At 35.3% G+C, this 144,179-nt stretch overlaps 1 protein-coding gene across 2 annotated transcripts; it reads right to left on the bottom strand.

Annotated features, from left to right (window-relative positions):
• Positions 1 to 5,471: 5,471 nt before the first annotated feature.
• CycJ (Cyclin J) lies at positions 5,472 to 120,486 on the bottom strand. 2 transcript variants are annotated; one of them, XM_090391007.1, is made up of 5 exons: positions 120,391 to 120,486; positions 92,380 to 92,670; positions 72,816 to 73,100; positions 29,823 to 29,982; positions 5,472 to 6,761 (listed from the first exon to the last, which is right to left on the bottom strand). In XM_090391007.1, exons 2-5 carry the CDS (start codon positions 92,654 to 92,656, stop codon positions 6,647 to 6,649), a joined length of 837 nt encoding a protein of 278 aa, XP_090247133.1. In that variant the 5' UTR covers positions 92,657 to 92,670; positions 120,391 to 120,486; the 3' UTR covers positions 5,472 to 6,646. The 2 variants fall into 2 exon arrangements, with proteins under 2 accessions (XP_090247133.1, XP_090247134.1); XM_090391008.1 differs by lacking the exon at positions 120,391 to 120,486 and adding an exon at positions 120,232 to 120,253.
• Between the last annotated feature and the right edge of the window lie 23,693 nt (positions 120,487 to 144,179).

The following is a 144,179-nucleotide window of genomic DNA, read 5'->3' on the forward strand; positions in this document are numbered from 1 at the left end:
ACACACCACGTGATGTCCCTGACTGAATGGGGCCCCAGCGAAATTCCAAACATTCCAACCTTTATCTTATCACTACCCATCACCCATAACGCCATATGCAAATCATTTACTTATCTGCATCTCACAACAACACACATCTAGGACACTGACATCGCTTCTCCCCTCTCGCCCTATTCCTATTTGGTTCAGTGTCCCTCCTATCACAACACGAATCCTTATCCACTAATATATCTTCCTTTTCCATTCAAAACAATAATGTCACTTATTTACAACTAACAATTACGTCACTTATCTACTTCTGATAACACACACCCACCCACAATGATTCCTTGTCTTATCTTGATCTGGTCAGAAGTGCCCCACCAATCACGACACGAATCCTTATCTCTATCATCACCCATAATTCCATAGGCTAACGAAAACACAAAAACCGACGTCACCGACACATATGCAACTACGAAAATTCCAAACTGGTGACGTCACACACACAATGACGTCATCAGATGAACAACCAATCACGTCATGATTCCTTATCTTATCTTAATCTGGTCAGAAGTGCCTACCATGCTTTTTTATATATATATATACATGCTATCTGCTGCTTTCATTTTACTGCAGAGTAGAGAGATGTCTCTTTTTGCATATATATGCTTCAGTTCTTTGCTAAATTATTTTGTGCATTACTTCGCTTTGAGAACATATTTTTTGGCAGGTTCTAATGGTATCTCTAGCAAAGAATTACATTTTCTGCTGGATATTTTTTATATTTTAAAATATGTGATCTGTTGAAGTTCCTCTTGCAGCTGTTGCCCCCACAACCCAATTAGGAAGAGCAGGCCTTGAAGATGTATGTATGTATGTGATCTGTTTCAGCTATTAAGTTGTTTGGAGAGTAGTGTTCATGCTCTTTTATGCTTCATCTTAAAGAATTTGTTGCTGCCAGGGATTTATTGCAAATACTAATAAACCTCTTCTTCTCTGAGGTTTCATGATCTAGAGTGAAAACCATACTGTCCTACCAACACATCTTGAAATGGAAGCCGAAATGGCTAGCAAGGTCTAGCCATCTGTCGGTCTATCCAAAATAGCCAAAATTACATTTACATAAGACACATTCAATTAAGATTGTTGCAGAAATTCACAGGTAACTGAAAAGGAATAACCTCAAGTTGCCCTATAGGAACCAGATATACTGAGAGAAGGCAAGCTAAATGTCATAGAATGTCTCCCAAATCTTATGCAAATTAATGTAGACAAACTTATTCAGATTAAAGAGAGGTGGGGCAGGGAATTTCATTGCTGATTTATAACAATGAAATCCTCTATGCAGCACAATATCTGACTAACTAGAACATGATCTATCAGTCCTGACTTGCCATACAAATGATCCCAAATCTAGTTTTTATCTTTAAGACAGATGTTAACAGATCGATCTATCCAAAGCAAGTTAAGTTTCAGGCACAAGGAACCTTATACAGCCCAGGATGTGCGATAGGATTAGACTAATAGAATTTTTGTGTGTGGGGGGGGGAGACACTTACACTGGTCAGATATCTAAAAATAGTAAATGGCAAATAAAATAATTGATCCAACTGCAAAAAACAAAGTTGTTTGGTAGGTTAGCTTCCATATCAAACCCTATCAAATGCATAGAGCAATGACTAGCTTTTCCAAAATTTTCTACAGCTTTTGTCCAAATGTGGGCAAAGGATCACTAAATCCAAAACACCAGAATCTAGCTGCACTAATCATGGACGCCAAGAGGGGGGTAACATCTGAGACTTGTCACGGGCCCGGCATTGAAAAGAGCCCGTCGAGCCCCGACGTGTCACATAACTGTGTTTATAATGCATGGTTTAATTCTCGTAATAATACAACAATGATAAAGGATAATGACATATCGAGAATGATACTGTGTTTTGTTTTAGACCAAGGGTGGGGAACCATTTTAGTACCAAGGGCAAAAATTGCTAATTTAAAAACTTCCGCTGGCGACTGGCAAATTTTAACTCATATATATATATATATATATAGTGTATGTAGTGCACAATATATATCTCAATAAGCAGATGTGCAACATCCTCATCTGATATGGTATCTTTTAATTACAATTTTGTAAATACATAATTATAACAATCAAGCAAAGGCTATACTTAATTTATTTAAAAAATTATATTTATTTTAATGGAGAACTTCATTAAAGCAATAATAGTATATAAATATTTCATCGAAGTTAATGAAGCTTACCTTTAATCTTAAACTTTTAGTGAGAAGGCTGAAACTGCTTTTTTTTGTGAAAGCTTAGAAACATTAGCCGCCCTTGATGAGACGGCTACTTGTAGTTCATTGGCGAGGTTTTCGTTCATATTTTATGTAATATAGTTATTTTTGATTTTGTATATTTCATTTTTTAAATTTAAATCAATTTAATTATAAATTTAAATTATAAAATTTTATTTACATGTACATACGAGTACATCAGCAAAGGAGCAAATTGAAATAGACTTGCAGGTGAAATTTTGCCTGCAGGCGAAGGGTTCCCCACCCGTTTTAGACAGATGGCTATGCTCTTTAGCTCACCCTGAGTTGTTGCAGTCCGCTGCGCTAGCTAGTCATTGCAATCACAGTAATGTTCCCTGCCAGAATGCTTCGTTCTTGTTAGTATTTTGATAGACGAAGGTTTTGTGATTGTTTGTAAAGTGTGCAACTGTATAGTATAGGCCGTGCACTAAAAAATGAAAATATTCTTATTAATTTGATTTTTTAATTATTAAAATTATATTTTTAATAATAAAAATTTGACCAACAGAAACGTATCATCATAAATCTGGAAATCAAAAATGAAAGGAGAAAAGGGATCGTGAGAAGGCAAAAGATTTAAAAAACAAGCATTTACTACTGAAATATTTCAAGACGGAAGAACACCAAGATATTGAAACACCAAGATTTTTTTTAATTAATGTTTAATGACTTTTTTTATTAAACAAAAGCGATGCACTTTTGTAAGTAGGGCCCGGACCACAGACTTGTCATGGGCCTGAATATTTCTCTCGGTGGCCCCAGCACTAATTGCTAATTAACCCATCAGCTCCAGGTATTAAAATTTGCTGTTCACTGTCTCCATTATTCTCAAGAGATTCAAAATGAAGCAAATGGCACAATAGTTTGGTTATCTCCTTTTGAAATGGGTTGAACATATGCATTCTCTACATAGTGTAAATGCCAGATGAGTACAAATGAAGGCGCTACAGGTGGATGAAGATTCTGCAGAACTGGGAGGAGAAGAGAAACAGAAATCATGACAAAAAGACCCTATTCATTTAAATCCAAACCATTCAGGATTTTCCCAAGAGAGGAAAAAAGGAAAAAAAAAAAAAAAAAGAGAATATATGTAGCATATTGTTTTTGATATGTGGCATACACATTTTTTTTTTTTTTTTTTGCCTTGATCAGATTTACATTAATATGACTGCTGGATTTTATTTCACGTTCAATATTACATTTATTCATTTCTTAAATTTTCAAAACTTCAGACTTTGCCTGATATGCACCATTTTTAATGGTGCGTATCAGGCAAGAATGGTGCACAAGTGATGCAAGTGCATTGCTATATAGGGGGTTTATAATGTATTTCTGTCTAAATATGGCTTCTGTGTTGGCAGCTGATGTTGAATTTATTATGGTTTAATTTTTTATTTATTCATATGGGATTTCCCCCTTTCTCCTGATACGCACCATTTTTAATGATGCGTATCAGGCAAGAATGGTGCACAAGTGATGCAAGTGCATTGCTATATAGGGGTTTATAATGTATTTCTGTCTAAATATGGCTTCTGTGTTGGCAGCTGATGTTGAATTTATTATGGTTTAATTTTTTATTTATTCATATGGGATTTCCCCCTTTCTCCCCGATCTGTATGGGGAAGGGGCAGGTTGAGCCATCATAATGAGGGATTAGGTATATATATTTAATTTAATGACTATAAATCTATGTGTGTTCACGGGACCAGTTTGCCTGTTCTGTGGAATGAAAAACTAGTTTTTCATCCCCCAGAACATGCAAACCCTCCCTCAGAGGGTTTTTCACTCTCTTTTCTTTCTCTACCTCCATATGAGACCAACTAATTCACCTTTAGTCAAAAGAGACCAGATAAAGGTTCCTTTCCTCACATACAGGAATTGAATGCAGGTCTTTCCAACCAAAGGGCTTCATTTATACGGACCGAGCTATGGAGGCTATGGTTTAATTCACATGATGCTAATAAGAAAATAATATGTTTACTTAGTAGCTAATCTCTTTGTTTTCTACCCAGCATCTTTAGAGTAGTTTGTCACAGTATGCAAAACAGCAACAGTAAGTAGTGGGAAGTTTTTACTGGTGCCTTTTATTATTGAATACAGAGAAGTTATGAAACATTAAATCAATCTTAAAATGAATTTCCTAGATTTTTGGTAAATTGATAGCCATATTTATTGAGGTTTGGGGAATGTTTTAAAGCTGATGCTGATTCCAAAATCAGTTTTTAACTTGTAGCTGCTTCTGTGTAGCACCTTTTTCTTCCGTCTCTAATTCTGTGTGAACGTGTGTTCAAGACATAGTCTTCTAGTCCTGATTTGCCATGATAGTAGCAAATTTCTTATATTCTCCAAGGTGGACATCAGCAGATCTTCCTGTCAGTCTATAGTAAATAAGTCACAAATATTCTGTCACATATATTCCTAGATGTGAAAACGAGACAGCTTGTTCTTAGGTGAATGGATGAAAGTTACCAGTTCGATGTATAGTTTAAATATGGTGTGGAGCTGGTATTTATTAAATACTCTAGATATCTTTTTAGATGCACCTTTGACATATGGAATTTGGCAATTTTGTTGTAGTCCTGTACATTAGGAAGGGAAGGGGATTTGAGTGGTAAAGAATTGATATTTTCTCTATTTTTTGAGGATTATAGCCACTGCCTGAAAAAGTGGCAAAGATGAGTGAGTTCAGTGGTATGAGCAGTATCACTGGAACAATCTAGACCTGGGTTTGTGTGCATTATATATATAATACATTAGTACCACAGGTGGTTATGGAATTTTTTTTATTTTCATATAGCCAGTAATCCAGCTCAAGATACCAAACATGTAACATTTTTCAAGCCATTTTAGGCCTCCAAGAAGCAGGATAGCAGTCTCACACCAGGTAAAGAAATTTTCATCTACCACCTAATGACAATCACAAACGTTCATAGCTATGGAAGGATTCAAGTCAGCAGATATGTTAACCATTCAACAAACCAACTGAAAATAATGCCTCAGCATTATTTCAGTTGTATAAATATTCAGCATTATCCTCTCCCATCTTTTTGTTTGTATAGACTGATTATAAAATAAGTTAATGATTCATTATTAATGTTAAAGAAGTAATCTGAAACTACTTATAACTTGGCACAGAAGAAATAACTTTTATTTGGCTAACAATACTCACATAAAAATATGTTTATTTATATGACAATTTTGTCCATTAGCAAATTTATAGTCAGTGGACTATAAATAAGAGGAAACTAATTTGTTTTTTGGCAATATAATTTCAAACTAAACTTTCAGCATAACACTGGTTACATTTAAAATAAATCAGAAATAAAAAAATAAAATAAAACAGGCAAATTTACCAATACTGGAATAACAATCATACATAATTAAATAGCATCAAGGATTTTTTTTTCTTCAAATTCATTACAATAATATTTAAATTAAGACTAGATAAGTGATCTTTTTTCATGCAGACAGATCTGAGAATTTTTAAATTGTATTTAAATTATGCAAATTTTCATAAACGTTAATGCAACATAACTGTTCAAGAAAAATTCAGCATATGTTCAATGATTGGATATATTGTACTTAACAAAGCCAAGTATTATATACAAAAATAAATCATCTCAGTAAAAATATAACTCTAAACTTTTCAAATATGTAGTTCCAGTATAACATAACAAGGTAACGTAACCAAACTGATGTAGTTCTTTCTCAAATGTTTTTTTCTTCTTTTTTTTTTTTACTTTCATTATACACCGTATATAAATTATGACAGTTATTTGATTTTTGAACAGGAACAAATATAGCAAATAAACAAGCAGTTAGTCATTTGGATATAGAATTTAAAAAAAAAAATACAGTTACAACACTCATGTTTTCACCAAACAATTTCAAATTTTAATTTCCACCAACCAGCATCAAAACTATAAACAAATAAAATATTTAAAACTGATTAAGAAATAAGATTTGCAAAATAATCAACTAAGAAATATAACTATGCTTGTAGGAGGAAAATCCACTTTGGCACATAATATGTAAACAATCTCAACAGAAATTCAGAGCAGAAAACAACCTTCAAACCAAAATTGAAGTTGCATGTTTGAATGTCTTACTCTTATTATGGATATTATAGGATACCTTTCCTGTACTTGTCAAAAAATCAAGCTGCCTGAATCAGAATGACTAATTCTATATTAGGTAACTTCACCAATAAATATCACAGCCACCATTTGTGATTGTAAATCATAATGTATAATACCCGTAAATCTGAACAGTAAAATGATTTACATACAATATAAATATCAGGTGCACAATAATTTGTGAACAACCATATTTATCAATCTGCATGCTACACCTCAGGTGATGGAGACCTGGAGTTCATGCTATCAGAGTTAGTTTCAGAAATGTGCACTTTTTTTGATAAATCTTCATTTTCATCTTCTTTTGTATCATTGTCAAGGATCCTACAAAAAATTTTTAACATTTTAAAATTCTGTCATTCTTACATTTTTGCAAAATTAAGTTGTTAACTCAGCTATACTTTTAAGAATTCAAATTTCATTCCTAAGTTAAAACAATATTTTAGCTAATTTTATCACATAGCAGAGATTACATAACAGATTAACTGTTTTCACTCATTGACTAACTAACTGCATTTCAAAAACACTTCCAATGAAAAGTCATCTCATTTTACTAGAGGTAATCAGAAGAGTAATGATTTGCAATATGCAGGAAATATAGCTAATTATATACATGCAAAATGTATGTAATTAGCTATGTGTGTAAGCAGAGCCACATTTACCATTAGGCGCATGAGGTGCAAGATGGGGCCTCATTTTAAAACCTCACTCCTCACAAAGAACAATAAAAAACAGCGTAGTTATAGTTGCAAAATAAAATACTTATTTTTAAATTTGTGAGGCTTCCCGCTTCCATTTGAAATACATTGTTCTTTCCTTAGAATACAAAATTAACAGGAACTCCTGTATTCCATAAAATTCATGTATGTAGGCGTACCATTTCTTTCCTTGACGTATATACGCGTCCAGCAAACCTGAATAATATTCTGTCCACCTGCTGAAAGAATATGGATAAGAAGTGTAGTTTGACCGTCATGTCCATTAGAAAGTCGATAATCCTTCACGCTGAAAAGAACACTTCACTACATTACCTGGCGTACGTAGTAGCTATGTTCTGTGGCCTACAGCAAGAAACGCTTGCCATTTGCTAAGTAACCGGAATCTTAAGTTATCAGACTAAATACCTACGAGTTATATTCATTTAGCTGCTTGTTTTTATCGTATAATTATAGTTTTTAATGCCAGCGTAAAATAAGAAATCCTTTCATACTTTCTTCATTTCATATTGTATCACTCTGGAAGATCAATGTCACTATGAATTTTGTTGCTAATTATTTTAATCGCCAATACATTTAAAAATTCTCCAAGAACTCGATTGAAGATAATTATTTTTGTCAAACAATTATTTTATAAATTCATGAAAATCCGAATCTAAAAATGAATACAACCTCCATCTGTTCCAAATTAAGTTTTCTATTTTATTCATAATCTTAGTTCGAAGGTTAGTTATCATACGTAAATCTTGAATCATATCATGTAATACATAATTTTTATAACGTAATCCATAGGTTTTTGCATTTCAACTTTCTTTTCCCCCCTAATCACTCACTACAAATCAAAATAAACGGCAGTTATGAAACCAACTGTTATGTACATATTTTCGGCTAATTTAGATATTATGCAGCAGTTTTGAAGTAGCGATATTTTCCCTACAGTTTATCTTTTGAAACATGCGTAGGTGCATGCATCAAAATGAAATTTTATTTCCAAAATTTTCGTAACAAAATTAATTCGCCTTTAATGGCTAACTTCCCCCTCCCAAAATTATCACCACACACACACACAAATACTGCTAGATAACATGTGCGCACTTTCTTTTTGTTTGAAATTATTATTTTTCCTAAGTATACTGTTGCAGTTTTAAGCAAAAGACAAAGGCATGGAATCTCTGATAAAATACCACTGGATATAAATTAAAGACTCGCAATCGGAAACCCAGAGTAATGCAGTTTAACACCATTTGTTGTTCATAAAAAATATTAAAAAAATCGTTCCTAAAATTGAAATGTGTGACCCATATAATCTTATTTTGCAAGGAAAGGAAAGGAAGCAAAATGTCATATTTATTTCAATAAATGTTATTTAAAAAATATAAATGTTTGTCATAATATTTCCAATGCAAACTATTTTTGATCATTTATTTTTGCACATGTGAAATTTGTTATTTGGAAAGAGAGACAATAAGTAAATTGTGCAGCAAAAAAAAAGGGTCAATCCAAGAAATACAGTGCACATAATTAAAATAATCCATTCACTGCAGGGAGGGGAGGGTAATTGCATTTTAACAGATAGAATGCTGATGAAGTTTCATCAGCATTCTTCCTTTTTATAAGGTCAAAGGGATTTTGAGTATATTTGCGAACAGATATATTCAACATAACTTAGCCAGTTTTGTTGTAAAAAGTGCTGCATTTGAAGAAATATTAGCGGCATAATAATAAAATAGCAAAATTCATAATGCTTCAGAATAACTTGATAATTTTGATAATACCAAAACAAGATGAGACACATCTGTAGAAATCTATTATTATTATTAGAGTCCTTTTAATTATGAACTCTATAAAGATATACTTAATAAATTTGTATTTTTGTGGTTTTAAATAAACTAGTTTCATTTTGTCACAGATGGTTTCTGCTGAACTACCTGGATTTTTAGACTATTATTCTTATCAATATTGTAAAAACTCGACTGTAGCGTAAATATTTCAAAGCACATTACATCAATTTTTTTACTTAGGTCAAGTCCCATAAGAATGTTGGAAAAAATAGCCTTGTTTGTCTCTGTATATTTTGTATTAGATATTTTTGTAAATAGCCCTTTGGAAATTAACTGTTTATACTTCTTTAATGTTCATCGAAAATATCATGTCAAATATCATATTTTTAAATAATATTTATTGAAATAAATATGTCCTTTTGCTTTCGTTTCTAGCCAAATAGCATTATATGGATCACCACATTTCAGTTTTAGAAACGATTTTTTGTTATTCATAAAGACAAAATAAAAAAAAAATGTTAAAATGCTAAATTGCATTACTCGGTTTCCGATTGTTAGTCTTTTTGATATCAAAAATTTATATCCAATGATATTTTAGCAGTGATTCTTCGCCTTCGTCTTTTATTTATTTGTATTATGAATATTACGATAATATCCAGTGCATATCCTCGTAGATATGTTGAAAATATAATATGAAAAATATCATATACGGAATGATTCAAAATTTTTGCTCATTTTGAACTTTCTAATGCTCCGCCCTCCTTATCCTCTCCTGGAACTCATTTGCATAACTACTGTAAATTTCTACAGGTTTGTAAGCTTTTCTAGACAGTATTCAAAATCTACGGCAATCAGATTGTACCGTGAAGCTTCTAATTCTGTACTATTTATTTGCAATCTAAAACCAGCTGTTCTATTGTCTGCTGAAATTATGTGAAATTTTAGAAATAATATGCTATATTTTCACCATGCAAACTTGTTTATATGCATACCACACAAAAGAAAGTTCAGTATTATTTTTGTTTGTTTTTCTTTAAAAAAATCTAAATAATACTTCTGCTGCTGCTGGAAGTTATTTCTGAAATAATCTACGTCTTATAAATACTTGGTAATATCCTCTTAGCTGGAAGAAAAGCTGAAGGATTTACTCTCAGCTATTGAGAAAAAAAGGGGAGAACACTAAAGTTGCACTAAATTGCCTCAAGCTGTAGTGCAGAATATATCAAGAATGTCTTGTTTTCTCTTCGATTGTTGATTACAGATATCCCAACAGAAATACTGACATTTCGTTTACATGCTTATATATTATTTAGGCCAAAATAATTTCTTAATTTATAATAATCAATTTCAATTTTATTATCGAAAAATTAGAAATTATTTCATACAATTATCTTGAAAAAGAGGATTTGAATTATTTTCAAAGAAAAGGTGCATATGCGTTTCATAATCTTCTTTTGGGGGGGGGGAGGGGGGATATAGACCTAATTAATCTGCGGATATTTCAGAGAATTTATTTCATAAATCGTTCACAACTGTTACAAACGTAAATCACTTGGGGCACATACCCATTCATTTTAGTGTAAAATAGTAGCAAAGGTTCAGTTACTTTAGATATCTAATCTAGAAGAAAATGTTATATCTGCTGATATTAGAATCTTGGTGAATAATTTTTCTGACATGATTTCTCTATTCGTTATAATGTGCATTTCTTGTTGTAGGCAAGTGAGAGGCAGCTACAAAAGTGAGATAATCCGATTAACCGTTCTCTTCAGCATGAGGGGTTATCGTACCTTCTAATGGACATGACGGTCAAATTGCACTTCTTATCTCGGTTCTTTCAACAGGTGGGCTGAATCATATCCAGATTTAGCTGGACGTCTATAGACGTCCTGGCCGTTTGGAAGGCATTTTGAAACGCGTTCCAGTGACAACAGAGGTTTTTTGTGTGCTGCTGATATTTGTATTAATTATTTGGGTAAGAGCAGTTTCTATATCACATAAATAGAGCATTTGAATTTCAAGTTTATTATTATTTATAAATTAAATTGATTTTTCAGTTCATTTTTTAAGAATATATTAATATAAAGGTAAGAATTGTTATTCAATTAATTATTAATCTTATTTTACTGATACTCATTTATTTTAACAAAACCAAGATACCAGTGTTTCTATTTTTGTATTTTTTAAGCTTTTAACGTAATTATTTATTTTATTTATAGTTTATTTTGGATTTAATAAATATTTATTTCGCTTTTGATAGATTAATTCACATAAAGATGCCAAGAAAATTTGAATCCGGAGCTAGTAAAAGAAAACGACTTAGAGAAAATGAAAAACAGCTAAATAGTCAAAAGTGGACAATTTTGTCTTCCTTTCGTTCTGAAAATGAAGAATTTCGTAGAACTGAAGTTGTACTTCACAGTTCTCGGAATGAAAACGAAACATTGGTATTATTATCAGGAGGAGATGAAAGTGAAAATGAAGAACATCAAAATGATGTAGAAAACATAGGAGAGAAAGAAGTAAATGAAACAAATTGAGAGGATTCTAAAGAAAATTTTCAATCGGTGTCTGTACTTACCAGCAAGCCAGCTATCTCTTATCCTACTGATATAGCAGTGTGGCCACTTACTATTAATGAAGTTTATCGAGCATATTTTAATAAATATGCCCCAGAATGTTGGTAAAATTGAAAATTTAAAAAAAGAATACACAGAACGCAATAGAATATATGTCAGGAATTAACAACGCATATAAAGTATATTAATTAAAGGTAACTTCAATGAATAACTTCTATATTTCGGCAACATCACATTGCCATCTTCAGGAACATAAAGATATGGTATGTGCACTCAGGAACTAACACAAAGCAAATGAGGAAGAAAGCAAGAAACTAATATTGTTCCTAAAGTCCTAATGGTACCCTCTTGCAGGCTAATTTGGTAGTCTTGGCAGTTGGACTGAAGTTTTCATAATGAAAGTCTCCCAATTCATTATGAGAACTTCAGTCCAACTGCCAAGACTACCAAATCAGCCTGCAAGAGGTCACCATTAGGACTTTAGGAACAATATTAGTTTCTTGCTTTCTTCCTCATTTGCTTTGTGTTAGTTCCTGAGTGCACATACCATAGCTCTAAGTTCCTGAAGATGACAATGTGACGTTGCTGAAATATAGAAGTTATTCATTAAAGTTACCTTTAATTAATATACTTTATATGCGTTGTTAATTCCGTAAACTAATTACCAGTTATGTCTAACCAACGTATAAGTCTTGCTACTAGAATCAGAATATATGTCAGAAATGTAAATGAATCACATTTTTTCTGTAAAAAGGTGAATGGAACAAAGGAGAAACAAGAGTGGCTAATTTTTTCAGAAATCAGCAAAGCAATTTACTGTTTTGTTTGTAGATTGTTTTCTAAGTCAAATAATAGCTTAATGAAGGGTTTTAATGACTGGGGAAATATAACACGAACCTTATGTGAACATAAGCATTCTACTGAGCATATATGAGCGATGTACATATATCGCAAAAGAAAATCAAGTTTTGTAAATAGTCGAATTGAATTCTGAATCGATCAAACAAATACAATCTGAAGAAAATTATTGGAGAGAGGTTTTAAAAAGAATAATAGCTACCATTAAGTTACTGAGTAAACTGGGGCTAGCATTTAGAGGAAATACAAATGATATTTTTTCTGATTCTTGCGGAAATTATTTATCGTGTTTACATTATTTAAGTGAATTTGATGATTTTTTAAAACATCACATGAAAATGAACGCCAACTGTGGTTCTGGCAGATCAAATTATCTTTCTTACCATACTTGTGATGAATTCATAGCGTTAATAGCTAAAAAAACAAGAGAAATATTAATATCAGAAATTAAGAAAGCTGCTTATTTTGCAATAATACTCGATTCAACGCCAGACATTGCCCATAATGACCAACTAGCTATGATATTTAGATATGTTGCCATAAATTCTGACATTAGAGAAACATTTATCGGGTTCATCAGAATTACACAACACAATTCCTTATATTTAGAAGAGGTAGTATTAAAAAAATTAGAATTATCTTTGGATATAAAAATGTGCAGAGGGCAAAGCTATGATAACGCTGCCAATATGAAAGGTATCTATACAGGCTTACAAGCTAGGCTGAAAAAACGTAGTCCCTCTGCACATTATATACCATGCTCTAGTCATTCCTTAAATTTAATTGGCAACTATGCCGCGGAATCTTGCCCGGAAGCAGTGCAATATTTTTGTTTTATTCAAAATGTATATAATTACTTTTCATCTTCAACAAGAAGATGGGGTATACTCCTAATTAATAATTAACAGTTAAAAGACTAAGTGAAACGAGGTGGTCCGCAAGAGCTGATGCTATATTGGCTTTGAAACGTGGATATAAACAAATTAAAGACGCATTACTTGAACTATCCATTTCTCCTCATGAAAAACCTATTTCTAAATTAGAGAGCTCATCATTGGCTGAACATTTTGACAAACCAGAAACAGCAATATTAACAGTTATGTGGGACAAAATTTTACAATGAATAAATGCTACTAGTAAATCTCTACAAGATCCCGATATGGATTTGTTTTTAGCTAATAATTTGTTACACTCTCTAGTTGGTTTTATTTTAGATATAAGAAATAGTTTTGCTGCTGTAAATGAAGCGAATTTATTAACAGATGAGACAAAATTTAAAGATGAAAAGGAAAGAGTTAAAAAACGAAAAAAAATGAGTGACGAAGTTTCACAATCTAACAATGAGATTATATTATATGGGAAACAAAATTTCTTTGTGAACACTTTTAATGTCATTTGTGATAAACTAATTTTGAATATTAATGAAAGAACAAAAAGCTATTTCAATATATTAGATATGTTTGTCATTTTTTTGAAGGAAGATATAGATCAAGACAAGTACAAGACTAGTATTGATAAAATTTTACAAACTTATGGGACTGATATTGATCCAGAAAAATTTACTGAAGTTAAGCAATTTTTAATAATGATAAAGAAAGTTGTTCAATTAAAAATATGTACAAATTTATAAACGATGGGTTAAGGTCTACTTTTCCGAATGTAGAAACAATTTTAAAAATATTTTTGATGATGCCTATTTCAAATGTGCTGAACGCTCATTTTCAGTGTTGAAACGAATAAAAAATTATTTAAGAAGCAACTTGCACCAAAATAAAACAAGTGACCTGTCGTTAGTATGCATTGAATCAGATGTAATGGACTCGATCAATTATGATGAAATTATAGATATATTTGCTAAAACAAAAGCCAGAAAAAAAAACTTTTAGTTATTAATTTTTTTTATCTAAATTTGAACTGATTTATTTTTATACTTTTTTTTAAAAATGCAAATAATATGTATACCAATTGTATTGTGTTATTAAAATGAGTTATTATGGAAATGTTGACTTTTATTTTCAATAAACTAAAAAAAAATGCTAATTTTTGAGAGCCTCATAATGATGTTGCACCTCGGGTCTCCAAAAGTATAAATGTGGCCCTGTGTGTAAGGAAATAAATACAAATGTAGAAAGAAAAACAGGTGTAAGGAAAGAAATACATGTGGAATTTCTCAAAACAGGAGTGCAGCTCCAAACCTGACCATCAATATGGCTTCTTGTTCATCAAATTCTTTGTAAATCTGTTCTTATATATTCTAACCACAAGATTATCTAAGAACAAGATTATTCTGTAAAAGCAGAACATATTCTAAACATACTAGGGAGACATTCAGTTTTTTTTTTTTTTAACTCTCTCATTCTTCTAACAGCAAAATTAATAATGGCACATCATTTGTAAACTCTCTATTTTTTTTTTCCATCTGATTGGTTGTTCATTTGCATGTAATCAAGATATAATTTTTTTAAATGAACACTTTAAATTACTCAAATGAGGAATTGAAGAAACAGATAGGATTTTCCTAATGCTTCACATAAAAAATGCAGAGAAAGTGTAATTATGAATTTGGGAGTGTAGCAAGATAAGTGTGAAACATCCAAACTTACCTTAAATGCTGAGAACCTACCTGAGCTTCTGACCAACGGTTCATCTTCGTATTATCTCTTAAAGCACTCCATACTATATCTATGGAATTCACAATGTATACTGGAATATAAATTAAAATAAACTTTAATATATACTTCCTATATTTCGGCAATGTCACACTGCCATCTTCATGGGAACATAAGATGCAGGCAGTAGAACAGCAAATGAGGTCAAAGAGAGAAAACTACTGTTTTTCCTAAAGTCCTGATGGTGCCCCCTAGCGGGCTATGTTAGGTATTCTTGGCCGTTCGGCTGAAGTTCTCATGATGTACGTCACCCAAATTTGGGGCATTCTCATTCATTCAAATTTGTTGAGGTTTGGTATATTTCTTAGGGCTGAGTTTGATTCTATGAATAGTCTTTCAAATTTAAACTTGCAGTGGTGTATTACTGTAGCTTTCTTCCATCATATTCTGTGGAGTGTATCCAGAGCATGGCCTGCAAGCCCAGAGTGGCTGTACTGGTGAAACTGAATGTAGTCTTTGTGTTCCAAAATTCTGATATTCGTTGTCCTGCCTGGCCTAAGTAGGACAGCTTACAGCTGCAAGGGACCTAGTATACTAGGTAGGTCTAGGGGAAGTGGTTGATCTTTAGTGGAGGGAATAAGGGAATCCAATTTTCTATATGGTCTGTAACAAGTGGTCAGGTCATTTTTTTTTACGATTTTGGTAATTTTTTCCGAGGTGCCGCAGATGTAGGGAATGGTGATATATTTAGAGTAATCTTTATTGTGAGGGGAGGTGGGGGGTTGTGATTTACTGGTTTTAATATTTTTGGGGGGTTGTAGTCATTGGCTGAGAAAGTGTTAAGGATGTCATTTAGTTCAGTGGTTAGGGCATTGTCATTTGAACAGATTAGTTTAGTCCTGTTATATAGTGTCTTAATCACTCCATATTGTTGTGAGGGGGGGGGGGGGGATGGGATTGTTGGTGAATGTACCTGCCTGTATGGGTGGGTTTTCTATAAACTGAGTAAACCAGGGTTCCATCAGGCTGGTGGGTGACTAGTCTGTCTAGGAAAGGGAAACTGTTGTTTTCCTCTTTTTCCCGGGTGAACTTGATTCTGGGGTGTTGGTTCTTTAAGTGCGTTATGAAGGAGAGGAGTGTATCAGTGCCGTGTGGCCAAATAACAAACACATCATCAAAGTAGCGAAGCCATATGGTAGGTTTTTTGTGGGGTAGAGTTTAAGACTTTCTCTTCAAAAGTCATCATAAAGAAGTTGGCCAAGGGTGGGGAGAGTGGTGAACCCATGGCTGTCCCCTCTATCTGTTTGTAGAATTTTCCCTGCCAAACAAAATGGCCTGAGTTCATTGTGAACTGAAATAGGGCTGAGATGTTGGGAGGAAATTTGGCTTGAATGCGCTCTAAGGTTTCCTTGAGTGGGACATTTGTAAATAGGGAGGAGACATCAAAACTGACCATTATGTCAGTATGTTGGAGTGTAAGGTTTTCTACATTGACTTTGAAGTGAGCTCAGTTCTTTATGTGTGATGGACTGTTGCCAGTATAGTGTGTGAGCACTTTGGCTAAATGTTTGGCTAATTTGTATGTGAGGAAAATCAATGCCATCCACTATGGGATGTAATGGCGCATTTTCTTTATGTATTTTTGGGAGTCCGTAAATACGGGGAGTGGGGGTATAGAGTTAAACGTCTCTTTAATATGTTGGTAACTTCTACAGGCCAAGAAGTGACTTTCTTAAGGAGCCTGTGAAGTTTTCTAATTTGCGAGTTGGTGGGATTGTATTTGATAGGGAGGTAAGTAGCCCGATCTAATAGAAGAGCATTAAGTTTACCTGTGTAGTCCTTTTGGATAAGTACTACAGTTGCATTTCCCTTATCCACTTTGGTGATAACTAATTCTTTATTATTCCTCATTTTCTGTAGAGCTTCATATTCCTTGTTGGATATATTGCTTTTTGGTGGTCTTGCTTTGGAGAGGACACAAGCTACATCCAGTCTTACACTGTTGGTGATTTGATGTGGAAATTAAAAACAGTTCTTTGTTATATTCCCATGCTTTCTCAACTATCTGTCATAAATTGAAGATCTGATCCTAACAGCCTCCATTTGGCCTGAATCCAGCTTGTTCTTCACCAAGCTTTTCTTCCATAATTCTTCTCAACTGTTTCTCAAGCATAATTGCATAGATCATGCCAGGAACACTCAGTAGGGAAATACCTCTGTAATTCTCACATTCAGTTTTATTTCTCTTTTTATAAGTGGGTACTATTAGAGCTCTACTCCAATCATCGGGAACTAGTCCCTCTGTCCAGGCTTTCTGAACTATGCAGTGCAGCCACTGTAAGACTTTTATACCAACATACTTCAGCATTTCTGGTCGAATATCATCTACTCCTACTGCCTTTCCACATTTCAAGCCTTTGATGGCTTTTTCCTACTTGAAGTATGGATATGTATTCCTGACTGTATGCCTGTTGAGTGTTTTTTACCACTGTGCTATCACTGCATATTTCATTTAGCAATTTTGCGAAGTAATTACTCCATACTTCAAGGATATCTTTTTCTCCTGTTTTCTTGCCACCTTTAACATCTCTAACTCCTTTTACAGCACTCTTTCCTCCATTTCTAAGCTTCTTCAACAACCTCCAGAATATCTTACCAGCTTCTTGATATTTATTTTCTATGTTCTTGCCAAAGTCCTTCCATGACTTTTGTTTAGCTAGTTTTACACAGTGTTTCGCTTTCTTACATTTGTCTCTGTATTCTCAAAGAGCAAAAGCTGACTTATTTGCCAGGAACTATTGATATCCTTTCTTCTTTTCCTTCACTGCCTCTTTAACTTCCTGTGTCCACCATGGAGTTCTGATTTTTCTATCCTTGCACACAACCTCACCACATGAATCTCTGGCTGAATCAATCAGGATTTTCTTCAAGGCTTGCCACTGAATCTCCACGGTTTGGTTCCTGTACTCTAACTCTTTCATTTTTTCTTCAATAATTTTTTTGTATTTTAGTCTACATTTCACAGCTGAGAGCTGCTCAGCTTTTATTCACTTTAAAACTTTCTTACATGTTATTCTTTTCAATATGAAATTCAATTTTATCCTGCTCAAGCCTAAATAGTGATCGCTTCCATTTCAAATCCTCTGTACATGCTGGTGTCCTGCACCAGGGAGAAAACATCACTATCAACAATAACATAGTAATGAGACTTTTCTTATTCCTTGCCTCTTCTCTCCATGTGAATTTATGCACATTTTTATGTTGGAACATGGTGTTAGTAATAACCAGTTCATGTCCTGAGCAGAAATCCAACAGGTATTTGCCATTATTATTAGCTTTGCTCTTTTCTCCAAATTTTCCCAAAATATTTTTGAATGTCTGACAATCATTTCCTACTCTGCTATTTAGATACCCAACAAGGACCAACTTTTCCTTTTTCATCGTGTCAATTGCTTTTTTTCTAAAGCATCAAAAAATTCCTCCACTTATACCTTAGTAGAACCTTTTTTGAGACCATAGGCACAAATAAGTCTCATTGTCCAATTCCCATTCCTGATATTTGCCCATATCAGTCTACTTGAGATTGCCTGCAATTCAAGAAGATTAGCCTCGTATTTAAGTAAATATTAAAAAGAGTTGCTGAGGGGAAACATCCCTCTCGGACCCCTTGGTTTATCTCTCTCATATATGATAGCTCGTGATTTAATCTTATTTGTATTTGATTATTTTCATATATACTTGTGATAGCTTTTAGGATATTATTTGGTATTTGTCTTTCTTTTAATATGTTAAATAATGTTTCTTTTAACTTTCAAATGCTTTTTCAAAGTCAACAAATGCAATATGGGTTTCTAAATTGTATTCTCTTCTTTTTCTCTATTATTAATTTTAGGCAAAAGGCCGGGTCTATACATGATCGTCCTTTTCTAAATCCATTCTGTACTTCTAAAATAAAGTTTTTGGAATATTTCATTATCTTGCTATTTAAGATTCTGCTATATATTTTGTAACAGGAATTTAGTATACTGATACCTCTATAGTTTTTAGGGTCATCTCTATTACCTTTTTTAAAGAATAGGATTCACAATTGCTTTTTTCCATTCTATTCGGGGGATACCAGTTGAATAAATTTTATTTAAAAATAAGTCTTTCTTTGAATCTTGTTCCTGCGTATTTATATAGTTCTGAACCTAGTTTATTTTCTCCAGATGATTTTCCGTTTCTTGTTTCTTTCAGGCTGATTTCTAATTCTTCTTTAGTTATTTCTTTTCATTTTCATTAATTATTTGCAAGTTGTCTTTTTTAAAACATTTTTTAAAACTAACAAATAAAAACCTTTTAACTCTAGACCCCCCCCCCCATTCCTGTATACATGGGTTTCCAAAAATACATAAACAAAATGTGCCATTACATCCCATAGTGGATGGCACTGATTCCCCCATGTACAAATTAGCCAAAGCGCTCACACATTATACTGGCAACACTCCATCACACACAAAAAACTTAGCCCACTTCAAAGCCAGTGTAGAAAACCTTAAGCTCCAATATACTCACTTAATGGTCAGTTTGATGTCTCTTCCCTATTCACAAATGTAACACTCAAGGAAACCTCAGAGCTTATCCAAGCCAAATTTCCTCCTGATATCTCAGCCCTATTTCAGTTCATAATGAACTCAAGCTATTTTGTTTGGCAGGAAAAAGTCTACAAACAGATAGAGGGGACAGCCATGGGTTCACCATTCTCCCCATCCTTGGCCAACTTCTTTATGGAGACTTTTGAAGAGAAAGCCTTAAACTCTACCCCACAAAAAACCTACCATATGTCTGCTATGTTGATTATGTGTTTGCTATTTAGCCACATGGCACTGATACACTCCTCTCCTTCTTAACACACTTAAACAACCAACCCCAGTTCACCCTGGGAAAAGAGGAAAACAACAGCCTCCCTTTCCTAGACACACTAGTCACCTGCCAGCCTGATGGAACCTTGGTTTTCTCAGTTTATAGAAACCCACCCATACAGGCAGGTACATTCACCAACAATCCCATCACCCCCCCCACACACACACAACAATATGAAGTGATTAAGACACTATATAACAGGGCTAAACTAACCTGTTCAAATGACAATGCCCTAACCACTGAGCTAAATCATATTCTTAACACTTTCTCAGCAAATGGCTACAAACCCCAAAAAATACTATAATCAGTAAAACACAACCCCCCCCCCCTCACAATAAATATTACTCTAAATCCATCACCATTCCCTACATCCGGGGCACCTCAGAAAAATTCCCCAAATCCTAAAAAAACATGACCTGATCTCTTGTTACAGACCATATAGAAAATTGGCATCCCTTATCCACTCCACTAAAGACCAACCACTTCCCCTAGACCTACCTGGTGTATATCAGGTCCCTTGCAGCTGTAAGCTGTCCTACTTTGGCCAAACAGGCAGGACAGCGAATATCAGAATTTCGGAACACAGACTACATCCAGTTTCACCAGTACGGCCACTCTGTGCTTGTAGACCATGCTCTGGATACACGCCACAGAATACGGTGGAAGAAAGCTACAGTAATACACCGCAGCAAGTTTAAATTTGAAAGACTATTCATGGATTCAGCCTCAGCCCTTAGGAACATGCCAAACCTCAACAAATGTGGATGCATGAGACTGCCCCAAATTTGGGAAACATACATCAGAACAACTTCAGCCCAAAGGCCAAGTACACCTAATATAGCACACCAGGGGGCACCATCAGGACTTTAGAAAAATGGTAGGTTCCTTGCTTCGTTTCTCATTTGCTGTTATGTAGTACTTGCATGCACATGTCTTTATCTTAAGTTCCCATGAAGATGGCAATGCGACATTGCCGAAATATCGGAAAGTATATATTAAATTTCATTTAATTTATATTTCTATTCTATGCTGTCAATTCCTTAAGTATCATGTTTAACCAGTGTATAAGCCTTTCTACAAGAATCAAGGAGAATCTGGAAGTCAGTAATGCAATATAACTGGATGAGATTTTGCAACATTGTAAGACAGCTCCAGTGCTTTGGCTATTTAATGAAAGTCTACCTATGGGAAAGTCTAAAAAGAGTGGAAGGAGGCTAAGGTAGTGCAACTGCACAAAGATGGTGACAGAATAGAGGCATCAAACCATAGCTCAGTTTATATTAATTTTGTAGTTGTTAAGATTTTGGAGAAATTACAGATTATATACAAAATTGGACAGATGAGAGTAAGGGTGGTGTCAACTGTGTCAATAAATCTTAAGTGAGAGTATGATGCTTGAACAGGGTGAAGAGGATGTGAAAAGTATGAAAAAAGTTGATTTGTTTGAAGGGAAAGATTAGGAGACTTGAAAGGCTAAATAATGTGAGATGAACAACAGGAGATATGAGAGAAAGTTATAGGCATGTAAGAGAGAGAAAGAATGGGAGAACCAAAGAAAAAGACAGAATGAGAGAAAGTCAAGAAGGAAGTACAGGAACAAAGGAAACAGAAATTAAAGGATGACAATTAAATGAGAGAATAAGCTGGGAGGTGCCAGAGTATGGGGTATGTGAGCAAGGAATGAATGGATCTGTGAGGCAAGTAATGTATTGAGGTTCAATGATTTGTGGTGTGTAGAATACAAGGGTAGTCTGAAAAGTTCTTGGCCTCAACCACAGACAATGTTTATTAATTATCTTGAAAAGGGTAAAACAATAACCGGGGAATATTATTCTGATCTTTTAACCAGACTAGACAAAACAATTCATGAGTAAAGACCCAGTTTGCAGAAGAAAAAAAACCACCTTTCATCAGGACAATGCACAAAGGTGTTTTTGGCAATGGGAAAATTAAGGAATCTGCACTACGAATTGTTGGAACATCCACCCTATTCCCCAGATCTGGCTCTCTCTGATTTCTATCGCTTCAAAAACTAAAACTCTTCCTTCCTGGTCAGCATTTTTCTTCAAATCAAGAGGTGATTGCAGCTGTAGAGGGATATTTTGCAGATCTTACTGCAATGAGATAATGGTGCTGGAGCATCACTGGATGGGATAATGGTGCTGGAGCATCACTGGAATAAATGTATTAGTCTTAAGGGAGATTATGTTGAAAAATAAAAATAATTTTGAAATTACAAATTCATATTTTCATTGTCAGGCAGAGAACTTTTCAGACAACCCTCGTAGAATGTCAAAGCATACCTAAAGGAACAACAGTGTGACTATGGCAATAAATCAAGGTGAGGATGTTGATGTATAAGGAATAAAGGAAATGAAATGGTAGCAATGATGGCCTCAGCTTTGGAATCAGTGAAATATGGTTGACAATTCTGAGAATAGAAGGGTATAACATATTTCAGCAGGAAAAGAAGAATAAACAGGGTGGAGGAGTTCCTTTTGATGAGTTATGTCATGTCAGCATAGAGAATCTGAAGGAAATAGCTACTAATGGTTCTGAAATCATATGGTTTGAGGTGGACATAGGATATTTAGTACGATGATGCTATAGTCCAGAGAACACAGAGTGCTGAGCAGGAAATCGTTGTCAAGTGCAAAGCAAGGTGATCATTATGGGAAATTTTAAATAGCAGTATATATTACAGTAGTAAGGGAACATAACAGAATTTCTGGATTGTTGAGGGAGAATGCCTCAGGTAATATGCAGTAGAGGGACCACAAGAATCAAATGCTTCTTATATGGCCCTACCATCACAGGATCTTATTGTAACTGAGATGTTATCCTCGTCCACAGTTAGTGAAAGTGACCATGCAGTCTTAATTTTGGATTTTTTAAGTCTAGCTACAAGAAAAAGTGCCCATGGAGTGGAAAGAGGGTAAGATAGTATCATTGCACTAAGGTGGTTGTGGTAGAATCAAGGTGTCAATGTACAGACTTGTTTTATGGTTGTTAAGATTTTGAAGAAATTAGTATGGGCAGATGAGGGTGATATTGTCTGTGAAGGTCAGCAGCATAGACTGGTTATGGGATGCTCTTGTTTCAGAAATCTCCTTGCCTTTTTAAAGTAATCATCATCATCATGCTTGTCAAAGATTTAGGCCTAAAGTGCCCTGTTCTGGCCTTAGAAATGATAACTGAATCTCTTAAGAGGATGTCCTAGTTTTCTTTTTCCTAATGTTTTGTAATTTAAGGCTTGTTTTGGTAATCTTTTTGTTTTCATTCTTTCAACGTATTCCATCCATTTATGTTTATATTCTTTGACTAGCATCATTGCTTAAAGCCATGACTAGACCACATCTGAATTATTGTATTCAAATCTAATCACCTGAATGCAAAGGGAATGAAGTAACCTTGGAATGGATACAGAAGCATATAACAAAAAAAAAGATATCAGGGCTGTACAATGTTGGTTATGAAGTTTACTGTATATGAGGTTATGAAATTATGGTATATGATTATAAGGTTATGTATATGAAGTTATGAAATGTTGGTTATGCAAACTGCTGAATCTGATAGCTGGAATACAAAGGGATAACATGACAAATTCAAATCAGTGTATTTACTGGATTAACAATGGGAAGATTTTTCAGGAAAATGAAGAAGAAACAAGGACATCTCTGGAAATTATGAAAGGAGGTGGTGAGTACGAGTATAAGAAGTGGCTTTTTTTGCATGGAATGTAGGTGGACCATGAATGCATTGCTTGATAGGGTGGTGAACATGCAGACAGTGAATGAGTTTAAGGAGTAATATGACAGACTGATATTGTCTATCATAGATGGGTTTCTGCAATGAATCTTGTAATGGAGGTCCTGAATAATATCTATGAGAGTGAGCATAGATTTGTTGATTTGTCAAAGGGAGCTTTTGTTTCAGTAAGCTTCTCTTTTGTAAGAAAGTAATTGGAGTTCAACAAGGAAAGGCATATAGAAATTTAAAAGAAAGCAATTTAAAAAAAAAAAAATTCTTCAAAAGTACTTGACAGAGAGCCATAAGTTGATATTGAAGTCAACAAATGGATACAGATATCAAGATTAGTAATATCAGAACATTACCAATACTGAGACATGAGAGCATACAAATTACAAAGTTTGATGGTGAATTGAAGAAATGGTATGATTGAGCCATTTAAGTTGTTGAAAGGTATTTAACAGAATGACAGTGGAGAGATTTTTCATATGGCATATTGGTTCCCAACTGGTGGTATGCATATCCCCTGGGGGTACGTACCGGGCCATTCAGGGGTACACAAAAAAATAATCAGTGATGGCGGAAAAACGGATTTAAGGCTATCTTGCATATTTTGAGGCACTGAACAAAAGTGTCAGCACATTATGGATACAGACAACTGTTTTAAAAACAAGGGGTTCAATTTATCGAAATGGGTTTAAAAGGGAGGGGATACACAAGCGGAAAAGGTTAGGAACCACTGATATGACAGAACAAGGAATTGAACACAGGAGTTGTCCCTGGAAGTTACAAAATGAAGTGATCAGAAAGGTGAGAAGTGGCTTTTCTGCATGGACCATAGAATCATTTTAGACCATAGAATCTACTGCTTAAAAGAGCTAGTGCAGACAGTGAATAGTCGAACAGGTTTCGACTGAGGAGCTAGACCAACAGTGGTCCATCTCAATGGTAAAAAGCAAGACGATATCCATACCAGATCAGGTGACGGCCAATTATCAAGAACTGCTTCAGATGCTGGGCATCAGGCAATAAGTTCGCAACCAGACCCAACTCTCCTTGCTGGGTAACCAGAGCAGGAAGCTATAAAGTGACTGCAAGAAATCAAATGTAAAAAATGAAATGTAAGAAGATTACAAGGGAGGTATGAAATGGTTTTACAGATCAACACCAGAAAAACAGGGTTTTAGAAAGCACAGAATGCACAGAATCTGAAAACAAATTCCCAGAATCTACAATAACAGAACTTATGCATCAATAGTATTTTATTTTCAACAAAGAAATATTTATTGAACTTGAGTTTCAAGAGTTACGTAATATATCAACAGGAAGTAACTGTATCTAACTTTAAAATTCAACTCAGTGATCATAAAGCTAGCACACTTCAGAATGTTTTGAGAAATGCAGCATGAAATAAAGTCAATCATTTTGAAACATATGAAATTCTTAAATGATTGTATAAGACTACCAACATTAAAAGCCCTACACAAATCCAGGCTAAAAATAGCTCCTCTTAGATGCAAATGCTGTGATTAAAAACAATCACAAATAAAAGTTAACAGGATACAAACCAGTTATACAACACATTTTATCATTACAGTAAAGCAGTCTGACAATGGAAAATTCAGTTGGAATAAAAAGTCAACTCCAACTTCAAGCTGATCTTAGCAACTTAGAATCTGAAAGGACAAATGAAAAACAGCATCAAAAACAAAGTTATAAATACATATACAGTGGTATCTTGCTAATCAAAACCTCTTTAGTCCAAACCCTCCAGTAATCCGAACTGCGGTTTGAAAGGAAAAAAAATATTTATTACATATTATTATTTTATGCACTATTATTTTTATTTAATAATTATTATTTTAACTATTATTATTTATTTTATTATTATTACAGTACAGTATTTTTTTCATACTTTCGGTTGTACGGTTATATTGTAGGCCTATTTTGATTTATTGTGTGTGTTCACGTTTGCTTTTTTATACTGTACAGTACGTACTGTATTGTCGGCATGAATCACCGAATTTGAAATCAAATCAGATGCAGAAATTATAAATATGATGCTACAGAATGAATTAGAAGACGACGATGATGATAAAGAAGTCGACAGTTTTAATATGTGTATAGAATGGGCTAAGCAGAATGATACGCCATTCCACAAAATTTTGTTGCTAATGCAGCTCCGAGCAGAAGCATTCGTAAAAAGTTTAGCTTCCAAGAAGCAAAAGAAAATCAGTGACTTTTTTACAAATAAATAAAAAAAAAAAAACCTTTTTTGTGTGTTATTTTGTGAAACTTTTTTTGTGATGTATACAAGAAAGTGATATTTTTTATGCAAATCAAGTTATGTAATGAACTATGCAATTTTATTAAATCAGAATCCTTAACAAAACAGGTACATACAAAACTAAATTTTTTTACTAAAATAAACTTGTGTACCATATTTTTAGATTACAGAACAGTAGCTTTTTTCTATCAGTTACTTCATTTATTTACAGAATTAAATTTGATGTACCATTAGAATCTTATTATTTTTGTCTTAAAAGCTAGCTATTATATTCTCTTGGGGGAAAATTCGCTAATCCGAACTTTTCACTAATCCAAACGAACACGGTTTTTATTAGTTCAGATTAGCGAGATACCACTGTAATTTGATCAACAAAGCAATTGCTGAAGATATTGAAGTGCTAATGCAAAGAATTGTTGCACTGTACAGAAAATGAAAAGATATGAAGCAAGAATCAACCAATATGTGCAAGTTATTCAATTTCGACTTAACCAACATGACTTATTTCGATCTCCGTAGGGAAATAGAAATGCAAACAATCATTCACCAAAAAATGAAGAACTTTAGATTTTGGAAATCAATCTGGGACAATCCCCATTGAACATAATAAAAATGCCTAATGGATTAAGAAAATAGAATCAGAAATGAAACAAAAACAAATGCAAAATGCTGATATTACTAAAGAAATGGTCAGTGCAAAATCTAGGAAATTTAAAAACAGGACCTGGCAAAGACGAATTGCATAGATTTTGGCTAAAGCGTCTAACCAGTCTACATGGTTGAATGGCAGACGGTTCAATTTTTTTTTTTTTTCATGTTAAGCCCAGGCACAAGAGGTTGGCTGATCAACCTATAGTACATTAGAACCGTATATGGATAGTGGGTTGGGAAAGGAGGAACATGTTTTTACGCTTGATTTAAAAGATTGTATATCATATTCCTTGGGAAACACAACAGGGAGAAGACTGTTCCACAATACAGCAGTTGCAGAGATGAAAGAGGAGGAAAAGAAACCTGTTCTGTGGGTTTCAAGGTGAACTGTGAAGGGATGTTGAGTAGCAGCTGCATGTGTTCCAACGAGCTTACTATTAAGTGGGAGAAATTGCTGATGCTATTTCAGATGAACATTTCCAATGGAAATATTTGTAGTATTTCCCATGGAAATATTTTCACAGTGCAGAAATCAAACTTTTGTGTAAAAGTGGGGTAAGAGATGAGTCATTAATAAATCTAATTGCTCTCCTCTGTATTGAGTCAAGCATTTTGAGGAAGCTTTTAGTGGCCCACCTCGTATGTGAGAGCATTATTCAGTAGTTGGGTGGATTTGCAATTTGTGTAAAGTTAACAGCTGTTCAAGGGTGAAGTAACGAATTGAGTGAAAGAGAAATCCTAGTGATCCATTTGTTGCAGTCAGGCTCAGTCAAAGCCTGGATGATATCTGGGTATCCATTTCTATTCATGACAGATAAGGACGAGGGAGGAGACCTAAGTAACTATCATCCAATAACATCCAACCAGCTATGCTTGAGCTGTTTTCTGCAATGGTAGCAAATTCCATATACAATTACTTAAGTTATTAAAATTTGATTGAACAAAACATAAGATCCTTATTCATAAAATGCTCCTCAGAAATGCAAAAAGATGAAAAACTCAAACATGTCATGGAAACTACAAGAAAGTATTCCACTCCATCCCACACTCGTGGATCCTAAAATTATTAGAAATTGGAATTTGCAAACATGTTTGTTTCTGGCTGCTGCTATGAAATCATTGAAAACAACTTTATCAGTCAATGAATGATTCGGAGAGATATTTGCATTAAATGGGGAAATTTTCCAAGTCCCTGTCATCATTATGTTCAAACATTTCTTTCATACCTTTATCTATGATTCTGGAAAAAACAAAACTTTGATATGAAATACCTAAAAATAATACTATTTTCTATCTGTTGCATATGGATGACTAAGTTATACAGAACATTAAACACTCGTTGCTGAATGTGGTTCATATTTTTACTGTCAGGGCATCAAAATGGAATTTCATTTGGAAAAATGTGCAATTTTATCTATTAAACAAGGAAATATTAATGATGCTAGCAATTTTAATTTTGACAATGACTATTCTGTATGACTAAGTTATACACTCGTTGCTGAATATGGTTCATATTTTTACTGTCAGGGCATCAAAATGGAATTTCATTGGGAAAAATGTGCAATTTTATCTATTAAACAAGGAAATATTAATGATGCTAGCAATTTTAATTTTGACAATGACTATTCTGTATGACTAAGTTATACACTCGTTGCTGAATATGGTTCATATTTTTACTGTCAGGGCATCAAAATGGAATTTCATTGGGAAAAATGTGCAATTTTATCTATTAAACAAGGAAATATTAATGATGCTAGCAATTTTAATTTTGACAATGAGAAATATATAAAAGCAATTTCAGCTAACGAACACTATAAATACCTAGAAATATTAGAAGCCAGTGATATTCTACATTCAAAAGTTAAATAGTAATAGAATACACCAGTAAATTCGAAAAAAGATGTGGTCAAATTGGACAATACCTTAATGGAGCCTCCATAGCTCAGTTAGTATAGATTTTGGTCAGAAAGACCTGTGATCGATTCAAGTCTATGATGTGAGAAACCTTTACCTGGTCTCTTTTGACTAAAGGTGAGTTAACCAGTCTCATACAGAGGTAGAGGGTTTATCTCCCAGTAACTCTGGTTTTTCATCCCTCAAAACAAGCAAACCGGTCCCATGAACACACACGGATACAGTCATAAATACATTCAAGAAAGGCAATGGGAAACCACCTTGTATCATTATCACCCTAGCAATCAGCCCAACCCTCTCAAAAGACAGGAAGCCACAGGATTAGGATTACATTAATGAAGTGATGCTGACCAGCTATACGTATCAAGAATAAGTGGATGAGGTCTCCAGTAAGGGAAACAAATCAATGAAGAAGAAATTAGTTTAAAAAATTACATGAACAACAGCAGTGAGTAACTCAAAGTCATTTCATAAGGCCTTTTAAAAGCAATAGGAAATAAATCTGATTACACAGACACACAAAAATGGCACTAGAAAAAAATCCTTGCATGGCCAATTTCTGCGAGTCACTGAAGAAAAAACTGATGTGACCAATCCAATACAATGGCTACAATATCAACATGTTAAAAAAGCTGAAAGATTCATCCTAGCAGCATAAGAACAGGTATTACAAACTAATGTAATCAAAGCAAAAATTGAGACATCAGTATTAATAGTAAATGCATGTGATCAAAAAATTAAACTCTAGAACATCAAGTCACTATCTGAGCAAGATATCTCAAACTAATTATAAATACTACAATGATCAAGTGGGCAAAATAATTCACTGGCATGTATGACAAAAATACGGTTTTCCTATTTCTGATACCGGATGGCAACATAAAATCAAGACATTACTGGAAAATGAAACAGCAAAAATTGCCTGGCACTTCAAACTGATCGGCCAATGAAACATAACAGACCTAAAATCAGAAGTATTAAACATTAACAACAAAGAATTGGTAGAAATTACTAAATATCAAGATTTGGCAATCAAATTTGGTCAACTTATGGCTTAAACAGACCAAAGTCATCCCAAATGTTATCAATGCACTTGGAGCAGTTAAAAGAAGCTATCCAACTATTTATGAGAATTAAACATCAAACACCATGTATGAACTACAAAAAATGACATTACTTGAAACAACCCCTATTTTACAATGCTACCTGACAGACTATTCTTAGATTCTTGGGTAGAATCTGAATTGCACTGTATCACCAGTCAAATTCTCTAAATGATATTTTGTTTTGGCTGTGTTTCAAATGTGTGAATAAAATAATAATACAGAAAACACTTACTCCAATAACAGATTAGTACAAGGAATGAGATTTTCAATTAAATAAAAGGAACGCTTCTGCAGAATTAGTGCCCAATATGGTTTCAGAAGAAGGCGTACACGAGCAGCTGCAACACATGAAGCTGCAACAAGTGATGAAGAGTACTGCCTAAATATAGGATCTGGAATTAAAAATATGAAATTTTATAATAACAATCTTTATATTAACAAAAGCAATGATTAAAAAACGAGTTACTGTTTCTTTACTATGCAATGAAATATTTTGATTTTGTTTCTAAAAGCAATTATATTGTGAATAGCAAGCAGGACAATTTATATTTTCCTGCTATTCAAAAGCAGGACAATTTAGTCATATGCTAACTCTTAAAATAAACAAAATATTGCCTTAAATTAGAAAATAACATATTTAATTCTTTGATTAATCTCTCACAATTCACCTTTGTTCAATTTTCTGTTATGCATGTATTATGATCCAGAAAAACAGAGTATAAAGATTTCTTCAGAATATCACGAGATGGCTATGCAATATCAAGTTTTTTACCACTCAAGACAAGACAAACAGTAACTGCTACCAAATGCTATCATCACCAAATGTCTCTTGGAAGTCCTAATACAAAAATACCACAACAGTAATTTATATGATTTCCTTTTCACTCTATCAAACAGCGTAAGAAATTTAAAATATTTGTGCAGTCTATTCATGATTTCTGAAATACTTCTCAAAATTCATATTTTTAACCTTTTCAAACAAGACTCCCTCTCTGATGTATGATCCGATGAGTCAGTTAATTGAAACAAATGATCAGAAAAAATGTAACTGCTACAGCACAGTTAGAAGAATGACTGCATTTGGAAATGAGGGTCTGAATCCCATCTCAGATGTTTGATCATTCATAAGGGCTTTCAAACTGAAGGTAGGTTAGCTGGTACCATATGGAAATGAATTCTTTCTTTCATAATTACACTGTGATCAGCATTCATTATGGTAAAATTATCTTAGCTTACATCAAAGTTATTATTGAAAGTTTATTTTTCACTTGGTTAGAGTATAATAAAATTAGTTTAATCCTTTTTCCAAGTGTGAGCAAACAAAGTTTGCGCCTGAAAGTATCTTCAGGACTGGGGTAAGGTGGTACAACACCAGGGCAACTCATTGCAAAGGTGGAGCAAGCTACCAACACTTCTATCTCAGTGCCTGGCTCCCACTGAAGAGACCTCAATAAAGGTCGAAACTAGTCTGGGTAGTGGCCCTTCCCTTAATGCATAACATTAGACATATCCGCAAGGAGATACTGAGATAGGAGTTTTGGTAGCTTGCTCCACCTTTGCAACGAGTTGCCCTGGTGTTGTACCACCTTACCCCAGTCCTGAAGATACTTTCAGGTGCAAACTTTGTTTGCTCACACTTGGAAAAAGGATTAAACTAATTTTATTATAAAGTTATTACTGTAATACAATAACTATCTCCATAATTTTGCCATAATAAATCACATGGAAATGAGTTTTCCTCTCTCTCAAGAACTCAAGTTCTCTCTGGTAAAACAAATTCAAATTCGACACAGAATTTGCAAACACAGGATACCAACTCTAAACATAATATCGTAAAATTATAAGAAGCCATATTACTAGATCTTTAAAACATTAAACAAAGATGAAATCACATAAAATTACTATATTGTACTTGACAAGAAATCTTCCTGCTTTCATCCATATTTCACAAAAGCATAGGTAGCTATGCTTTGGTGAAATACATTACATTACCTCTTGTGTAAACAATAGTTTACACACGAGAGGTAATGTAACAGCTTGACTTTTGTCATGATCAATAATTATTAAATTATTACTATTATAGTGATAAATTAACAGGGACTATTGCGAAATTCTACACATGAAATCAGAAATAATTTTTATGACTCAATATACTGATATTTTGCTTAGAGTACTGCTAAGTGTATTGAGGAGTAGAAGCAAACAGCAATCATATATTAAGTTCCGACAAATTAAATATCAATGTACACATTAACAAATCAACTTTTTTCAGTTACTGTATGTGCAGGTAAGTACATTACTATATTTTAGAGATCTATAAGAAACAATAGTATCATTTACATGAACGTAGCTCAAAAAAACATTTCTTTAGTGGTTTACATTAAACAGCTTCTACAATTTTGAAACATGCCTGTTTCAAAATTGTAGAAAAGCACTTTAAAATTATAGCAAAGCACTTTAAATGTTTCTTTGAAGCATTCAAATTTAAAAATGATTCTATGGACTTGTTCCCTGGAAGAATTTATGCACTTAGCAAGGCAAAAATTGTTTGACTGGAGAAATTAATGTGAATTAATTTCTCCAGTTGCTGAATGAAAGTTGCTGTTTGTCCAGAACAAGAAAGCCATGTGAGTAAGGACGTCAAAAGGAGATTTTTTTGCTTGCTGGGCGGTGAATGAATGGAATGCATTGCCAGAGTGGGAGCGAGAGCTCCAACACTGAATATATTCAAGGTAAGGTATGATAGTTATTGTTGTCTGTGGACCTCTTGTGATGAGTTTTCGGTCTCCACGGAGGCTTGGAAGTAACACTAAGTCATGGTATGAAAAGAGAATCTTGTGGATCTTAGGATTAGATAGTAGTTCCTATATTTAACTGAGAAAATAACTGAATCCAGTTTCCATATTAGTTTGAATACTTGACACTTAATATAAAAATGCTAATTCATTCAATCAAACTGGTGAATATTAATTAAAAAAAAAAAGAAAAGGAAAAGAGGTAGGAATAAAAATAAAGATCAACAAAAGCAATAACTAGAGATTCGCTACAAATCCAACTTCACAAGTAAGAAAAGTGGTCATTAAACAGCTCTACTACATTGAATTCACCCAACTATCACCTTCATCCAGCATTTTCAATCATTTTCCTTCCTGCTGCTGTATGGTGAAAGAGCTCCTTGGGATTCTCTTTGGATTGCAGCATTGGTCTTTGTTTCTATTCTAATTTTTCATTATACTAGTTACCACCTTAACTTGAGCCTTATATAATTGTTCCCTCTTTTTTTTTTTTTTTTTTCAGTTTAATTTTTCCAGAATATGGACATATTAACAACAGTGAATATTGTGCAATTCTACACAATAAATTTGAAATTTCCAAATTACTTATCTTTTTCATTGATGGTATGCAATTTGCCACTTCTGCTAACAAATATCTCTTAACTAGTTCCCATGCACACCCCTGATCTCTCTTTCCTCAAATTCCTCCATAAAACTTACTGCCCCTAGCTGATTTTTTAAGACTATTATAATCACCTGCCGCAAGTAATTCCACATGAATTCCTTCCTCCTTGATGCCAATTCATCCTCAAAGTTAGGACTACATGGTCACTAAGTGGGAACAAGTAAGTCATGATCAGAACCTCTGATGATGTGGACATCCTTGATCATGTTCTCACCACCACAATGCCCAAGACATTTGTCCCTGAAGAATTCCAGAAATTCATTTTCCTTATTAGCGGATGTGCCTTCCTGTGCTAAATTTACATTGCTATAGCTAAACCTCTCATAAAGACCACTCATTTTGCATTTGCCAAACAAATCTGTCTACACATTTCTTGCTAATCATCTTATATTTCTCAGCATATAGCACAATCCCTAAATATCCTTCCATCCTTACCTCAAGCCATAAACTCTCAAAGCAATCAGTACCATTTCCTTCCTAATTCTTTAATCTGAGGGGGGCACAACTCACCACAAGTAACAACACCATCATCCTTCCGTCCTGAAGAAACATGCTATACTCTTCAACTTCTCTTCCTGTCAGGACATATCCTCTTCTGTCAACTACATTTCATTGATATCAATAATCATTCAGATAAGACTGAATGAATGACACAAATGAGCTATATAAAAATCTCAGTCCCTTTAGGTATTCCTACATTTATTATCTCTTCAGCTCCACTCAGCTCCATGATATGCTATACATACCACCTCTCATCCTCCAAATTACTGTCCCCCCAAGAGATCATTCTTGCAATCATCTAACCAGGCAACTAGTTTCCCTACACTATCTACCAATAATTGTCTAGATACCCCTGTTATCTGAAGTTATGGAACAGTCCAAGTTTGTTAATATAAAAAAAAACAGTATATATATAGATAGTAGGAAGCAGTATTTCATTGTAGCAGATGAATACAAGTGGTATGGCAACACAATGTGAAGTGACTTTGAAAGATGTTATCATGGGCTGTCACATTGGTAGATATCCATACATGTCATTGCCGCTCAACTGGAGCATCCAAAATCAATGGTTGGTTGGTTGATGTGATCAATAAATGGAGCCATTCTGGCATCACTAGTGCAGGAAAACACCTAGGGAACCCACCAAAAATGACTGAGAGGGACAGAGGATGTTAAAACATGTGGCAAGCAAAAACTGGCTACAATCAGCAGAGACCATCTGTGATGAGTTCCACAGAAGCACCAATTTCATACACTAATACTGTATGAAAAGAACTCCATTGACTGGGTTTCCATGGAAAAGCAGCTGCCCACAAGCTGAACATCACAACAACAAACAAAGAAGCTCATCTGACCTGGTGGAAAGAGTGTGTGAACTGGACAATTGACCAGTGGAAAACAATACTCTGGACCAATGAATCAAGGTTCACCTGTTTCCAGTCTGATGGCAGGGTGTGGAGGTAGCCTGGTGAATGCTTGTTACAACAGTGTGTGTTGTACCCACAGTAAAGTTTGGTGGTGAAGTAATGGTGTGGGAGTGCATTCAGCTGGTTTGGAAGTGGAACCACTGATTGTTGTCCATAGTTCCATGAAAGCAGTTCAGTACTGTGATATTCTGAATAATCAGGTGCTGCCTACACTGTGGAGTTCTTATAGAATGGAGCCATGTTACTATCAAGACAACAATGCCCCATGCCAGAAAACTGCAGCTGTTATGGAATGGTATGAAGAGACAGGTGTTAAACGAGTCCTGACCTCATCTCCATCAAACCTCTGTGAGAACTGGAGAGTGCAACTGAGGTCCAGAGCAGCATGTCCTCAATCTGTCACTGATCTCAGTGCTGCTTTGCTGGGGAATGGAGGCAAATTCTACCTGTCTGCTGCACATTGATGGAAGGACTCCCTCAAAGGGGGCAGGAGATGATCAAAGTAAAGGTGGACATACCTGATATTAGAGTTCACTTGCTAGTATCAATTCTAAATTGCTAGTGTCTGGACAATTATTGGTAGATAGTGTACTAACTGCCCAGAAAACAACAGCATCTTAAAATGCCTGCATCTTTACACATTCAAATACAATCCAACTTATGCACAAGTTCTTCCCTTCTACCACCAAATGAACTCCACGCATACACTACTTCCCTCTTAATCTTCTGCTGCCTCGCTACACGATTCACGCTGCCTCTTATGTCATTCATACCAATCATCACTATTAGCTCATCTAATTTGCAATCTTCATTGCCACTGTCACAAACTACTGTTTCTCCTTTCACACACTATTCTTCCCACCCCCAAATCATCAAATTCTTATACATCACACTCCTAACAGCTCTATCCATTCTTCTCTCACCGACATTTCTATGCTTTCTGCTTCCATACTCTTTTCTCTCTCTCACCTTCCCTGCTTTCTCTCATCTCACTATTACTTACATCAACATACTCAACTTCTTTCTGTGTCTTTTCAATTCTCTACCTTCTCTCCTTTACCCTGTCTCTCTCTCACTCATGCCATTCTTTGATACATACTCTTGCTCTTCTTGTACCTGTTAGCCTCTCAAATTTCAACTTCTCCAGGCACCCTCCAGTCTTCATACTTTCTGTTTCCTTTCACCACCATTTCCTTTCTCCATACATCAATGTTAAAAAAACTTAATTTGGAGAAAAGTTCAAAGCTAATTATTATTATTTCTTGGGCATCTTCATGGAGTCAGACTCATCATGGAAGATCCACTAACATCTTCTGACTTGTTCAAAGAGATATGATATACCTATCGTACCTTTCCCTGAACTCTTTCACTGATAAAGTACTCAAGTACCTCTGATAATCCATTTACCTCAGAGCAAAAAAATTAGTCCCAACACTTTTGCTACTCCATATTCTTATATAATTTCCAGGATGATGGCAATCTCTTGTTCTCTTCCTTCCTGCCATGTACTGAAATAAGTCTTCAGTGTCAATCCAATAGTGTCTAATAATTAATATGCTTCTATCACATCCTCACTTATTTGCCTAGTTTTAGAAGCCTACAGACCTTCAATCTATTCTCATAAGGAGTATTTCATAGACTGCCACAGTCAATTCAATCAATCTATATAATACACAGCTTGTAATTTCTTCATCCCAAAGTGCATGACTTTACACTTAGTCAACATTGGTTAAATGCCTGTTCTATTCGATTTGTGATTAGAACAGGACAAGTTATCACTAACTCAAAGTTTCAAAATAGAAATGTGCACAAATTTACATGGAGAGAAAACAAAAAAAGAAATAAAGACTCACTGGCTATGTTACTGTAAAAATATCTTCATAATGGTTATATTCTTAAGAGTACACAAAAATATACTGGGGATATGAAATAGAAAGTGATCACTATTAAGTTTTGAACAGAATACCACTAAATATCATAGAAAAATTTGGAGAAAACAGCAAAGCTAATGATCATATTTTAGTACCTCCTAGATTTCTGTTTTGGACAAAAACTAGAGGGGAAAAAAATACGAAAAGGCTTCTTGACTATGTTATTGTGGATGACAACTTCTTCATAATGGCTCAGGACACAAGGGCAGACAGGGGATATGAAACAGGAAGTGATCACCATTTAATTTTGAGCTGGATAAACTTCAGTATCATACTGATAAGAAAAATATGTAAGGATGTTTTAAAAAGAATGAAAGTTGAGCAGCTGGAGAAGCAGATTGAAAACAATAATTAAACTTTGGAAACTTACTAGCTGACAATAAAGAAAACACTGATTCAGGTATAGAGGCATGTGATAAAGTTGCTTGCAAGGAGAGAAAAATCAGAACACCATGGTGATGCAGGTAATTAAGCAAGTCAGCAAGTGCTCTGAGTGAATACAGAGAAAACTTCAAGGAAGCAAAGCAATGTGTAAAATTGAAGCTAAACAAAAGTCCTGGGAAGAATGGTAAGAATATAGAAGATAAATATCAGAAAGATGTTGAAAGTTTATTTTTCACTTGGTTAGAGTATAATAAATTTGGTTTAATCCTTTATCCAAGTGTGAGCAAACAAAGTTTGAGCCCGAAAGTATCTTCAGGACTGGGGTAAGGTGGTACAACACTAGGGCAACTCCTTGCAAAGGTGGAGCAAGAAACCAACACTCCTAACTCAGTATCTCCTATAATGCAAAACACATCTCCTTGCAGATATGTCTAATGTTATGCATTAAGGGAAGGGCCACTACCCAGACTAGTTTTCAACCTTTATTGAGGTCTCTTCAGTGGGAGCCAGGCCCAAGTGGAGATACCAGGCAGAAGCATTAGCAGGTCATCTCTACCTATAGGAGTTGCCAAATGGTGTGCCACCCTTTTTTAATAAATTACTCTGGATTTAGAGAAAGATGTTGAAAGTTTATTTTTCACTTGGTTAGAGTATAATAAATTTAGTTTAATCCTTTATCCAAGTGTGAGCAAACAAAGTTTGTGCCTGAAATTATCTTCAGGACTGGGGTAAGGTGGTACCACCTTACCCTAGTCTTGAAGATACTTTCAGGTGCAAACTTTGTTTGCTCACACTTGGATAAAGGATTAAACTAAATTTATTAAATATCAGAGAGATCACAAAATGTCCTGGAGGATACTGAAAAAGTTTAGAAATGGAAGAAAGAGTACTGTGAAAGGAATAATAAAAGTAACACAAAAACTGAAGATGAACATATCCAAGATGATTGGAATAATTACTTTGAAATTGTTAAATGAAACAAGAAGTGAGAGAACAATGGTAGAAAATATCCTTGAGGTAGAAAAGTCATCAAAAACTTGAAATGTAGGAAGGCAACTGGAGTCAAGGATATTCAACCAGAAATGTGCAAATATGAAGGTAAAAGTTTTAAGTGGCTACATTGCATAATTCAGAAGAGATGAGAAGAGGGTTGAATTCCAGATGATTGGAGTTGTGCCTCATAGTGTTTATACTTATTAACAAGACCTCCATTAAGCTAAAGACTCATAAGAGGTGCAGTGCACTCTGTTATACAAAAAAAGCTCAATCTGTGTTTTTTCATCAACCAATTTCCAGGAATGGCCTCAACTTCCTTCCTCCTCTCCCATTCTATGAAAAATTTCTTGCACATTAACCTGGTAACAATCCATATTAACTGAAACATCTCAATCATATCCTCTCACCTCCTCCTATTCACAAGGCTTTACAAATTGCATTTCCTTGATCTGTTTTTATACTCCACAGACGAGTAACCACCTGGTTAATTTCTCTGGACACTTTCTAACATATCCTCATCATGAAAACCAGGTGACCAAATTTGTGCACAATAATCCACATGACGTCTGATCAAGCCTTATACAATAGAACCATAACTTCTTTATGATTATGGTTTTTATTGTATAAGATAACCATAATCATAACCTGTTTTTTCACATTAAAGTGCTCCACATTATTGCAATATTCTGATGTGATAACTGCTCAATATACAAATGCAAGGAGCACTGGGAATTTAAGCAAATGAGTTTGTGGCAGTGACTGATTTAATCTCTCTAAAAATGTTAGTATCAGTGAAACTTGATTAACTAAGGATGTTTTAAGGAATAAAAATTGAAGGGTACAAAATAATTCAGCAGGACAGGAAATATAAACAGGTGGAATGTTACTCATGATAACAGATGAATTTGTGCTCTCAGTTCAAAAACAGAAAAGAAAAGTAAACGAGACCGTAATTGTAACAGGTACTAATAACTTAACTAGTGATAAGTTCAGTATGAGAGAGGGGAAATGAAAGTGTTGTTTGAAAATGCAAGAGTGAAGAGAGAAAGTGAAAAGCATCAGTATTTTACTTCAATATGATAAAAATGAATTAAGAAGAAGGGCCATGATGGCAAACGATTCAATGCATTGGTCGTGTAGAAGGAATGGATGCAATAGATGTGTGGAGTGAGTTTGATGGAAGATTGGATTTTTATAAGTGGGACAGCCTACACCTGAATGTGTTTGGTATCAAGGGTCTAGGAAAACTGGTATGAGACCTAACAGAGAGAGTCAAGGAAACTAAATTATAAAGGGAGGAATCGTGAGAGTGTGAGTGTAAGAGCAACAATGTTGTATAACTGTGTTAATGACAGGAATGGGCTTTATCATAGAAATGTTGACAAGGAGAGAACAATTTCGACTTTGTGTTCGTCCAGTTCGGACCCATCAAATGTGTGCAAACATGTCTATATGTATAAGGCACTAGAGTAGAATAGAGATCTATAAGTTGTCCAACTGTGTCATGCAGACTGCATACAAGAGTATACGAAAAAACATGCAGGTAAATTATGTTTGTACACGAAAGCTAGGAGCATCACAAACAAAGGAGTAGAGTTTGTTGCATTGGTCAATACATTAGGATCTCAGATTGCAGGCATTAGTGAGACCTAGAATCAGACATACCAACTGGTATCGAGTGTAAGGGTACACATGATTTTTCACAATATCGAAATATTGTGAAAATAAACAAAAAGCATTTGAGATGTGGATCCTCAGAAGAATTCTTAGAGTCTCATAGACTGCTAAGAAAACTAATTTAAAAATATTAGAGATGAATGGAGAAGATAGTCCTCTGTTGAAAACCATTAAGAAAAGGAAAACCACCTACCTTGGTCACATACTAAGGCATGAATCCCTATTATGTTTGTACATGAACACTTCTAGAAGGAATGATACAAGGAAAAGAACTGGACTGGACCTTTTTGTCCTATGAAGAATGTAAAAGAGAAGCACAAAACTGTACATGGCAGAAGCTCATGGTAGTCAACCTCCTGGAAAGAGATGACATCTGACAAGGACATTATATTGCAGATTGAGGTGGAATATGGGAGTAGCATTTTTATCCAGTATTCTTATAATGGCAAGAAGAATACTGGCAATGTACTGGTTTTTCTAAAAACAAATGCTAGAAGAATTAGAAATAAAGGGAATGAGTTTGTGGCATTGATTGACTCAGGCTCTCCAAAGATTGTTGGTATTAGCAAAATTTGCTTAACTTAGGAGGATATTCTAAAAGGAATAGAAATCTAAGAGTGCAGGGACAGGGAAGGTAAACCTGGTTTACCTTCCCTGTCCTGCTATCATATAACCTAAGTTAAGCAAATTCATGATAAGAGATGAACTCTGCCTTCTCAAAGTGGAGAATCACAGTGGAAATAATACTAATGGCTTTGAGAGTATATGGTGGGAGATAGATGTTTATAAGATGAGATATTTAATGGGATGTTGCTATAGACAAGGAAATATTAAGACAAATTAGTTTGGCAAGTATAAAGTAAGTGATCATTATGGGGGACTTCAATTACAGCAATATAAACTGAGCAGAGAAAACAGCATGCACTACTAAGGTAACTGAATTTTTGGATTTCAAGAGGGGCAACTGTTTCAAGCAACATGTGAAGGGAACATGAGGATCATGAGTTTTGGTCATAGAATCAGAGGATCTGAATGACTGAAATGTCATACTTGTCTCCCAGTTAATGAGAGCAACTATGTGGTCGTAACTTGGAAAAAGAATAGGCATGTCAGAAGACACACGCTCCTGTATCACATTAGATACTTAAGAGAAATTTGTTAACAGCACCTGTAGATTGTATACCTCAATGAAGAAGATAAAGCAATTTAAAGCCAAATGGATGACTAGAAAATTTAAACAGGAACTGAAGACCTAAAACAGTTGCATGCAGAATATAAGTCTCAGGCTAAGAAAGTGATTAGTGTTGTAAGGAGAGAAAAATTAGAATACGAGAGGAGACTAACGTGGCAATCCAAGGAAAATCCCGGGATGGTTTTTTACTATGTGGTAAGCAGGAGGAAAAATGATGGTGGATGGAGATGGGGTAGCATAGATGAGCTATCTAATGATCACTTTATTAGGGCGTTCCATCCTGATATAGCAGGCTTTATTCGTAGAGGATAATAATATTTTTCACTCTATTCCTTGTGTAATCATGTTTATTTTATGAAACCTTATGGCACAGGTATCTCTAAAACAATGGAGATGATATTAAGATTTTACAATGTTAGTCTATGAAATTCAACTGATGACATTAAGACTGCAGAGCTTGATGGACAGAAGACAAAGGCGTGATATGATTGCAACAATTAAGCTGTTGAAGGGTTATTATTAAATTAACACATGAGAGATTTTTTTGTATTACAGAATAAAGAGAAGGAACATCCCTGGAAGTTGCAAAAGGAAACAGTAAGTAATGGGTAAGAAGTAATTTTTTGCATGGAGTTTGTTAGGAGCATGGAATGTGTTGCCTGAGAGAGTAGTGAGAGCACAAATGGTGGATGAGTTGAAGGAGATATGATAGACTGTGTTGACTAGCATTGAACTCCAAGATAAGTCTCATGATTCCATGGAGGTTAAGAAAATAAGCATTAACAGAACAGTAGCAGAAAATATTCAAAATGGATGGAATCAAGAGTACAGCAATCCCTCGATTAGTGCGTTCTTTAAAACAGGTGCATTAATCGAAAACACACTAATCAAATATATATATTACATAATAACCTATGGGAAAGAAACAGTATAATTCGGTCCTCAAATTTCTTTTTTGAACCTTAATTTTTTGTAAAAAAATTAAGGTATGTCTCAGGGTCTAATTAAAGGAAAACCATGAAGCTGAAAGACAATAAAACATATTCAGAATATAAATTTTATTATTCTATTTCTTATCAAAGAACTGAGCTAACGTAGTTTGGCGGGCATTTTTATTTTTTTTAATTTTTTTTTTTTTCATACAACCGATGGTATGGCCCTATTGCCTCTTCTACTTCTGCAAATTTTACTGCTTCTCTCTTCATCATCGAATCTTTGTCACACATCCACTTTTTTGCTCACTAATTCTTTTACTCATGATTAAAGCTTGGGAAAAATACTTTAAAATAAAAAAAAAAGTAAGGAAAACACACTTATATAACTGCAAAGGAGACACGAGATGCAACCATCAAAGCACTGTGTAATTATAGTACGCCCACACGTTTGTACAGCTTCGCTTGTCTTGGTCCAAAGAATAGTCGATTCATGCTGAAGGGAAGAAAGAAATGAAGGACGTATGAATCTGTCACCAACGCGCGAAATCATGTGCTTTATAGATAAAATTTCCCAACTGTTATATAAGCAAATTAGTTACCACTTTGATCATAACTACAATGACAAACTGCAATGATCATAAAAGAGAAGTTAATTTTCTGACGTGTAATAATAAACAACTCATCCCAGAAGACTGACTGATTATCCTATTATCGGAAAGGATTCTCCTTTTTGTGACGTGTGCAGAAGTGTCGAATCTGTGGCTGTACTATAGCAGATGACAAATTTTGGCTGCAAAAATTTGGAACATAGTGTACATGGAAGTAGTGTAGTATGCCATTAAAAATAACTTTGTAAAATGTTTTAAATATGTAACTAAATTATTTCATTCTAGCGAGTGATTTTTTAAAATAGTTTGCCATAAAAATGGCTAACTATTTAAACTGGATAACTTAGATAGAAAATTTTTAAAAACTCTTTAATATCTATTTTTAAGATAGGTGCACTAATCGAATTTTAGAGGCGCACTAATCGAATTTGGGTATCGAAAAAAATAACGCACTGATCGAAAAAAATGGCTAACTATTTAAACGCACTAATCGGGGGACACACTAATCGAGGGATTACTGTATATATATATATATATATATCAATACTCGAGGTATAAAAATAAGATAAATTTTGATGGCAGATGGAATATGCATGATACTGTGTCATATGTATTTTTACTTAACAATGATAGCCTGTGGCTTTTTAGTAATGTACAGTGGAACCAAACAAAGTGAAATGCAAACTTCTGCATATGTTTAAATTATATTAAATAACACTTTTTGCTTGACTGTAGATGATTCTCAGGTATTTGTACAGTCAAACTGTCAATACAGCAAACACCATCATAATGAATTTTTTGTTCTTGCTCTATCAGTCTTGGTTTTCACCACGATGTTGATTTAAATATACAATGCAGATAGGATTATCACCAACTATTGAAATGAACTGTGCCTGTTACTCATTTAAACAATTTCCAGTATCACCACAAGAAAATTTTACATTGATTCAACTAATTTTTCCTCACACAATAATGGTATGTTTGATCAAATATCTGTTTACAAAACTAAGAGTACAGAGATATATACTCTTAGACAAGCGTTCCAAAAAAGCTGGATAATTAAGGTTTTATCGAATTATGTGGAATAACTGTTTCGTTAACAATTTCCTAATGAATCACAAGTCTAGCTGTGTGTGTGAAACTAGCAGAATGAATAAAATAATATTTTTTACTCTATTCCTTGCTTGTGTAATCATGTTTAATTTTATGAAACCTTATGGCACAAGTATCTCTAAAACAACAGAGATGATAATAGGATTTTACAATATTGGTTATGAAATTGACTGGTGACATTAAGACTGCAGAGTTTGGTAGACAGAAGAAAAAGGTGAGATATGATTGCAATAATTAAGTTGTTGAAGAGTTATTATTAGATTAACACTCAGGAGATTTGTGGTAATAACAAAAATCGCTTAAATTATAAAACTAAGTTTAATTACATTTCATAAATCTCATCCAGGTTAGAAGCATATCAGACTGGTACAATACAACCATCTCAAGTAGTGCAATATCTGTTGATGCTAATGAACTGCAACAAAGAGCAGAGAAACCTGAATATCTCATCTGGATTAATCTAAAGCATTTTCACCAAATATCTGAAAATGTAATGTACTGCAGCAACACGTGTGTCTTCTAGAGAGATGAACAGAAGCATTGAATAAATGAAAGATGTCTACAATTTCTAATACGAGGGTGGACTGAAAAGTTCTCTGCCTATCAATGAAAAATTGAATTTATAATTTCGAAATTATTTTTATTTTTCAACATAATCTTCCTTAAGATTAATACATTTATTCCAGCAATGCTCCAGCACCATTATCCTGTCCCTGTAATGGTTCTCAGTAAGATCTGCAAAATACCCCTCTACAGCTGCAATCACCTCTTGATTCAAAAAAAAATGCTGACCAGAGAGGAAGAGTTTTAGTTTTGGGAAGAGATAGAAGTCAGAGAGAGCCAAATCGGGGGAACAGGGTGGATGTTCCACCAATTTGTGGTGCAGATCCCTTAATTTTCCCACTGCCAAAACACCTTTGTGAGTAGGTGCATTGTACTGAAGAAAGATGATTTTTTTTTTCTTCTGCAAACCAGGTCTTGACTCACAAAAAATTTGTCTAGTCTGGTTAAAAGATCCGAATAATAGTCCCTGGTTATTGTTTTACCCTTTTCAAGATAATTAATAAACAAAATGCCTTTAGCATCCCAAAACACCGATGCCATGACCTTTCCTGCTGATGGAACTGACTTTGTCTTCTTTGGCACAGAAGAAGTGTACAGAAGCCAGTTGTTCTCTGAACAACTGGCTTCTGTACACTGTTTTTGACTGCTGTTTGGATTCTGGTGTATAATGGTGAATTCAAGTCTCATCCATAGTAATAAATCGACACACAAAATCAGTTTTATTCTTGTAAAATGCTGCAATCATTGCTCAGAGATTTTCATCCAAGTGCGTTTTTGATCTGCTGTGAGCAAGCATGGCACCCATCTTGTGCAAAGCTTTTTCATTTGCAATTCTTCATGCAAAATATATCCTACACGTGAAATGCCTATAGTCTCAGCAATATCACGCATTTTGACTCACCGGTCATCCAATAACATATTGTGCACTTGATCAATGATTTCTGGTGTTGTTATACTTTTTTGGATATCCTTCACATGGATCATCTTCAAGGCTGGTATGGCCATGTTTAAACTCGGATGTCATTTCTTAATTGTTGAAAACGAAGGAGAAGAGTGCCCATAAACTGTTATGAACTTCGAATCAATTTCTTTTGGCATTAAACCTTCTTTTACAAAGAATTTTATAGCCGCAAAATACTCAATTTTATCCATTTCATGGGATACAGACAACACTTTTGCTTCAGACAGCTGTATAAAACAAACTACTTGATAGGAATGACTTGCAATTTCACATGGATGCTTATATCCTCTCTTCCTCTATCAACCACACTACATAGGCAAAACAAAGTTTGACTGCAGTAGGAAATACAGTACTAACTTAGAAAAACAAAAATCTTGCCGATAGTGTTGCCATCTATGGTTGAGGCCGAGAACTTTTCAGACCACCCTCATATAAACTGCTAGTTATGATCTTAAGTCTCAGAATAAAATGTTAAAAAAGCTTCTAAAAATGTCAAATCTTGTCCTCCTAAAGTTAAAAAAATTTAAACCTTTTAGACCTCCTGCCCTAGATATATGGATTGCCAAAAATTCATAAACCAGATTATCCTCTCTATCTCATAAGGGATGCTACAGACTCTCTCTCTCTCTCCGTTAAATTTGCCACAGTCAGCAAAATCTTTAATTCCACTTACTGGCCACACTTATATGAAAAAAAATTCTACACATTACAAATTCTTAATGCAGAATCTAATTTTAAATAATAATGATATCAATATGAGCTTATATCACCTACTTATTTGCAAATATTCCCTTTTCTAACATTCCGAATTAACTGAAAAATGCTTTCCCTCCTGACACCGATCATTTTTATTTTGCTATTCATACTGGTTACTTCTCTTGATAGGGCACCTTATATAAACAGAGGGTACTTCCACGGGCTCTACTCATCCACTGCGCCAATTTCTATGTGGTGCATTTTGAAAAACATGCCTTCAATACAGCCAGTATTTGGTTAAGATATAGCTGATGTGTTGTACAGAATCCAGTACAATATTAAAAAAGAAAATAACAGCTTGCCCTTTTTTCTTTTTTTTTTTTTAGATACTGTGCTCACACATCTGCCCAATGGCATCCTTTTATCTCCACTTTACAGAAATCCCTCCCACAGAGATAGATACATAAACTTTCCCATCTCAACAATATGGTGTCATCAAAAACCTTGTCAACAGACCTCCAACCTCTGTTTCACCCAAGCTTCTCTTTACAGCAGAACTCACCTTATTTGCCAAACCTTTCTGTCCAATGCCATAAAGATCTGCAAATTATGTCCCTTTCACCTCCTCACATCCCTCTCAACATAGACTACCGTAATGCCATTATCGTTCCCTATATCTCAGGGACTTCAGAAAAAAATAGCCAGAACTTTAAATATAATATCTGCACTGTTTCCAAACCTCACTTGAATTTGGCTTCCCTTCTTGCTCTCCTAAGGATCTACTTGCTCCTAATCTATCCCAGGTGTTTACAAGGTTCCTTTTTCTTGCAACTCATCATATTATGGTCAAACTGGGAAATCTGCTAACATCCACCTAGAACATTGGTTCACAACCAGTGGTACATGTACCCCCGGGGTACAAGTTATTGACGCATTATTAGTTCAGTTATTGACTGAGTATAAGTATGTACATTCACTAAGATAGGCACATAAGCCTAAATACTAGAGTATTAAGGAGTACTTGCCTGAAGGAATGATAGAGAGCATGATGATAGCAGTGGTTAGTACAAATGACCTGGGGAGGAGGTGCATTCCAGTGTGAATTAGCACATTCATGCTGGTCATTGTATCAAAACATATTGTACGGTATAGTGACCAGATTATCCAAGGACCAATGCTGGACACGTTCCACTGGTTGCATGACTTTTGTTTCCTGCTTTGCAGGTTTGCCTTCCCTCCAGGCGTATATTCTAAAATTGCTGTATTTCTTCTTATCCCAACAGAAACCTAATCATAGCTTTTCAATAAAATATTCTGTTTTTATTCTTGTTATTATTACTAATTAATAATATTGTTATTGCTAAACTATCAAGAAATTTTTATTTAAATTCTCAATAATGGATACAAAAGTAAATATCCCAATAAAACTTATTTTTTTTTATACAATGAATAGATTTATTAAAAGCAACTTTTATTTAAATTCTTAATAATATATGCAAAAGTAAACATCACACAAAACTTATTTATCTTATACAATAAATATTTATTAAAACTCACCAAATGACCAATTTAAACATTTTTCGGAAGAATGAATTCTTTTCAATAATTCATCATCCGCTGATATTTCACTCATAAAATCTTCACAGGAATCAACCATATCATATTTCACAATAAGAATAGCCTTTATTGTCTTAAGTTTTAATTGTGTTTTCTCTGCAGTTCATAATTTATTCACAACTGAAAATACCCTTTCTGTAACATCATTTGTCCCAGGTAAGCAAAGGACAAATTCCACTGGTTTTTTTTTTATATTACCATAAAGCACTTTTTGTTTCTCAAAAAACACAAATATCTCAACCCATCTATCTCTTGTAGGAGTTTTTTTCTCCTTCCATTCTTCAATTTTTGAATCAATTATATACTTCTTTAAACAAGAAACCTCATCAAAAAGGTTATTTTCATATATTCCATGATTTTTTCCAAAATTAGAATCTATATACTCCAACGATGCCTCATAATCATGCCATGATATCCTATTTTTAAGGTCATCCCATTTCCTGGAAATTAAGACATTTAAATGTCTTAATTTCCAGGAAATGGGATGACCACATGTCCAAATATTCCAAACAGTTACTGTAAAAAGTTTTAACATCAGAAATGAACAATTTTTTTTATGCTTCCCTCATTTTCTAAAATTCTTAAATCTCTTCTTACGCCAATAGGAACATAGTTTGATTCAAGACATTCTTTGTATTTTGCTTTTAGCATATCAAGTGTCTCTGAGACTTCCATTATTGTACAATCATTTCCTTCAATGTTTCTGACTACTGCCTCAAATACTGATGCCTGACTATGAAGAAATGTTAACCACAACTGAGAGGTATTATCATTGAAAAAGAGTTCAATTATTCTTGGACACTTATCAAGGGATTAGAGATATGACAATCACAGGCATTAAAGCTAGCCATCTAGTTTTACTGTAGCCTAATATTTTCTGATATTCAACTTCTGCTTCTTCACACTTATTACTTGTTACAATAGACTATATGCCTAGTGGTAAAAGATCAGCAACAGTTTGAATGGCATTATGAACTATATGAGCTGCACAACCTACTCCAATAATATTTTGCTCTAAACTTCTATTCAGCATAGCGAAGACATTGTTAATGCCCTTTCTAGCTACACCACCAAAATTGGTATTTGCATTATCAGCACAATATGCAACAACCTTCTTAAATAAATTGTTTTTTTTTTTAAAAACAGTTAAGATAGAATTGCTGATAAGCTCTGCAGTTTCCCCAGGTAGGGACACAAAATCAATAATCTTATTCTTCACACCACTTTTTGAATCAAAATAACGAATGATAGTAGGAAAAAGTTTTACATCTTTATCGTTTGAAGCATCAGAAAACACAGATATAAAGTTTATATTTTGTAATTCCTTACCAAGCTCTTTCATCAATGCATGTGGTGCTAATACATTCTTGATGATAGCTTCTGCTTTTGTCCTTGCACATGTGAATTTGCTGTCGAATAATCTGCGGATCAATTTGGATGTACAGTCCATGAATCTAAAAGTTTGATTGTGATATATGGTATGGAAAGAAAACACAGCCTCTGCAATCGATAATTCTCTCTCTTTCATCCCAAATTCACTTTGACGGAGAAAATTGGTCACCTTTACAGATGAAGAAGCTGCCTGTAGAGCTTTCTTATGCTTATGCTAAATGCCTTGTGATATCGTGCTTTCCTCCAGAGGTCACAGAAAATTTTCCCAAACAGATTGTACATGAAACATATCCTTCCTATTCATACTCCTTAATAAATTTAAGGAGAAAAAGAGTAAGGATACTCTTTTTTCAAATTATCTGTCAGTTTGCAATCCCTTCGTTTTCTTTTTACTGATATGGTTTAAACCTGATTATTAAAAAATAAATAAATATTTTAAAATAATTATAAACTTTCCAATTTTTAAACATATTAAAACAGATATAGCAAAGTATCACTTCTGCGAATACCTGGGAACTATGATATCAAAAACAACAGTTGTAATACTATGTCTACAGGTAACACTTTGATTTTGAAACATACAACAAAATATCATTCTTTAAATTACCATTATTATAACCATGGTCAGTATATCGTTTGGTGGTTTCCTTTGCTCCACAATCGACTTTGCATCGACATGAGTGAAGTACTGAAAGACCTCAAAACTAACAATAACTTAAATTACCTTTATTATTAAAAAAAGGGGGAAATACAGCTTTTGCTGTTATGCATAATTGTTTATTTTATGAATGAAATTTAAAAGCAACAGATATCATATCTAAACTTTGTTTTATGATAATAATAATAATAATAACATTTATTATGGGCATTATCCCAGTTACAATTTGTTACAGATGGTTGTGAATTGCACAGTAAAAATAGGTAATAGTTTTACAAAACAGAATACAAATTACATGCATTAAACATACACTATGTAAATTATAGTAGTAAAAACAAAACATAAAACATTGGTATTACATAAATTTAGATTACATTGATTGACGAGTATTACATAAATTTAGATTACATTGATTGACGATGATAATTTCATCTAACTTTAAAAGTTTGGCATATAATCAAAAAATAATTTTACATGACAAAGTTCCTCAGAATAAACAACTAATATATGTCCATAGTCTACTCTTTCTGTTAAGGTGAATAAAATATTTCAAATGTTGTACGTTTTGCTGTGCACACATTAATGCTGTACAGGACCGGTAAATGCTGTACATCTGGTCACATAATTGTATGGTACTTCCCTAAGAGATTGGATGTGGCAAAATGTTTTGGTCTCATAGTTCACGTATCTAGTGAGGATGCAAATAATCATTGCGACTGTTCCAGAGAAATCCAAGGTATGTAAGAATGGAAAAGTTTTTTCTGCTTTCAGGAAATAAAATAATCAATAATTAAAAGGAATTCCATATTTGGTTGACAAGATTAAATTTCCAAATGTGCAAGTAATAATTCAAACTGAATTAATCAGGTGACAAGTCTGAAAAAATGAATAGGCATGAATACAAATGAATGTTATGGATGCTGCAATAAAGTATTTTGGTAGAGAATGAATTATATTCTCTATTCCCCCACCACACTACACAGACAAAACAAAATTTTACTGCAGCAGGAAATACAGTAAAATACCCTAAAAAAACCTATTCCAGGGAATGCTATAGATCATCTTGTAGAAAATTTATAATGGTATAATAATAAAATAGTAACATCAATGATGGAAATAAGTCAACAGACATCCCCATGGGCAAGGTGCATCAGGCCATGTAAGGTCACACAATTGTAACCAGTATAAATTAGAGGAATACGATGCTCTCAAGTCAGTATCTATGTGAAATGGCTGCGAGATGGGAACTGACGGAGTTTGAAAGAGAGGTTGTGATGGTGCAGGCACATCGATTAGGCAAATTGTTGACAAATTGCACTATCCCAAGTCAACAATCAGTGATAGCATACTGAGATGAAAGTGCAGGGAGGCAACTGCAAGTGGTATCCGCAGTAGATGACCCACGACACTCACAGAACGTGACTGTAGGATATGAAAGATAATATGTAAACTGCTATTTGTTGGCTGACACGATGAATGTGGAGTACCAAGCATTGACTGCCACATGAACTTGTGCAAAATCATTCAGAACCAAGGATCGCAACATGAGTTTCCATGGTAGGACTGCAACATGCATGCCCCCACATGGTTTGTGGACATGAACATCACCACACTGGATTGGCCTCCACAGAGCCCTGATCTTAACTCTATTGAACATCGATAGGATGAACTGAAGCACTGGATGAGGTCACGGGACGTCAACCCCCACAACAGATCAGGACCTCATTACATGCTTACAGGAAGAATGGTCCACAATTCCCATTAATCACTATTGTATGTTTGCAGTAGCCCTATAGGATTGATTGCAGCAATCCTACAGGGCATATTGCAGCAACCTGCAGAATCCTACAGGGATTTGAGCACCTTTCCCTATAGCCAGACTAACTGAAAAGCCAAGTTAATGGAGATATCAGTTCTTTCATACATTCTCTCAAAACACATAGCGAAATCCCATCTAGTCCCATTGCTTTACTAACATCCAGATTACTTACTATTTAAAACACACATTACTCTTGCACTTCTAATCCTTGAACTTTCCCCTCTAGAATTACAAGCATCCTTTCCAGGATGAAATACCTCAATAAAGTTATCACTAAACAACTCCGCTACATCCTATGCATCAGTCACTCTATTCTCATCTTTGTTTATAAATGTCATTCTTTCACAATCACTTCTACTACTACTAAAGAATTCCTCAGGATTTTACTTAGATCTCAGGACTAATATCTACTCATGTTCAAGTTTTGTCTTCCTTACCATGCTAGTCACTTTCCTAGCCTGAGTCTTATATTTCTCATGCAACTGCTCTTCCCCCCCTTCTCCAAACTTTTTTAATAACCTTCTTTTCATCTGCAGTTCCCACTAGATATCATTAATCATCTGCTTTACACCAAATCTAGTTCTTATTTCACTCGATATAAAACTTGCTATTGCTTCTAATAAATATTTCTTTACTAGTTCCATGCACTGGTGATATCTCGTCCTTCCAATTCTTCTATGCGTAGAACTTCCCTACCTCAAGTTGATTTCTAAGATTATTATAATCATCTCTCTTATGACACCACATAAATATTTTTGTCTACACTTCTACATGTCTACTTATTTCCCAAGTGAAGACCACATGGTACTCTCTCTTCAACTGGGATGGGAGGGATGATATTTCAGTTACAATCAGGTCCTCTGATACTTGTACATTCAAAATTCTTCAGCCTCATGTTTCTTCTACTACATGTTGACTGAGGTATTTGGCCCTCAAGAATTCCAGAAATTTGCTTACTTCTACATGGTGTTTCCTCTTCCCAGTTTATGTGGCTGTAATTAAAATCTCTCATAATGATCACTCATTTTGCCCTTGCCAAATTCAATTGCCTAAACATTTCTTGCTCATCAAACTCCGTATTCCCTAGTCTATAACAACATACCACTAAATATTCTGTTTTGCCCACCTCACCCCATATAATCTCAAAATCATTACTGCCATTTCCCTCCAAATCCTCCACTCTGAGAGAGGACAACACATCACTTATCATAAGCAATACTCCACTACTGTGTTTGCCCTCCCTATCCAGCCAAAATACACTATACCCTTCTATTTCTATCCTGTCAGTATATCATTTTTGTGAGCCATGTTTCACTGAATCTAATAATCTTTGTACTGGCTGAATCTATTAATGCAACTAATTCATCTCCTTTATTCCTGCTACTTCTGGCATTTGTAAACAGAAATATCGATGAATTCTGTATATCCCTACAAGAGGCCACTGCTCCATCTTGACAACTCTAGTTTCCCTGTATTAATACTCACACTTGCACCAAGAAAAGTATTCTCTTCAGATGCTATGTCCTTCTCTCATTCAAATGCGGTCCATTGCATACAGCTCTCTTCTATCTCCAAATGCACCTGAAGCATTCACATAATTCAAGACTCTCTTTCGACACATTCTCACTATCATGCCACTCATAACTGATACTTTTCTTCTCATCTCTGCATCATATATAGGTAACAAGATCTTTACTCTCACTCTCTTCTGCCATACAACCTCAAGCATAAACACAAATCTCTTGCTAACCAAAAGATAAATGTCACATTATCGTTCCTCGAGGCAAGCACTCCTCCAGCATTCCATTTGCCTCAACGAACCATTGAATCTCTATACATCACACCTTTCACTGTTCCATTCATTTTCTGTATACCTGCATCCCTCATGCTTTCTCCCCTTGTGTTCCCACTTACCTGCCTTGTTATTTCTCTATCCCTAACTCCTGCAATTTGCCTTCCTCTGAATCACTCTTGTCCCTGATACTCCTACTCTCTCTCACTTCTCTCATTTGCTTTGCATCAGTTAGCCTTTCATTTTTCATATATTCTACTTCTATAAAGAGCCAAACCACTTCTTTTTCTCACAGTATCACTCGCTCATTCTCTCTCCAAGCACCTAACTCTTTCTTGACATTAACTTACCCAATCATTACCATCCTCAATACATTCATTTCTATATAATATTCATCTTCCTCACACCGCAATCACGCTACTTCTCTCTCTCTCTTCCCCCCTCCCCTCTCCATTGACATTCACTCATTTCCAACACACCACTACCAAAAACCAATTCTGATATTAATGTCACCAAGCTCTTCCTAACTCTTACAATTTTATGCAGTCATGCATTCTCTGTCTCTTATGTGCCACATTTCTTACTACCGAGATGCATACATTGCATGCCCACAAAATCCTGTAGTAGGATGCATAAAATGTAAGAGTTAGGAAGAGCTTGGTGACATTAATATCTCATTATTGAGATATTAATGTCAGCTGATATGTCAGGCTGGGCAATGGCATATCAGCAGACTCACATCAACTGACATTATCATAGCACAGTACAAAGGGACTGACAGGATATACTAAAAACATAACGTAAAAAACAAAAACTTCAAAACAAAGTATCCACAACCAATTATGATCTAAAACACAAATCTTGTAAATTTAGAATAATTTGTTATGATCCAACACATGAAAGATCACAAGAACTATAACACTACAGTGTCATGTGCGGGCAAGTGATTAAGGAGAAAAATGTAGCCTACTGATATGTTTCCTAAAGAGTAAGAGTACTCAGTGGAAAAAACAGTATGGAGAGATTGTTCCAAAGAATAGAAATGGATGGAATGAAGGAAGAGATGAGAAGTTAGTTCGGTGTGTTCGCAGCTGGCCAGTGGCTGTTCTAGTTCTTACATGATTAGAAGAGTGGAGAAATGGTAGCAGCCAATTCAGAGGAGCAATAGTGCTTATGGAAGCGAACGAAGGACGTCTGTGAGGGAAGGGTTATCTATTAAGCAGACTGCCCTCTTCTGAATATCATCAAGAATTCTTAGAGAGGTCTTGGGCACCACAAATGTGGAAACAATACTCCAAGGTGGTCAGATCTAACACTTATAAAGTGTTAGGAGTTGAGATGAAAAGAAGTAATGCTTAGAAAACGGAAAAGAACACCGAGCTTTTCAGAGGCAGAGGAGTCCATATGTCATATGTTTGTGTCAGGATAAACTGGATGTGATAGTCAACCCAAGAAGAAAAAGCTGATCTTGAAAGGAAACAAAGATTATCAAAAGTAAAAAGGGATGAGATAGGATTTTTCTTGCAGGTAATAAGGAAGGCTTGAGCTTTTTTGGCATTGAAATTCACTAAGTTGTCTTTACCCCCATTTGAGGATGTTGAGGAGATATTTAAGTCGCTGGCTATGGAAGATTTCTCAAGTGAGGAAGAAGAATGAAGAGTACTGTCACTAGAGAAGCTGTAAAGAGTATTTTAAATCGGGGAAGGGGGGGAGTCATCATTGATGTAAAGGGAGAAAAGTGCGCATGAGAGCACAGAACCTTGGGACACTCCGGCATTGATGGAGAAATCTGATAACAGAAAGCCTTCCACTAGGACATAAGTATGTAACAGGACTTTATGGAGATGAAGATAATCTGAAATGTGATCAGATAGAAAATGATGATAACCCAGAAAATAAGGAATGGGAAACCAAAGCAGCCATTAAAAGAATAAAGGATACGAAAGTTCCAGGAGTGGATGATATTCAAGGAGAGCTGCTGAAGGCATTAGGAAAGAATAAAGCTTCTATCCATCATCTCTAATAGAAGTCTGGAGGAGGATAGAATACCTAAAGTCTTCATGATATCTATTTTTATTCCTATTCCCAAGACAACAGGAACGATCGATTGCAATAAGCATAGAACAATCAGCTTGATTACAGGGGACAACATGGCTTTGTGAAGGGTAGATCATGCCTCAGTAACATGCATCTTTTAGAAGGAGGGCCATAATCGCAAATGACATTATGCGCAGGTTATGCAGACAGTGTGGCGTGGAATTCATGGACGTGTGGAATGAGTCTGATGGGCGAAAGGACTTATACAAGATGGATGGCCTCCATTTGAATGGACTTGGTGTGCAGAGACTGGAAAACGTGTTTCTGAATGAAGTGAAAATGGATGTGCAGAACCAGGGAAACTAGAACAACCAAAGGGGAGGGGGAGTAGATATGCGGACATCAGTGAGACAGTCAAGTGTAAGAATGTATATAATGTACCCATGCCAGCACTAAGGACAAAAAATGGGAATGGGACATTTAGAATAATGCATCAAGATAGGGGTGGGACAAAGGGATCACTGTATTTCATGTATACTAATGCCAGGAGTATTAGGAACAAGGAGGAAGAATTTTTGGCCTTGATTTCCTGGCATTAGTGAAACATGGCTGACGGAAGATGATATAGTTAGTGGGATAGAATGTGTAGGTTATAGTGTGTTTAGGAGGGACAGAGAGAATAAAATGGGGGGAGGGATGTTATTGATGATAGTTGATGAACTGCAGCCAAAGAGAATTGAAGTTGTATCGCAGGATAGTGAAAGGAGCTCATTTGAGGCTATTTGGTGTGAGATTGAGACTGGCAGAATAAAATATACAGGTTGGGTGCTGCTATAGACAAGGTGATGGAATAGATGGTGGAGATAGTATGCATAAACAAATTGATGAAATGAGTGAAAGGAGGGTAATTATTATGGGGGATTTCAATATGGTAACATTGATTGGAAGGCAGAGAGGACACATGTGAGGAAGGAAATGGATTTTATTCAATTATTAAGGGATAACTATCTGAAACAGCATGTAATTGAAAATACTAGGGGTGTGAGTGCTTGACCTGGTAATAGCATCTCAGAATTTGACTGTAATGAATATGACCATGTTGCCACCTATTGGTGAGAGTGATCATAAGGTCTTGACCTGGGAGGTGGCTAAAGGTGTGGAATTTTCGATTAAGATAGGTATATGTGGAATTACCGTGCTGGCAAGTATGACAAGCTTAGGAGATTGCTTGGATCAGTGCCATGGCATGTACAACTGCAAGGGCTGGATGTCAATAGAGCATGGGAAGTGATCAAGAAGCATTTTTAGGTGGCTATGGCTGATTGTATACCTAGGGTCCAAATAGTAAAACAAGTAGGGGTCAAATGGATGAATAACACCATTAAGCTTGAGCTGCAAAAAAAGAAAGAACTGTGGAGGAAATTTAAAGAAAGGGGTGACCTGCAGGCACACGAATCGTATAAAGTGCAGGCCACAAGGGTAACAAGTGTGGTAAAAAAAAAAGCAAAAGCGGATTATGAAAGGAAACTAGCTATGCAAGCTAAAGAGAATCCCAACAGTTCTTTCAAGAAAGAACTGTTTAGGATTCTCTTTGGAATAAGCAAGCAAGAAAAAAACTGTACACAGCAAAATGATTATAAGGAATGACGATGGTAAGGAGGTCACCGAATCAGTCAATATAGTGGAGTTACTGAGCGCGCACTTTGCAAAAGTATATCATCCAGGTGGTGACATTGAAGAAATGAAGGAACCATTAGTTTATACGGGAATTGTGATGAATGAAGTGGAGGTGAATATTCTATTACAGAACCTTAATGTGAATACATCTCTGAGATTGGATGGTATACCGGCACAGGTCTTACGTGAAGCGGATAAGGAATTATCAGTGCCCTTGACCACGTTGTTTAATCTTAGTCTCGGGTCTGGTTTAGTTCCGAAGGTGTGGAAAGAGGGGAAAATAGTTTCAATGCATAAAGGAGGATCCAAGACTACGGTTGCAAATTACCGACCGATCAGCATATCTGGAGTCGTCATATCTTGGAGAAAGTAGTCGAGGGAAAAATACAGGAATTGATGAAAATGAGATACTGTACAGGGGACAGCATGGCTTTGTGAAGGGTAGATCATGCCTCAGTAACTTGCTCAAGTTTTATAACAGGGTGATGGCTGAACTGGATAAGGGGAGTTTACAGTGATACTGCTGGACCTGGCTAAGGCATTTGACAGAATACCACATGGAATTCTAATCCGTAAACTACAACATATGGGAATGGATATAGGGTTGCTGAGATGGATAGGTAGGTGGTTGATGGAGAGATATCAAAGAGTAGTTTATTCAGGAGTAGAGTCCAAAAGACGGCCTGTGACTAGTGGTGTGCCACAGGGGTCTGTTCTAGGACCACTGCTGTTTAATCTGTTTATTAACAATAAAGGGAAGAATCTAAGTGGAACAGTTCATTTGTTTGCTGATGATGCAAAGTTGGGTAGGGCGATAGTGAATGCAGAAGATGTCAAAATCTTGCAGGATGACTTGGATAGATTGGAGTTCTGGGCTAAGGAGAATGGATGTCAATTTAATGTGTCAAAATGTAAGGTGATGCATTTTGGTGTGAAAAGATTAGCAGCAGTATACCACATTGGTGGAACTGTACTCCAGGAGATTGATGAGGCCAGGGACTTGGGAGTGTTGATGGATAGGGAGATGAAGTTTAGGGGGCACATTGCAAAAGTAGCTAAATCAGCTCATCAACTCACTTGGTTGTTGAAAAATACCTTGACGAGGAGAGACAAACAAGTTATTGTACCTCTGTACCGAGCCTTGATAAGCCCTCATCTCGACTACTGTGCCCAGATTTGGTCACCTCGGTTCCTTCTTGATGGGGAGGAGGTGGAGAGGATCCAGAGGCGAGTGACTAAGATGATAGCGGGTCTATGGAATGAATCATATGAGAACAGGTTGAAGATTTGTGGATTGCAGAAATTAGTTGATAGGCATAAAAGGGGAGATATGATTGAGACATTCAAATTGCTAAAGGGATTCTATAGGATTAATTCAGAGGATATTTTTGAAATCAGGACTGGTGGTGGGAGAACTAGGGGACACCTATGGAAGCTGCGCAAGAGTGTGGTTAGCAGGGGTGTTAGAGCTGGGTTCTTTACTTTTAGAGTGGTAAATGAGTGGAATAAGCTGCCAGAGTCTGTTGTGGGTGCTATGACGGTGAGCGAGTTCAAGGCAAGGTATGATAGATACTGTGAGAATGTCGTATAGTTGTGTGGACATGATGTTTAGGGCCTCCCTCGATGAGTCTAAGGACTCCCTGGAGTCGCTCAAAATAATAATAATAATAACATGGTATACAGAAGAATGGAACAGATGCTAGAGAAAGAGAGAGAGAATTACAGTTTGGTTTCAGGAGAAACAAGGAAGCTATTACAGATATTGGGAGAAAAAATGATCAAGTGCAATAAAGATTTATATCTATGCTTTGTGGATTAAGAAAAAGCTTTCGATAATGTTAATCAGTCTGCTTTATTTGATATTTCGCATAAAATAGAACTAGATGAAAAAATTATCAGGCTGTTCAGAATATATAAAACTCAAGATGCCAGGGTTAGAAATGAAGGAGTGGATACTGAATGGATCCCCATAAGAAAGGGTGTAAGACAAGGGTGTGGAATGTCCCCATTACTTTTTAATGTCTTATACTGAATGGATGATGATGGAGGCCTTGGAAGATCTGAAGGATAGAATAAAGATAAATGGACATCTGATAACTAATATAAGATATGCAGATGATATTGTTCTTATGAGCGAAACAGAAAAAGGTTTGCAAAGAATTCTGAATAGACTGAACAAGGTTGGAAATGAGAGATATAAAATGAAATGTTCAGAAGACAAAAGTGATGAAGATTTCAAGGAAAGGGAATGATGGGATGGAAATCACTTTGAATGGACAAAGAATAGAGAATGTAAAAAATTTTGAATACCTTGGGAGTTGCATAGAAGATGACAATAGATCTAATTATGAAATTACGAACAGAATTAAAAAGCAAAAGCAGCATTTTTCCAAATATACCACATATTAGGAAACAGAAATCTGAACAAACAGTTAAAAGTAAGAATTCTCAAGACAATGATCTGGAGTGTGTAGGTGTATGGATACGAGTCCTGGACAATCAATAAGGAGATGAGTGAATGACTGAATGCATTTGAAATGTGGTGTTTGAGAGAAATGGATTGTAACAGCTGGACCGAAAGAGTGAGCAATCAAGAGGTTCTTAAAAGATTCAAGGTAAAAAGAGACAATATGGCGGATATCCAAAGAAGAAAAGTAGCATTTGATGAGAAATTCTTCTGGAGAGCTCCCCAGAATAGTATTGCAGGGGATGGTGGAGAGAAAGAGAAGAAGAGGAAGACTCTTCCTCTCTTTCTTTTTTCATTTCGACTGCAACGGAAAGACAACATGAAAGACTTGACGGACAAGCGTCTTACAGAAGCAAGAGATAGAGAGAGGCATAGAAGCAGACTGTTCATCAGCTGCAACCCTCTCAAAAAAAAAAAAGGAGGCCACAGGATTAGATTAGATGTAATATGACAAATGATTCTGCAATTAAAAATTCTGCTCTATCTGTTTACGTAAATCAGTTTGTGATAACTGGTTTCAATCGTCATTTGCAAGCATGTCTCTGCAACTAACGGCTGAATGTCCCTCTCCCCCAGTCAATCAAACTCTCGTCATTGTAAAAAGAATGCCAATCTGTGAATAAACCAAAATTGTCTTTGTGGTTGGACAAGTGAACAGTTCTTTTTGTTTTTAATACTGAGTGGTTGAGCATCACTAAAATAACTTTTTTCCTCTCCACAATACGAAAACTTTACAATTCTCTGAAAAGTGAAAAGCACAAATTGCTGTTGTGTTGTGGTTCAATTGCTGATAACTTAAAATGCTTCGGATTAATAAGGACAAGAGGCTATTCCTGGAAGTTGTGAAAGGGGATGGTGATAAATGGCTTTTTTTTTTTTTTTTTTAGAGAGAGTTGTTAATTAAACATTGACTGGTAAGCCACAGTAAAAATAAAATATTTATTTTACAAATATTTCATTTTATGTGAATATTTGTCATCAATATTTCATGAATATTTATTTATGGAAACTCCACAGGTACTCTATACAAGAGTTATTCCTGCACAGGGAAAGTACGGCACAAAAAAGCAATCTACCAGGAAAGTTGCAATTATAACAGGGTAAGCTACATGCTACTCTCTCATTTTTAAAGAAATGTAGACACGCTAAAGTTATACCAACCATCGCTAAGATAAAAGAAGTCATTAAATCACCAGGTGCTCATAAAATTTATATCAAAGCCAGCCATTTTTTACTGCTTAACCAACTATGAGTTTCAAAAAAGGAATTAACTTTAAATTTTCTAAAAACATCAGAAATGGAAACGGATCCATAAGTAAGATCTGTGATGTGTTAAGTATCTTTCTACTGGTATCTACAGAAAACTGAATTTGACAGGATGCCACATTCACAATTATTATTACAGGCAACTCCAAGGAGTCCTTAGACTCATCGAGGGATGCCCTAAACATCATGTCTATCACAACTATTTGACATTCACACAGTATCTATCATACTTTGCCTTGAACTCTTTCACTGTCATAGCACTCACAACAGACTCTGGCAACTTATTCCACTCATTCACCACTCTAAAAGTAAAAATCCCAGCACTAACACCCTTACTAACCACTCTTGCCCAGCTTCCATGGATGTCCCCTAGTCCTCCCACCACCAGTCCTGATCTCAAAAATATCCTCTGAATTAATCCTATAGAAACCCTTCAGCAATTTGAATGGCTTTATCATATCTCCCCTTTTCCGCCTATCAACCAATAGGCGGAAACTCAACCAGAAACCCACAAATCTTCAACCTGTTTTCATAAAGTTCATTCCATAGACCCGCTATCACCTTGGTCACTCGCCTCTGGATCTTCTCAACATCTTCCCCATCAAGAAGAAACCTAGGTGACCAGATATGGGCACAGTAGTTGAGATGGGGTCTTATCAAGGCTTGATACAGAGGAATAATAACTTGCTTATCTCTGCTCGTCAAAGTATTCTTCAGCATCCAAGTGATTTGAAGAGCTGATTTAGCCACTTTTGCAATGTGCCCCCTAAACTTCAACTCCCTATCCACCAACACTCCCGAGTTCCTGGCCTCATCAATCTCCTGTAGTACATTTCTACCAATGTGATATACTGCTGCTAATCTTTTTACCCCAAAATGCATAACCTTACATTTTGCCACATTAAACTGACATCCATTCTCCTTAGCCCAGACCTCCATTATATACAAATCATCCTGCAAGATTTTCACATCTTCTGCATTCACTATTGCCCTACCCAACTTTGCATCATCAGCGAACAAATGAACTGTTCCTCTCAGTTCCTTCCCTATAAATGAACAAATTAAACAGTAGTGGTCCAAGAACAGAACCCTGCAGCACACACCACTAGTCACAGGCCGTCTTTTGGACTCTACCCCTGAGTTAGCTACTCTCTGGTATCTCTCCATCAACCACCCTCCTATCCAACTGACCAACCATATATCCATTCCCATATGTTGCAGTTTACGGATTTTTCGATTAAGACAGGGTACATGTGGAATTATCGTGCTGGCAAATATGACAAGCTTAGGAGATTGCTTAGTTCAGTGCCATGGCATGTATCCTGTGGTATCCTGTCAAAGGCATTAGCCAGGTCCAGCAGTATCACTGTAAACCCATTACCCTTATCCAGTTCAGCCGTCACTGTGTTATAAAACCTGATCATGTTACTGAAGCATGATCTACCCTTCACAAAACCATGCTGTCCTCCATACAGTATCTCATTTTCATCAATCGATTCCTGTATTTTCCCCTTGATTGCTTTCTCCAAGACCTTAACAACTCCTGATATGCTGATTGGTCGGTAATTTGCAACAGTAGTCTTGGATCCTCCCTTATGCAGTGGAACTATTTTCCCCTGTTTCCACACCTTCGGGACTAAACCAGACCCAAGACTCAGATTAAACAATATGGTCAAGGGCAATGACAATTCTTTAGCCGCTTCAGGTAAGACCCCTGCTGGTATACCATCCAATCCCACAGATGTATTCACATTAAGGTTCTATAATAGACTATTCACCTCCACTTCATTCACCACAATTCCCATATAAACTAATGGCTCCTTCAATGTCACCACCTGGATGATATACTGTTGCAAAGTGCTGACTCAGTAATTCCACTATATCGACTGATTAAGTGACTCCCTACCATCGGCATTCCTTAAAATCATTCTGCTGTGTACAGTTTTTCTTTTACTTGCAGCATATTGCAAGAACTGTTTGGGATTCTCTTTAGCTTGCATGGCTAATTTCCTTTCATAATCTGCTTTTGCTTTTCTTACCGCACTCGTTACCCTTCTGGCCTGCGCTTTATACCGGTCATGTGCTTGCAGGTCACCTTTCTCTTTAAATTCCTTCCACAGTTATTTCTTTTTTTTTTTTTGCAACTCAAGTTTAATGGTATTATTCATCCATTTAACCCCTACTTGATTTACTATTTGGACTCTAGGTATACAGTCAGGCATAACCTCCTGCAAATGCTCCTTGACCACTTCCCATGCCCTATCAACATCCAGCCCTTGCAGTTTTACGTCATGTCATTGAACCAAGCAATCTCCTAAGCTTGTCATACTTGCCAGCATGGCAATTCCACATGTACCGTCTTAATCGAAAATTTCACATATTTAGCCACCTTCCAGGTCAAGACTCTATGATCTCTCTCACCAATAGGTGGCAACATGGTCATATTCAATACTGTCAAATTCTCAGATGCTATTACTAGGTCAAGCACTCTCGAACTCCTAGTATTTTCCATTCAGGCTGTCTCAGATAGTTATCCCTTAGTAACTGAATAAAATCCAGTTCCTTCTCACATATGTCCTCTCCTCCTTCCAATAAATGTTACCATAGTTGAAATCCCCCATAATAATTACCCTCCTTCCACTCATTTCATCAATTTGTCTATGCATATTATCTCCACCATCTATTCCATCACCTGGTCTATAGCAGCACCCAACTGTATATTTTATTCTGCTAGTCTCAATCTCACACCAAATAGCCTCAAATGAACCCTTTTCACTATTCTGCAATACAACTTCTATTCTGCTTGGCTGCAGTTCATCAGCTATCATCAATAACATTCCTCTCCTCATTTTATTCTCTCTGTCCCTCCTGAACATACTATACCCTACACATTCTATCCCACTAACTATATCATCTTCTGTCAGCCATTTTTCACTAATGCCAATAACCTGTGGCCAGGAAGAGCCAACCAAAGCCAAAATTTCTTCCTTCTTGTTCCTAATACTCCTGGCATTAGTATACATGAAATGCAGTGGTCCATTTGTCCCACCTCTATCTTGATGTGTTATACTAACTATCCCATTCTGATTTCCTGTCCTTCGTACTGGCTCGGGCTCATTATATACATTCTTACACTCAACTGCCTCACTGATATCTGTATATCTACTTCCTCCCCTCCTTACTAGTTCTAGTTTCCCTGATTTTGCACATCCACTCTGACTTCACTCAGCAACACATTTTCCAGTCTTTGCACACCAAATCCATTCAGATGTAAGCCATCCATCTTGTACAAATCCTTTTGCCCATCAAACTTACTCCACACGTCCACAAACTCCACACAGTACATCAGAACACCACCAATTTACTGAATTATGTCATTAATATCTCAAAAAATGCAAGTAAAAGATTCCTTGAAAAAAAAAAAGGTACCATAAATTTAAATTTAAAAAATATGCAAAACTACTGGAATGTTCACAAAAAACATCCAAATCACCCAGACAAGTAAGTAGTTAATCTATCTGGCTGCCCATTAACAGAAGATGAATTTAATGTTCTCGCATGAGACCATAAGTTTGCCATTTTAACCATACAATTTTGTGCACAACATTGAAAAGAACATGTCTGCAATTGTCTGTGAAAATACTAGTGGTGGTAGTGGGCAGTAGATTGCATTGGTGTAGATGTGATGATGATGGTAGTTGCGGTTCATTGTAATTGGTGGACTGAGTAGTGTAGACAGAGAGTTGTAGAGTAGGTGCTGTCCCTCGATGAGTCCTTGGACTCCCTGGAGAAGTCACGTTAAAAAAAAAAAAATTTATCTCTCCAGTAATCAAGTTAGACTTTGTTTTGAGATTGAAAAATTCATTTATGATGCAAAACCACCCGAAATGAAAAAACCACCTTCTGAACTCCAAGTCCTGAAGTCTTTAAAATGCAATATCAATATGGTCATTACGAAGGAAACATCATAGTAGTGTTAGACACCAAATCCTATGAACAAAAAATGGAATTACTTTTACATGATCAAAATACATATTCTAAGATTAATAAAGATTCTACCAAAAGTCAATTTAATAAGATCAAAAGGTAGCAGACAAAACAACATCAAAAGACCAAGAAATTGTTTAAAAAAAAAACCCTCAGAACTTACTATGTAAGACCTCCCAAAATATATGGAGCACCAAAGCTACACAAAAGTAACTGCCCACTTAGGCCGATTGTTGCTTCCATAGGCAGTCCAACCTAAAAGTTCTAAAGATTCCTTTCAAACCTTCTCCATCCTGTCATTGGCTACTCAGCTTCTGCAATAAAAATTCCACAGAATTTTGCACAAGAATACAAGACATTAAACTGGCATCTTCAGTTATGATGGTTAGTTTTGACATCACGTCACTCTTCATGAATATTCCATATAGTGAAACAATAGACCTTCCAGCCCAAGAATTTCCAGAAGACATAATATATCAATTTAAAGTCACAATCACATCAGGATACTTTAAATGGAAAGAACGCTATACCGATAAGAGGAGGGAACTGCTATGGGTTCACCACTATCACCTAACCAACCAAATTTTTATCTGGAACATCTGAAGTAAGACTCTTCGCTCTTGACCCAAACCTATCTATTAGTTACAGTGCATGGATGACATTTGCAGTATGGAATCACACAGAGACAGAACTCCATTTATTTTTATAAAAAATTAACAATCTACATCCTAGAATTAAATTCATAGAAAAAGAAACATCAAGTGGAATTTCCTTTCTTGATGTTCATATCCAACAAAACCCTGATTACACTTTCTACTACTATCTACAGAAAACTGACCTTGACAGGATTCTATATTCACAATACATCAGAACACCACCCATCTCAGAAACATGGCATCAAAATCTTTAGTGACCAGGAGCACACAAAATATGTTCTTCCAAAGGGCTGCTCAAACAGTTTTTAAATGGATTCAACCCAAGAACAACACAAAAAAATAGTTAGCACCACCCCAAGACAACGTTTAAGAGAAGTAAAACTACACAGGACACCCATACCTTACATCAAAAGTGTCTGTGAAAGAGTTGCAAAGATATTAAAAAAAAATAATATATATATATATATATATATATATATATATATATATATATCACTACCTTTAAACCTATTAACTATTCATAATCTGCTATCTTCTCCAAAAGACAAACTCTCAAGAATGATGCTCCGTGGAGTAAACCAAGTCCCAGGTTTATGTAATATGTCATACTATGGACAAACAGGGAGATCAGTCTACAAACATTTTTCTGAACATCAAGACATCAGGCTCATCAAACCATAAATATCAGGCTTGGTTCAGCATAGAACTGAATATGCAAACCATAGGATCCAATGGGAAAGCATAAAACTTTCACACAGATCTATGTACTGATATGAACGTCTAAACAAAGAAAGTACTGAAGCTCTACTTCATAGACCAAACCTTTAATTGTAACGATTGCCTTACGATCCCAGAAGTTTGGAAAATTGTTATATTCAATTGTGTAAAATAGATTGGCTGAAATAATAAATTATTATGATACAAACGGTTTTAACAAATGCATGGCTACTTGTACGGGTTCAAATTTGGCATTGGCTATACTGTTTTATTGTTCAAATTCCATACCACTGCTCTTTGCTCTCGCTGATGATAACTTACGATATGTAAGAAGAATATTTGTAAAATATTTATTTTATTTTTACTGTGGTGGAAGTAAGAATGTTTAATTATGGAAACTCCACAGGTCTCGCTCACGACCGGCGCATGGTATTTTTCTTGTGTGTGCGATTAATGTTCAGCCCCTTTCCAAAAAAGTTTTTTTTTTTTAATAAAGTGTAAATAAAACGAACAGGAAATGAAAAACAAATGAAAACCACTTTACAGTATAATGTTACCTACGGATTAGTCCTGCTTATACAAATTTTTTCAAGTTATATAAATTTTCAAAATAATATAAAATAGTAATATAAAAGTTAAGAGATTTATTGAAATATTCTTTACATTAATTTTGTATTAATAAATTAATTAATTTTGAAGATTCAACGAAAATAGATAAGAGAATTTTACAAGAATGTTTCGCATTGGACTTGAGAGTCTGCTGATTATTTTGTGTCGCTGACGCCACCCTAACAGCCCACTAATATAACAGGCTCAAATGTCGAGAAGAATGAGTTATCAGTAGTAAGCGGACTTTCAGGGTCGGACCACGTGCATCCGATCTGATTAAAATTAGGATACAGCCCTTACACTGAACTCAACAATTAATCATAAGTTGATTTATGATACATCAAAAAATAAAGAACTATTTTAGGTATTAATTATATGAAGAACCAAAGGCTTCAATTCAGCAACATAAACTTATTTAAGTTAAGGGATATTACATCCCATATTGTTTCATAGCTGAATAAGAAACTCAAAGAGTTTCATGCCGAATATAGTAAATATATAAAGTTCGGCGAGTCCAAGCGTAAGCAAATACCTGGATAGTGTTACAACTGACCCTTTAGGGAGTGCAACACTGAGGCAACTCATGATAAGGGTGGAGCAAGCTCCGATCACTATTCTTGATATTCCCCATAATGTGAAACCCAGCTCCTAGGAGCTGTATTACTGTTCTACATTATGAGTGAGAGAAAGTCACTACCCAGACCGGTTTCAACCTTTGCTGAGGTAAGTGAGTAGGCAGACCTAGAAATACCAAGTTTGTAGCAAACAGAACTTACATATACCGTACTATGAGAATTGCCAAGAAGGTGTCCTAATAAATTATTAATTATATGAAGAGCCAAAGGCTCTTCATATAATTAATATAGGGGACTAAGGGAGAAGACATTTTTTCAGCATTTGATAAATTTGTAAAACAACACAAACTTCTGCTTTTTAAACTTGTGTCTATTACTACTGATGGTGCTCCTGCAATTCGGCGACATAAACTTATTTAAGTTAAGGGATGTTACATCCCATATTGGGCCGAATTGGGGACTAGTGGAGAAGACATTTTTTTGGCATTTGATAAATTTGTGAAACAACACAAACTTCTGATTTTTAAACTTGTGTCTATTACTACTGATGGTGCTCCTGCAATGATAGGTACTAAATCGGACTTCATTTCATTATGCAAAAACAATGACAAATATCCAGGTTATTTAACGTACCATTGCATTATTCACCAACAAGTACTGTGTAGTAAAAGATTAAACACAAAAGATGTTTTGGATATTACATTTAAAATTGTAAATTCAGTTCGAGGAAAGCCCTGCAACGGCAGCTATTAAAATTACAGGCAGATGATGATAGGGAACTTCTGTTGTACAATAATGTTCGCTGGATCAGAAGAAGTCAATTTTTAGAAAGATTTCTTGTATTAATTAACGATATAAAATATTTTCTTGATGAAAAAGGAGATATTTATCCACAATTGAGTGAAAAAAAGATGGTTGTTACATTTTAGTAGATTTCTGGACGAAATTAAGCAATGTAAATTTAAAGTTACAAGGTAGAGATAAAAATTTAATTGACATGTTAAGTTCAATAAAAACTTTCCAACAATACTTACTTTTATTAAAGAAAAATATAAATGATTGCGAAGTTAGACATCTCCCATATTTATTAAAATTTTTTTAACAAAATCAAGAAACGCTTTGCTATGATTTAAAAGAATTTATTCGTGAAAAAGAATTAGTTGAGGAAGAAATAAATTCATGATTTAAAGATTTTAATATAAAACTGAAATGATTGTATCTTTTATCAATAATCCATTTCAAGAAAACTTGAACATCACAGAAATTTCAAATAAAATTAGTAGGCTGTTTGATATAAACCAAGCTGAAGTAGAACTTGAGATAATAAACATTCAGAAGAGTTTACATTTAAAATCAATAAACAATGAAGTCATTTGGAAGTATGCACATGAAAAATTCCCAATATTAACTGATACTGCGCAAAAAATTCTGTCGTGTTTCGGATCGACATACTTGTCAGAATCCACTTTTTCATATATGACCGTCATAAAAAATCAATTAAGAAACCAAATTACAATGATCATTTGGATGATTGTCTGCGACTGGCCACTTCTTTGTATCAACTTGACTATGGAAATATTGCGAGGTCCAAACAATGCCAAATTTCACATTAGTTTTTTTTTTTTTTTTTTTTTTTTTTTTTTTTTTTTTTTTAATCAACCAGCATTTCCTGTAACTTGTGAGTTTGTAATCAATCTGTTGTTTTTTCTAACTTGGCTTTTCCAAAATAGAGAAATAAATATTTTATTTCAATATATTTGTTTTTCTTTATTGTATTAAAATAATTAAAAGAGTGATAAATAAAATTTTAAATACACAAATGAAGTTTTTAGTTGTGTATTTTTTTTAGTTGTTTATCTGTGCATAATCAGATATCAGGTTGGGGGAATGTGATCTATATAAGAGAGTAGATTGCCGAATAACTTTTTATAGAAAAGTAGCTCGCATAGTAAAAAAGGTTGAACATCACTGATATAGACTATGGGGAATAGATGAGAAGAAACTTCTCATCTATTCCCCATAGTTGAAGTTATAGCTGTTTGGCCTGCATTTATTGTGCTAATCTGGTGATGCATGGTAACCATATGTTCCTCTCAATCCTCAGATTTATAGCTGCAACCAACAATATTTTTTGTCCTATCAGACAAAATCTATATCTCACACCAGACAGCCATCTCCCCCAAATCTAAAATCCTCCTTACCTTCTATTTTTGTTGATTGAAGTTCTTCAATTATCATTAGTAATACCACTGTCTTATTCCCAAATTGTCTCTGAAAATACAATATCCCTTACATTCTATACCTGTAAATATATAATTTTCTGTCAACCAGATCTTACTGATGCTGATGATTTTTGGTGAGTAACCAATGCCCAAAACTCTTCTGACATTCATGTAGATTTCAAATCCCCTTGGGCTGGCCCAACGCATTCTGATTTGAAATCAGGGAAATGACACCGATCCATTCAATAATAATTTCTGCACTCATATTCATTCATCCCAGGGGTGGCTAGACACATGCTTGTTTGCATATCCCTAATACCTCTAGTTTTGCATATTAACTTCCAACCTCTCAGTTAATATTTTCTCCAAACCTTTAACTTCAAAATGATTCAAATGCAATCCATCAGGCACATATATAAAAGTCCTTTTGTCCATCAAATTCATGCCAAACATCTATAAACTGTACACCATTCCTTCTGCAAAATCTCAATGATTCATTAGTGGCCTTTCTTCTCAATGCTGTCCTATCATACCAAGGCAGCAAAACTCACAACCGTTACTTTCTCCCTCTTCATTTTCACTTCTTTCAACAACTCTTCCACATCCTCTCTTACTGCATATTTCTCATCTCTCAAATCATCTTGTGCCTGTCAAAACAATCAACCCTTTCACTTCACCCTTCTGCAGATTCACTGACATCTTTGATCTTCATACCAGGAAAACATGCTTTCATCACATCCTCAATAAATACACCTCTTTATCACTGAATCTCCACATATCTGCTCCTTACTTCCAGTTTCTTGCACTTTTATACTTTTCCCTTCATTCTTACTCCTGCTGTATCACACTCTAATCATTTCCCCAGTTGCTCAAGCTCACATTTTGTCCCATGTAGGACTCCATATAAGCATGCTATTTCTCTCCTGTCACCTCCTCATCCATACTTTCAGCCACTTCTTTTATACTTTTCATATTTTGTACATTATTGTTTTCCTTCCAATACATTCTCTACTACATTTTCACTATCTGTCTTACACTTCGTTTTGCATTTTTTCCTTGATGCAAGTCCTTGATTTGGTTCTGAATAATTAATCTTTCTTAAGGAAAGTAACCAAAGATCTGAATATGCAACATGCTGCCCCAAACTGTCTCACACACCAAGATAAGAAAAAACAGAACCGAAGTTTGTCAAACATGGATTACAAGGAGAAAGAAGAACAAGAGACCATCCCTGGAAGTTACAAAAAAAGAAGTAAATAACAGGGTAGGAAGTTTTTGCATGGAGAGTGGTAGGAGAATGGTATGCATGGCGTGAAAGGGTAGTAAAAGTGCAAACAGTGGACAAGTTTAAGGAGAGGAGTAGTACAATAGATTTTATGTGCTTATCTTCCATGATGACTTTATGACTCCATGGAGTTCAGGAAAAATAATAATGGATTTTGGTCATAGTGTTATCATGACTTTTATCTCAAGTCATTACTAGTGATAAGTTTATGGCCTCATTCATTATAGCTAAATAATGCATGAAACTAAGTAACTAACACTAAAACGTAAAGTATGCTCGTATCATCCTCCACACATTTACACACCCAATATGGAAAAGGTGATTCGCAAGGAATTTGTATCACTGGGACAAATAGTAAACCAAACATTTAAAGATAGTTACAAGAGTATTGTAACCAAAGAGATCACTTAAATAGAATAGCAATGATTTGTTACTCTACGGTGACAGGGTTACTTAGTCTAAGATTTGGTACAATAGATTTGCTACTTTTTTTTTGTTCCCAAGTGCTAATTTCAATGATGAAGGGATCCAACAAAAATCTAGTTGATTGAATGATATTAAGGTGTAGTTTTGGTATTTTCTATTTTTTTTTTTTTTTTTTTTCAAACATGGAATGTATCAGTAGACCTGCTACATCAACACTGTGGTAAGGTAAATGAGATTATGTTGAAGACGATCAGTATTAAATAATCCCTATTGTATGACTATCATTGTGAATACCCCACCCTAAAAAAAAAAAAAAGAGAATGAACCTTGTATATCGTTAATCACATATTTCTTCCCATATAAACTGGAACTGAATACTCTAGAATGGGCTTAACAAAGAATATACAGTATTTCTTTTTACATAACTAAACATCATCTTCATCAAATTCCTGCCATGTACCCTCAAGGGGTGAACAGGATATGATATTACTACATGAAAAAAATTACATCATTACTAACTTCCTACCTACAATTTTCCTCCAAATCAGTCTGTTGCTTGTCAAGACTCCAACATTATCATATCTTATATTTCTATCATCTAAGGCACTTTGTACTATATCGATCCACCTATATCTTGGTCTTCCTCTGGGTCGTTTTGCTGCCAACCTAGCAGAGAAGACTTGTTTTGCTAATCTTTCTTCACCCATTCTGTTTAAGTGACCATACTAACGCATACCTGGATGCTGACAATGTCAAGTTCTTTCCTAATATCCTCATTTTTAATATGATATTGCCAGTGATGCCATCTGTTCACGCCTCTAATCTTTCTCAGGACTCTCATATCACTGTCTTGTATACAGCTAATTCTGACTAATTTCTCTCTTATTCCATATGAATTTATTCAATTGACTTCCCACCATACCAGCTTTGCTGATTCTGTTGTCTATTTCGATATTGAATTTACCATCTTCACTAAAAATCGTGCCTAAGTAGCTGAAATGTTTTACTTGTTCCACAGGTTCTCCATTCACAACACAGTTGACATTTTCAATGATTCTGCCTATTTTCATTGTCTTTGTCTTTTTATTGCTGACCTTCATACCAAATCTATTACAACGGTTATTCAATTTAGTCAGAGAATCTTGCAGACTTGTAGTGGATTTATTTAGAAGTATAACAACATCCGCATAAAGCAAAGAGCTGACATTAACATCTCCAATTCTGATATCATGTTTAATACCACTTTCCTTCATAATGTGATCCATATAGATAATGAATAACAGAGGGGATTACGTACATCCTCGTCTCACACCAGATTTAACATTAAACCATCTTCCTGTACTTCCTTCAATTCTAACTGCTGACTTACAACTCAAATAAAGACTAAGTATTGCTTGATATAATGCCCCATTGACACCATATAACTGTAGTGTATTGAATAGCTTCTCTCTCTTAGCACCTTGTCATATGCCTTTTCCAAATTGACAAAACTTAAATACAGATGTTATATTTCCATGCTTTCTCGACTATTTGTTGTAAAGTGAAGATCTGATCCTGACAGCCTGAATCCAGCTTGTTCTTCACCCAGCTTTTCTTCCACAATTCTTCTCAATCGTTTCTCAAGTATACTTACATAGATCTTGCCAGGAACACTTAGTAGGGAAATACCTCTGTAATTCTCACATTCAGTTTTATTTCCCTTTCTATATATGGGTACTATGAGAGCTCCACTCCAATCATCGGGAATTCGTCCCTCTGTCCAGGCTTTCTGAACTATACAGTGAAGCCACTGTAAGACTTTTATACCACCATACTTCAGCATTTCTGGTCGAATATCATCTACTCCTGCTGCCTTTCCACATTTTAAGCCTTTGATGGCTTTTTCTACTTCAAGTATGAATATGTATTCCTAACTGCATGCCTGGTCAGTGTTTTTTACTACTGTGCTGTCATCACTGCTTGTTTCATTTAGCATCATAACTAAACATAATAGTCACAAATTCAATCAGCTAAATCAACAAATTAAATATAAATTACTGAGAAAAGTTAAAAAAAAAAAAAAAAAGGGAAAGATCCTAACCTTTCAAAGAAACTGTCATAAAATACAAAATATACTCTTTAGCATACTCCTGAGCTTTAGCAAAACTTTCAGTATGATCCTGTGACTCCCACTCTTCTGAGGTAACAATATCTTGACAAAAATAATCAATAAAATGAGCTACTGTTGGCACTGACACTTTCCATTTGAAGTAGTCAAGAACAGTTAATTCTACATGTAAAAAATCTGCTAATTTATATTTGTTACCAGTTAATCTATTCAGTTCACTTGCTTTGGGAATGAGGCAGTCTTTCTCTTCAGATTTAGCTGGAATAAATCAACAATAAAATGGATATGTATGTTTTGTAATTTTAAAAGTCAAACAAATTAAGAATTCATATTACTCATTTATATCAGTAATTCTGAATGTTTATCCAAATGTTATTCAATAGAACTTATTATAATGAATTTGTCAGATAACTACAGTTTTTTTTTTTTGAGTAAATAGCTATTTTAAAACTTATTCATTGTGACTTTCAATCTCTTTGTCAAGGTCATCAGGAGAAAGCAATATCAAATTTTGGTTTGCACAATTTATCCAATTCTCCACTGTTTTCACTAGGGAAAGGAAAACTTGAAAATTCTCCATTCTCTAGTTTTAATGAAAACCTAAGCAATCATGCCATTTAATCCATCTGCATCATCTTTACACCTATTATATTGCATTTTTTCAAGTTTATATAGTAATCTAGGATTCTAGGTACAATATTTCTGCAATGGGATTAAGGTAAAAAATATATATTCAAGAATGTAGTTTTGCTTTTTCTATGCACAACCAATGATACATGCTACAGTTTCTTATGCTAATTCAAAACAAACAAAACAACATAATTCAATTTCAACACATCAGCTTTGATTCTAGTTAGCTACAGGACTTTTTTTTTTTTTATGCCAATAACCGTAATTCATTTTTGAACTGATATTAGAATATTAATAAAACTGGACTAGCTGCCATGTTAAAAATGCCATAACATAAAACTTGATCACTATGTTTCTTTTATAAAATCCTTCACAGTTTGTAAACTGATCCTTATCAGCTCTTGGAAAACATAACTTATCTTTTGAAATATCTGGTACATTATCTAGCAGCAGACTGTTTGAAATAAAAATCTCAATAATGACTACATAGATCATTCAATCCATACAATCTAGGGTTTTTTTTTTCCTCAAGTGAAATAATGCTATTCTCATCAACCAACTCAGCTATAAAGTGTTACTGTATTGCATCTCTAAATGCTATTTCCCATACAAAAGCACATGTTAGAACATGAAAGTAATCATACAATATTATCTGCACATAAATATCATTATAAACTTCAGACTTCCACAGATTCAAAGACTCATCTTTGGAGGTCTATGATGTTGCACACAAGTCATCATACCATGCCATAAATACATTCACATTCTCTGCATTCACCATTCTCAAGCAATGAAATCATTTATTATGCTTTGTGAAAAAAAGATGCTTCACACCCTTGGCTCATACCCTTCTTATATATCTTTCCAGGATGACCTCTTGTTCTCCCCCCCCCCAACACACACAATTCTATGAAAAACCTGCTTAATGTTAATCTGATAAAAATCCCTTATCAATTTACATGCAGCTATCAACCCCCTCCCCACCTCCTGTCCCTACTCTGTAAGTCGCATTTTTTTAACCTTTCTTTATACTCAACATTTCAGAGACCAAAAACCACTCTAGTCCATCTCTGGACCCTTTCCAATATCTTTTCATCCTTTAGAAAACCTAGTGACCAAATCTATGCAGAATGGCCCACAATGGAATCTGTGTCCTTAATTCTACAAATCAGCACCCTCTGCATCACTGCCAGAATTCATTGTGCTGTCCTCATAATTTTAGCAATGTGTTCTCTAAATTTCATGTCCCCATCGGCCATAGATTTCATCCCTCCACCTCCTCCAATATATCCCCACCTACTGTACACATCTTTGTTTTCCAAATTTTAAAACGTTACACTTCGTAACAATGAACTGGCAGCACACTCAACTCAGTCTATTCAAGTCCTCTTGTAATACTACATCTGCTCCACTCCTCATAGTTCTTCCCAACTTTTCATCATCTACAAATAACTGAATATCCCTTTCAGTTATTTGCCATTCAATCCTTCCTCATTATCATTAACAAAAAAGATGAACAGCAATGGCCTTAAAACAGATCCTCAAGACATGCCACTAGCGACGTTCCTTCAGCATACACAACTTGCCGATACCTATCAGATAGGCTATCTCCAATCCAATGCACTAATCTATTATCTAACCCCATCCATTCCAATTTAACATCAACTTCTTGTGTGGCAATCTATCAAAAATCTTAGCGAAATCAAAGCATACAACTGTATGCTTTGATTTTGATGCTCCTTCTAACGCACCTGTCACCTTACAAGTAAGCAGATTAACAAAACATGATCTTCCTTTAGCAAAGCCATGCTGTCCATCAAAGAGAATGCCAATGTTGTCAAAACAATTCTGAATCTTCATCCTCAAACTCTTGTGACCACACTTATTTAATAAGTATGTCAAAGCAGATGTCAACTAACCAGCATGCTCAAATCTTACAACCTTATTAAAGTCAAGTTTACTCAATTCCTTATATACTTTCTACTTATTCAGACAGTCTCTCCTCCTACCTTTCCACTGCACTGAAATTCTGCATTGTGTCATTTGTAAGAATCAAATACCTTTACGAACTGTTCATTTAATATCTCAATATTCCTCTGCAGTAATTATCCTTTTACCACTACCAACCAATATCATCCTTCCATAATCATTCTTTCTTCTGCTAGTAGATATCAAAAAGGATTCCCTAGGATTTTTTTTTTTTCCATCATTAGATAACTGCCATTCAAAGTACTTGCTACCCTTACCAACTGTAAGTCACTGTACTTGACTGCTCTTTGTACTCATGTAACTGATTATTACGATTCATCTCATGCCACCTCCATAATGCTTTCTTCCAGACTGCTTGCCTCACTTCATTCATACATTTCACATCTAACTTATTTAATATCCTAACCTTTGGAATACTGTCAGACATTGCCCTTGCCAGGTAGTTAAGTATAGCCCAAAGTCCTCAGTTTGTCATAATCAGTAGTCTTATAGTTCCATATATATCCCTTTCTCATAGAAAATTTGATGTGAATGGCCACTACCCAGTTGATTGCCTAATGGTCATTCTCACCAACAGGATAGATACAACTCCTCATTTAAGATGACATATGATAATGAAATAATCAAATCCAATAATCCCTGATCCTTGTGTGCCTTCTAGCATACTGTCTAAGGTAATCGTCCCTTAAAACCTCCTGAAATTCATTTACTTGTGGATGCTATCTCATCATCCCATTCTATATTATCATAATTAAAATTACCCATAATGATCACCTTATCCTATTTGCCTGACTCATTTGCTTATACATTTCACTGTCTTCCACATTTACCAGGTCTATAGCAACACTGAACTAAGTATTTCATTCTATCCACCTCTACCTCACACCATACTGTCTGAAACTAACTGCAACCATTTTCTTCTTGCATTGGCACAAATCATTTTCTATCAACAGCACTCATCTCCCCTTTTTGCCTTTTCCATCTTGACAAAAACATCAGCCCTTCAATCTCGATTCCGGTCAAGATATCATCCTCATCCAAGCATGTGTCACTTATTCCAATAATTTTTAGGTGAACAAATGCAACTGATGCAAAAATTTCACTCTATTTCTGCTATTTCTAGCATTCATATACAAATATAGCAATTCATTTCTGGGTCGATAAAAAGTTCCAGTGATACCACTTCTTAGATGTGACACTCTTCCATTCCCCCCCCCCCCCAATTGCCTCTCTCTCTCTCATTAACTATCACAGAACTCCCTCCAGACTCAAATGCTCCCCCCCCCCTCCCAGGCCATCTGATTCCTTTCTTTTTTACTCACCCATTCACTTCCAGTTGTAGCATCAACCTTTTTCATGTTATGCCCTTCTGTTTTCCTGTCTGTCTTGAAATCGTATTCTCCCATTCTTCTCACTCGTGCATGACTGCTCTTTGTACTCATGTAACTGATTATTGCGATTCATTTTATGCCACCTCCATAATGCCTTCTTCCAGACATGCATTTCACAATCTTTAACTTATTAATTAAATTCATTTAATCTTTAACTTACTTAATCTGGCCAAAGATTATTGGGATCTCCAAGACATGGTTGACAGAGGATGATATAATAAGAGGAATTGAAGTAGCAGGCTACAGCATTTTTCAGCAGGATAGGAAAGGAAAACGTGGTGGTGCAGTACTGCTTATGATAAGTGATGACTTATGTCCCCTAACAGTGGAGGCTTTGGAAGGCAGTAGCACTAATGGTTTTGAAAGCCTACATATGAGGTAGAAATGGCCAAGATGGGATATTTAGTGGGGTGTTGCTACAAACCAAGTAGCACAGAGAGTGGGGAGCAGGAGATGTTTAGGCAGTTGAGCTTGGCAAGTGCAAGAAGAATGATTATTATGGGAGATTTTAACTACAGCAGTATAAGCTGGGAAGAGGAAAAGGCATGTAATAATAAGGGGATGGAATTTCTAGAATTCTTGAAGGAAAAATATCTTAGGCAACATGTAATAGAGGGAACAAGAGGTTCAAGAGAATGTGGATTTGGTCATAGCATCAGAAGAGCTGATAATAAGTGAGATGACATCTCTCCCACAGTTGGAGAGAGTGGCCATGTGGTTTTGACTTGGAAGATGAATAGACACGTAGGTGTATCAAAGAAAAGGGAACGTATGTGAAATTATAAGGCAGGTGATTATAAAAGTCTTAGATATCAACTAGGGACAGTTCCATGGAGGGCAGAACTGGAAGGCCAGGATATCATTAGTGCTGGGGAAATTGTAAAGGAACATTTGTTAGCAGCAATAGTAAACTATATTCCACGAGTGAAGAAGCAGACACAATTTGGTGTAAAGCGGATGACAAACAATATCAAACAGGAACTGCAGTTGAAAAAGAGATTATGGAAGAGATATAAGAAGATGGCTGGAGGGCAGATACATGAAGAATATAAGACACAGGCCAAGAGAGTGACTAGTATGGTGAGGAAGGCAAAACTGGAATATGAGAAGAAACTGACACTAAGATCCAAAGAAAATCCAAGGGAATTTTTTTAGCTATGTGACCTGTAGGAGAAATGACTGTGGAAGAATGACGCTACAGGATAAAAATGGGAATAGAGTGACTGATGCAGAGGACATCGTGGAGTTGTTCAATGAGCACTTTATTGGAGTATTTGATTCTGGAGAAGAAGGTTTCAATACTAGAGGGATAGGGAAGGTTTTGGATTTAGAGGTGCAAGAGGAGTGTGTTCCAAATACTGAGTAATCTGGATATCAGTAAAGCTGTGGGACTGGATGGTATTTCACCACGGGTTTTGAGAGAATGTGATAAAGAACCGACAGCTCCGGTTACCTGGCTCTTCAATAAAAGTCTGGCTGCAGACAAGGTACTCAAGGAATAAAAGGAAGGTAAGATAGTCTGCTGCACAAGGGCAGTAGCAGACTGGAAGTGTCTAATTATAGGCCAGTTTGTGTGTCATCAGTAGTTGTAAGGTCTTAGAGAAATAAGTGATGGACTATATACAGTATTAGGCAGATGAGGATAATGTTATCTGTGAGAATCAACATGGATTTGTAAAAGGGTGTTCTTGCTTTAGGAATATGATTGCCCTTTATAATAAAGTGACAAGAGCAGTTGATGAGGGAAAGAGATATACTGCCATTTCTTTTGATTTTGCAAAGGTGTCTGACAGGGTGCCACATGATAAGGTGATATTTAAGTTGCAGCACATGGGTTTAAATGTCAGATTAGTCAAATGGATTCAGGATTGGCTGTCTGATAGGCATCACCGAGTTGTGTATGGTGGGGCAATATCAAGGAAGCAGAAAGTTTCAAGTGGGGTTCCATAGGGATGAGTACTGGGACCTGTATTGTTCAACCTTTATATCAATAACATTGTCAATGGATTGCAAGGAGATATTCAGTTGTTTACAGATGATGTGAAGCTGGGAAGGGTTATCAGTAATAATGCAGATGTGGCAGCCCTGCAAGAGGATTTGAATAAACTAGAGAGATGGGCAATTAATCAATGGGGGGTGTCAGTTTAATGCAGCAAAATGTAAAGTCTTGAAGTTTGGGATACATCGATGGGAGGATGTATACTTGATTGGAGAAGTTACACTAGAGGAAGTAGGGAAGACAAGAGATCTGGGGGGTGATGATTGATAGAAAACTACTATTTAGGGAGCATATTGCAAAGGTGGTGAAGGTAACCCAGAGGATTGCTGCAATACTGAGAAGGAAGCTGAACTGCAGAGATAAAATAATTATCATTCCATTGTATAAGACCCTGATGAGACCACACAGACTATTATTCTCAAATTTGGTCCCCAGGATTTGAAGGAGATCAATTAACTGCAGAAAGGGTACAGAGGCGGATAACAAAGATGGTTTCAAGACTGTACAATGTCAGTTACGAGGATCGACTGAGAGAATGTGGATTGCAGAGTTTGGTGGATAGAAAAAGGAGAGGTGATATGATCGAGACTTTTAAACTGTCGAGAAGCAGTTACAGGCTAGACATTGGGGAGTTCTTTCGCTTGGTGGAATGGTGGGAAGGAGTGATGACAAGGATTGATGACATAACTTCCATCCCTGGAAGTTATGAAAGGAGGCTGTGAGCAGGAAGGTGAGGAGTGGTTTCTTTGTGTGGAGGGTGGTTGAACCATGAAATGCATTGCCTGAGAGAGTGGTTAGAGCAAGAACAGTCAGTGAGTTCAAGGAGTGGTATGATACTGTGTTTCCTAAGGACCTCTTGTGATGAGTCTTTTGACTCCATGGAGGCCTGAATAATAATAATAATTAATATGCAAGTTTTATCTAGTAATTATTCAGCCTTCTACCAGAAGATACACATAATTTGCTCTATTAATAGTAGCATGAAGTAAGAATTATCCAGTTTGCTTTGTTCAAGTAAATATTAAACAGTAAACAAATGTGAACATGTTTTTTTTGAAGAGAAAACTCAGCGTATCTGAAGAAAAACCAATTCTAAGACTAACCCCACCTGTATAGGATATCTTCTGGAGTGCAGTGGGGGGGGGGGGGGGGGATTTTCCAGAGATTGATTCAGTGCAATGCAATTAAACTGATTATACAAAGTTTCCAATCGATATTTAGGTGACTTTGTGCATATTCTCACTCACAGCTTAACTTCCTTTGCCTTAAGAAATACTTGTAGTTCAGACAAGTTTTTAATACACAGACAAAATTATTTGTGTTGCACAACTCCTAACTTATTCCATCATTAACGACACACAAAAACTAGTCTTTAAAAAAAAATAAGAATTTATAACAATTGAATAGTTGTTCATGACAAGTGCTACATAACAGAAAAAAAAAGTATGATTCACATGTATGATTCTCAAGTCGCTTCTCTTTGGTTTTCATGTTGTTACAATTTTAGCAATGTTATCCCTAAACTTCAAGTCTCTGTCCATCATCACTCTCAGATCTCTCATCACCTACAAAATCTTGCACTTGGCAACATTAAATTGACAACTCCACTTACAGTCTTATTCAGATCCTCCTGCAAGGCCAATAATATGTAATGTATCTTGTCATTCCACCTTCATGTAACTACCGTTCTTTTCATGCATTCGCTATTGTGATATGATGATATGTGCATTTTTTTAATTTTTGTAACTTATGTGCATGTTAAGTTCATCATGTCTGTGAATTACATTAGTTAATAATCAAATTATAAAAGTGCAGTAAGAATTTTTCTCAGAAGTTTATTTTGCACTTCGTTAGACTATAATAAATTTAGTTTAATCCTTTATCCAAGTGTGAGCAAACAAAGTCTGCACCTGAAAATATCTTCAGGACTGAAGCAAGGTGGTGCAACTGTTGGCAACTCAGAGCAAAGGTGGACTAAGCTCTCATTACTCCTTGTCTCAGTATCTCCCACCATGCCAAGCACATGTCCTTACGGACATGTATAATGCTATGTAATGAGGGAAGGGCCACTACCCAGACTGGTTTTAACCTTTATTGAGGTCTCATCAGTGGGAGGCAGACCCAGAGGTGGTGACATTAAGGCAGAAGCAATGGAGAGGTTATATTTACCTATATAAGTTGCCAACTGGTGCCAACCTTATTAAATTACTCTGGATTTAGAGAAAGATGTTGGAAGTTTATTTTGTACTTGGTTAGAGTATAATAAATTTAGTTTAATCCTTTATCCAAGTGTAAGCAAACAAAGTTTGCACCTGAAAATATCTTTAGGACTGAAGCAAGGTGGTGCAACTGTTCACCACCTTGCTTCAAGGTGGAAACTGGTCTGGGTAGTGGCCCTTCCCTCAATGCATAGCATTATACATGTTTGCAAGGACATGTGCTTTGCTTTGCATGGTGGGAGATACTGAGACAAGGAGTGATGAGAGCTTGGTCCACCTTTGCTCTGAGTTACCAAAAGTTGCACCACCTTGCTTCAGTCTTGAAGATATTTTCAGGCGTAGACTTTGTTTGCTCACACTTTGATAAAGGATTAAACTAAACTTATTATTTTTCTCAGAAAATCATTCTAGGAAAGTCGTGGTGATTGATTGTCAGTGCAACTCATTTTATTTGTCTAATGTCAGTAAGTAATTTTTTTTCTGGCATGCAGCACTTGTAGTAAAGTTAGAGAACTTTTATAAATTCTTATGTATTCAAACTAATTATGCTTTTTTTTTTTTATTATTTGTATCACTGATGATAGAATGAGTTAATTATTATCATTCTTTGATTTTAATAGTAGTGCAGTAGAAAAATAATTACACTTATACTTAAATGAATGCAAAATACTGTAGTCTAAATTATACACAGTCTTGCTATAAACACTGTTACAACTTCAACATGCCACTGTGCTGCTCACAGAATCATGCAGGCATGGTCAGCTACACTGCACAACCAAGATTCGTGTGCTTACTAGCAGAAAGAGAAAGAGAGTCGTCTAGCTGTACAGGTTAACATGCAGCATGGAGATTATGAGAAATGTTTAGCTGTAATACCACTTCACAAGGTCGGAATACAGTTACCTATTATTTTGTGTGTTGAGGCTTAAGTGCTGTGAAAAATTCATGATGAAGGTTTAATCGAATATTATCAGCACTGAGAAAGGATTAAAAACAATTTTAATACTTCCAATATTTCGTCTCCGTCACATAGACATCTTCAGGGATTACAAAAAAAATTTTGTAACAACACACACACACAAATATAATACAATAGTGAGTGAAACTAAAGTCCTATCTAGGTGGTATGCCTTCTATGGGCATTTGCAGGTATCCTAGAATGTAAAGAGGGATATCTGATAATTAATGTTTCCCAAATTTTGGGAAGCTTAATGCAATCGTATTTGTTTAAATTTGGTTGATTCCTGAGTGCAGATGCAGATTCAAAGAATATTCTTTCTTTTTTGAATTTACTATGGTGGTTGGTTTTTTCCCAGGAGATCCTGTGGGTTCTATCCAAAACATGGTCTGCAAGGCTAGATTGACTGTAATCGTGATTGCAGATGTATGACTTCTGTTCTTCTAACCGGATTGTTGCTGATCTGCTTGTCTGTCCGAAGTAAGCCAGTTTACAAGCACAAGGTACTCTATATACTCCAGGCACTGAGAGAGGAGGGAGCTGGTGGAACAGATAAGGGTAGCAAGTTTAAGGTGGGGCTTAAAAGCTGTATGGAGGTTGTACTTTTTTAATCATCTGGCTATTTTTTCTGATGTACCACGATGTAAGGTATGGTGATGGCATTTCTGATGTCCTTTTGAAGAGATAGTTGGGGAATGGGGAAGGACGTGATTATTTTTTTAATTCTGTAGTCACTGTTGCCATTGGAAAGGAAGGTGTTGTGTATATGTTTGAGTTCGGTTGAAAGGGCAGTTTCACTGGAACAAAGATTGTGGGCTCTATTGGTAAGAGTTTTAATAATGTTTTAATTGCTGAGAGGAGTGTTGGTGGGAGAGTTCGTGAATGTATCTGCCTATATGAGTAGGTTTTCTATATACAGAAAAAGAAAGGTTACCATTAGGAAGACATGTTACTAAGGTGTCTAAGGAACGGTAAACAATTGTTATTTTCCTTTTCCATCGTAAACTGGATTCTTGGATGTAGACTATTGAGGTGACTGAGGAAGGAATCTAATGTGTCTGGGTCATGAGGCCAAATAGAGAACACATCATCTACATATCTTAGTCAGATAGAAGGTTTTAGAGGGGAAGAGTCTATGGCTTGTTTTTTCAAAATTTTCCATGTAAAAATTGGCAAGGGGGGGCGGGGGTGAGAGAGGGAACCCATGGCAATTCCCTCTATCTGTTTGTAGAATTTGTTCTTCCAAGAAATATAACCGGAGTAAATGTCAAATGAAAAGAACTCTAAGATATCAGAAGGAAAAACGTTTTCTAAGAGTGTTAAGGTGTCAATTAGAGGAATATTGGTAAACAATGAGGTGATGTCAAAGCTGGCCAATATGTCTGTATTATTTAAAGTAAGATTTTCAATTAAGTTTTTAAAGTGGGTAGAGTTTTTCACATGAGATGTGGTAAGACCAGTGAAGGGGGGGGGGGGGGGGGCTAGCTGCTTTGACAATTTGTAGCAAGAAGCATTGGTGGCATCTACTATAAGTCTGAGGGGAGAATTAGGTTTGTGGATTTTCGGTAAACCATAAATATGGGGGAGACGAGAATCGAATGGTTTGAGTTTGTTTGTAATGTCAGGAGGCCGAGAGGACACTTTAAGTAGGTTTTTTAATTTTTTAACTTGAGTTTTTGTGGGATCATGTTCAAGTGGTATGTAGGTAGCGTGATCACGGAGAATAATATCCATTTTCCGATTATATTCTATGGTGTTAAGAACGACTGTGGCATTACCCTTATCAGCTCTGGTGATGACAATACTTTTTTCTTTCCGTAATTTTGAAGGTGATGACCAGGAGAGGATATTAGCTACGTCAAGTCTGATGTTATTGGCTATCTCGAGATAAGTGAAAAATTCTGCGAAATGTACAACACTGAACACAGCATTATTATATGGCATTATTAAAACTCTTACCACATAGAGTCCACAATCTTTGTTCCAGAAACCTTTGTTCCCTTTCAACTGAACTCAAACACACACACACACACACACACAACACCTTCCTTTCCAATGGCTACAGTGACTACAAAATTAAAAAAAGAATCATGTCATTCCCCAACCATCTCTTCAGAAGGACTTCAGAAATGCCATCACCATACCTTACATCCATGGTACATCAGAAAAAATAGCCAGATGATTAAAAAAGTACAACCTCCATACAGCTTTTAAGCCCCACTGTAAACTTGCTACCCTTATCCATTCCACCAAAGACCAGCTCCCTCCTCTCTCAGTGCCTGGAGTATATAGAGTACCTTGTGCCTGTAAACTGGCTTACTTTGGAGACAGGCAGATGTTTTGGATAGAACCCACAGGATCTCCTGGAAAAAAAAACACCATGTTCCACCATAGTAAATTCATAAAAGAAAGACTATTCTTTGAATCTGCATCTGCCCTCAGGAATCAACCGAATTTAAACAAATACGGTTGCATTAAGCTTCCTAAAATTTGGGAAACATTAATTGTCAGAGATCCCTCTTTACATCCTAGGCCACCTGCAAATGTCCATAGAGAGCACACCACCTAGATAGGACTTTAGTTTCACTCACTATTGTTGTATTATATTTTGTGTGTGTGTGTGTGTGTGTGTGTGTGTGTGTGTGTGTGTGTGTGTGTGTTGTTACAAAAGTTTTTTGTAACAACAGACCTGAAGATGTCTCTGTGACGGAGACGAAATATTGGAAGTATTAAAATTGTTTTTAATCTTTTCTCATTGCTGATAATATTCCACTAAACCTCCAACATGAACCTATTATTTTCAACACACTAAAAACACTTGGGATAAGTAGGATGTTTGTGCATTGGACTATTAATCATTATACAGTAGATGTATTTGACTGCTAAAGAACAAGTCATTCATGCTACATTAAGATGCAACAGCTTGTGAAATCTGTGAATGTCTCTGCCATAATCCTGTGAGAATGCAGAAAGTGCTGTCACGATAGATGAATGTTTCACAGAGAATGATGTCACATGCACTAACTAATGAGCTGATGGTAAGAGCCTATCCTCCTTAGGAAGTGCCTACTGGACACTTCTTAATATCACAACTTATGTAGCAGAGGGTGATAAAATCAAAGGCACTTCTGACAGTAAGTGCAAAACAGACACAGAGAGCAATATTGTCTCCAGAGATAAGATTTATCATTAAAGAGTTGTTTAACTGCCAAAGTGATCAGATATATCTCCTGGATGATTGTACAGCATGTGCCATAGCATCCAGGATTCAAAGAAGTCATCACCCCACGCTGGTAATTGTTTGGTGGGGAGGGAACGTCTCGTGGTTATCCAGGTTGCATTTCAGTGAGAAAGGGTTCAAAACCTCCACCAAAGTGTATCAAGATACCGTGTTGGAACATGTGGTACAGCTGCTGAACAACACCTTGTTTAATGGTAGGCCATAGACCTTCAAATAGGATTAAGCCCCCTGCACACAAGGCACAAGGACCACACAAAACTGCTTCGAAGAAATTTCTGACTGACCACATATCACCATCTGATTGGTAGTCTGGAAGTCCAAATCTGAATTCCATGAACTCAAATTGCAGTCGGAGCTTGAGAGAGAGTAGCCAAGAAACAACACCCCAGCACTGAGAGCTTGCAGGCAGATTTGCAGTGGCAGTGTTTCCATTGGATGTTGTGTGGGTGCCACCATCAATGTGGCCTAAGAGACTTCAGGCATGAATGAAGTCAAAAGGTGAGAACATTTTGAACATTAACTGCTGCTATATGCACATTATACATGTGGTTTGTATGTGCTGAAAGCTGCAAATGATTTACTGATAAAGGTTTATAAGGGTCAAAGCTGTATAACTGAGAGGAGACCTCCACATAGCCTTTAAAGGAATGCGGAGAACCGACCAGGGCTTCTGACCTAATGTCCAATCCTCACCTTCTCGTGGTGCACCCTGTTGGGTATCTACTTTGATACTGAACGAACGAGGATGGGCTGGCAATTTGGGATTCAGCCGACCAAATTGTATTCTAATTGGTTAAACCAAAATAAAAAATGATGGTACAACATGACAAAATTTCATGCCGGCTGGGGCGTCGCCCGGTTAACCAAGGCCCCCGTTGTTTTCGCCAGGGAACCAGGGCGAACAGCGAAAAGTCAGCTACTGGAACAAATCTGAAAACAAACCCCAACTCAACATCACCAGAGTTAAAGATCGGTACTATCAACGTAAGAAGCCTGAATGGCAAAGAAATGGAGCTAGCTGAGGAATTAGATAAGTACCAGATCGACATAATAGGGGTGACTGAAACAAAAAAGACCAAAACTGGTGAGATCTTTCTGAGCAATAAATACAAAATGTTATATTCAGGCAATGACAATCAAGGAAAAGAAGGAGTAGCCATAGTATTCAACACAAAATACGAGGCTAATCTTCTTGAATGGCAGTCAGTCTCAAGTAGAGTAATGTGGGCAAATATGAGAATGGGGAACTGGACAATGAGACTTATTTGTGCCTATGGTCCCACAGAAGGTTCTACTAAGATAGAAGTGGAGGAATTTTTTGATGCTCTAGAAAAAGCAACTGACACAATGAAAAAGGAAAAGTTGGTCCTTGTTGGGGATCTGAATAGCAGAGTAGGAAATGATTGTCAGACATACAAAAATATTTTGGGAAAATTTGGAGAAAAGAGCAAAGCTAATAATAATGGCAAATACCTGTTGGATTTCTGCTCAGGACATGGACTGGTTATTACTAACACCATGTTCCAACATAAAAATGTGCACAAATTCACATGGAGAGAAGACGTTAGGAATAAGAAAAGTCTCATTGACTATGTTATTGTTGATAGTGATGTTTTCTCCCTGGTGCAGAACACCAGAGTGTACAGAGGATTTGAAATTGGAAGTGATCACTATTTAGTCTTGAGCAGGATAAAATTGAATTTCATATTGAAAAGAATAACATGTAAGAAAGTTTTAAAGCAAATAAAAGTTGAGCAGCTCTCAGATGTGAACTGTAGACTAAAATACAGAAAGATTATTGAAAAGAAAATGAAAGAGTTTGAGAACAGGAAACAAACCTTGGAGATTCAGTGGCAAACTTTGAAGAAAACATTGATTGATTCTGCCAGAGAGGCATGTGGTGAGGTTGTGTGCAAGGATAAAAAAATCAGAACTCCCTGGTGGACACAGGAAGTTAAACAGGCAGTGAAGGAAAAGAAGAAAGCATATCAAAAGTTCCTAGCAAATAAGTCAGCTTTTACTCTTACAGAATACAGAGACAAATGTAAGAAAGCTAAACAGTGCGTAAAACTAGCTAAACAAAAGTCATGGGAGGACTTTGGCAAGAATATAGAAAATAAATATCAAGAAGGTGGCAAAATATTCTGGAGGTTGTTGAAGAAGCTTAGGAATGGAGGAAAGAGTGCTGTAAAAGTAATTAGAGATGATAAAGGTGACATGAAAACAGGAGAAAAAGATATCCTTGAAGTATGGAGTAATTACTTTGAAAAACTGCTAAATGCAACAAGCAGTGATGACAGCATAGTGATAAAACACACTGACCAGGCATGCAGTCAGGATTACATATCCATACTTGAAGTAGAAAAAGCCATCAACGGCTTAAAATGTGGAAAGGCAGCAGGAGTAGATGATATTCGACCTGAAATGCTGAAGTATGGTAATATAAGAGTCTTACAGTGGCTGCACTTCATAGTTCAGAAAGCCTGGACAGAGGGACGAATTCCCGATGATTGGAGTAGAGCTCTCATAGTACCCATATATAAAAAGGGAAAAAACTGAATGTGAGAATTACAGAGCTATTTCCCTACTGAGTGTTCCTGGCAAGATCTATGCAAGTATACTTGAGAAACAGTTGAGAAGAATTGTGGAAGAAAAGCTAGGTGAAGAACAAGCTGGATTCAGGCCAAATAGTGGCTGTCAGGGTCAGATCTTCACTTTACAACAAATAGTCGAGAAAGCATGGGAATATAACAAAGATCTGTATTTAAGTTCTGTCGATATGGAAAAGACATATGACAAGGTGCCAAGAGAGAAGCTATTCAATACGCTGCAGTTATATGGTGTCAATGGGGCATTATATCAAGCAATACTTAGTCTTTATTTGAGTTGTAAGTCAGCAGTTAGAATTGAAGGAAGTACAGGAAGATGGTTTAATGTTAAATCTGGTGTGAGACAAGGATGTACATTATCCCCTCTGTTATTCATTATCTATATGGATCACATTATGAATGAATGTGGTATTAAACCTGATATCAAAATTGGAGATGTTAATGTCAGCTCTTTGCTTTATGCGGATGATGTTATACTTCTAAATAAATCCGCTACAAGTCTGCAAGATTCTGACTAAATTGAATAGCTGTTGTAATAGATATGGTATGAAGGTCAGCAATAAAAAGACAAAGACAATGAAAATAGGCAGAATCATTGAAAATGTCAACTGTGTTGTGAATGGAGAACCTGTGGAACAAGTAAAACATTTTAGCTACTTAGGCACAATTTTTAGTGAAGATGGTAAATTAAATATAGAAATAGACAACAGAATCAGCAAAGCTGGTATGGTGGGAATTCAATTGAATAAATTCATATGGAATAAGAAAGAAATTAGCCAGAACACTAAATTAGCTGTATACAAGACAGTGTTCAAACCAGTTTTAACTTATGTATCTGAGACCTGGGTCAGAAGTAAAACACTTGACCAAAGACTAGAGACCGCAGATATGAGAGTCCTGAGAAAGATTAGAGGCGTGAACAGGTGGCATCAATGGCAATATCATATTAAAAATGAGGATATTAGGAAAGAACTTGACATTGCCAGCATCGAGGAATGCGTTAGCAGAGCTAATCTCAGGTGGTATGGTCACTTAAATAGAATGGGAGAGGAAAGATTAGCAAAACAAGTGTTCTCTGCCAGGTTGGCAGGAAAACGACCCAGAGGAAGACCAAGATATAGGTGGATTGATATGGTACAAAGTGCCTTAGACGATAGAAATATAATATCTGATAATGTTGGAGTCTTGACAAGTAACAGACTGATTTGGAGGAAAATTGTAGATAGGAAGTTAGTAATGATGTAATTTTTTCATGTAGTACTGTCATATTCTGTACACCCCTTGAGGGTACATAGCAGGAATTTGATGATGATGATGATGAGGTTTATATTCTGTTTAGGTTGTAACAGTATTTATGGCTAGACTGGATAGGTGTTTGTTAATCCATAAGATATTAAGCTGTGGGTGAAAATATGCACAAAAGCCACCTAAATAAGAATGGAAGCTTTAAGTGTAATCAGTTTCATCACACCACACTGTGATCAATCCTTGCTGAGCTATTTTCCCAACTTCATCCCCCACCCCCAAAAAAAAAAATATATATATATATATATAATATGAAATAAGTCTCAGAACTGGTTTTTTTTTAAAAATGCATCGAATATTTTCCCCCCATAGCATTTATCTGAACAGAAAAAGGAAGTGGATGGTAACAGCTCATCTAAATGCCTCTAGATCAACTATCATTTCACTAACAGAAGGCTGATAAATCCTATAATACCAATTACAAGATGTCAAATAGTGTAGTGATTTACTATCAATGGGGTTCCACATTATTTTATAAATATAGTGATACATAATAGCAGTTAACCTAGAACACAGATTTTGAAATTTTGTGGTAAAAAAGACTGAAGACATTTCCGATACCTACATAAGACAATTCTTTATATTATTTGGAAGATACAAGAAAGAAGTTTACTTTAATATAAAAGCCATTAGCAGTCGTCGTCGTCCGGTAGCATCCTCTAGAAAGAGAGTTGCAGCAGATGAGCAGCACTTCTCCATTTCTCTCTGTCTGTCACTTCCATCATTCTTAAACCAGTCCATTGCACGATGTCATTAAACCACTCTCTAGTTGGTCTTCCACGTCTTCTCTTTCCCTCAACTTTCCCTTGTAATATAGTTCTTGTCAGGTGTCCCGAAGAACCTCTCAGAAGATGTCCTGCAAATCTAGTCTTTCTTTGCATAATATTCTTTAACAGTGTTCTTTCCATCCCAACTCATCTTAAAACTTCTTGATTCGATATTCTTTCTGTATAGCTAATCTTTTCCATCTTTCTATAACACCACATTTTCAATGCATTAATTCTTTCCATATCTCTCTTTCTTAGTGTCCATGACTCACTTCCATAACTTGCTATACTCCAAACTGTTGCTTTAACTATTCCAATTCTAATGCCTATTTTAGTGTTCTTGTTTATTAAAATTATCTTCATTTCCATAAATGCCGATTTAGCTTTGCCTATTCTATTTCTAATGTCCAACTCTGAAGTTCCTTTCTCTGAGATCCAGCAACCTAAATATTGAAATCTTTCCACTTCTTCTAAAATCTTCCCTCCACATCTTATTTTTACATTATCTCCTATTTTTCTACCTATTATCATTATCTTGGTCTTTTTTGTGTTAATTCTTAGTCCATACCCTTTACAAGAGTTTTCATAATTTGTTCTAACCCATTTTCACTTTCTGCCATCACTACGACATCATCTGCATATCTTAAGTTATTAATGATTCTTCCGTTTATTTTTATTCTTTTTCTACATCCTCAAGTGCCTCTCTAAACATTTGTTCATTATAAAAGTTAAACAATAATGAATCCTTGTCTGACTCCACTCTCCACCGGGAATTCTCCTGTTTCCTCTCCATTTACACACACTGACGCTATTTGTGACCAATATAATCTTTTTAAAATTTCAAAGTCATAAGAATCAATATCAGTATTTTCTAGAATGTCAAAAAGCCTTTCATGTTTCACTGTATCAAATGCCTTTTCAAAATCTAGAAATCCCAAAAACAACTTTCCACCATGGTTTAGTGTTTTCTCCCCAATAATTCTTAGACAAGTTATAGCCTCCCTAGTTCCTCTGTTGGTTCTGAATCCAAACTGTTCCTCATTCATTTCTTTTTCTATTTTATTCCTAATTCTCTCTAAAATTATTTGCACCAGCATTTTTGCTGTGTGAGTTATAAGACTTATCATTCTAAAATTGTTACAATCTAAAACTCCCACCTTTTTTGGAATGGGGATAAAAATTGATCTTCTAAACTCCACTGGTAATTCTTGTCCTTCATAAATTCCATTAATAATTTGCCATAACACTTCCATACTTTTTTCACCTATATTCCTTATAAGTTCTATCTGTATACCATCTATTCCAGGGGATTTTCCTTCTTTCATCTTTTGAATTGCTAGATTCAATTCCTCCCTCATGATGCACAGTCTCTGCCCACTATGTTCTTTCCTTTGATTTTCTCCTCTTTCCCTGTCTTCGTAAAGTTTACTTACATATTCTTCCCATCTCTGTAATATCTTCTCTTTTTCTATCAGAATTTCACCTCTTTCATTCTTGATTGCTCCAGTCCTTAGCATCTTTCTCCTTCCTGTCATCATATTAATGTTTTTATAAACACCTTTTATGTCCTTTCTTTCTGCCTTTGTTGTTGTATCTTTACTTATTTCATCTAACCACTCTTCCTTTTTCCTTCTTATCTCTCTCTTTGTATCTCCCTATTCAAGTCTTTATACTGCTTTTTTTTCTCCTCTGTTTTACTATTAACTAACGTTCTTCTTCTTTGTGTTATTTTTCAAAATATTTTCCGTCATCCATGGTTTCTTTCTTTTCTCTCTCTCATCCTCTTTTTTAGCTAAATGTAATTCTGTAGCAGTAATTATGCTTTCCTGCAGAATCTTCCATTTTTCACTTGTATCATCATTTTCTTGTATATTTCTCTCGTTCATTTCTTCTTCTACTTTCTTTGAGAATTCATTCGCCGTACTTGGTATCTTCAGCCACTCCATATTCCATGATTTGTTCCATTTCCCTGTAGTTGCCTTTTTTAGATTAATCCTTATCTTAGTTGACAACAATATGTGATCTGTATCACAGTCTGCTCCTGGATATGTTGTCACATCTTTTATAATGTTTCTATATCTTTTGTTTATCAAAATATAATCTATCTGATTTCTTCTACTATTTATATCCTCCCCTGGGGCTTTCCATGTGTACAATCTTCTTGGATGTTTCATAAACCAAGTGTTCATAATTGCTAAATCATGCTTTCTACAGAAATCCTACAACATATCTCCTCTTTCATTTCTCACTCCCAATCCAAATATCCCAACAATATCTTCCTCCCTTCCTCTTCCGATTTTTGCATTCATATCACCTTGTATTAGCAGTAACATAAGTAAAATTCTAATTACTAAATTAAACCATAACATTTTGATGTTGTGAACTATACTATAAACAATATTATGTATATGAAAACGTAGGACAATTACCTGCAATTAATATACATACAAGAGCAAAGAGATTCAAATGCTTTTGGGATATACTATGATTATCCATGAAGTGGTCAAGCAAGTAAACTGAAACATGCTGAACAACTGTACAAAGATTTCTATTTTCACAAACTTTGAGCATCCAGTCCACTAAGTGTCTGCGATAACGAAGCTGTGGTGAACGGAAATGAAAGGTAGGATGTCTTTGGCCCAAAACATACAGATAACTATATATATCTGCTGCATATTCAGTAAACCACCACTCTTCAGAATGCATTCTATTTTCAATCACTGAAAGAAAATATTTTTACAGTTTGGATAATGCAATAGTTAATATCAATAATTCTACATTACAAATAAACGTTCTTAAACATATTCAATTTTTTCCCCTGAAATGTCTTATATATGTTTGTCGATTGGTAGAGCCTCTGCTGCTAACAACTCACAAAACATTAAGCAAGTTTGAGCGAGAGTAGTAGTTGGAAGGGGTTCAATCGTTCGATGCTGTTGGCACACTCTCCCTCGATGAGTCTTTGGACTCCCTGGAGGTGTCACATAATAATAATAATATTTCAGAATGTGGGAAATTTGCTTCTTCACTGGTGTTTAAAACCATACTAAGAAATATTGTTAATGAAATGGTGCAAAGAAAAGCTTTTGAATTAATGAACAGAAAATTTCTTATAAATTTTGCTAATCATGATTGAGTTTTTATGAAATATTTTGATATAGTGTAGTACTGCTTCTTGGTTTCTATTATGGCAGCCTTTTTAATAACACACTATCATCCAGCCAACTACCATTTAAAGATTACATTTTGTGTAGTATCATACAGGATATTTAGAATGCTGCACTTGCTGTCGATTGAAAATGTGTTAGGCGAGAGATGGGAACATCATATGTACATGAAATATAAACAATGGGAAGCAATGGATGATTTTCATGTTAGTATCCTATGTTTTTGGTAACAGTTTAGGTGGCGACTTGAAAACAAATGAATGCCAACAGAGAATTTTGAACTGTATGATTTAGGATGAAGGCATGCATGAGGTATCAATGGATTTAACTTTAGATAAGGTAACCAGAGATGCAACAATTCTAGCAGATGGCCTTGTGGTGGTGAATATCACATGAAGAGGAAGTGGATGGCATGAAGAAAAGGATGAAGATTAGGAGCCTTGAGAGGCTAACTGATACAAAGTGAAGAAAGGGAGGCAAAGAATGGTTTATAAAGCCAGAAAAGTAGATAAAAAATAAAGTTGAGAGCAAGGGATACAGAGATGAGAGAAGAAGACAGGGAGAATGAACAGGGCAGCGAGGAATGTGATGTATGGAAATTCAATGATTCACAGTGTGGGCAGAAGTTGCAATAATAGCCTCTGCAAGAGACAAGAAGGCATGAATGCCATACTTACAAGGACTTTCTGCATCTGGCGCTTTCAAAATGAGATTTGAATTTATTGATGGTTGTTTTGCCTTTCTGCTTACATTAGTGTAGGATGAAATATGTCTCAAGAAATGTGAAACAATGAAGTTTTCGAAGTGTCGGACACACAATCTTTGCACCACCCTTGTGCAATGAGATTATCATACTTTGTTTCCACTCCTGTGGAATCTTCCCCATCCTGAATAGTCACATAGTCACTTCAGCTGAACACTCTTAGCATCCCTACTGAATTGGTTCACTGTTCATTTTAATCTAAAGAAAGTGGGCATATGCAGTGAAAAGAAAGCATCTTGGACATATCACCATATAGAAAGAGTCCAATTGCTTTACAATACCATAAGAATAAGTTACTAGTTGTTTAGAGACGTGCATATTAGGCACACTATATTTTGTGAACAGCAGTTTCATATGTAATAGAAACCTAAAATAATTTATTACTGGTATATATTTTGCTCAGGATGTCATGAACCTCTTTCAGGAAAATAGAAAAACTGGCCATAATATTTAAATTCTGAATACAAGAATGAGTTGCACAGCATGCATATAATATCAAGTGTCTTGGTTGCAGATGTCCACAGAGTCTGCCATACACCCTTCTTGTAATTCTCTCTAGGTTCAATCTGGGAGCAGAATTATACAACTTATCAGGAAGCATTCAGATGCATCAGCATCAAGTTCAGTCATGTGTACTATCTGCCAGCCAGCTTGCAAAATTGTTTGCAGGCTGCTCATTCACACTGCATAAAAAAGAAAGGAAGGGATAGAAACATTGAAACTGTGTTCTGGTGAGCAAACATAGCATGGTCCACTTCAGGCTATCAATAAGTAAGGTGTTTTACCAAGGTGATGAGAATCATTTACCAACCAGTAGGTCTATTTGGTAAAGGTACTAGTATATTCCAAAAGGTATCCCCTTTACAGAGTAATACTTATGCTCATCAAAGTCCCTTTTGTGTGGAAAGATCAGATGAAGGCAAGGTTACATGATGGATTAAACTTTAATATATATTTTGGCAACGTCACATTGCCATCTTTAAAGGAACTTAAAATAAAGACGTGCATGCAGGCACTACACACAGTAAATGAGAACGAAGCAAGGAAGCTATTGTTTTTTCTAAAAGTCCTAATAGTGCCCTCTAGCGGGCTATGTAGGTATTCTTGGCTGTTGGGCTGAAGGTCTCCTGATGTAAGTCTCCCAAATTTGGGGTAGTCTCATGCAACCAAATTTGTTGAGGTTTGCCATGTTTCTTTGAGAGACGTACATCAGGAGACCTTCAGCCCAACGGCCAAAAATACCTACATAGCCCACTAGGGGGCACAATTAGGACTTTTAGGAGAAACAATAACTTCCTTGCATCATCCTCATTTACTGTGTGTAGTGCCTGTGTACACGTATCTTTATTTTAAGTTTCTTTGAAGATGGCAATGTGACGTTGCCGAAATATTGGAAATATATATTAAAGTTTAATTTATATTCTAATGTACATTGTGAATTCCTTAAGTTAATTAATAATCATGTATAATCAATGTATAAGCCTTTCTACGAGAATTACATGGAATAGTGCCTGTATTTTATCTATCAATTAACAGTCCGTACTACAAGATGTCCATGCAGTTAGCCTAGTGGCTTTGTGCTTCGCAACTATATGCATGGTGAAGGAGTGTCCTAGGTTCAATTCCCATCCACGACATGAGGAACTAAAGGTTCTTCCTCAGCCATAGCAAAGTTAGCTGGTCTTGAGCATGGACAGCAGGGTTTTTTCCACCAGTTTATCTGGGGTTTTTCATCTCACAAGCAGGCAAACCAGCCCATGAACACACAGGGTACAGTCATAGGATATACTAGGGCAAGGAAGGCAACGGAAAACCACCTTGCTCATAGTCATTTCCCTAGATGGTGGCATATATAGCTGCTCCTAAACAGCTGAAAGGCTATAACCACAACAACAGCTACAAGATTATGTTCTTTGTTATTTAAATTATTTATTATATCAATAGCAATGTAAAGTTGGAAAGAAAGGGGCATGTAATTTGCAGCTGGTACAAAGTCTGGAAGAGTCAAAAGTGATGCTGACCTCTACCTGCAAGAGAATTTCCACCAACTGTCTGGTTGTCAAATGTTTGGCCCTGAAGGTTACAAGGCTAATGTATGATATCCGTTTAATGCATGTTCCTCAAGCTAATTTTCCTGATTTGTGGGATGATAAACTCCAGTTAGAATGAACACCATTCTACCTCCAGTACAATACAAGCTAATTTATCTTCAGTAGGAAAACCCTCTAAAATTTGAATAATTTGAATAATAATAAAATTTGAATAAAAATTGGGCAGTAACAGTAATGTTTGTAGAAAGGCTTATACATTGGTTGCACATGATTACTAAATAATTTAAGGAATTCACAACGTATATTGGAATATAAATTAAAATAAACTTTAATATATACTTCCTATATTTCAGCAGCGTCACATTGCCATCTTCATGGAAACATAAGATTAAGACACGTGCATGCAGGCACTAGAAACAGCAAATGAGGTAGAAGCGAGGAAACTACTGTTTTTCCTAAAGTCCTGATGGTGCCCCCTAGTGGGCTATATTAGGTATTCTTGGCCATTGGGCTGAAGTTCTCATAATGTACATCTCCCAAATCTGGGGCAGTCTCATGCATCCAAATTTGTTGAGGTTTGGCATGTTTCTTAAGGCATATTCTATTAGAATAAGGTGGAAGAAAGCCACCATAATATGCCGCAGCGTTTAAATTTGAAAGACTATTCACAGAATCGGCCTCAGCCCTAAGAAACATGCCAAATCTCAACAAATTTGAATGCATGAGACTGCCCCAAATTTGGCAAACGTGTATTATGAGAACTTCAACCCAACGGCCAAGAATACCTAATATAGGGGGCACAATCAGGACTTTAAGAAAAACAGTAGTTTCCTCACTTCTACCTCATTTGCTGTTTCTAGTGCCCGCATGCACGTGTCTTAATCTTATGTTCCCATGAAGATGGCAACGTGACGTTGCCGAAATATAGGAAGTATGTATTAAAGTTTATTTTAATTTATATTCCAATATACGTTGTAAATTCCTTAAATTATTTAGTAATCATAGCAGTAATGTATTGTTATGAAGTGTGAAATTTTACACAGCATCAATATTACAGTGCACTGCAGAAGGCAATCATGATGAATCTTGGGATAGCAGCTAGTAGTGGAGAGAAAAATGAAATGCTAGCAAAGGCACTGAAGAAGAGATAGTAGAAGATAGGATCAAGCAATAAGCTGATATCAGGACTCTGGATAGAACATGGTTCTTGAATTACTTAATCCAGGACTCAACCACAGCATAAAACATTAGATTTCCATTCAAGTGGATGAGACTGCCATGAAAATACAAAAGGTGTAAGTGTGGAAGGGTACATTTTAAGCCATTATATCCTGTCAGATGTCTTCTCCCTCCAGGAGATTGACTACCATGTGCAGTGCCGCGATGTGGGTAGGCGGCACCCTTGTGCAAAACTTTTTCAGCGCTCCCATAAAATAAGTTTCCATGAAAAATTTTTGTGAAAAATTTGACTTTCTTAAAAGTACAAAACAGTTTATAAGCATACATAAAAATAAATTTTATGTAAAAATAGCAGAACATTGTAATCACTAAAATTCATTCATAAGGAATTTTTAACAATAAAAATTTTCAAAAATGTTTATTTCATTAATATATAAATACAACAGAATATATATATATATATATATATATAAACAAAAATTAATTTCATTTTAATATAAAAAGAGATATTACTACTATTACATAGCAAAGATAATTTGGAGATATGCTTTTAACTATATAACAATTAGGATAAATGTAGATTTATTTTACAATTTATCAGTCTTGTTTTAGCCACCACAAATTTTTAATAATATCTTTAATGTCTAATGAATCCATATTATTTTCAATTGATATAATTGATAAATCCGTTAGACGCTCTCCAGACACTGTTGACCGCAAATAATTTTTTATTAGTGTCAGTTTTGAAAAACTTCTTTCCCCTGATGCTACGGATATTGTTAATGTTAAATAAATACGCATTACAATTGCAGTATTCGGAAACTTGTCGGTTAATTTATTTTCGTACATTTAATTTAAAACATCCTGAGGAGCTGACTCGTTTTTAATAAAACACTGTAAAGTTTTTAATTCCTCAAATAAAGTAATACCATCAATATAGGAATTGTCGGAATTTTGATTGTCGCTCAGTTTTTTAAGTGCAAATCTTTACAATGTTTCATTAAATTTTCATCACTGGAATCTTTTAATTTGCTAATGTCTCTTATAACTTTCAAGTCTTTGCTATGTTGTTTTAAGAGTATGAATCTTTTTGTGACTGAAGTTATTGTCGTGTCTAAAAACGTGAAGAAAAAATTTATTTTAAAATTTTGTTTAGGATCATGCGTTGTCTCATCTGATGCTTCATAAACAAACATTTTGGTTTTTGTTATTTTGCGAATGTCTTGAAAATAGGATCAATATTAAGATTGTTTGCTACTGATTTTGCAGTTCTAATAATATTTCAAAATATTGATCTGTTTGGCGAATATTTAATTCTTGTATAACATAATCAAAATTTTCAGTAATTTTTCCTATATCAAATGTCGGATTCTGCATTATTTTGCTTGCAACATTTACGAGACTTAAGATTTCGTACCAAACGTGATCAGAGCAAATAAATTTAAATGAATAAATCTTTGAAATTAAGTTGTCTGCCTGAAATCTACAATCAATATCTTTAGTTTCATCTTCTGTAATAACAAAAAGAGTCTGGTAAATTTCCTTGATATTATTTTTAAATGGCTTTATTGCCTCAAGTAGCAGAAAGTGGTTTTAAATGTAAAACACAAATATGTTTTTTTTAATATAGCACAAAGCTTCACAGATATTCAAAAATAATTATATAATTCCTGCATTACCCCCAAAAAAATTAGTTTAACAGGATATCTTAGATGCATCATTAACTACCAAATTTAATGAATAAGCAGCGCATGGAATAGAAAAAGGCCTTGAATTTATTTCAAGGATTTTTTCGTGTAGACCATTATGTTTGCCTAGCATATTTGAACCGTTATCATAAGCTTGGCCGTGTAAATCCGAAATGTTAATATTCAATAATTTTTAATTATTTTTTTATAAATTCAAATAGTCCTTGCCCAGTGGTATCTTCTACAGATTGAAAACCCAAAAAATTTTCATGAATTTCTGCTATATTTGTATCTTTATTTTGATTAAGAAATCTAATAACAATAGATAATTGTTCTGTGTGGCTTATATCCGGAATAGTGTCAAGAATTAATGAATAATATTTCGCCTATTTCACCATTTCTAAAATTTTTTGTTTTGTAGCTTCAGAAGTTATAAGGATGATTTCATTTTGTATTTTATCACCTAAATAATGAGCAATGTTCCTTTTTTTGTGATGTTTGGATGCGATGCAAGTGTTCTGCTATTATCAAATCAAATTTAGCAACAGTTTCTAATAACTTTAAAAAATTGCCCTTATCATTTTCAAAAAAGTTTTTGTGAAGAACCTCTAAAAGATATACACTGTCTTGATAAATATTGTATTATGTAGATTAACTGTTCTAATACAGATTGCCAATATTTTTTCTCAGTTTCGTATAATCTATGTTGTGTGCAGTCAATAATGCATTTCTTAATCAACAACATTTTAAGTTCGCTGCATTTTGAACAGTTTCTAATATGCATGGAACTTGTCTCATGTATTTTTAGTATATGACTTGAATGTTGCCAATCGTTACAAGCGTATTCATTAGTAAGTTGGGAATTTTGACTACCAAATATTTTGCAATAATAACAGAAAACCGACTTTTTCATGATTGTAAATAAACTAAATATCTTCGTAAAAGTTTTTCTCCATTTGCTAAAGTTCGATAATAGTATGAATCAGAAAACTTGCAGACAGATTTATCTTTGGAAATTCTTTAACTACTTGACACGGGCAATGCTCAACTAAATAATCTCTAACTTTGGTAGTTATATGATTTGGTCAAGTATCTGGATCATTAACATTAAAATTTAAAGTAAAATTTGAAGTTTCAGGTTTCACTGAATCAGAATCCAGTTCGTCTGCTGCAACTTCTGTAGACAGTCCAGTCAGGCCAGTCTCATTTTCGCATGTAATATTTGTTTCTTCACAGTTATCTTGTGTCCTCTCTTTTTCTGTAGTAGAGCTACACAGAGTATTTGCTTTGTCAGAACTTTCTGTTCTTCGTTTATTATGTGGTCCTGAAGTTAAAAATTTATTCAAAGATCCGGCCAATTTATGTTCCAGTTGTTCTCGTTGCAATTGTCTTTTCCTGTTTTGTGCACCAGATAACTTCTTTGGCTTTTTTCCCGACATCTAAGGATTATTATTTTTAAGGTGAATGGCCCAAAAATGACTATTTTTTTACTACAGAATTTGATTTTTCAGATGTTTTGAATAATAAATATGCTTACATTTTAGGGATTTTTTTTTAAATTAACATGTAGAGATATTAGCCACTGATTGATTTCTCAGTGATATTTATTTAATATTTTTAACATTCTAGTAATTGTTTAATAATTCAGAAATTTTTAGAATATTAAAATGATTTATTAAAGAAATTAGTAAAAGGGCCTCAACCCAAATGTCTTCCAACCAGAAGAAGAAATATATAAATAAATCTCTTACTAAAACTTATTTATATTCTAGACGTCTACCCAACATAACATAAAAATCTTGTTTTCAAAATAAGATAATTAACTAAAATGAAACAATTTAACTGATTTTCAAACTTATAAATATATTAGATTAGCAAAAATATAATAGATTATTTATTATTATTATTATTATTATTCAGGCCTCCATGGAGTCAAAAGACTCATCATGAGAGGTCCTTCCTAAGAACATAAAGTCTGTCAAGACTCATCGAGGGGAAGTTCCCCCTAAGAAACACAAAGTCTATCATACCACTCCTTAAACTCATTGACCGTTCTCACTCCCACCACTCCATCAGGCAATGCATTCCACGGTTCAACCACCCTCCACACAAAGAAACCCCTCTTTACCCTCTTGCTCACAGTTTCCTTTCGTAACTTCCAGGGATGGCCTCTTGTCATCACTCCTTCCCGCTGTTCAACCAAGCAAAAGAACTCCCCCAGTGTCAACCATGTAACCACCTCTCAACAGTTTAAAAGTCTCAATCATATCACCTCTCCTTCTTCTATCCACCAAACTCTGCAGTCCACATTCCCTCAGCCGATCCTCATAACTATGCTTGTACAGTCCTGAAACTATCTTTGTCATCCGTCTTTGTATCCTTTCCACAATTAATTTATCCCCTTCAAATCCTGGGGACCAAATCTGAGAACAATAGTCCAAGTGTGGTCTGATCAGAGACTTATACAACGGAATGATAACCCTCTTATCACTGCAGGTCAGTGTCCTTTTCATAATTGCAGCAATCCTCTGTGTTACCTTCACCACCTTTGCAATATGTCCCCTAAACTTCAAGTTTCTATCAATCATCAACCCCAGATCTCTTGTCTCCCCTACTTCCTCCAGTATAACTCCTCCCATAGAGTATGCAGCATCCCATTGATGTTTCCCAAACTTCAAGACCTTACATTTTGCTGCATTAAACTGACACCCCCATTCATTTGCCCATCTATCTAGCTTATTTAAATCCTCTTGCAGGGATTTAAACCTCCTGCACTATTACTAATAATCCTTCCCAGCTTCGCATCATCCGCAAACAACTGAATATCCCCTTGCAATCCACTGGCAATGTCACTGATATAAAGGTTAAACAATATAGGGCCTAGTACTGAGCCCTGTGGGACCCCCACTTGTAACCCTCTGCCTCCTTGAAACTGCTCCACCATACACAACTCTCTGATACCTATCAGACAGCCAATCCTGAATTCAGTTGACCAATCTGACATCCAGACCCATGTGCTGCAACTTAAATATCAGCTTATCATGTGGCACCCTGTTAAATGCCTTCACTAAGTCTAAGAAAATTGCAGTATATGCCTTTCCCTCATCTAATGTTCTTGTAACTTTATTATAAAAGGCTAGCATATTGCTAAAACAAGAGCGCCCTTTCACAAATCCATGTTGACTCTCACAGATAACATTACCCTCATCTGCCCAATGCTGTATACGGTGCCTCACTACTTTCTCCAAGATCTTAACAACTACTAATGACACACAGACTGGCCTATAATTAGACACTTCCAGTCTGTTACCACCCTTATGTAATGGCAATATCTTACCTTCCTTCCATTCCCTGGGCGCCTTTGCCGAAGCCAGACTTTCATTGAAAAGCCAGGTTAAAGGCACTGTCAGTTCCCTAGCACATTCTCTCAAAACTCCATCCAGAGTACTCAGTATCTGAAACACACTCTCCTCCTGTACCTCTAAACCTCGAACCAGCCCTATCCCTCTAGCATTAAAACTGACTCTAGGATGAAAAACTCCAATAAAGTGTTCATTGAACAATTCCACTATGTCCTCTGCATCAGCCACTCTATTCCCATTTTTATCCCACAATATCATTCTTCCACAGTCGTTTCTCCTCCTACTGGCCACATAGCTAAAAAATTCCCTAGGATTTTCTTTGGATCTTAGGGCCAATCTCCTCTCATATTCCAGTTTTGCTTTCCTTACCACACTAGTCACTCTTCTGGCCTGTGTCTTATATTCTTCATGCATCTTCTCTTCACCTGCCTCTTTATATCTCTTGTAGCCTCTTTTTCGCATGCAATTCCTGTCTAATATTGTTTGTCATCCACTTTACTCCAAATTGTGTCCTCTCCTTCACTCATGATATACAATTTACCATTGCTGCTAATAAATATTCTTTCACAATTTCCCATGCAGTAATGATATCCTGGCCTTCCAATTCCTCCCTCCAATGTAATTACTATGTAAGATGTAATTACTTTACGTGAACAATAATCCAAATTCACAAAAAATTTCCTAAACAACAATAAATATATTTTATAAAACAAAAGGCAACTGCACAGTAACTGTAACGCACAAAATGAAATTATGCAAAATACATCAAAAAAGTATCAAGAAAGGGCCAAGTGTAGTTTGTGTAAACAAACCCAGATCATCTAAAGAGTTTTATAGTTCATAAATAACCTATGTTTATTAATTTAAGTCGAGCCACGTCAGCCTGATGCACCGATAAGACCGCCGATATCATAATATCATAATCTTCATAATCAGTATTCCACACTCCTGATATCATTCTTAACACTCTCCTTTGTACTCTCTCCAATATATCAGAATCACAATGGAAACCAGGCTGCACACAATAGTCCAAGTGAGGTCTTATCGAGGCCTTGTAAAGAGGCAAAATAACATCCTTATCTTTACATGTGAACGTTCGTTTCAGCATTGCAATTATCTTTTGAGTTGTATTTGCAATCTTTGCCACATGGCCCTTAAACTTCAACTTCCTATCTATTAACACTCCAAGATCCCTAGCCTCATCAGTTTCTTCTAGCCTAATCGCACCAATATAATACAACATCGGATATCTAATCATGCCGAAGTGAATGACTTTACATTTACTGACATTGAACTGACACCCATTTTCCCATGCCCACAATTCCAGCTTACTCGAATCGTTCTGCAGACTGCATATCAGCAGCATTCCTGATTACCCTACCTATCTTTGGATAATCTGCAAATAACTGTATGTCACTTGTCAAATCCTTCCTAATATCATTAATGTATAGATTGAATAACAGTGGACCAAGCACTGATCCTTGTGGTACACCACTTGTTAACCTTAAACCTTGCAGACTCAGATCCCCCGTATACCACTTTTTGATATCTGTCAGTCAGTCCTCTTATCCATGCTAATATTGTATAACCCAAACCCATTTTCTCCAGTTTATTCAGCAGTGTGGCATGCTGTATTCTGTCAAAAATCTTAGAAAATCAAAAAGTATCATGGTGTATCCATTCCCCATGTCTAATTCAATGGTAACATTGTTATAGAATGTGAGCAAGTTGCAAAACCATGATCTTCCCTTAATAAACCCATGTTGTTCATTGCAAAGTAGAGATTCACTGTCAACCCATTTCTGAATACGGGCCCTAACCAATTTTTCCAAAATCTTCACCACCACACCTGAGATACTAATTGGTCGATAGTTGAATACATCAGTCTTTGCACCACCCTTGTGCAATGGAATTACCCTACATTCCTTCCATTCCTGCGGAATCATCCGTGTTTTGAGACCCATCCTGGTCAAAGGAATGGAAAGTTCAGCTGAACACTCTTATCACACGTGCTGATATTCCATCTGTCCCTATTGCTGAATTCTTATTCAGTTTGTGCAACAGCTCTAATACCTCAGCCTAAAACACCTGTTTCTTCATCTAGTGAAGAGGTAAAAGTGAGCTCAATGTTGCGTTCGCCAGGTTGATAGCTTTTAACAAATGGAGACTCTTTAACTGAACAACCTCTTCTGCATCTGTAACTCTCACGCCATCTGGATTTAGAAGAATTATTCTTTCATATTCATTCTTTCTTTTACTTGCAGCATATCGACAGAATTCTTGTGGGTTGTCTTTAGCATTCAGAGCCAGTTTCTTTTCATAATCAGACTTTGCTTTCTGTACAACAGTTGTGACTATTCTAGCCTACTGCTTATAACGTTCATAACGGACATCATCCTTATACAAATGGTATTCCTTCCACATCGTCCTTTTCTTGTGAATCTCTTGCTTAATAAGATTACACATCCATTTGACTCCTACTCTATTTATTCTTTGAACTCTCAGGACACATTCTGATATCACATCATTTACCGCCCTTTTTATTTTCTAGTCTCACCAAATGCTTACTGTCGAAACAAAATCAATTATGTTATAGTTTCTTACCTTCCAAATTTGCAGAACAATGTCACTGTTTCAGTCACAATTGCACACATCCACAAAGTGCAAAACACAGCATAAGCCTGATTTCACTGTCTGTCTTAAACTAATAATTTCCACTAAAAATATAACAAACAATCGAGAATATTTATGCAATTTTCACTGAGTCGATGCTTACTCTGTGAAATAAAATCTGTGGTAATATTGATAACATTTCACTTCAAACAAATTATAATAAAACTAATGATGTATTAACGACGCTACCGGCCTAGACGTCTATAGACGTAAAGATTATCATGGATGCGAAGTGCATAATAAAATTGTAATACCATTGATATTACATCCTTATCTTTACATGTGAATGTTCGTTTCAGCATTGCAATTATCTTTTGAGTTGTATATTTGAGTAAAATATTTGATGGATATGAAGCATATTTGATCCATAATGGCTGGTACGGTGGTTAAGTTAAAAATATTGTTCAATTATTATGAATTCATAATAATTTGACTGATTTTAAATTTCTTTTTTATTGCATTAACTATAATTTGTAATTGTGTAATTTATAGTAGTACGATATAATTATAAAACATATAATTATAAAAGATATAATATATAAAACATATATATATTTTTTATTATTTCCCGTGATGAAATGGCACCCCTTATCTTCATACGCCCTCGTGCGGGGGACAATCTGCACAACCGCACGGCGCAGCCCTGACCATGTGTCTCCACCATGTCCTATTCTGTGCCTCTCTGCTGCATTCCTCATACGAGAGATAGGTCCAGTCTTCTATATTTTTCATCCACTCGTCTTTGTCCTCTTCTTTCCCTCAACACTTCCTTCGAGAAGTGTCCTTTGTAGGCAGCTATGTCTCAGAATATGTCCAAAATAGCTGACTTTTCTCTTTTTAATTTCTTTCATCAAGCTCCTGTTTACGCCTACCATCTCTAGTACCTCTTCATTTGTCTTTTTGTCTTCCCATGATATCCTCATAATTCTTCGCAGCATCCACATTTCAAATGCCTCCAGTTTTTTCCCACTCAGATTGGAGAATGTGTCGGCTGCACCATTGTTACGTTGTGGTTTTTCTTTAAATCTATGTTACTATTATCCCCTCTTGTGCCAACTAAGAATGAGATCTCCAGTCTACTTCCCTGGGGCCATCTCCTTTTCAAACTCTGACAAATTTGTTTGTTCAAGGCTGCACCAGTCAGAGTCCTAGGACACAAGAATTCTTGCTCAGAGAAACCTTCCCAGAGTTCTAACAGCTACCTAAATTCGGTGAATATATATAGCGTCTGTAGAGATCACAGTTTGAAGTCATGGCCCTATCCTTTCTAATTTATTCTTTACCTTCCCCTTATACATAGGTTCAAACTTTTATGAGTAGTAAATTAGTCTCATGCTCAAGCAAAACTCAGGCTTACATAGTAAAACATGTTTATTAACGATGTAATGAGTATACAATAAGGTTTAAACATATCAAAAGCTTATCACAATACCTATACTAAATCAACTGACAATCATAAATGAACACTCTAGTTAATGAACATAACTCATATCCTCTGGTCAATTAAAACATATTTAGCATGGGAAAATACAAGTTTACAATTTTAACTTCAAATGCTAACACAGACCCCACCACATCAATTAGGTCTCACGGAGGACTTAAGTTTTATTGGACTGGTGCTATCAAGTTACAATGCATATAACTCATTCAAAACGTTCTCTAGGCAATTGCCCATTTTCTTCCAACTAGAAATTGATTCACCCTTTTCCGTTAATGCTAATTGTTAATAAAACAAGAAAATTCTGTACATTACCAACACTGCATGAGGTTACCGTGTCCACTTTGTCCGTCCTTTTCTGTTACTGCTTCAGTGGGTTGCGTCTACATGGAGGTCACTTCGCTAATTACATACAACCATTTTCTGCACTCTGTTGTGCAAACACTCGTCACGCTGGTCACTATCGTCAGACTGCCCGTCTCCCTGGAGGAACTTTCCATTGTCTCATTCCAGTAGCACGTCTACCGATGGCCCAAGTCGGTGGACACTGTCATCGCGCCCAATACTCGCCAGTCAGCGCAACGGGGAGAAACTTGGCATACAATACCGTAGAATTCCCTTCCGCTGATCAGCATCATGGTTCCGAATGAAAACAGGAACAGAAAAAAACGCAGTGAAACCTGTGCAAACCCGCATTTATTCTCTCTTGTTGTGCACTTTTTCGTTGCAGAAGTTTTCTCACGGTGCTTTCCTATTGGTCCTTAAGTTGTTTAGTCAAATCTTCTCCTCAAGAGCGCTCTTTTCGAAGAATGCTTGCATGAATGCCTACACTTCAGGCATCACACTTATCGTGGGTAACACACACGCAACCTTTGGACTTTTGTTTGCATTGACATACATTTTGCATAGAGTATTTTTTTTCTTACTAGTGTTTTTAAACAACAATATTTCTATCTAGATAGACAAATTCCTCCCTTTTTTGTACTTCATTTTAAGATAATTCAATTATGTTCTCTATTAACAATTGGTTTCTTTACTAACAGTACAAGTATTTCTTGGTTATTATTATATTCTTGTTAAATCTTGAATGAATGATCCTTTTGATGAAAAGGTCCTTATTCAAGATCTAATAATAATGTCAATACATCATATAATAATGTAGACCATATGTAACATTTGGAGATTCTTAGTCTTGTTTTCAGATTTAATTCTCTAGATGTTAGTAGATTTTTCATACTGTTGAAAGTTGACCTTGCAATTGCTATCCTTTTTCTAATTTCATCTTCTGTCCTGCCATTCTCTGTGATCAAGTGTCCCAGGTATATGTATGTTTGCACCTGTTCTAATTTATTTCCTTTTATAATGATACATATTTTTGGTATTTCCTTTTCTCTTGAAATAATCATGATTTTTGTCTTTAAAGTTGAAACTGAGGCCATACTGTTCGCTGTACTTGAGGGTTTCATCTATAAGAGTTTTGAGGTCATATTTGTTTTCAGCTAGAAGAACCATGTCATCTGCATATCTTAGGTTATTAATATTTCTGCCACTACCATGATTCCTTTGAGGTAACTAATTTCATTAAATATTTCTTCTGTGTACAAGTTAAAGAGAATCGGAGTAAAGACACAGCCTTGTCTCACACCTTTCTGAACTGGGAATTCATCTGAGGTCTCTCTATTTATTCTCAAAGATGCAGTCTGTTCCCAGTCAAGATTAGTTAATAGCCTAATATCTTTTCCATCCATGCCTATTTTTGAAAGAATTTCAATTAATTGTTCATGTTGGACATTGTCAAATGCCTTTTTGTAATCTATGGAGCAGAAGTACACATCTTTTTGTTTTTCTAGATATCTTTCTATGATGGTTCTGACCATCATAGAAAATGCCTTCTCTTGTACCTACATTTTCTTTGAAGCCACTTTGTGTATCATTTATTTCTATGTTTATTTTTCTTTTATTTCTTTCAAAAATAACATATGAGGACTTTTGATACTTGACTAATGAGGCTGATTGTCCTGATCTCTTCACATCTTGTAGCTTTTGTTTTTTTTTGAGAATTGAAACGAAAATTGAGTGATTAATATCTTTGGGGGTATATAATATATAATATATAAAACATCTTTGGGGTATATAATAATTAATATAATCATCAAATTCCTGACATGTACCCTCAAGGGGTACAGGATATGATAGTACTACATGAAAAATTTACATCATTACTAACTTCCAATCTACAATTTTCCTCCAAATCAGTCTATTACTTGTCAAGACTCCAAAATTATCATTATCAGATCTTATATTTCTATCGTCTAAGGCACATTGTACTGTATCAATCCACCTATATCTTGGTCTTCCTCTGGGTCGTTTTCCTGCCAACCTGGCAGAGAACACTTGTTTTGCTAATCTTTCCTCGCCCATTCTGTTTAAGTGACCATACCACCTGAGATTAGCTCTGCTAACACACTCCTGGATGCCAACAATGTCAAGTTCTTTCCTAATATCCTCATTTTTAATACGATATTGCCATTGATACCATCTGTTCAAAGCTCTCTAATCTTTCTCAGGACTCTCATATCTGCGGTCTCTAGTCTTTGGTCAAGTGTTTTACTTCTGACCCAGCTCTCAGATCAATAAGTTAAAACTGGTTTGAACACTGTCTTGTATACACTAATTTAGTGTTCCAATTAATTTCTTTCTTATTCCATATGAATTTATTCAATTGACTTCGTACCATACCAGCTTTGTTGATTATTTGTTGTCTATTTCCATATTAAATTTACCATCTTCAGTAAAAATCATGCCTAAGTAGCTGAAATGTTTTACTTGTTCCACAGGTTCCCTGTTCACAACACAGTTGACATTTTCAACAATTCTAACTATTTTCATTGTCTTTTTAATGCTGACCTTCATACCATATCTATTACAACAGTTATTCAATTTAGTCAGGGAATCTTGCAAACTTGTAGCAGATTTATTCAGAGGTATAACATCATCTGCATAAAGCAGAGAGCTCCAATTCTGATATCATGTTTAATACCACTTTCCTTCATAATGTGATCCATATAGATAATGAATAACAGAGGGGATAATGTACATCCTTGTCTCACACCAGATTTAACATTAAACCATCTTCCTGTACATCCTTCTAACTGCCGACTTACAACTCAAATACAGATTAAGCATTGCTTGATATAATGTCCCATTGACACCATATAACTGTAGCGTATTGAATAGCTTCTCTCTTTGCACCTTGCCATATGCCTTTTCCAGATCGACAAAACTTAAATACAGATGTTATATTCCCGTGCTTTCTCGACTATTTGTAGTAAAGTGAAGATCTGATCCTAACAGCCTCTATTTGGCCTGAATCCAGCTTGTTCTTCACCAAGCTTTTCTTCCACAATTCTACTCATCCGTTTCTCAAGTATACTTGCATAGATCTTGCCAGGAAAACTCAGTAGGGAAATACCTCTGTAATTCTCACATTCAGTTTTATTTCCCTTTTTATATATGGGCACTATTAGAGCTCTACTCCAATCATTGGGAATTCGTCCCTCTGTCCAGGCTTTCTGAACTATGCAGTGCAGCCACTGTAAGACTTTTATATAGTTCGCCCACAGATTAGAGATACTTTGACACTTCTGTGCATGTCAGAAAAAGGAGAATCCATCCCGATAATAGGGTAATCAGTCTGTATTGTGGGATGAGTTGTTTATTATTACAGGTCAGAAAATTAACTTCTCTTTTATGATTATTGTAGTTAACTATGTTGTTTGTATAACAGTTGGAAAATTTTACCTATAAAGCACGTTATTTCATGTGTTGGTGATCAATTTGTACGTCCTTCATTTCTTTCCCCTCTACAGCATGAATCAACTATTCTTGGCAAGACGCCAAGCAGAGACCTACAAACAGTGGGCGAACTATACCACCATACTTCAGCATTTCTGGTCAAAGATCATCTACTCCTGCAGCCATTCTACATTTCAAGCCTTTGATGACTTTTTCTACTTCAAGTATGGATATGTATTCCTGACTGTATGCCTGTTGAGTGTTTTTTACCACTGTGTTATCACTGCTTGTTTCATTTAGAAATTTTTCGAAGTAATTACTCCATACTTCAATTATATCTTTTTCTCCTGTTTTCGTGTCACCTTTATCATCTCTAACTCCTTTTACAGCACTCGTTCCTCCATTCCTAAGCTTCTTCAACAACCTCCAGAATATCTTACCGCCTTCTTGATATTTATTTTCTATGTTCTTGCCAAAGTCCTCCCATGACTTTTGTTTAGCTAGTTTTACAGAATGTTTCGCTTTCTTACATTTCTCTCTGTATTCTCTAAGAGCAAAAGCAGACTTATTTGCCAGGAACTTTTGATATGATTTCTTCTTTTCCTTCACTGCCTCTTTAAATTCCTGTGTCCACCATGGAGTCCTGATTTTTCTATCCTTGCAGACAACCTCACCACATACCTCTCTGGCTGACTCAATCACCCAGAGAGGCATCAAGGCTTGCCACTGAATCTCCAAGGTTTGATTCCTGTTCTCAAACTCTTTCATTTCTTCTTCAATAAACTTTGTGTATGTTAGTCTACAGTTCACATCTGAGAGCTGCTCAAATTTTATTCGCTTTAAAACTTTCTTACATGTTATTCTTTTCAATATGAAATTCAATTTTATCCTGCTCAAGACTAAATAGTGATCTCTTCCAATTTCAAATCCTCTGTACACTCTGGTGTCCTGCACCAGGGAGAAAACATCACTATCAACAATAACATAGTCAATGAGACTTTTCTTATTTCCTGCCTCTTCTCTCCATGTGAATTTATGCACATTTTTATGTTGGAACATGGTGTTAGTAATAACCAGTCCATGTCCTGAGCAGAAATCCAACAGGTATTTGCCATTATTATTAGCTTTGCTCTTTTCTCCAAATTTTCCCAAAATATTTTTGTATGTCTGACAATCATTTCCTACTCTGCTATTCAGATCCCCAACAAGGACCAACTTTTCCTTTTTCATTGTGTCAGTTGTTGCTTTGAAGCTTTGTCTAAAGCATCAAAAAATTCCTCCACTTCTACCTTAGTAAAACTTTCTGTGGGACTATAGGCACAAATAAGTCTCATTGTCCAGTTCCCCATTCTCATATTTGCCCACATCAGTCTACTTGAGACTGCCTGCCATTCAAGAAGATTAGCCTCATATTTTGTGATGAATACTATGGCTACTCCTTCTTTTCCTTGATTGTCATTGCCTGAATATAACATTTTGTATTTATTGCTCAGAAAGATCTCATCAGTTTTTGTCTTTTTTGTTTCAGTCACCCCTATTATTATCTAATTCCTCAGCTAGCTCCATTTCTTTGCCATTCAGGCTTCTTATGTTGATGGTACCGATCTTTAACTCTGGTGATGTTGAGTTGGGGTGTGTTTTCAGATTTGTTCCAGTAACTGACTTTTCGCTGTTCGCCCTTGTTCCCTGGGGAAAACAACAGGGGCCTTGTTTAACCAGGCGACGCCCTAGCTGGCATGAAATTTTGTCATGTTGTACCATCATTTTTTATTTTGGTTTAACCAATAAGAATACAATTTGGTCAGCTAAATCCCAAATAATTGCCAGCCCATTCTCGTTCATTCAGTATCCAGGTAGATACCAAACAGGGTGCACCATGAGAAGGTGAGGATTGGACATTAGGTCAGAAGCCCTGGTTGGTTCTCCGCATTCTTTTAAAGGCTATGTAGAGGTCTCCTCTCAGTTACACAGCTTTGACCCTAAGTCTCGTATATTTTATTGCATAATTTTGTTAGAAATTTCAGTCCTCCATCGAGAGCCCTCAACCATTTTGCCAAGATGTTATTTATTCCTGCAGCTTTATGTGGTTTTAGTTTTCTGACGGCATTTTCAACTTCATAAAGTAAAATGGATGGTCCTTCTAAATCAGCCTCTTCAGGAATATCATTTCTTTGTTGTTTGTATAATTTCCTTGTATATTCAATCCATCTTTCCATGATTTCATTTTTTTTTATCCATTAGAATATGGTCTCTTGAATAACACTTGCATGATTTGCTGTATTTGTCCTGCTTGTCATTTCTCAGATCTTTTCATACATTTCTCTGTTTCTGTATTTTCTATCAAGTTTCTATATATATACATTTATTCTTAATCTCTTTGGCTTTCCTGCATTCTTTTTTTATTTCTTTATTCATGCTTTTATGTTCAGGTTTGTTCTTTAACTTTTTTCTTTGTTCCATCAACGTTAGTATTTTTTCATTCATCCAAGGTTTATTCCTTTTCCTTTTTAATTGTGGGAGTGTATTTTTGGCTGCTTCATTGATGCTATTCTTAATGTTTGCCAGTTCATGTTAATTTCTATTTTCTGTGTGAGTTGTGGTGTCAGACTTGTTAAGGGATTTTGTGAATTCTTTTATAAAGCAGTCTTTAACTTCTTGGTTGTTAGGTGAGTCTGAATTATAAGTTTCTCTTATGAATGGTTGGCTTGGTATCCTTAGTTTTATTTTGATTTTTGCAATCACTGGGTTGTGATCCAGTGCTATGTCTGCTCCAGGATATGTTTTTGTTTGTGTTATTGCATTTCAGAATCTTTTGCTTATTATTAGTCAATTTGGTTTCTATAGATATCCCCAGGGCTTATCCAGGTATATAGTCTTCTGGGAGGATGTTTAAACAGTGTATTGGCAATTATTAGGTCATTGGTTTCACAGAATTGAATTAATCTTTCATCTCTTTCATTTCTGATTCCAAGCCCTTGGTTTCCCATGCAAAATGAGATTTTTTCTGAGCCCACTTTTGCATTTAGGTCAGCCATCATTATAATAACATCATCTGACTTAGGAATGGAGATTGCAGTTTGGATGTCTTCATAAAATTGTTCCAACTCTTCATCTGGGTGGTCATGGGTTGGCGCATATACTTGGATAATATACAGGTTGAATGGTTGTGCAGTTATTTTGGCTATTATGATTCTGTCATTTATGGGCCAATATCCATGTAGAGATTTTATAATTCTATTACTTAGGACAATTGCTACTCCATTAAGGTGTAAGCCATTATATAACAGGTGTAATAATAGATGAGATAGATCTTTGAAGTTTCTTGGTAATTATAATAATGATATCAACATTACTAGTCCCTTCCAATATACACACAGCATTTATACAGATTATCCACAGATAATTCACAAAAAAATATCTAATAAAAGATATTATTCAATAAAAATAATTAGATTATGCAACTGGTTACAATGATAACTAAGCAAGGCAATCAGCTATGAAATTATTTAGTAAACTGGAATTTTCTGTGAGCTATGAAAGATTATACTGTATTAAAAGTAAACGTGCCAGTCACCCAAGACACTCAGTGAAGAGAATCAAGGAAAACTAGCTAGATTGTTCAGGCCGGGCAGTGGACCACCCATCTGAAACTGAGATCGAATTATGAGCTTTTTTAACCGTAACAACTTTAATGGAGCTAATGGAACTGGAATTACCGCAGCTGCTGGCACCAGACTTTCCCTCCAATAGATCCTCGTTAAAGGATTTAGAGTGTACCCATTCCAATTATGAGACCTCAAGAGAGTCCCATACTGTTATTGTTATTTGCCAGCATGGTTGGTCAAGTGGTTAGCGTGTCCACTCTCCAGTCAAAAGGATGCAGATTCAAATACTGCCATGGGCATGGATGTTTGTGAGTCTGTGAAAATACTAGTGGTGGCAGTGGTGGGCGGTAGATGCCATTCGTGTAGTTTGTGGAATGAGTGGTGGAGGCAGAGTTGTAGAACGTGTGCCCTCCCTCGATGAGTCTTTGGACTCCCTGGAGGTTTGGACTCATTGGAGTTGCCCATAATAAAAATATTATTATGGACAACTCCAAGGAGTCCTTACTCATCGAAGGAGGTGCTAAACATCATGCCAAGCAATATCCAACATTTGCACAGTATGTATCATACTTTGCTTTGAACTCATTCACAGTCATGGCATCCACAATAGACTAGCACTATTCCAGTTATTCACCACTCTCCAAGCAAAAAAAATGTAGTCCTGACACTCTTGCTAACTACATTGTTGCTCAGTTTCCAAGAATGGTTTCCAGTTCTCTCACTAAACCTGTTCTGAAAAATTTCCTCTGTATTAATTTTGTAAAAATCTTTCAGTAATTTGTATGCCTCAATCACATCATCCCTTTTCACCTGTCAACCAATTTCTGTGAGCCACAAATCTTCAACTTGTCCTGATAAGGTTCATTCGATAAACCTACTACCATCTTGGTAACTCACTTCAACTTTATATCCTCCCATTGTGCTGTAATTTATTAAATAAATCCAGGTGACAGATCTGTGCAAAGTAATCAAAATGAGCTCTTACTAAGGCTCTATAAAGAGGTATAACTTGCTCGTCTCTGCTCATCTGGGTATTCTTCAGTAATCAAGTAATCCAATGAGCTGTTTTAGTCACTTTGGCAATATGCTACCTAAACTTAAACTCCCTATCTGCTAACCTACTCCCAAATCCTGGTTTCATCAATTTCCTGAAGTACAGTTCCATCAAAGTGGTACACAACTGGTAATCTTTTAACCCCAAAATGCATAACCTTTTTTGCTACATTAAAATGACATCCATTTGCCTTTGCTCAGACTGCCAGTCTATCCAAATCATCCTGCAAAATTTTAACATTTTTATTAACTATTGCTCTACCCAGTTTTGCACCATCAACAAACAAGTAATTAGTCCCTCTCAGATCCATTCCTATAGCAATGTACAAATTAAATAATAGTGGCCCAAGAACAGAGTCCTGAGGTATGCATCACAGGCTTCTACTGGACTCTATTCCTGAAAAACTATGGTCTGGTATTTCTTCATCAACTATCCTCTTATCCACTTCAACTTTATATCCATCCCATTGTGTTGTAATGTATTAATTAGAATTCCATGCAATATCCTGTAAAAAGTCTCTGCAAAGCCCAGCAATATCACTGTAAACCCATTGCCTTTACCCAACTCAGTTGTCACTGTATTATAAAACATGAGCAAGTTACTGAAGCACAACCTACCCTTCATAAAATCATGTTGTCCTCCATATAGTATCCTACTTCTGTCTATCCATTCCTGTATTCTGCTCTTGACCAACTTCTCCAATACCCTGACTATGACTCCTGATTGGCTGATTAGTTAGGAATTTACTACATTCATCTTGGAGCCTCCCCCTTTATGCAATGGAACTGTTTTCCCCTCTTTCCATCCCCTTGGGACTAACCCAGAGCAGGGACAAATTAAACAATGCAGTCAAAGGCACTGCTTTTTTTTTTCCCTAGCACCTTCTCATAAAACTCAAGCTGTTATAACATCTCATAGCTGTATCCACATCAAGGTTCTGTAATATTGTGTGCACCTTCAGTTCATTTACCTCAGTTTCCATGTAAGCATTACAAAGTGTGGACTTAGTAATTCTACTATTTTGCCTGACTCAGTTACCTCCCTACCATTAGTATTCATTTAAATCATTCTGCTATAAACATTCTTCCTTATACTTGTCACATACCAAAAGAACTCTCTGGGATTATCTTTGGCCTGTATTACTGCTAATTTCCTTTCATACTCTGCTTTTCTTACGACCGCGCGGTTAGCCTAGTGGCTTTGCGCTTCGCAACCATATGCCTGGGGAAGGAGTGTCCCAGGTTCGATTCCCGTTGTAGACGTGAGGAATTTGAGGATCTTCCTCAGGCATAGCCAAGTTAGCCGGTCTTGGGCGCGGTCAGTAGGGTTTTTTCCGCCAGTTTACCTGGCGTTTTTCATCCCACAAACAGGCAAACCGGCCCCATGAACATACGCCTCTACAGTCAAAAATATATCCCCTCCCCAGCGGCAGACCAGGCGACGGGTCGGTTGGGAGTAGTACTAACAAGAAGTCGCATCTAAAAGTAACACGCGGACCCTGCATGGGAAGCGGGAATAACGCGTAATAGAAGAAGACTCTGCTTTTCTTACCATACTGGTTACCTTCTAGCCTGTGTTCTGCTCATGGCTGCTGGTCCTTTCTCCCTGAATTCCCTTCATAAATTTTTCTTCTTTAGAAGCTCCAGCTTAATGTTAGTATTCGCCCATTAATATGGTGTCAATGGGACATTGACACCATATTAATAGACGAATATTAATTGCAGTACAAGTCTGCAAGATTCCCTGACTAAATTGAATAACTGTTGTAATAAATTTGGTATGAAAATCAGCAATAACAAGATGGAGACAATGAAAATAGGCAGACACATTGAAAATATCAACTGCATCGTATATGGAGAACAAGTAAAGCATTTCGGCTACTTAGGCATGATTTTTAGTGAAGATAGTAAATTAAATATGGAAATAGACAACAGAATCAACAAAGCCAGTATGGTAGGAAGTCAACTGAATAATGCATATGGAATAAGAGAGACTAGTCAAAACACTAAATTAACTGTATACAAGACAGTGTTCAAACCAATAACACACATCTGTGTGTTTTTCTGATTAGTTTGTCAGCAAGATGAAATGTCAGGGGGGTAATCCCATCCACTTTCAAGATGAAAGACTTGCTAATTCATATTCAAATAAAAGGTTTTTGGCATCCTAGATGGGATTTACAAACCAGGTGTTTGAATGGCTCAGGGAGAGATACCATAAGGTGGTGTATGGAGGAGCCGAGTCCAGAATGAGGCAGGTGACCAGTGGTGTGCCTCAGGGTTCTGTGCTTGGGCCAGTGTTGTTTAATTTGTATATAAATGATATAGGAAATGTCTTAAAGGGAGATATTCAGTTGTTTGCTGATGATGCAAAGTTGTGTAGTGCAATAAAAAATCAAGCTGATGTTGAAAGTTTGCAGGATGATTTAAATAAGCTGGTAAAATGGGCAAAAGATAATGGATGTCAGTTCAATGTGGAAAAGTGTAAAGTCATGCATTTTGGGATTAAAAGATTACCAGCTGTGTACTACATTGATGGAAAGGTACTCTAAGAGATTGATGAGGCTAGGGACTTAGGGGTGTTGGTAGATAGGGAGATGAAGTTCAGAGGACACATTGCTAAGGTGTCCAAGATTGCACATAGGATTACTTGGTTGTTGAGGAACACACTGACATCCAGAGATAAAAGAGGTTATTATTCCCCTTTATAAAGCATTGATACTTCCACATTTGGATTACTGTGCTCAGGTCTGGTCACCTGGATTCCTTAGAGATGAGGAGAGGGTTCAGAGAAGAGTGACCAAGTTGGTGAGTGATATAAAAAATGCCCCCTACATTGATAGATTGGGAGCTTGGGGATTGCAGAGATTGGTTGATAGGCAAAGAAGAGGGGATATAATAGAAACATTTAAATTACTGAAAGGTTTTTATAGGATTGATGCAGGGGAAATGTTTCAGCTGTGTGACAGTGATGGAAGAACAAGAGGTCATCTCTGGAAATTAAAGAAGAGTGTGGTTAACAAAGGTGTCATAACAAGGTTTTTTGCCTGGAGGGTGGTGAACGAGTGGAATTCATCGCCTGACTTAGTTGTGAGTTCTTTGTCTGTAAATGAATTCAAGAAGAGATATGACAGATATTGTTTTGCTAGTTTGGGTCTCTCGCGATGAGTCCACTGACTCCATGGAGATACCCGTAATAATAATAATAATAATAATAATAATAATTTTAACTTATGGATCTGACAGCAGGATTAGAAAATAATAATTTTAACTTATGGATCTGAGAGCAGGATTAGAAATAAAACTCTTTATCAAAGACTGGAGACCACAGATATGGTAGTTCTGAAAAAGATTAGTGGAGTGAACAGACAGCATCATAAGTGAAATTTAAACTCAGGTGCTTCCATTCTTTTGACAGAAATAGAAATAACAAGCATAAAAAAAAAATGTGAATGCTTGAAAGGCTATTGAGTTATGGCCAAAGCAACTAAGGTTATGAAACTAATGCTTTACACATCTGTGTGTTTATCTGATTAGTTTGTCTGCAAGATGAAATGTTAGGGGGTAATCCCATCCACTTTCAAGATGAAAGACTTGCTAATTCACATTCAAATGAAAGGTTTTTGGCATCCTAGATGGGATTTACAAACCAGGTGTTTCTCAGGGACAGCCCTAAATCGATTAGAACCAGTGCTATGTATGAAGGAAGAAATTTTAAATAAAATTTTAAAAGATTCTGTTGGAAAGAGAAAAAAATTAGAAAAATTTCTTTACAATTAGTTTTTTTATACTAGTATAATCAATATATGACTATTATTACATGACATTGCCAAGGAGTTCAAGGACTCATCGTGGGAAGGCACTCTACTCCACTAGACAACTATCTTCTCTACCTCTAACTGCACACAAAACTACCACTATCAACACAATCTACTGCCATCCACCACAATAGCATTTTTTTGTCTGTAAATTGCACGTGCTCTTTTGGTGCAGATTTGCCTATATACAGAAGGAAAAATACTGCTACCTCCATATGAGATCAGCTAACATACTTTCAACTGAAAAAGCCCATACAAATTCCTCTTGTCACAACAAGAATTGAATGTAGTCTTTCCTAAATATATTTTTTAATTTTTAATACTGTTTAATAGCATATATTCCAAAACTACTGTCCCATCCCACAAAACTGATCCAAAATGGCATCCTACATTTGCTATGGCCATGTAAATATATTTTTGAATTTTTAATACTGTTTAATAGCATATATTCCCATCCCACTAAACTGATCTGAAATGGCATCCTGCATTTGCTATGGCCATGACTGGCCTTTCTCAACAAAGGACACTTGATACCAACTGAGTTACACAGCACACATGTAATCTGGCATCACTATTTGACATTAACTGGAGTCAGCTAGCAAAATCAGGTCATCCCAATAAAACATTAGTAAATCTTAATGTGGACATTTTGAAATGTGAATGTTTTTCCATAGCTTTTGTTTGTATTGGTGTTTGGGGGTTTTAGTGGATAGGAAGTTAAATTATCCTAAACACTAAGCATATTATTTTTATTCACATTGAGTGCACTTAATGTACCACTGAAAATAAAAAAAAGACAAAGTGGTGGTTGCTTTTTAAGTAATTAAGTTACTCATTGCAATTGTGAGGAGGAAAGGACAGGCACCAATCACTAAAGTGCAGTACTTGAAAGCTGAGTCAGTTGATGAAAATATTGCTTTCTACACAGGGATCCTATGAACAACATGATAAATGTCAAGCATTCTATTATATTATAGTCTATCATTTTAAATCAATATGCATCTGGTACAAAAAGTTAATAAGACATTGCTGATTCCATGCTAAGTTAAATTGTTATCAACAGCACCTGCCACAACAATGATTTCATATACAACAAAAGTAGTGTACTTTATTTCGGAGGAGTGGGTGATGGAGGTAAAATGAAGTTACTTTATTGCCAAAAGCATACTCATGTCAGTCTTGAATTTGAATTCAGATATATATCATTTTTAAGTGTGACTACTATAAAAGGACAACTTCTTTAAAGATACCATGCTCACAAATATAAAATTGCTGTATAATTTAATTAATGAATAACTTGAATTACAATGCCATTTTGTTCCAAATGTGTTTTCAAGAAATGCTTTTTTATGGAAAACTGTTTTCCCGCAAAAAAAAATAATAAAATAATAATAATAATAATAAAATAGCAATAATAACAATATCAAGTATGAAGAAATTTTTCAAGGATCATGGATATCATAAATATCTGCTACTTTTCAGATATTTAAAACCTGAAAAGTAGCAGAAACCCCCTGAAGTCACAAAGTATTATGCAATAATAGACTTCAGGTCTACAGTTAAAAAGCACCTAGTAATTTACGGAAAAGTCGTACTGGGATATGTTTTTCAGTCATTTATTATTATTACTATCCCCGTGGTATTATTACACCAGTTATAGAGGTCAAATTCACGTATTTTATACAGCACCTTTTCTAGGTTGTTATAGAGCTCATTTTCAGTCATAAAAAATATCAATGATTAATTCTGTCAAAAAAAAAAAATAGAAAGCAATGACGTAATCTCATCAAAAGTACTCTTAATCGCAATGAATTTATTTCTATTATATTATTTCACGTGTCGGCATACCTATAGACGTTTTCGTGTGATATGCGAACAGCCACTAGCATATCGCTGATTACCCTAAATCTTTACAGTAAACAAAAAAAAAAAATAATAATAATAACATCCATCCCCTACGAAAAAAATCAAACTACAAACATTTAGTTGACAATACCCCAGTGCGGCCCTCTTGTACAATAAATTTGAATAAAGTATTATAAAAAAATTATTTCAAATATATTGTCAAATATAATACCTACCTTAAAAAAAATTAAAAATAAGAAATCAATAAACCTAGGACCTTAATCGGTCTCCATATTTTGTTTTTATATTTTTCATTTATTTTTTTATAGTATCGGTTCGCTATCGAACTTTTGAAGACTGAGGGGACAGCTTAATCTCCACCGGTAGCCAATCAGAGATAACTGTCCCAGGACAATCACACTAATAATAATAATAATAATAAGTTGTGATGCATCAACGTGCATTCATCGAAGCAAAATATTAAACTTTTCGCCACAAAATCTTCATTAAATTCAGATTCAAGTAAACATCGTCATCATCGTTATCAATGCCCACGGGGTCGAATGTCCGTAGGTGTCTGATGTAGTGAACTATTTTCTGCCATTCCTTCTGTCCATAGCCAGGTGGTTCAACTCTTACAACCTCTTTCCACATCACTCCTTCATATTATCTATCCATTCTTGTCTTGACAGTCCACTTCTGTTAATATGGTTCATTGCACCAAACAGCAAGATTCTGAATATTCTCCTATTGTCCATTTCTTCAGATTTGTCCAAAAAAGTTATTTCCTTCTAATTATTTTCTAAATAATATTTTCTTTCCAATTTACTTTTCTATAGAATTTTTCATTCATTACCTATCACTTCCATCCAATTCGTAGAACCTTTCTATATGATGCTGTTTCAAATGCCAATATTCACCTCTACACGAGCACTTTACACAGTGCTCGTGAATATGCCTGTTTCTTGCACTCTCAGCTTGGTGTCAATTCTCACTGCTTTACTTTTCGATATCTTCTCGACTGTTTGTAGGCTTACTTTGCTTTTATTATCCGAGATCGTATCTACTTTTTAATCTAAATCATGATCCATGTCTACCAAGATAAGTGGCGTGTGTTCATTCAGTGGCGGATTATCCAATAAGGCAATGAGGCAGGTGCCAAGGGACATCAAGCTTTGGGGGGGGGGGGGGGGGAAGCCAAGACATTTTCCTATAATGTTTTAAAATAGATTAATGTTTTCAGAAAACATGATAAAAATCTTGATTATTTTAAGCGAAATTTTTTTTCAAAACAATTATTACATTTTAATACGTATTTGGCACAGCGCGTGCTGTCTATGCTTTAAATAATGCCACAATACCAATGTCGGCGCTAGTTGACAACCTTCATATTTTGCATTTTGAACAGTGCGTGCTATATATGCTTTAAGTTAAACCGCATTACCAATGTCGGCGCACGTCACTGTCGACAGCTTCGAGGTCACGAAAACTGATTGCATTGCCGAGATAGGAAGTTTTGCCTCGTTGTTCCTTAACTTCATTTGTTATTCATGTAAGAGTGAGGTGTTTGTTTCAAAAATAACTTTTTAGTGTGACTGTTCATGTTTTCTCTATTTGAGTGTAGTGCAAGTAAAAAAAAGACTGAAAAATTATAAAAAAAACTGATTAAAAATAAAATAAATAAATAAAAAGTTTTATTATGTATCATCCTTTAACCCTTTAACAGGCAGAAAAATCCAGAAGTTCAAAAAATTCAAAAGTACAAAATTTAATTTATTTGCCACCTAACTTTTATTTTATTTTTATTATTTTTTTGGAGGGGAGAGCCAAATATAATTTGCCTAGGGGTCCCAACTATCCTTAATCCGCCACTGGGTTCATTGATCTTTATTCACTTCTTCATTCTCTTCTGGAAATATGATGATCCCACGAGGACTCTGTTGACTCCATGGAGGATGTAATAATAAGAATAATAATAATATCATCGTTTTATTTTTTTAATAATCATTATCAATCCATATTTCTTTCCTTCTTCACTTGAATTCAGCATAGTGTTTTTATCCTTCAGCTTCTTTATCTTCTTTAAGCAAATATACTTTTTCAATGTTAGTTGTCGCATGTAGATGGAGGATTCAGTAGTAATGACGGTGAGTTTTGAAAAGAAGTCTTTCTGCTACTTGGAGATGCGACTCTTCCACTTTGGCTCATCAAAAATAATATTGTCAGCTGTTTTTTTTTTTTTTTGATTACATGCTTTCCTTGCATTGTTCTTTGATATATGAAACTGGGAAATATAATTCAGTTTAATCATATCTTGAATATACCGAATCATCATCATCAAATTCCTACCTTGTATCCTTAGAGAGAGCATAAAGGATATTATGAGAGTACTACTCGAAAAAGTAAGCCCATTTTCCTCCAAATTAATATAACTGTTAAGACTCCAATGTTATCAGATCTTATATTTCTGTCTTATGTTTCTACCTTATAGTATCAATCAATTAATCCTCATAGATCTTAGTTTTCTTTTTCCTGTCATTTTGGGAAGGTAAAAAAAAAATTGTTTTTTAATCTTTCCTTTTCTATTCTGTTTATGAGATCAGACCAACTAAGATTACCTCCGCCAACACCCACATGCTAACAGTGCCAAGGTTCCCTCATAATATCATTCATTTTAATATAGCACTGCCGTTGATTCTACTTTTTCACTCCCCTAAATTTTCTCGGAACTTTTGTATTTGTAGTCTCTAGTCTGTAATCAAGTTTCAAAAATCAAAAAATCAGCTAACGCCTTTTTATTCCCGTATATAGGGAGTAAGCAAAGTCGCTTAGCCCTATCCAACTTTTGAAGACTGAGTGGGCAGTTCAGTCTCCACTGGCAGCCAATCAGAGATAGTCAAAACACTAAATTAGCTGTATTCGAGACAATGCGACCAATGTTCGAATCAATTTTAACTTGTGGATATGGGAGTTGAGTTAAAAATAAAAATAATAATAATCTGGCCCAAGGCTATCACTAATTAAGCTACATGCAATGAAGAGAGAGACTGCTCAACAAGTGCCGCCATCTCCTGGTCCCTTACCCTGCCACAATATATTTAATGTCTGAAATAATGGGGGTTCTACGGTCGATTTTCTTGAGTTTATGGGACGAAAAACCCGAGTTTTCTGGGAGAAAAATTTCGCTTTCCCGTGGCAGAGATCGACTAACTCGAGAACCGGTTGAAAAAAAGGCTTAGAAAAATTTCCTCTAGTCGACGACTAGATTCGAAACAAAGTCTTCCTTCTTGTGGTCTAGCACCATGGTGTGCCAATGCCACATTCATTGAGCTACACAGGCTGCTCTCTAATCAACTTATTATTATTTTTTTTTTACTTATTTTTTATTTTTTTATTTTTTATTTTTGAAATCAACTCCCATATCCACAAGTTAAAATTTATTCGAACATTGTTCGCATTGTCTTGTATACAGCTAATTTAGTGTTTTGACTAATTTCTTTCTTATTCCATATAAATCAATTCAAATTGAAACTGAGGTCACAAGATTTTGAAAGTGAAACAAAATTCCTCAACACACTTTATTCTCTGATGGTGAATCACTAAAATTTACCCGAGGCAGATACTGTGCTGTTTTTTTTTTTTTTTTTTTTTATAACGGGGTAGCTATTTAATGATTTAATTAAATGTCTGTATGATAAATGTCTGTTTCTTTCGTACCAGAAGAATAGCAAATTTTTTGTCGCCCTCGGCAAATTCGTTGCTATGGGCCCCACACTAAAAAATCATGTAATTTCCTAATTGATAAAATATCTTGTCGCTGTTGTCCTCTGAGATCGGGCTTTTTACAGCTGTTCCAACGCCATAGCGTTCATGAAACAACATCTATTGTTGTTTCATGAACGCTGTTTTACATGGAACAACATTTATTGTTGTTCCATGTAAAACAGCGCTCTGTGACTGTTTAATACTGTAAATTGTTTTGCATAAGTTGTTTTTTAGTTGTTGCTTAGCTATTTTGCATAAGGCATGTAACCCTGTGGAAAAAGCATTTCGATGCACATGTGGCATCCATAGCACTAGGGTTCAGAAGAAAGATGGTTCTAAATTCAATTAGCTCTGTGGAAAGGACATATGGATGTATACATATGTACACTCATAATACAGTCATCCCTCGACTAACGTCCGGGTTCCATTTCATCCGGTAGGACGTAAGTCGATACATTAAATCAACAGAGTTATAGGGGTTAGGGAACTTAACCATAATAAGTATAGGCATTTAATTTTAAAACCTTATTATAAAACTGTACTGTGTGTTACTGCCAATATTCCAATGTGCTTTGCTTATTCCTCTTCTTTTCATCATAAATTTGTTCATAGCGATCAAGCACGTTATGTAACACTTTCGTTTCTGCTAATAAGTACCATTCAATATTGGGGTCCATGTCTTCAGCAATTTTGAGAACATTGCTAACTGCAGAGAACATTTCTGCAAGACCCTTCACTGTAAATTGTTTAAGTACCTCTTCCTGTTTCTCTTTTTCATCTTCCCTTTCTCGTTTTTCCTCTTCTACTACAGTTGTTCCTCCAGTTCGACCAATTTTTCGTTGGTCAGCTCTTCAGAGCAACTTTCTATGAGTTGAATTATGTCATTCAATCATTTCGAGATTCAGATTGTTTACTAGGCCCACTATTACAAACTTCCGAAATCATGAACAAACCTTTTTAATGTCTTTTTCTATATTCACAGTTCACTTCATCCCAAGCCACAGCAATATTTTTAATAGCATAAAAAATAAAAATAAATAATCAGCTAACACCTTTTATTCCCTTATAGGGAAGTAGGCGAGACCTTTACACCCAATCTAGCTTTTGGAGACTGAATGGGCAGTTCAATCTCCACCAGTAGCCAATCAGAGATATCTCGCCAATGTCTATCACTAATCACCGATGAAGAGGCTGGCAAACAAGTGCTGCCATCTCTTGGTACCTAATCCTAACAGATATGTTGCTGTCTGAAATAATGTGAGTACTACGATCGGTTTTCTTGAGTTTACGGGACGAAAAACCCGAGTTTCCAGGAGGAAAAACCTGCTTGCCTGTGCCACAGACCGACTAACTCGGGAACCGGTCGAAGAAAGGCTTGGAAAAAGTTCCTCCACTAGACTAGACTTGAACTTAAGTCTAACTTCGAGCGACCAAGCGCTGCTTCCACTGAGCTACAATAGCATGATAAATATTGAATGTTTTTCCAGAATCGCATGAGAGTTTTGTCATTTCCTTCAGTGGCAGAAATGGCTTGTGAAAAAGTTGTCCGTAGATAATAAGCCATAAACACTCCAAGAATTCCCTGATCCATTAGTTGGATCAATGAAGTAGTGTTTGCATGGAGAAACATGACCTTGAACTTGGTGAAGAACTGTACAAGACGGATGACCTGGAGCATTATCTACAATTAATAAAATTTTAAATTCTACATTTTCTTTCACACAGCAGCTTTTAATTTCGCTGGCATAACAGTTGATTAAGGCATCCTTAAACAATTTTTGAGTCATCCACGACTTCTTATTGCTCCCATAATGAACTGGGAGTATGCTTTCTAATGTTTTTGAAGATTTGTGGATTCTCACTGTGCCATATCACAAACTGTTTCAGTTTATATCCAGTCACATTACCCATAACAAAATCATAATACCGGCAAGCTTTGAAACTAGATATAGATTTTAGCTTTTTGTGGATGACTGTCTGCTCAGGCATTTTTTTCCAAAACAAGGACATCTCATGCATATTAAATATTTGCTGTGGCAAATAATTTTATCTAATTTTTCCACAAACTCCTGGCAGCCTTCTTAGCACTTGCAGATTTCCATACATTTTCACATTATGCAGGGCAAAATCTCATGAACCAACTGGAAGAAGAGTTGAATACGTAGTCATAATCGGGTTCTTCTTTCTCCTTCAACATGCTGAAGAGACTTTGTGCCTTAGCGGTTATTGTCACAGTGCTAAGGTATATGCTCTCTTTTGGTTCAGGTCCTCTATATGTAGCAGAAAATGTTATATTTTCCCTTGTGGGAACACGAACGTATCTTCGAAAGGACGTAACTCGAGGGATGACTGTACTAGGATTCCCAAGCGAAGACCCATCAAATTCGATTCTAGGCCTTTCTTCTATGATGCACGAGGTAGTTGATATTTATCATAGGAATAGGGTTTTTCTCCTGGATTTTAACCTGCATTTCAGAAAAATTGACCATCACACTCAAGCAATCTACAGAATCCTATAAGTGTTGATCAAGAACATGAGATAGCGCAAATTGTCTGTAATACTCCCATCACCAATAACTTTAAGATAGGTTAACTCATGTACAGTTGAAAAACACTTAATAAAGTGTCTTCATTCCATACAGTATTTGAAATTGGGAGGAAAACCAAGGTTGGTTTCCTCCCAAAGGCTTGACATTTTCATCCCACTGCCTGAAAGCCTTAATTGTTTTGAACGTGATTCGAAAAAAGCCCAATCGAAAGACCTATATTAAAGATTACAAATTCTGGAAAATAATACCCACAAATATCCACAAAAACTTAAAAACAACATCCTTATTGATATTCCCATTTATCAACCATTTGTCTTAAACTGGATATCTGATCCTCGCCAGAATCCAGATTGCTCATCACCAAAGTTATCTTCTAGTTTTTCTCAGCCTATTTTCAAGTATACTTGTATAAATCTTACCAGATGAGAAGTATGAAAGCTCCAGTCATCTGGAATTCGACTTTTTGATCTGAACCCTCTGAATTATGCAGTGTGCCCAATGGAAACCAGTAGACTTGCATATTTTAGTTCTTATATTTGAGTCTTATATTCTTATATAAGTTGTGGTAGTGGTGGAGGTGGGCGGTAGATGGAGTTGTTATTGATTTGGTTGCTGTGTTGGAAGTAGGCAGATGTTTGGGAGGTCAAATGAATGATCTGAAAGGTCTAATCAAAGTGAAATTACCGATATATCCTGTGTCATTGCATCTGTCTTGATGGTTCACATTCTTTTTTATTGTGGACTTCTTTTCGAACTATTTAGGAGGCTTTTTTTTTCACAGTGGAAGCCTTTCTATGTCTTCTGTGCTTTTAATTTGTATCGGCTTTGAAGTTTGTGACTTTCTTATGAATATCTTGGCATCTCTGGTCCACAAAAATTGGTAATTTTTTTCCATTTTTGCTTTTCTTGCTTGGTATAACAGATTCTGGTTGAATGGTGTTAAATATTCGGATACGAAGATTGGTGTATTGTCTAGCTGTACGTTCAAGTCCTTGGCAAATGGTTTTTTCTGCCTGCTGGCTTTTATGAAATAGTCTCTTGTGGACTTGCTCTTAAGACGAATTATGACTGGTGCAGGTCGTGGCAAGCCTTGGTTTTTGCTCTTCCTAGGAATCCGATTTACGGTCTGAATGTCGTTAAGCTGTAGGGGGATATCAATTACATGGCCTAATTTTAAAATCACGTCTCTGGAGTTTTCTGTAGGTGCAGTTTCAGGAAGACCGTTTATGACAAGATCTTCTTTATGTTGTTGCTGATTTAAACGTTCGTATTGTAGTTTTAGAGAATGAAGTTCTTGACGGAGTTTGGATGTCTCTTTCATCAAATTGTGTTGCCTGTCATTTAGTGCGTTAACGCTCATTTTAATGTCTTTTACCCTTTGCAACACTTCTATAACTGCTAAATTATTATGTTTTACCAAATCTTCATATTCGCTAGATTTTTTTGTTATTTGTTCGTTCTGTTTATTAAAGAGTTCTTGCACAAGGTCTACTAAGCTTACTTTTAAGGTCTCTAGACCGTTTCCTATTAGTATATTTAAAGAGTTGAAATTATAGGACTCACCTGCATTTTTTTTTTGTCTGTTCAGTTCGTCGTCTGATTTTGCCTCCGGTATAATTGGCTGCGTCGTAGGTGCCTGCTTTAGGTGCGTTTCTTTGTTCTTCCAACAGAGTACGCACTTCCATTCCTCGCGTGTGACATCGGATTTATATTTATGTTGCCCGGTTGTTTCTGCAAAGCTGGCACATTTTAAGTGTAGAATCCTACTGCATTTCGTACAAGTTATGTTTTTTCCGTTGGACGATAAATCCTCCAAGCATTTGATACACTTCATGACTCACCTTTTTTCCCTTAGGTAGTGTGGCGTGATTATAAAGATGGCGACGTCCTTTGTTCTTCGCTCGTTGTTGACCACGGTCCTCTCTGTTCCCTTAATAATAATAATAATAATAATAATAACTTTGCTGAAAATTTCTGCTGTGGAATTTTTAGAAGAATATTCAATTGCTTTTCTTACTTATCACTAATGTACTTTGCATCATGGATGCATATATTCACTCCATTAAAAGAGAAAAAAAAGCTAAAATTGATCCATCTGACTATTTGCCATCGATCCCACGTCAGTTCTCTTAAAAATCATGCAAACGGTTATCAACATTAAGATTCTCACCAACTAGAATGTCCATCAATTATTCAGCGACCAAGACTGTGCTAACTCGATCAGCAGTTGATTCCTAGTTCTCATTCACAATCCATGGAATGGTTTGATGAACTATATGTAGTGCGTTCAGCAAATATATTGAACCAACGTGAAAATATAACAAATTTAAATTTTTAGCCCTTTCCTGATCAGTTGGTAGTAGTTTCAATAAGAAGCGAAATATCAAAACAATATTTAAATGACACATCTTCTGTTCCCTCCATTATGTTTGTAATGTGTTTCAAAGAAACTTTCAAAGTATAATTACGAGAAAAATACTGTTATCCTTCCTTCTTTGCAGACTTTTGCATTTGAGTTTAAATGTTGGTTAAACTTGATTATCTTCCTCTATCACAATCTGGAGTGTCAATTAGCAAAGTAATGTTGAGTGAAAGTCGGTCTGATATCGGCTAACTCACCTTTAATTAAAAAAAAAGCCGTTATATATAATCATTCCTTCTTCACTACCACAGTCGAACTCAGGTTTGTCAACCTAGTGGCACAATGTCCTGTTCTTCCAAATGCACTACGGAGGTGTAACGTCATCTTGATATCAAAATTTCGATATCAAGAATAATTTTCATCTTTGGAATGAGACCTCTATTCTTCTTATTGGAGACAAGAAGTGGTTTGGAGGGGGGAAAAAGTATTCAGGTAAGGGATTTCAGATTCCCTTAGCTTGCCACAATAATGTACATTTTAGGCGAATGATTTCAGCTGACTTTACACATTTCATGGGTGTGGAATATAATTTCATTTCTCGTGAACTTCCTATAAGAATAAAAGGCATTAGCTGATTGTGTGTGTGTGTGTGTGTGTGTTTCCACTATTTTAACAGTAATTTGTCGCATTCCACAAGAACCGTATTGAATTCTGGATTAAAAGATATTCGATTGATTACTTCTTCTTTCTATGATCTCTTATGCTTTTAAGCGTCGAGATTTTGCCAAAGAGATTTCCATGCCGTCCTGTCCAGGGTTTGTTGTTTTGTTTCTTTCCAGTTAATTCCCTTCTTTTCCAATTTTTCTTTAATTTCCTTTTGCCAACCTTTCCTGGGTCTGCCTATGTTTCTTTTTCCTATTTTCTGGCTTTCGTATACAGATTTTGCTATTCTTCCTTCTTCCATTCGATTGAGATTTCCAAACCATCTCATTTGGGCTTGAGTCATGAATTGATTCAGAGGTGCAACTTGAAGGCTGTCTCTTATGGTTTCATTTCTTATTCGGTATAGTCTTGTTTTTTGTGCCACTTTCCTGAGATATTTCATTTCAATTGTTTGTAGTTTATTTCTGTTTCCTGTTGTTAAACACCAAGACTCACAACTGTATGTTAATGTTGGTAGAAACACTGAACGGTACACTGCCATTTTGGTATTTTGGGTGACTTCTTTCTTATCTATGATTGGGCCTTTCATGGCATAGAATAGCTTTGCTCCCCCGGTTATCCTGTTGTTAATTTCTGTGTCTAGTCTACCATCTTCTTGCATATATGATCCCAAGTATTTAAAGGAGTGGACTTGCTCCAGTTGGTGATTCTCTATTTTTATTATGTGTTTTTGTTGATTTCTAGATATGATCATTGTTTTAGTTTTGTTTATATTTATGGTCATATTCCTTTTCTTTGTTTCTTCATACCAAATGTTGATATTGTACTGCAGATCTTCAGCTGTATTTGCTAGAATCACTACATCATCTGCAAAAGCCATATGTGAAATCCTGGTTTCTTTCAGTTTCCTGTATCCTAAGTGGAATTTTTTTGTTTTTGTTTGGCATGTCTTTAAAATTTCATCCATTACTACGATGAAGAGAAGAGGGCTGAGGATACAGCCTTGCCTCACTCCTACATTTGTTTCAAATTCTTTTGATCTATTATTACTGGTTCTTACATAATTTCTATTACTTTTGTAGAGGCTTTGTAAGGCTGCTATTAAGTTATCTTGTATCTTGTTTTTCTTTAATGTTTGTCATATTAAGTGTCTGGGAACTCGGTCAAAGGCCTTTATTAAGTTATCCTGCTATTAAGTTATCTTGTATCTTGTTTTTCTTTAATGTTTGTCATATTAAGTGTCTGGGAACTCGGTCAAAGGCCTTTTCAAAATCTATAAAACATGAATGTAGTTCTTTTCCATATTCCAATGTTTTCTCTGATATTTGTCTAAGACTGAAGATAAGATCCTGTGTGCTTCTATTTTTTCGAAAGCCATATTGCATTTCATCCAGTGTGTCCTCTATTTGATTCCTAAGCCTCGCTTCTAAAATGCGGGTATATAATTTTCCTGGAACGCTTAAAAGCGAAATTCCTCTATGGTTTTCACATTTGCGATTGTCTCCTTTCTTAAATATAGGGATTATTATAGCTACTTCCCAGTCTTTGGGAATGATTTTCTTTTTCCATACAACATTGAATAGGTGTAAAAGAAATTTTATGGCTTTCGTTCCTAATTCTTTATCATTTCTGGTGTTATTTGGTCATGGCCTGCTGATTTGCCCAGTTTTATTTTATTTATTGCTGATAACAGTTCATTTGCATGAATTTCTTCACTCTGATCTTCTAATTTGCTTGTGTGTCTTGCTCTTAGGGTTCTATTTTTTCCGTGTCCTGCATCTTCCAATAATTCTTGAAAGTACTGTTTCCATCTTTCCATGATGTCTTCGGAATTTGTGAGTAACTTTCCATCCTTATTTTTGATAAACTTTATGGGGCATTCTTTCTTTGACCTCATTCTTCTTAAAATATTATAGAAGAGTTTTTGGTTTCCTTTAAAATTTTGTTCTAAAGTATGTCCGAAGTCTTCCCAGCATTTTCTTTTCTCTGCTTTCACTAAGGTTTTAACTTTATTTCTTTGGTTGTTGTATAGTTCTCTATCAACCTGCAGCTTTGATGTTATATATCTCTTCCATAATTGCTTTTTCTTTTTAATTTCTTCTTTTAGTTCTTCAGTCCACCAGGGTGTTTTATGTTTCTTCTGTTTATTATTTAATGATACACCACAAATTTCTTTGCTTGTTTCTAGAAGAAGTGTTTTGAACCTGTACCATAGGTTTTCTACATCTTGGTCTTCATATATATCTTTTTTTCTACTTCTTTCATCTTCTCTTCTATTTTACTTTTATACTCAATGGCTGTTTCTTCTTTCTTTAGTTTGTAGTTCTTTATCTTAACATTTATTTCCTTGCTACTTTTTCTACATTTTTCAACTTTTATTTTATGGATTGTTTCCAGTACTAATAAGTAGTGGTCACTGCCTATTTCAGGACCTCTGTAGACTCTTGCATTTTTTGTATACTTCCAGTACGATCTGCTTATGATGGCGTAGTCGATTATAGATTTTTCGTTTCTATTGGGCTCTTCCCTGGTAAACTTATGGATTTCTTTATGCTTGAACATAGTATTCGCTATTACTAAATTATTTGTAAGGCAAAGATTTATTATTCTTTCTCCATTATTATTCCGGTTTATTTCTCCTTGTGATCCCAACACTTGTTTCGTTTCTTCATCTACTTGATTCTCTACCCGGCCATTAAGGTCTCCTAGTAGTATGATGTGCCATTGAACTTCTTCAACTGTTTTTTGTAAGAGTTCGAAGAATTCATCTTTAATTTCTTTATTGGCATTATCGTTTAGGCCATATGCAACAATTACAGTGAATACTTGGTTGTCTGATTTAAAATCTATAGTAATTGTCAACAACTTCAATCTGCAATTTCCTCTGCCTTTTACCAGAGATTTGAATAGGCCAATTGCTCATTGCGGATTAGAAATGTTCTAACCAGAAGAGGAAATGAAGTATGGCATGTCTACATAATTTAACCCTTTTAATTACTATATCTACTTAAGAAAGTTATACTCCTTCAATTCTCCGTTGATTATAAGTTCTCGGTTGATGTTATGAAGTATACAACTCGAATATAGAAAATGAATTCCTTTCCTCACCCCTCTCCAGTAGCTAATGAAACTCCACTATACAAGAAGAAAGTAGCAAGAATCACGTTTAAACAACAGGACATAGTAAATATGTTAAACACCACCTTTCATCGAAAGAGGCAAGATAAAGGTTCCTCACGTCACTGATGGGAATCGAACCCAGGCCTTTCCAACCGAAGGGTTGGAAATATATGACTTCGTCTATATGACTAAGCTACAGAGGCTCATTTTATGTACTGGCCATGTTGAAATATACGGCGTGCGGCAAATTATTATGTATATTATTATATTGAAAATGAAAATTATGAAAAGAAACTTTATTAATTAATAGAATTTTTAATATATCCTATTTTAAACTGCATCTGAAAATTTACGAACTAAGATAAAATAAAAATACTCAAAATACTAAATAAAATAAAATAAATAAAACAAATAAATAAAATAAATAAAAATACTAAAAATAAAAATAAGGTAAAATAAAAAAAAATATATTTACTTAGTGAAAAATCTCGCACGGCGCACAGGGAAAATCACATTGCCCCACTAGTCAGCCGCAGACCACACTTTGAGAAACGTTGATCGATCTCTCTCTCTCTCTCTCTCTCTCTCTCTCTCTCTGAATAATCCTGCTTTAAATGCAAACACATCACAAGGAAACTGATTGTAGTAGTTGGCATAACACAACCTTAATATACTTCATTTTAAAAAAATTAGGTTAGATTTCTCGGCAAATTTCGACGTATTACCTTAAAGATGTGCTTTAAAATCCGGAGGATCTCAAAAATACACATTACAACTTTAAAGGTCGTGCATGTATCTTTTATTGTGAAAATACACTTTCTTAAGCGTGATTTCTGATCGTACTACTTAAATCGCAGCAATATACTGATTTTTTTAATCTTATTTTTTATTAGTACCTTTTTAGGTCTCATAACTGTTAACAGACCTTTTTAGGTCTGTTTCAGGTCTGTTAACTGTTACAAGTTCATTAGTTTGCTTTAATGATAAGAACCAGTGATATTAGCTAAAATTCAGTAGAGAAAATGAAGAATATCTATAAAAAATACTCTATAGTATTATTAGTGAAAAAACTCCGTGATGAATTTTTGCTTAAATATGCTCCGTTTGGGATATTGCGATTGTTATGAAAAAGTAAGTATTATTCTTATAATGAATGTTATTACTGTAAGTGGGAATTAATAATAATTATTCATTTATTAATTAATTTAATAGTTACATATAAACGTATGAAAGTTACACACACACAAATCGAAATTTTAACGCCAAAAAAGTGTTCAACTTTGAAAAAATAAAATAAAAAATAAATACATTGAATCAAAAATGCTTCCTTATTTTTTAACTTCTTGATATGTGATGGACAGCCTCAGTAACTCAGTCGATTTCGACGATGCCCTTTGGAAAGATCTGGGTTTGGATTATGTAGGACGCGAAGAATTATCAGGGTTTTCAACGGAAGGCGAATATTTGTACAGTGGAGAAAGGATTTTTTTTTCCCTTCGGGAATTAGGCTTTTTCCATTCAGGAAAACCGGCCAGAAGAACACACGCAGTATATAGACATAAGAGACTACAGAAATAAGGATTAACCACCCTATTCCGTAGAATTTGGAAAATCAAATTCTATGAAAACATGTGATGGAGGAGAGTATGCCTGCCTTTATCAATGTATCTGAATACACTGGTAAATTAAAGAAAAGATATATAATAATAAGAATAAATAAATAAATAAAAATAGAGCTAAAAACGGCCTCACCTATTCCTATACATACGGGAATAAAAAGGCGTTAGCTGAATTTTTTTTTTTTTTCTGATTTTTGCTGATAAATAAAATAATATAAATAAATGATGTGGCATCATTTAAAGATAGCCGTAAAGGTAAAATGGGGGGGAAAGAGTTCACTGTTTATAAAAACTACTTCTGCGAGGGGGGGGGGGGGGCTAATTATTTGACAGAAGTAATATTCAGCCTGTCACTTACCCAATACTGGATGAAAGCCTCTCCCATTGCGGAGAGTTGGGTTTGATGGGTCGCCATGCAAAAACCTTCTTGCATGGCGACCCATTCCATCTTTGAACAGCGTACATATACTTGTATGAATGAATGTTGAAAGAATCACAAACATACATGCTTGTGCGAAATTCGAACTCGCAGCCTTTTGGATGGGAAGCAGATATTGGCAACAGGCCACGTCAGCATATTATGTCTAGTAATCGCGTGTGTCTTCTACAGCAGTTAATAAAATTAAAAGCTGGAGTTTCATGAAGGTTAAGAACAATAACATACGAGATCTGGTCATTCAAATTCATTTGAAAAGTCCTTATAAGAGTTCCATTTCTCGACTTTCTGGAATTCAATTCTTTCCAGCAGAAGGGTTATATCGCATCGTCCACGCCGTTGCGCTACGCTTAATTTACAGTAAAGAAAAGAATACTGGCATCAAAAATAATTACACCAAAAACTTACAAAATACCTTAAACGATATGATAACAATGAAAGAATTAAAGGACAATCTAAATAAAATAAAAAATGGCAAATCAGCAGGAGAAAATGGGATAAACTCCGAACTGTATAAATTTGCTGGAAAAAAAGTTCATCAAAGATTACAAAAATTATTAAATAAAATATATACAAATGGACAAATAGAAATAGAATGGAATACAAGTATAGTAATAACTATATTTAAAAAAGGGGATAAAACAAAATCTGCTAACTACAAAGGTATTAGTTTATTGAATACATGCTACAAAATATACAGCAGAATTCTTAATGAAAAACTAAAAATATACAGTGAAAAAATATTATTAGAATGTCAAAATGGATTTAGAAAAGGACGCAGCAATGGATGCAGCTTTCTGTTTAAAACTACTTATAAAAAAAAGAAGAGAATTTAATTTGGAAACTCATCTTTTGTTTATAGATTACGAAAAAGCATTTGACAAAGTAAAAATATATATACTGTTTGATATATTACAAAGAATAAAGATAATGAAATAAAAATAAAAATAAATGAAAAGTTGTCTGAAAGACAAACCAAGGAGTAAGACAGGGATGCCCTTTGTCTTCACCACCTTTCAATATTTACATTAATGAAATATTAATACTGTGGAACACCTTAAAAACAATCAAAGTATAGAAATTTCTCGGAATAAAAAATAAATACGCTATTATTTGTAGATGATCAGGTAATAATATCAGATAAGGAAGACAATTTACAAAAAGCAATATATAATTTAAACATTTTGGAATGAAACATTTCATTTTGGAATGAAAATTTCCATAGATAAAACTAAAGAAATGGCATTTTGTGGACAAACTCCAGTTAGAAGCAAAATAGCTATTAATAATAAAATAATAGAACAGATAAATACTTTCAGTTATCTTGGATGTGAAATATCATATAAAGGAGAAAAAGACATAAAATTAAAAACTTCAAAATTTTTACAGATTATAGGCCTGATAAATAGAACACTCAACCCAAATATAGTACAAAACGAAACACGCTTGCAAATATACAATACTTTAGCAGTGCCCACATTATTATATGGCAGTGAAATTTGAGAAATAAACAAACAAGATAAACAAAGAATAAAAACAAGTGAAATGAGATTTATGAGAAGAACTGCAAAATACACATAATTAGATCCAAAAAAGGAACGAAGACATTTTAAAATAACTAAAAACAAAATCAATAGAAGAAAAACTAAGCAATTATAAACAAAAATGGATTGAACATGTAAACCGAATGGCCAACACCCGACATCCTAAACAAATACTAAAATACAATCCGACTGGATAGAGAAGACAGGGTAGACTTCAAAAAAGGATATTGGATGGATAATGAGACCGGAACAGACCAATATGGTCTATACCCGTAATTAGTGTTATGATGAAAAGAATTAATTTGAAATCAAAGAAATTAACAGAGAAATGTGCAATTGTAGATATATAAGATGTAGAAGGCTTATTAATGCACTGTATGAAGTGCTTATAAAGAAAAGCAGCAAATGAAATGAAGCTCTTCTACTCATTACACAAAAAAGAATTTAAAAGGAAAATATTAACAAAAAATTAATGAATTAAAAAACAAAAAAACAGCTGGTAAATCTCGTTTTCATCATCCAGTGACATCATTCCTTGTTTCTTTAGCCGTTCAGAATAATAAAGAACGTTTATAGTGAGGTTCTTGGCTTATTTAACCTTCGATCTTGTAACGCAAGTGCACTGTTCCCATGGAAACTGAAAACCTACAATGCATTCGTGTTGCAAGTTGAAGGTTAAACATGGTGTATTACTTTGAACGTGTAAATAAACAACAATAGGAGTGCACTATTTCGCTATTCGCTGAATATTGTTCAGTGTTGAGAAATATTGGGGATGATAAACACTACTTACTCACAACAAAAATTAAGTTTTTGGATTTTTTTTTTTTTTTTTTTTTTTAATATGTCAAACAGCGAAAATGGCTGAGTTTAGTAAGATATAGCAACAGTTTGAAATCAAATATTTGTTTCCAGACGATCATTTTAAATTAACGGAAATCATTCTACTGCCCGTTTGTATATTTATTCCTTGTCAAGAAGGCGAAAATTTTAAAGGCATATCACCAAAACTGTTATTGTAATCTTGTCATGTATAAGGTGTGCTTACAAACAGATCTTCTTGTGTTGATATCATAGAATAGCGTTCATAGCCTTGGGGGTTCGTTCGGTTAGAACCGTTAGATCATGGTCCAAACAACTAAGGCTATGAGATCACTATAATTATATTCCGGAAGGTATTGGTATTGGTACCCAGGTCTTTCCAGATAGGGACCAAACGCAGCGTCATCCTTGCAAATGCACTACGGAGGTGCATTCATGAACTATAATGAGGTGGATTTGGTTTAAATTACGTTTAAACAATTAAGGCACTATACATTCACGCGACCGCGAATGTATAGACATAATATCCTGTACGCACGTACACACACGCGTAATATCCTGCACGCACAATCACGCAACGCGCGCGCGTGCGTGTGTGTGTATTGTGGAACCTGATAGAGAGAGAGATGCGTAAGACCGACGTCGTAATAATTCTAATATGTCATGAAGTCTGCGAAAGTTCACCATAATTTTTCTTTTAAAGCATGGAGCACCAATCAAAATAGAAGTCGCAAACATCTCTTGAATGGATTTGGAGTCAACGATCATAAAACTATATTTTGCGTAATTCATACATTAATTTGGCGAGTGGTGGTGACAACGACTGAATTTCATTGAGTTTTCTCCCCATATGTAACTCTGTGAGCTCTTGGATTAATAAAAATGTTCTGGACGAAGGAATTCATTTCACGCTGCATTCAGTAATGAATATCTGACATTCCGTAGCATTTTTTTTTTTTTTTTTCATGTGAAGGTGAATTATCCGGTATCATACAGCGACAGCAGAGTTCACTCTTCGGAAATCTGCATTTTTTATCTCGCAACAGGTAAACCCAGAAAAACACACGCAATTTACAGACATAATGCAGCATCATAGCTTATGCTGCAATTCCAACGAAGCTATCTCAGTATCAACTCGTTCTCTCTCTCTCTCTCTCTCTCTGATTTTTTATACATCTTTGAAAAACTAAATTCGCAAAGTGAACAGACTGGCAAAGTGATTGAAAGAAATGAAGATAACTAGAAATGCTAAACGACTGGGAGAAGAAAACCTTGCTCATCATCAGTCTTTCACTGCACAGGACAGAGAAAGAGTGAGATATTGTACAGATCCTATACAACATCTCCATATTCAATTGAATATTGCATATTGAATGTTCGCCCGATCGCTAAATACAAGTTAGTTTTTCTCCATCAGAGCCCCTACCACTATCACAAAGTGTAACACCATTCGACTTCTAGTTTTGCAAATTCTTGTGAATAAAGTGTGCCATTTACCATTTCACCTATTTCCAAACTAGACGACACTGTCTAGCACAACACCCTGTGCTTTTGGTATAAGTGGGTACGACAGCTTTTGTCAACTGATGAACTGTTCACTTTTCATGAGTCGTGCAGTACACTTGTAAACTAAATGAATCTGTACTGATGCCAAGCAAAGATTTATTGTAAATACGTCATTAAGTTTCCTATAAACTCTGTTGTATATAATTTACATCATACCGGCTTGGTTATTCGAGTGGAGAGTGTCATCTCCAGTCAGCAGACTGTGAGTTCTAGTACCACTGTCATAGATATTAAGGAGGGAGATTAATAGTTTTTAGGAAATTCCATAGTTCTTAGGGAGCAGATAAATTTCACCACTAGTGTAATACTACCACTCGGCTTATTGAAGGCCTGAAGTGGCTTGAAAGCGTTCCATGTATTGCCTCTAGAGTGAGTTTCTTATATTATATAATCCTTAACTCCCCAGCGGATGTTACTAATGTACTATAGGTTTAGAACCTATCGTACTTGGAATGCGTACCACTAAATACCAAAAATGTATATCAAAAAGAATTACGTTTTTGCTCTTATGATATTCAATGTTGTTGGTTGTTTGGAATTACACCAGAAGCAACTAAGACTATGAAACCAGCCTATTATATCTGTAAATTAAGTGTGTTCTTCTCGCTGTTATGTCTGTTTGGGGGAAGAAATATCCAATTTTCCGGAAGCGGGGGATTCATACCAGCCCTGTATGAAACTGACAAATTCACCTATAGATGAAAAAAAAAAAAAAACTCATAAAGGTTTTTCGCCTTAAAGACGGGATTCGAACTCTTTCCAACTTAAGAACATCTGGATGCCGACTGAGCGTTATTCAATAGGAAAAAATAAAAATACCACACATCTTATACAGTACTGATTCATTTTTATAAACTCTTTTGAAGTAATAAAGATGTAAATAGCGTAAACAGATGGTAGTAGTGGCTTGAAAAAGTGAAGTGTTTGATTTCTAGCCCAGGTTCTTGGATTATTTAATACTTTAACTTAACTACCGTGCTAAAAAGGACAGATACGTTTGTGACTTGTGTGCATGACGCAAAACACATGCACACAAATTTTCCATATTTAGATAGATTTTCCTCCCATTGGATTTTCCTCCAATTTATGTTCCCATGAAAATTTATTTTTTGGAAAGTAATTACTAGTCAATTATATATTCCTGATCGCCACCTGATGTTCAAACTGCTAACGTGCCATCTCAATCAAGCGGACTTTTATAAATTCTGAGATGAATTTTTATTGTTATAATGTATCTATTCAATGGTTGAAGAAAACGGATGTATTTGTGGCATATGTAAGGCTTGAAACTTGAATCTAAACGAACATTGCTACTTGAATAGCTCCTTGGCAAATGAATAATAAAACTTTAACACAGTAGAACAGTCAAATGCATTATTGCCCAACTTTGCTACTTAGATGGGAAATTAAATAAACGATGCGTAGTACTGTAAACTAGGGTATACAGTATTTGTCTGTTCTAAATTTCTGTATAACCAAATATTTTTTTCCTCTCCCTTCTACAGATTTCGAAAACACTCATCTAGGTTATATTTATAAACATTTTAATAACTATTATCTATTTAGCCTAATTAAATGTAGACTTCATCTATTTTATTTTCGATCTCTAGTGAAATTTACTGCGTGTGCGTGAGAGAATGAGAGAAACATTACTCTAGTTATTTCCATTGGTACTGCGTGTGCGTGAGAGAATGAGAGAAACATTACTCTAGTTATTTCCATTGGAACTGTGTGTGTGTGTGTGTGTGTGTGTGTGTGTGTGTCAAGTAAAGAAATTCAGGTCGAGGTCGTTTATCTGTTGAACGCATCATAATGAAGGATTAAGATTAATTTATTCTAGTCCAATAGAAAATTTATGTTCCCATTAAAATTCTCCAAAAAGAGTTGATCAAACTGAAAGTTCTTAATTTGGCGTCCTCTTTCACTCAGATGAGCCACTGTTGTTGACCTAATATTCAGCTAAGACATTTTCTTTTCTTTTTTTTTTTTTTTCCATTATAGAACTTAAAATGCTGCTTGTCCTTGTGATAACCGGTCTGGTGATGTCTGTCAGTAATGTATGCCTGCGGACTTTGTCTAGGTGTACGCTGATAATAAATGTTGCTAACTAATGAATCCAATTGCATCAGCCTCTTCAAACAGTCAATCTAGAAATATATTTTTAAACTGGAAGCGTTTTTTAATATAAGTTATAATATTATTCATAATATCCTCTCTATACTCTTTAAGAAATCAAAGTGAAGTGCATATCCGATGTCTTTCTGTCATCCACAGTTTAGTTCAGTAGAAGTGATATCATGAATGAACAAATGAACGAGAAATAGAAATGGGTCTTTAATTACCTTTTCTAATCAAGCTCTGTTTGGTTACAAATACGGATAATGATGCATTTATATCTCAACTATTTTAAAAAGTATACATGAATCATTATAATCTCCAACAGATACTGTGATATTGAGAAAAGCATAGATGATCTGGGGAGCAAGCTAAATGCCTGTAATACAATTAAAAATAAAATTTAATACTTTAACTTTTACTTTCACTTTAAAGTTTCGCGGCTATTCTAGCCTTAATTATTGTAAAAATTCTGTGGGATATATCAATGACAACATTTTTATATGTAGACTGAGAAATACCTCGAAATATATTAAATATAACAGTTATCAAAATGTTGGTAAATACAACAGAATAATTTGATTTTTACATTATACTGGTACTGGTATTTGAAATGCGTGTATTGTTCTAGCCGGTTTGCTTATTTTGCGCTAGTAAAACTCCGAGTTTTCGAATAAAAATCTCTAACCCATGAGACCAGCTAACTCACAGGTCATTTCAACAGTAGGCCCGGTGCGAAGTGGACAGCATCTCAGCTTTTCAACTTATAGGCTGTCAGTGCAGGTCTCACTGTGGCACGGATGTTTGCGAATTCCTTAAGATGGTACATGATTTTTATCTTTCAGTGTGAGACGACTATCCTGTTTAATGAATACCTGAAGTTATTTATAAAATTACTGTGCTTGGTTAGTAGAGCATGGTTTCCAATACACTTAACCTAGCACATCTATGATAATAATGCGCTACTGGTTTATATTATTTTTTGGACGGGACCATCATAAAAATAAATAAATAAATAAAAGTTGCTTCATCCTCGTAGCCGAGCATGAAAGTGTGCTTGGTGAAGAATCCCTTTAGATTCGTTTGGCAAAGGCCTGTTATTTAATCAACTAATGTACTTTTGTCAAACGGGTTATTATTATCATGTATAATAAGCTAATTTTCAAATGAAGATAAGTTAACTGAATTAACACGAATGTAGCACGTTTCTTCAATCAGAAAAACCAAAGGAGAACATACGACATTGACAGACTTCATATACCCGCCTCATGGCCTTAAATGACATATATAACTACAAATGGCCTATATAGCTTGAGCATTATAAGGCAGTGAAACACCAAAAAAAAAAAGGGGGGGGGGGTGGAACTCAAACTTTATAGCTGTCTATTATTATTATTAATTATTTTGGTCTTGGCTAAGGTATTGCTGAGATCTTTGAAACTGATATTGTAATCTTATGATTCTCAAGTACCGATAACTGACCCAGAGGCCTTCAAAATTATTTGTCATTCAAACTTAATTTAAAAATAAACATTTAGAAACAATGTCGCTCTAGTAGTAGTCTTATTTCACAGTAATTAAAAGGAAATAGAATTTCAAATGAATTAAGACTAAAATTGACTCTGTTCATCATTTTAATCGTAAAAGCAAAATCAGAAATTTTTATTACGTTGTAAACATTTATAACATTGAAAATTTGATATGCACAAAGGAAATCTTCAATTAACTGAAAGAAAAAACTAGCCAATGCGCATTCACAGAACCCTGTTCTGTTTCCCAAGGCTATTTACTGAGATTTGATAAATTGATGACAGGCAGAATCAACAAACATAAAATTAGGACAGGATAGAAACTCCGCCCATATTCTACGTTATTTTGAGTACGGAATAGAGTTATTATACAGTGAAGGCCATTCGCTTTTCGCAACTATCTTTCTCCGATTATTGCTGATTACTATTTTTTTTTTTTTATTCTCCTACGATAATCGTTACATAACTGAAGAATGCGTCCATGTCGCTATTAATTCAGAATTTACATATCGTTACTGAGGACATGAAATTACCACATGGTTGCACCACATAAAATTACCGCAAATGAAGATACACACTGTCCTTTTGTGTCTATCATGGGTAGGGCCGGATTAAGACCCATAGAGGCCCTAAGCGCTTAAAAGATTTTGGTGCCCCATATATATGTAATTCAAAATATAAACAATAATAAACCATAAAATACATTTTTTTATTTTTCAAAATGAAACAAAACTTATAGTAAGACGGAAAATAATATTTATTTTTGTACATCAACTTTATTTAGATTTGAAAAGTTTTCTCCTACTTTTTTTTAATTGCAAAGTCTTATATCAGATCCTCAAAAATAATCTTACGTAACACATTTGCTTCTATACTTAGTAGAGAAAAGGCATTCAACCTGCCTTGTTGCATAGTTGTTCTGATGGGATTTTTAATATATTTCAACTGAGAAAATGAACGTTAAGCTGAGCAATTTGTGACCATTAATGTTAAAAATATACGAAAGGCAATGTCTACATTTGAAAAGGCACATTCAATATTGTCTTCTACAATTATTTTATAGTTTAGCATGACTGAATCTTGTTTTTACATTTTTTGTTGCACTGAACGTATGGCGCACATATGAGTGAAACTGCTGAAGCTCAGCTGAGAAATTACTGAGAAAACAGCTGAGAAATACCTTTCAATTTCAGTAGATGATGAAGTCACTGAAGTAGCATTATGTGTCACATCACTTAGAAAAGAAAATCTCTCTGATATTTCTTTGTATATCTCTCCTCTTCTTCTCATCTCAGTTTCAAGTTTGCCAACAATTGTGTAAAAGGTGGTGATACGAAATTTATTTCTGCAATTCAGATATACTTCTGGAGCATCTCTGCCATTGGGTACCTTCTTTCTGTACGTTTGCGAGTTTGAGCTGCCTTGTAATCAACATCTGGTAACACTTCCTTTGTAGCTGCTTCATATCTTTCAAATTCATTTCGTGACGTGCACAATTGGTCAGCTAATGATCCATACAGATCTGCACATGTTTTTACGTTGACATCCTCATTCTGCAGAACTTGGCTTACTCTACGAAAATTTTGCAAAATCTCATCCCAAAAATTCAACATAAAAACTAATTCTAGCTCTTGCATCCTATTTGCAATATTATCTGCTTCTCTTCTAGTGTCTCCCTTTTATGACTGGTCTTCGGCTATAC

Source organism: Typopeltis vanoorti, chromosome 4 (genome assembly GCF_054136105.1).
Source record: "Typopeltis vanoorti isolate ZY-2024b chromosome 4, IOZ_Tvanoo_1.0, whole genome shotgun sequence".
Taxonomy (NCBI): Eukaryota; Metazoa; Arthropoda; class Arachnida; order Uropygi; family Thelyphonidae; genus Typopeltis; species Typopeltis vanoorti.

What these genes read in the sequence shown, in the direction of transcription:
- CycJ (XM_090391007.1), bottom strand. Translation starts at nt 92,656, where the DNA reads ATGCATTCTGAAGAGTGGTGGTTTACTGAATATGCAGCAGATATATAT. An exon ending in TGTATGTATATTAATTGCAG is followed by an intron (nt 73,101 to 92,379) that starts GTAATTGTCCTA and finishes GATTTATTCCAG; the next exon opens with CTAAATCTGAAGAGAAAGAC. An exon ending in TGTACTAATCTGTTATTGGA is followed by an intron (nt 6,762 to 29,822) that starts GTAAGTGTTTTC and finishes AATTTTTTGTAG; the next exon opens with GATCCTTGACAATGATACAA.